Below are 144179 nucleotides of genomic sequence, written 5' to 3' on the forward strand. Positions count from 1 at the left end.
CAGCCACTCGGTCTTGGATGGGTTGAGCCTGAGCCTGTTCCTCCCCATCCAGATCCATACGGCCTCCAGGCACTGGGACATCACTTCAAGGGCATCATTGGGGTGGTCCGGGGTGGAGATGTACAGCTGGGTGTCATCCGCGTACTGATGGTACTTCACCCCAAAACCACGGATGATCTCGCCCAGCGGCTTTACATAAATGTTGAACAAAAGGGGCGAGAGGACCGATCCCTGCGGCACCCCACATATGAGGGGCCTCGGGGTCGACCTCTGTCCCCCTGTCAACACAGACTGCGACCGGTCAGAGAGAAAGGAGGAGAACCACCTTAGTACGGTGCCTCTCACCCCCAACTCTTCCAACCGGTGCAGCATGATACCATGGTCGATGGCATCAAAAGCCGCTGAGAGATCTAACAGGACCAGGACAGAGGAGCAGCCCCTGTCCCGAGCCCTCCAGAGATCATCAACCAACGCGACCAATGCCGTTTCCGTGCTGTACCCAGGCCTGAAACCCGACTGGAACGGATCCAGATACGACGCTTCATCCAGGTACTGGGGAAGCTGTAGTTTGAAGCTACAACACCACTGAAAAAAAAAGTGACTTATAACCGGTCCCTGCATTTATGACCATCACAGCATCCCAATAGTCACATGATCAAAATTCAGTTGGTTGGCATCCAGAATGTATCTATAATGGCTGCAGCACCTTGGGATCATGGGATCTCCATTTGTGCCTTTCTCAGTTGGCTTCTGACAAGCAGCCAACAGGGGAAGCTTAACAACTTAACAACTGTGTGATTCACTTAGCAATTGCAGTGGGTCACTTAACAACGATGGCAAAAAAAAAGGTCGTAAAATCAGGTGTGACTCCCTTTAACAAACTTAGCAACAGAAATTCTGATCCCAATTGTAGTCGTAAGTCAAAGACTACCTATAAAGTAGAATGGATTAGAATAGAATTCTTTATTGGCCAGGTGTGATTGGACACACAAGGAATTTGTCTTGGTGCATATGCTCTCGGTGTACATAAAAGAAAAGATACATTCGTCAAGAATCATAAGGTACAACACTTAATGATAGTCATAGGGAACAAATAAGCAATCAAATCATACTAGGAAACAGTCAATATAAATCGTAAGGATACCAGCAGCAAGGTTACAGTCATACAGTCATAAGTGGGAGGAGATGGGTGATAGGAACAATGAGAAAATTAATAGTAATGCAGACTTAGTAACTAGTTTGACAGTGTTGAGGGAATTATTTGTTTAGCAGAGTAATGGCATTCGGGAAAAACCTGCTCTTGTGTCTAGTTGTTCTGGTGTGCAGTGCTCTATAGTGTCATTTTGAGGGTAGGAGTTGAAACAGTTTATGTCCAGGATGCAATATTTTGACTCGTGCAGTATACAGGTTCTCAATGAAAGGCAGATTGGTAGTAATTGTTTTTTCCTCAGTTCTAATTATCCTCTGAAGTCTGTGTCTGTCTTGTTGGGTTGTAGAAGCAAACGAGACAGTTCTAGAGGTGCAGATGACAGACTCAACAATTCCTCTGTAGAACTGAATCAGCAGCTCCTTGGGCAGTTTGAGCTTTCTGAGTTGGCGCAGAAAGAACATTCTTTGTTGTGCTTTGTTGTGCATTACCATTAAAGTAATGGTAGTTCTAGCCCCTTGTTTGCTAATTGAGATACATGCCCAAATGTGTTGTGTCAAAACAGCTCCCTGGCCTACAGAAGCTTTTCTTCCCAGGCTAGAAGTTAATTCATTCGATAATGCCATCTTTTCCAATTACTGACATTAAATATGAGAATTATTACAGGATAAGCATTAACTGTTGAAGGTTTCTGTAAAACAACACTGGAAATATGCTATCTGCAGTTCGATCAAGTCCTAATATATAACTTTTCCAAGAGAGATGTCAGAATGCTATCAGCAAATGATTCATAACTTTGGATACCAGCATTTTTAAATTGATTTTTTTTTCTCCAACTTGCAGTATTAGCATGAATTGTGGACAGAATTCTAGCGTCAATGACTTAATTGCAATTGATTCTTATGGGAGATTAGGTCTATTTCATTACTAAATGCTTCATTTTCTTGTAAACAATGCAAATACAAAATATCAGGGGAAAATTATAGCTTTCCTGCGCAAATATAACTGAAGTGATAGGATAATTATCAAAAGAATCAACTTTATTTTTTTTTTTAAAAAAAAAACAGCATCAGGAGAAGGGAACAAGTATGAAAAATGTTACAAAATGCCCTTCACAAATGAAAGTGAATATACATGTCCTGGGATAATATTGCTGGATCCAATCTGGGTCAGTCAGTGGAACCAAAGGTTTGTCTTCCAAGCTTTCTGACTCATCCTGGATCCCATCTTCTAGCAGAGAAGTTCCCTGAAAATGGGCTTCAGCACAAGTCCGAAGGTTTGGAAGACAAACCTTTGATTCTGGTGACTGACCCAGGCTGGATCCTGCAAAATGCAATTTGCCCACTAGCTGTATTTTAATAGAATAGAAAAGATTTTTTTATTGGCCAAGTGTGATTGGCCAATAAGGAGTTTGTCTTGGTGCATAATGTCCCAAATTAGATAGAGTTCTTGTGATCAGATAAATTGCAAAATAAACTAGAGTTTGTAAACCATTTCTGGGTTTCGAAAATTATATTCCTGTTTATGCAACCTAAAATCGCAGTTGCCTTTTTTTGCAACCACATCATATTACTCATCCATATATATTAGGAGCCATGGTGGTACAGTGGTTAAAGTGCAGTATTGCAGGCTAACTCTGTCCAGAGCCAGGAGTTCGATCGTGACCGGCTTAAGGTTGACTCATCCTTCCATCCTTCCGAGGTAACTAAAATGAAGACCCAGATTGTTGAGAGTGATATGCTGACTCTGTAAACTATTTAGAGAGGCACATTGGTTAGAATGCAGTATTGCAGGCTAACTGTGCCCAAAGCCAGGAGTTCGATCCTGACCAGTTTAAGGTTGACTCAGCCTTCCATCCTTCCGAAGTCAGCAAAATGAAGGCCCAGATTGTTGAGGGCGATATGCTGACTCTGTAAACAATTTAGAGAGGACTGTAAAGTACTATGAAGTGGAATATAGTGCTATTGCTATCCCATGTTTTTTATACAGATATTATTGCCAAACCAAGTACCTTTCATCCTTTTAATTGTGTTTGGTTTCTGTTTCCTGAATGAAGAACTTTCGATGTGTTTGTGCTAAATTTCCCTGTGTGATTTTTATCCGTCTCTTTAATCGCCCAAGATCATTTTTAATTTTATGACTGCCTTCTAAAGTGCTAGCTATCCAACTCAGATTTATGTCATCTGCAGGCATGATAGGCATTCACTCCTGTATGTGAGTATTAATAAAAGATTGAAGGGTACAGAACGGTGGCCTCATCCTTACAGTGACTCGTTTTAATGAATGCCTCTATTTTAATGAGGAATTCTTGAACGTGATTTTCAATCCAGCTAGGTATGCATTTTGTTGCCATGCCCATTTAGAACCTACTTAACTAGATTGCTAATCAAAATGCTGTGGAGCATTGTGTCAAATGCTATGAAGAATTCAAATTATATTATTATGTCTGCATTGATACAACGTACTAAAGGAAATCATTGATTGATTGATTGATTGATTGATTGATTGATTGATTGATGATTGATTATATGCCATCAAGTTGTTTTCAACTCCTAGCAAACCACATAGATAGACTTTCTCCATGATGATCTATTCCCTAACCCAGGGGTTCCCAACTCCCAGCATCCCCATAGTCACCTGATCAAAATTTGGATGCTTGGCAACTGACTCATAGTTATGACGGTTGCAGTGTCCCGGGGTCATGTGATTCCCCCTTCGGGACCTTCTGACAAGCAAAGTTAATCAGGAAGCAATATTCACTTTACAACCATGTTATTCACTTAACCTCTGCACTGATTCACTTAACAACTGTGGCAAGGAAGGTCGTAAAATGGGGCAAAAGTCACTTAACAAATGTCTCGCTTAGCAACAGAAATTTTGGCTCAGTTGTAGTTGTCAGCTGAGGACTCCCTGTATTTCTAGTTATATTATACTGTACATTAAGAAAAAAAACACCTTTAATGAAATCTATATATTAAATAAATAAAAACTGTGGTTCACTCAAATGATTAGCAGGTTCCTTTAGCAGCCTGGGAAGCAGTTCATCTGATTCTGGAATTTTAAAATAAAGTTTGTTTTGTTTGTTTGTTTGTTTGTTTGTTTGTTTGAAGGCATGTCTCACTTGCACCATGTTTTAAGTCACACTTAAAGTCACACTCAAGCTTCATTCCTACCCTTTTGTCTTGCATGTTACAACTGACTATGGAACCCAGATCTGCTTCTCAAAGACAACTAAGCCAAAGGAACAACAGAACACCCATTAGCACCACTCAGGTGACCCTGAGGACACAGATAAACCTCCAAGTGGCCTCAACAACTCTCTAAAAGAATGCAAAGGACCAGCTGTCTGCAAGGAACGTAAATCCTTCCATTCCCCACCATCCAGTCCGAGCTGATGAAGCTTCTTGGATGAGAAGCGAAACGTCTTCAAAAGAAAAACCAAAAAAGTCCAGTTGCCTTATGAAAAAAGCACCTTTGGGACAACCATGACCTGGATGACTGAGAATCTCCATAGATGAACCACAGAACAGTTCTGCTTTTTTCTTTGTGTCCTGTTAATACATTTTCATCTTCACTAAATAGCTGGTTTACTTGTTATTTCCTTTTTTTTTCTTTTTAATATAAGCTTAAAGAGCCTTTTCGATTGTTCTTCACATCCTTCTGCAGCCTCAGCTCATCCTGAGTGTCAGTTTTCCTGACAGCTTTTCTACCATTCCAAACTATTGTACATCATTTTTTGGATGAGCCATTCCACCTTCTCTGTATGTGCCTTTGTTGTGTGTTTTAAGCTTTTTTTTTTTTTTTTACTATAGCCATGTTGACTTCTTTTTTTTTTTTTTTTAATTTGATTTATATGCCGCCCTTCTCCGGCGACTCAGGGCGGCTTACAATGCATTAAGCAATAGCCTTCATACTTTTGTATATTTATACAAAGTCAACTTATTGCCCCCACAAATTGGGTCCTCATTTCACCTACCTTAGAAAGGATGGAAGGCTGAGTCAACCTTGAGCCTGATGAGATTCGAACTTACAGTAATTGCAGACAGCTGGTGTTAATCACAATGCTATCAGTCTGCTGAACCACCAGGACTTCTTCTGCTGTTTTTCATTTTCTTTGCTCACTGTCATTGTGTGAAGTCATGCTTTCAGAATCAGCATTTTGTTCAGAACTGCTACCAACCCAATATTCCCATTGTAGACTTTTAAGGATCTTTGAGAATTCTCATCCCCTATAAAATTCTTTTCCTGCTCTAAAGGTGCTTTTTTCAAGAGGCAACTGGACTTTCTGGTTTTTCTTTGAAGACGTTTTGCTTCTCATCCAAGAAGCTTCTTCAGCTCTGACTAGATGGTGGGGAATGGAAAGATTTATACTCTCTTGCTGACAGCTGGTTATTTGCATCCTTTTAGCAGGTTGTTAAGATCACATGGAGATTTATAGAATATAATAACAGAGTTGGAAGGGAGCTTGGAAGTCTTCTAGCCCAACCCCCTGTTTAGGCAGGAAACCCTACACCACTTCAGACAAAAGGTTATCCAACATCTTCTTATTCCAACTTCCAGTGTTGGAGCATTCACAACTTCTGGAGGCAAGTTGTTCCACTGATTAATTGTTCTCAATGTCAGGAAATTTCACCTTAGTTCTAAGTTGCTTCTCTCCTTGATTAGTTTCCACCCATTGCTTCTTGTCCTACCCTCAGGTGCTTTGGAGAATAACCTGATTCCTTCTTCTCTGTGGCAGCCCCTGCGTTATTGAAACACTGCTATCATGTCTCCCCTAGTCTTTCTTTTCCTTAAACTAGACATATCCAGTTCCTGCAATCGTTCTTCATATGTTTTAGCCTCCAGTCCCCTAATCATCTTTGTTGCTCTTCTCTGCACTCTTTCTAGAGTCTCAACATCTTTTTTTTACATCAAGGCAACCAAAACTGAATGCAGTTATCTATGTCTTCAGGACCATCTGAGTGGTGCAAATGGGCGTGGACCCTTCTTGGAACTGTTGAAAGGACTCTGTTGTAGATTGGAGATCCTTCCATTCCCCACCATCCAGTCAAAGCTGAAGAAGCTTCTTGGATCAGAAGTAAAATGTCTTCAAAGAAAAACCAGAAAGTCCAGTTGCCTCTTGAAAAAAACACTTTTGGGACAACCACGATCTGGATGACTGAGAATCTCCATAGACATTTCCTGCTCTAAGTTTGCAAGAAGTGAGAATTCCCCAAATATTAAGAAATAATATTTACGGTTATGGGCATGTGGGTATTATGCTGTTGATCATAACCCCAGCAGACTCAGGGAACTCTTCAAAGACATTACTCATGCTTCTAGGATACCATTCACAGCGCTGACATTAATGCATGTTGAAATCTTTCTCGCAGTTTCTCAGATTTATTCCCCCAAAGAGGCTTCCATTTAGTATGATACTCACAGGGGTTTAGAGAATTCCCTTCCTATTTCCCTTGTTGGTGTTTCTTATTAGAACTGGTAAAGATTCACAGAATCATATACCGGTAGTTGGAAGGGACCTAAGCAGTCATCAGGTCCAATCTCCTGCACATTACAGGATTCACTACACCATTTGTTTTCAGCCTTGGCCACTTTAAGATGGGCGGACTTCAACTCCCAGAATTCCCCAGGCGGAGAATTTTGAAATAAGTACTCCTAGGACCTCGACAGAGAGTGGGTCAACTTTTAGATTGTTTCCGGCCAGCATATATTTGATGTTCTTATTTCTATTGCCAATGTGCAGGACTGAACATTTGTTAGCAGAGATTTGGAGTTGCCAATTGTTTGACCATTCAAATACATAATCTAGGTTGTTTTGAAGGGTAATAGATTTGTCTGTGGTTTTGAATAGTTTAACATCGTCGGCAAAGAGGATGCAGCTACTTATAATTTGATCACAAAGGTCGTTGATATAAAGCAGAAAGAATGTTGGACCTAGAACGCTGCCTTGGGGAACACAGCTATTAACGGGTGCAGGATTTGATAGGACACTTTCTATTTTGACCATTTGTTGCCTGTTTGACAGGAACGTAGCTATCCAATTATGCAGGGGTCCAGAAATGTCATAAGTAGTTTGTCGTGTACTACTGAATCAAAGGCTTTACAGAAGTCTATGTAAATTGCATCTATGGCTTTGCCCTAGTCGAGTTGAGAGGTCCAAATCTTTTTGCATTGTATGAGTTGTAGATTACATGACATAATCTGTTCCATGGATTGACAGGTCTTGATTGCTAGTTCTTTCATGATAGTTCTACTACAATCTTTCCATCATTTTGATCCTTTGAGACTTTTACATAAATTCCATGCCTGATATCCTGATAAATCACACTGATGCATTAACCTTTCTCTTTCTCTTTTCATTTCTAGGACTAAAGCCTTTTTCCAGGAAGGGCAGAATCAGGGGTGGTATTCACTTACCTTCGCTACCGGTTCACAAATTTGAGCATGCGCAGTCACATTTGAGAACCAGTAGTGAAGGTAAGCAAATACCACCTGTGATTCTGTCCTTCCTGGGCAGATTTGCATGTGTGAGGGCCTTTGGTGCATGCGCAGAGCATCAAAAATGGGACGTGATGACATCCGGGCGGGTAGGTAGAGCCTCCCGCAGCCGCCGCTAATGGTTCGCCCGAACCAGATAGAACCGGCTGAATACCACCACTGTTGTGACCCAGGCCCAAGTATTAGAAACAAACAGTTCCAAAAGAAACAGACTTTATTAGAACAGCTGAGAATTAACTCATTCTCAGCGTAGTCCAAGCTAAATCAAAACAAACTCTTCATAACACAAATTCTTCAGTCTAATCACCAACCTTGGTATAATTAGGCAAACTTCCAAAGGCTTCTCTTGACAAAAGTTCAGAAGCAGAAGACGCCGACAAGAGATAAGTGCAACAATACTATCAACGTTGTTTTCCAACAAAGAGTCCAAGAGCTGTTGCTGGTCTTTTAAGCCTTATGAGAGGGGCCAATCATCTCTTGGCCCTACTCCTGAGTCGTCCTCTTTGCTTTAGCTGCTCTTGCCTTTTGGCAGCTCTTCTCATGTGTGCACTAGGAACAGGCTCCTCCTGTTCCTCTGCCTCTCTGCTGTCAGCCTCTGGAGGCTCCGGAGTCCGCACATCACTCCCCGATGGCCCTGGACCCATCTCTGCCTCCAACGCAGAGCCCTCATCCAGGCCTTCCCCAGCCTCCAGGACTGGCCCATGTTCTTCCTCAGCCTCATCGCTGTCCAACTCCGCTGCCAGCTCCACAGGCTGCTGGCGGACCACAACAACCACTGGGCAGAATGTCAGCTACCATGTTATGCTTTCTTGTGCTTCACTGCAATATGGTGACAGGCTGTCTTGGATGGTGGGGAAGGGGGAAGGTAAGGGGGAAAATGAAAGTAAGTGCTGTCTCTTCAAGGCACTGCTGCAACATCACTCGGCATACCAGCTGCATACCATCCTGTGCTTGGGATTGACTTTTACAAAAGCATTCTGCCTGCACCTGACTGGTTGCCGGGGTGGGAAATGGGAGGTAGCTGAGGGGAGGGGAAGTTGAACATAGGGATTTTGGTGTGCAATTCTCAGTTCTGGCTGTGAATTACTGCAACACACTTCTAATAAAACTATACCTTTCTCAACAAATTAGAGTTTTAGGTAGTGGCAGGCCTGACAGCGTGGCTACCGAAACTTCCCAACCTGAAAAACAACAACATTATAATATCACAATGAATGTTCCCTCCTGTTGTCCTCCACCAATGCTTAATGGAAGCAGAAAGTTTGAGCAGTTCGGAGAACCGGCAAATGCCACCTCTGGCTGGCCCCAGAGTGGGGTGGGAATGAAGATTTTGCAATATCCTTCCCCCAGGAGTGGGGAGGGAATGGGGATTCTGCAGTATCCTTCCCCTGTCACGTCCACGAAGGCACGCCCACAGAACCAGTAGTAAAAAAAATTGGATTTCACCACTGCACTGAACATCATTGTTAAGATACTTCCATGAGACTTCATGTGCAGAATTCTTATTTTGTTTTGTTTTAATACGCAAGGGACTCTCTTCTTTGTGTGATCTGGAATGCAAAGCTTTTCAACAGTGGCCGAAGGTACTGTACATATTTCATATAGTTTTCAATAAAGGTGTGGGGGAAGAGATTTCCTTCTTTAGAAAAAATAAAAATCAGAAACTAGACCTGAATAAATATTACTTGTTTATTTTTAATTAAGTCTAATTAAACAATGCAGACATCTTATTGTCACCTGTGGGGTGATCACTTTAAATATTTAATGCTTATGAAGGATTGAACTGCACATCTAATCTATATCTAACAATCTGTCCCCTCTCTGGAGTTATTGTTTTTTTTTTAATTGGTTCCGTGTACATAGACTTGCTTTGCAAAGGAAATTGTAACTACTTGGGTGAAAGGAGGAATACAACACAGGCCATAATAATAATAAAAAAATAAAAGAATAATACTATGCTAACATGGAGAATAATATTACAGGCAGTGGTGGCATTCAGCCGGTTCTATCCGGTTTGGGCAAACCGGTGGCAGCGGCTGCGGGAGGTTCCGACCACCCACCTGGATGTCATCATGTCCCATTTTTGACCCTCTGCGCATGTGCAGAAGGCCCTGTGCATGCACAGAGGTGGCGCGAGTGAGTGAAGCGAGCGTACACACTCACATTTGCGAACTGGTAGCGAAGGTAAATGAATACCACCCCTGATTACAGTGATATATTTGTAGTGGTGAAGTGCTGGCCTAGGAGGTGCTGGAACTAGTGAGTTGTAGTCCCACTTTAGGCCTGAGAGCCAGCTGGGTGACTTTGTGCCAATCACTAGGAGACTGGGAGTTGTAGTCTTGCCTTGGCAAGAAAGCTGGGTGGGTGTCTTTCGGCCAATCTCAGCTCAACTTACCTCCCATAGTTTTTGTTATGGGGGAAATAGGAAAAGGAAGGAGTGTTAGGTGTGTTCGCCACCTTGAATTATTTACAAAGTAATAAAGGAAGGCTCTAATAAATAAATAAAGGCATTCAATGGAATAAAGATGTTTTCTGTAATCCATTGATGGGCAAGGTGGCCATGCAGGGGTGGACTGCTAGGGGTTCGCAGGGGTTCGGGAGAACCTTTAAGATTCTGTGCATTTCGGAGAACCCCCAAATCCCACTCCTGGCTGGCCCCTCCCACCCTGCCCCGCCCCTCCCAGGAGTCCCCACGCGGTCTGTTTTGGATGCAGGTAAGTCCAGGGCCCACGTGGAGGCTCAGGAAGGGTGAAAAATGGGCCTACCGGGAGTTCGGGAAGACCAGAAATGAGTCCGTTCCCAGCCTCCAGAGGGCCTCCGGAGCCTGAGGAGGCCGTTTTTTGCCCTCCCAGAGGCTCAAGGAAAGCCTCCAGAGCCTTGGGAGGGCAAAAATGCCTCCTGCCATGGTGCAGGAGGGCGACTAGGCCATGCCCACCATGGCCACACCACCCAGGAACTGGGCAGAGAGCCCCTTGCTAAAATTTTTGCAGCCTACCCCTGTGTCCATGTAAGGAGTAATGAAGATGATATTGATGGAAATATGCAGGAATCACCTTATAACAAAAGGGGCTGAAACATTTAAGTTCAGAAGAATGAAATAATATAGCCCAGGCAGACACCTCTTTAGTTCACAGCAGTATAAGACGCAGGGGGATATACAACACAATCAAGCTTGCAAGATCAATATCAGTCCCGTTAGGTAGACCAAACAAGAAAAGAAAGTCCAAAGGAAGCTTTGCCATTTCTGTTATTGAGATTGGCCATAATAACAGCAGTTTGCAAGTCTGATTTGGGAATAGAGGCTTATTAGAAGCAGAAGGGAAACCTGTGCAGGTGGAGCCAGGGGGAGGAGGAGGAAGAAGAGGTGGAGGAAGAGGACAGAAAAGCCAGAATAATATATAACTTTCATTTGATCTTATTGGGAAATAGTGTAGAAAGACATGCAGTAGCCTAAAGCTTAACAGTTCTTCAAGACTGTCAGCTCTACCAGCAATGTGAGCAGTCTAGTGTTCCCCACAGTGCAGTCAGACAGTATCGTGATATAAATTCTTTAAAAGAAATCTGCAGGAAGGAGAATGATTAGATTACTGCATCACAGCAATGCAAACTTTAGCACATGTATTCAATTTTTGGGGAGTCTGAATATTCCCGGATAAGCTTCAAAGCGTTGGTGGAATCTTGGATCTCCAAATTCAAGAATGCAATTCGACAACTGCTTGGTGGTATTTCTGGCCATCGAGGTTTCAAAAGTTAGAGTGAAAGCAGCAGTGAAGCATTCCTTTGCAGACATATAGATGTCAAAGATTGTGCCAGGGAACACAGAAGGAAATAGTTCAGAGTCCTGCCTCCCCTGTGAGCTGCGTCTCCTGTACTGATGCATCGATAAAGATGGGCAAAGTTGCTGCACTGGCATGCAATAATGAATTAAACCACTTCTGCATTGGAGAAAAATGAAAAGGCATTTGCCCAGGAATTTGCTGAGGAAGCTACAATGGTCTGTATCTGGACATATCACGTGTATCAGTATTCTCTACAAGCGCATTATTGCATTAGCAATTTATGGGGTTTCTGATTCAGCATGAATTGGATTGGATTTCACTAGGATTATTAAGCAGTGCAGCTTCCTTCTAATAATGTGTAGTAAGAATATGGTGCACATCAGAGGTGGGTTTCAGCAGGTTCTGACCAGTTCTGGAGAACCAGTAGTGGAAATTTTGAGTAGTTCGGAGAACCGGTAAATACCACCTCTGACTCGCCCCGTCCCCATCTATTCTCTGCCTCCCGAATCCCAGCTGATTGGGAGGAAGTGGGGGATTTTGCAGTAACCTTCCCCTGGATTGGGGAGGGAATGGAGATTTTACAGTATCCTTCCCCTGCTACGCCCACCAAGCCACACCCACAGAACCGATAGTAAAAAAATTTGAAACCCACCACTGGTGCACACAATGGGGAAATGCAATGGATATTAACCAGGATTATAAATAAGTATATTTGGACTTCTAGCAGGCCCACAGAACCAAGAATGTCATTATTGTGGTGATTCTTTCAAGCTGAGTTATTATGATGATTTAGTACCCTAATTTGGGTAATGAAACAACTATTAGAGCACAACCAAACTCAGAGAGCACCAAAGACTCCTGAGTTCTTTATTATTAGACAAAATCTTGCCAGACTGAGCACTGACTGAACAGATATTTGCCACTATTGCAAAGACTGAGCATTACACTATCTGTGTCAAGTTCGAAGCGTGCTTATGTTGTTGCAACCATTGTCACTTCTCAACTTGCCAAAGAACCAGAAAAATATGGCATACTTTAATCCTCCAAGGAAAGATTGAAGGTAAACGAGGTCCAGGCAGAAGAAGAATATCATGCCTTCAAAATCTAAGGGACTTTGGACAAAACTCAGCAGCCCTTTCTTTTTTTTTTTTTAATTTGATTTATATGCCGCCCTTCTCTGGAGACTCAGGGCAGCTTACAATGTGTTAAGCAATAGCCTTCATACTTTTGTATATTTATACAAAGTCAACTTATTGCCCCCACAAACTGGGTCCTCATTTAACCTACCTTAGAAAGGATGGAAGGCTGAGTCAACCTTGAGCCTGGTGCGATTCAAACTTACAGTAATTGCAGACAGCTGGTGTTAATCACAATGCTTTTAGTCTGCTGAGCCACTAGGCCCACTGGTGCTGATAAAAATGGAACCACCAACATGATTGCTGACGTCCGATGACAGATATGGAAGAAGTAGAAGAAGAAGAAGAAGAAGAAGAAGAAGAAGAAGAAGAAGAAGAAGAAGAAGAAGAAGAAGAAGAAGAAGAAGAAGAAGAGGAGGAGGAGGAGGAGGAGGAGGAGGAGGAGGAGGAGGAGGAGGAGGAGGAGGAGGAGGAGGAGGAGGAGGAGGAGAAGAAGGAAGAAGAGGAAGAGGAGGAGGAGGAAGAAGAAGGAGGAGGTGGAGGAGGAGGAGGAGGAAGAAGAGGAGGAGGAGGAGGAGGAGGAGAAGAAGAGGAAGAGGAAGAGGAGGAGGAGGAGGAGGAGGAAGAAGAAGAAGGAGGAGGTGGAGGAGGAGGAGGAGGAGGAGGGGAAGAAGAAGGAGGAGGAGGGAAGAAGAAGAAGAAGAAGAAGAAGAAGAAGAAGAAGAAGAAGAAGAAGAAGAAGAAGAAGAAGAAGAAGAAGAAGAAGAAGAGGAGGAGGAGGAGGAGGAGGAGGAGGAGGAGGAGGAGGAGGAGGAGGAGGAGAAAGCAAAGAGGCTTGCCTATGGGGGCAGCTGCAAGAAATGGGGTGATGTGGATTGTTTTATAGGGGAGCTTGTCCTGGGTGTGGAAGTTGTGTGTAGTGATTTTAGGGTGACACTTGAGGAATGTCAGGGGCTATACATTGACCCCAGAGAGAAGGAGTTGATTAAATCAAGTGATGTGGATTGAGTCTGTTTGAATTTTGAGCATTATAATTATATTTATATTGTGTTAATTGAGCTTTGTGTTTGCCTGTGTGTGTTTACAATTTGAAATAAGCGTTTAATCAATTCTTATGTTTGAGTAACTCTAAAGGATTTCAGAAGGGGTGTTGATCAGTAACTTTGTGGAGATCTGCATTAGCTAACATGAGATTCCCTGTATAATATTTCTAACAGTTATATAAATTTATAAATTCTTCCCACTCAGCGTTGTATAGGAAAGTAGCTACCATCGCTTCACCTTCCTACTGACGCTCTGATGGCTTCTGACATGTTTTATAGCAGGGGTGTCAAACTGGGTGGCCCATGGGGCTGGATGCATCATGCGTCATATGCGGGCCAAGCCTACCCCAGCTCCGTGAAGGGGGAAAATGTCATGAAATGTCACATGATGGCAACGTGACGCCATGAGTTTGACACCCATGTTTTAAGAGCAGATGAAGGCACGTGGTCAGATATTGTCTCCTGTGAAGATAAGTGCAGATGATTCTGTTTACCAGAGAAGAGACAAAAGACAAAGAGACAGAAGGCAATATTAACAAGCTTCAGTCACTCTTGTGCTGTGGCAGAAAGTGTCACATTAGACTAAATCTGAAGAGAATGAAACGGAGGCGGGTTTTCCCCTCATGGAGGCCCAGAGTGGCTGCTGGAGTTTGCAGTGCACACATGGTGACCTATGATCCCTCACTGATGAAAAGGTCTTATGAACATGGCAGGTGAAACTCAAGAGCCAAAGACATAAATCAAGGCACCTGTTCAAGCTTGAAGGGGCAAAACAATAATGGAGCATTGAAAAACAGTCAAAAATTCAAAGAGCCGAGGGAATCAAGCTAACACAAGGGCAGGAACCAGATTTATGATTTGTTGCTTTCATGCAGAGAGCACACTCCACAGTTTCTGCAACTCCTCTTCCATTCTAGTTGTTCCTGGCAAGCTTCCTGTGTCAGGGTTCCAAGTAATACGCCCATAGCAAACAGAACTCCAATGCAGGTAGAAAAGTTTTATTGGACATATCATATTGGCACGATCTGGTGAAAACCAACTCTGAAGATTCCTGAGGTTTTCACCTACTTAACAGTAAAAGTTTTCCCCCCTTTCCCAAACAATCAGTCACATGGTCCAATCAGGGTACCATCCAGTTGCCTGGTAACTTCACTCCTCCTCCATCCGGCCACCTGTAGAAATGTCCTTGGTTCCCAAAAGAAAGTATTTTGTTTTGGCTACAAAACCCCAGCTATCTCAATTCTCCGCTCCCTATCCCTCAGCTCCAGTGTGGCAACACTGAAGCCTCAAAATGGCTTCGTTCAGGTCAGCTTCAGGGTTGACATCATGTTTACCAGGAATTTCTTTACCTTTGAATCTCAGGTTGTGAGGTGGTTACTCAGAAGGAAGGAAGATGGGAAACTAGTCAAGGAGAAAATCAACCTAGAATTAAGGAGAAATTTCCTGACAATTAAAAGAATTAATCAGTGGAACAACTTTCCTCCAGAAGTTGTGGGTACTCCCAACTCTGGAGATTTTAAAGAAGAGATTGGACAACCATTTTGTTGTGGCTCCATTGCCTGAGCCTGGGCTATCAACAGATGCAGACTTCGAGAGTGAGGGAGAGGAGTTGGCAAGGCCTCCCTCTCCAGGACCCTCCTCTCTGGCAATGCCTCCGGAGGACACCGAAGGCCAAGAGATAGGCCCAGAGCCAAGCACGTCCCTGCAGCCACAGGTGAACAGCGACGAAGGAGATAAGTGCTGGCTGGATCCTCGACAGCGGCGCAGGGAGAAGCGTGCGCAGCTGAGGGGAAGGCGTGCCAGAGATTAGCTGAGTCACTGGACCACACCCCACAGGGTATAAATGTGGGTGTGGTGGCCGATTCAGTTTGTGACAAGCAAAAACTAGAAATAATCCATGATCTCTGCATTACTGGACTTCTGCCTGCCTTGTCGGACTGCATTTGGACTAATCCTTGTATTGCTGAAACTTTGCCTGCTTTATCGGAATGCTTGCAGTCTAATCTTTGTTTTGTGTGAGTAAAGTCTGAGTTGGCAGCTAGCCACTGGGTTGCTGCCAGCTTTATCTTCAAAGACTTTGTCGTGTGGCTTATTAACTCCGGGCCGTCTGTGGGGGTGCGTGTGTGGGACGGGGACAGAACACATTTGTCTGAAATGGTATAGGGTTTCCTGCTTGAGCAGGAGGTTGGACTAGAAGACCTGCAAGATCCCTTCCAACTCTGTTATTCTATGTTCCATGATTGTTTGAAACTGATCATGTGTGCCTTGAACGAAAATTCTGGCTTGATTTGTTTGGTAATTCTATGTATTTCTTTTCTCGGCTGTCCACGATAATCCCAAGGGTCTTCTCCAGATTTCAAAAACATCAATACTCTTTCTGTCCTGTTTTTCCAAGCCCAACTTTCACTACTATAGACTACCACAGGGAAACTCACTGATTCTCAACATGCTGTGTACTGACATACAATCAGAATGCCAAACATCCACAAACAGAATAGTGTAATGCATGAATAGGAAACAACAACCCTCTGGCTGAGATCTTCGGAGGTCTGCCTTTTTTGTGTGTGTGTGTGATTAATATATTTATGATCACTCAGTAATAATGCTTTTGAATTCCAAAAGCTGTGATACAAATAATTATGGCAAAGTGTCCTTGGTACTCCAGCACATGGTGCATTTCGGAAATACAAGATAGAGATCAGACATTTACTTGAAATAATATTGGAATACCATGAATGAAGATTGCTACTTGATAAGAGAGGGATATTATTAAAATAATGAAAGGGGCTGAATCAACTTTTATGAAATGCCCTTCCAAGACAGATATGGTCAATTGCTAACTGCTATTGGCTACAATGAAATACTGAACATAAGACACTGTCAGATGTCCACCACTTGTTAAAAAACACTAGATGCCAGAAAATTTAGAATATTGAATCTAAAAGTGCAGGCATCCATATTCGTGGCAGCACGTATATAACTTTCCAAGTTGCAGCTTCCTGAGGCTGCTTTTCCCTAAGCATGATCAACTGCATAGAGGAAAATTTAATATTTATTAAATGTATGTGCCACTCAAATCATCAACTTATTCAACTTATTCCTCTTCCAGACCTCTCCTATTCCACATTCCAGGGGTGAAATCCAGCAGGTTCTGGAGAACCGGTAGCGGAAATTTTGAGTAGTTCGGAGAACCAGCAAATGCCACCTCTGGCTGGCCCCAGAGTGGGGTGGGAATGGAGATTTTGCAGTATCTTTCCCCTGCCACACCCACCAAGCCACCCCCACAGAACTGGTTCACCACTGCCACATTCTCCTGTTACAGTTTTACATTCTTTCTTCAACTTACAATCATTTGTTTAGTGACCATTCTAAGTTATAAGGGCACTGAAAAAAGTGATTTACGACTATTTTTCACACTTACAACCGTTGCAGCATCTCTATGGTCATGTGATCAAAATTTGGCTGATTAGCAACTGGCTAATGTCAGTTGCAGTGTCCCAGGGTCATGTTTTTGTGACCTTCTGACAAGCAAAGTCAATGGGGAAGCCACATTCACTTAACAACTGTGTTGTCAGGGTTCCGACGGATACCCTAATTAAATCATGAGCCTCGAGCCAAGCTTCAAAAGAAATTGAGTTATTTATTAGGAGCTTAACGTCGGCACGTTCCAGGTGAAGCCAACTCTAACCTCACGTAATTCACAACCCAGGCATGACCCTGTTTCACCCCTCCCCCCAGGGTCAGTGGTGGGTTGCCCCCGGTTTGCACCGGTTCTATAGAACTGGTAGTAAAACTGGGGGGAGGCTCCGCCCACCAACCCCGATGTCATCAAAATGCTTCTGCGCATGCGCACTCGGCCCCGTTGCGAACCAGTAGTAAAGGTAAGTAGAATCCACCCCTGCCCAGGGTGTGTCATCAGTCACATTTTCCAAAGGAGCAATTTCACAGGTTGTAGAGATCACTTCCCTCCAGCCGCTGTGGGTAATCCTGGGAGAAAGCCTTGAGAGATATATGTCTGGAATGTGCTTTTGTTTTTGGCTGCTATGCTGCTTCATCAGTTTTCCCATCCCCCTTGCCTATGGCAACTCGAAGGCAGGCCAGGGATACTTTGTGAGTTGACATGCATCACTTAATAACTGTAGTGATTCACTTATCAGCTGTGGTAAAGAAAGGCCATAAAATGAGGTCAAACTCACTTAACAACTGTCTTGCTGAGCAGTGAAAATTTGGGGCTCAGTTGTGAAGGTAAATTGAGGAAATAAAAAAAGTGAAGTTGATCCTTAAGAAGGAAGCTTTTGAAAAGTGCCAACAATCTGCACCAAAGGAATTCCTTGACCCCATCACTTTTTTCAACAGTTCTTAATGATTTTCCTTTCTGAAGAGATAAAGGTTGGCAAAAAAGAGAGATGGTATCTTGATTTTTTTAAAAAAAGGCAAGGAAAATATAGACCTACACTTGGTGATGACTAGCAAGGTAAACTAATTCACAGTGTATTTGTATTGCCCATTATTGCATCTAAGACCAAAAGATAAATTCCTGTAATTATTTTCCAGTTGGTTTGGCTTATGCCTGTGTAATCATTTCTTCCCTGTCACATCACTGAGAGTCCTTTTTCAATATAACATTGCCGTTAATCATGCCATCATATTTACTGCTCATGAAGTTCCAGCAATCTTTTGGTTCAGGTTTTTTAAAAATATTTTTATGTTACAGGATGAACTTTTAAAAAAAAAAAAATCAACAGCGCTGATCACAGTGGTTGGATATAAATTAATTACTCTTGTCAAACTCTTGGCAAGAGCTTGTCTTGTTGTAATGTAGAGAATTTTGGAGAAAGGTGAAAGGAAAAAGAGCTTGATTGTGAGAATTTGGAGAAAAGATCAAGTGTTGCCCCCATGCAACCCCTTCACTAGCCCTGGAAAAAACAGATAAGGTGAGAAAACAGAGAGATGGAGATAACAGATTAAGAGAGTTGGAAGGGACCTTATAGGTCATCTGGTCCAACCCCCCGCCTAAGCAGGAAACCCTACACCATTTCTGACAAATGGCAATCCAATCTTTTCTTCAAAGTCTTAAGTGATGAAGCTCCCACAACTTCCGAAGGCAACTTCTGTTCCATTGGTTGATTGTTCTCACTGTCAGAAAGTTCTTCCTCATTACCAGGTTGAATCTCTCCTTGGTCATTTTCCATCCATTATTCCTTGTCTGGCCTTCAGGTGCTTTGGAAAATAGCTTGACCCCCTCCTCTCTGTGGCAGCCCCTCAAGTATTGGAAGACTGCTACCATGTCTCCCCTGGTCCTTCTCTTCACTAGACTAGCCATGCCCAGTTCCTGTAACAGTTCTTCATATGTTTTAGTCTCCAGTCCCCTAATCATCCTGGTTGCTCTCCTCTGCACTTTTTCTAGAGTCTCAACCAGTGGTGGGTGGCCCCCGGTTCAGACCAGTTCTATAGTAAAACCGGAGGGAGGCTCCGCCCACTGAGCCCGACATCATCAGAATGCTTCTGCGGCCCTGTTGCAAACCGGTAGTAAAGGTGAGTAGAACCCACCCCCTGATCTCAACATCTTTTTTATAGTGTGGTGACCAAAACTAGATGCAGTACTCTAGGTGTGGCCTTACTAAGGCTTCATAGAGTGGTATTAGTACCTCACTTGATCTTGATTGTATCCCTCTGTTAATGCAATTTAGGATTGCATTGGTTTTTTTGGCTGCCGCTGCACACTGCTGGCTCATATCATAGATGATTAAGAGACGTTTGGAAAAATTCCATTCAAGAAGGGAAAAATGTAATCTAAGTGATCAGAAGTTCCCTTTTTTATTTTCACCAAATGTAATGCAGTACCAGTAGAATCAAGAGTTAGAACATAAGTAGAATAATATGGTTAGAAGGGACCTTGGAGGTCTTCTAGTCCAATCCCCTACACAAGCAAGAGACCTTTTATCATTCTGGACAAATGGCTGACCAATCTCTTCTTGAAAACCTCCAATGCTGAAACACCCATAACTTCTGAAGGCAAGTCGTCCCACTGATTAATTGTTCTCACCATCAGGAAATTTCTCCTTATTTCTAGATTGAATCTCTCCTTGTTCAGTTTCCACCCATTGCTTCTTATCCTGCCTTCAGTTGCTTTGAAGAATAGGTTGTCCCTCTCTTTTCTGTGGCAGCCCCTCAAATATTGGAAGACTGCTATCATGTCAGCCCTAGACTTTCTCTTCATTAAACTGTACATACCCAGTTCATCGCGTTTAATTAATATCATTTCTCCTCCTAAATCTGTTTTTCTCTTCCAGGGTAACTGAAAAAGCTTAACAGGGAAAAGGAGAAAAAAAAACCTTCCTGCTTTGCCTCCTGGCAGACGAATCCACCTCTTTTGAGCTAGGAGAACGGTTTAACATTTGGAACAAAGCATCGAAAAGTGAGCTTCAGTTCAGTCTGTACAGCTTTAGACGCATGAATGCGTTCACCATTTGCCTAGGTTACAGAGGGGGATCAGACTGGAATAATTGTCTCCTTGGTACCTGTTGGAGCCAAGATCATGTGTATTCAACAGCCTAACTGGCTTTCGGAGAAGTAACTTTGCACTGATGCAAAATTAATAGGGCATTATTCATTATAACTTTCAGGCAGAGTCTGATTAAATGTGCTTTGTCACTGTATGGAGAAGTCCAAAGGCAAATTGGGAGGCTTTTAAAGCTAAGGTTTGGTTGCCCTCTAGTGAATGAGGTCAGCATTATGCGGAGGAAACATTATTTTGATGGTTGCATAATTAATGTTTACTGAATTGCTGCAAAGAAAGCTGAATCCCAGCGTGAGCGCCAATGGCTTATTGCACGGAGATGTAGAATGATCTCCCTTCGCCTGTCACGACGGTAACTTTTGCTGTAACTTTTTCTCATTGCAGCAACAGGTAATAGAGGGTGAAATATAGATCAGCCACCTGTTTTGTAAGCGCTACAGCAGCTTAATTTAGTCCTGTGTGCCGAATACGTCTCCTGAAGAGAATGTTTAATTACCCCATTACAGCTTTAAATGTGTGTGTGCGTGTGTGTGTGTGTGTGTGTGTGTGAGAGAGAGAGAGAGAGTGTGTGTGTATGGTTGGAGAGAGAGAGAGAGAGAGAGAGAGAGAGAGAACTGTTTTCGATAATGATAAATTAGGACACAGTAGTAGTTGTTTTTCTCGCAAACCACACTGGAACGGAAGGTCCAAGGAAACAAATTAAAATGCTGGGGAAGGGAGAGAGAGAGAGAGCAAGGAAGGAGAAATAAAGTTAAGGCATTTGTAAAAAAAAATATACATTCTTTGTCAAAAAAGATGATGACCCTGCATTTAATGCAATGCTTGCTCCCCAAAGCAAAGGCAAACGGGAAGGTGGTACTAAGCAGAGAGAACAACGCAAAGAAAAATGATCAGAATGTCCATTTTCTCTATCTCGTCTATCAAAGGGTCCAGATGATAAAATTAATCTTGGGGATTTTTCTTCCTTCCATAACTGGGCATGGAGTAAGGAGTTAGAATAGGAGTGAGGAAACCTCTCATCACACACATGCTTTGACTTCAGTTCGGGGATGGTATTCACTTACCTTCACTACCAGTTTGCAAATGTTCGCTCGCTCGCACACAACACCTCCGCATATGATCAGGACCTTCTGCGCATGTGTAGAGCATCAAAAACGGGACATGATGACGTCCGGGCTGGTGGGTAGGTGGAGCCTCCCGCAGCCGCTGCTACCGGTTCGCCTGAACCGGATAGAACCAGCTGAATACTATCACTGGTTCAGTTGAGTACCTCACAGAGTTTGTTTATGTGTTTATATACTTTATTCTTTTTATAAATAACTCAAGGAGGCAAACATACCTAATACCCCTCTTTCCTCTTCTTATTTCCCCATAACATTAACCCTGTGGAGTGGGTTGAACTGAGAGAGTGACCAGTCCAAATTTGCCTGCTGGTTTTTATACCTAAAGCAGGACCAGAATTCACTATCTCCTGGTAATTGGCCCAAGTCATCCAGCTGGTTTTCATACCTAAGTCGGGACTAGCATTCACAATTTTCTAGCGATTGGCCCAAAGTAACCCAGCCAGCTTTCATAATAAAAGCAGAACTAGAATTCACAATCTCCTAGCTTTTAGCCTGATGACTTAAACACTAGACCAAACTGGCTCTGCAATTGCTGTAGTGATAAAAAAAAAAATAGAGGTAGGATTTCCTGGTGGAAGGGCAGAGTAGAAAAATATATATATATATATATATAAAAGATGAGCATGAATATATCCGTCCCTGAGACATAGACATCTCCTTACCCTGTTGATCTTTCAAAGGGCTGTGAAGACCTCGTCTCTTTCCCCATACTGGGAGATGATGAGTTCTAGTCTTGCTTTACACACAAAAGCAACTGGGAGACTTTGGTCAGTTCTTTCCTCTCCCAGCCCTAAAAAAAAAAGTTAAACCATCTAAAAATGTTGTCAAGACTTCTCCAACTAGTCACTGGACTAATGACTGTCTTGAAATGCATCCACACTCCTTGTTCCTGTGAATCAGATTACAGATTAACAGAGTTGGAAGGGACCTTGTAGGTTATCTAGTCCAACCCCCGCCCAAGCAGGAGACCCTACACCATCTCTGACAAACGGCAGTCCAATCTCTTCTTGAAAGCCTCCAGGGATGAAGCTCCCACAACTTCTGAAGGCAACTTCTGTTCCATTGGTTGAGTGTTCTCACTGTCAGAAAATTTCTCCTTATTTCTAGGGTGAATCTCTCCTTGTTCAGTTTCCATCCATTGTTCCTTCTCTGGCCTTCAGGTGCCTTGGGAAATAGGTTGTCCCTCTCTTTTCTGTGGCAGCCCCTCAAATATTGGAAGACTGGTATCATGTCTCCTCTGGTCCTTCTCTTCTCTTCACTAGACTAGCCATGCCCAGTCCCTGTAACTGTTCTTCATATGTTTTAGTCTCCAGTCCCGTAATCATCCTGGTTGCTCTTCTCCACACTTTTTCTAGAGTTTCAACATTTTTTTTTATAGTGTGGTCACCAAAAATGGATGCAATATTCTAGGTGTGGTCTTACTATCTAATCATATCAAGCCAGTAATAGTACCTGTGCTTAACATCCAGAAAGACAAGTAAAGCTTTTATGAAACACCACCAGGGGTGAAATCTATTTACCTTTCCTACCGGTTCGGAAGTGCACGCTCTGCATGTGCACTTGGATCCTCTGTGCATGCGCAAAGTCTCCGGCACATGCACAGAAGATCAAAAACAGGTTACTTCCTGGTTAAAACCAGGAAGTTATGATGTCCAGGCAGGTGGGTGGAGCCTCGTGCTGCCACCGCTACCGGTTCTCTGAACCACGCACTGCCGCCGCTACTGATTCGGCCAAACCAATAGCATTTCACCCCTGAACAACATGCATCTAGAGAAAGCTTGCATCTCTGAGATTTTCACCCTTGTTGTGACACAATCTTCTTCCTGTTGCAAGCAGAGGGAAGGGGAGAGCCTGCAATTATTGGTTTTCCAATCAGGAGAAAGCACAGCTTAATCAAGGAGAGGAACTAAAGGACCTATCTCTGTTGCTAATGCTTTTAGTGGTCAATGGGATAGAAAGCAGAGAGGATCAATGTTCCAGATCTACCATTTCCGAACATCTAGTTTGGTTAATGAAACTTCTGCAAGAAAACAACCAAGCTCAGAGAGCACCAAGGACCCTACAGTTCTACCCTGAGCTATAACTGTTCTCTTCCATTCAACCATCTATTTAATGCAATCTCTCTCCTTTGGCTTGGCTTCATTCTCCCCATTGACAGCTCCATTGGTTTTCCATTGGTATCTCTGATTTTCAGCAAAGTTCCTCTACAAACTTCAAACATTGTCTGGAGAGAGAATATTACCACCTGATTCTTACAGGTAAGCAGAAGTAAAATGTCACTTTGCAGGTAATCCTGAACTTACAATAGTTTGTTTAGTGACTATTTGCAGTTTCAGTGACACTGAAAAAAAGTGATTTATGACTGTTGCAGGATCCCCATGGTCACGTGATCAAAATTGCTTGGCAGCTGATTCATATTTTTGATGGTTGCAGGGTCCCAAAGTTATGTGATTTCCCCCTTTTGCAGCCTTCTGACCAGAAAAGTCCATGGGGAAATCAGATTCACTTAACAACTGGGTTACTAACTTAACAACTGCAGTGATCCTCTTAGCAACTGTAGCAAGAAAGGTCATAAAATGTAGTAAGTAAATGTAGTAAAACTGTAGTAAGAAAGGTCTTTTAAAAATCCTCACTTAACAAATGTCTCAGCGACAGAAATTTTGGAATGAATCGTGGTCGTAAGTCATATTTGTTCTTATTAAAGTTCCTGAAAAATGATGTCATCCAAATGAGATACAAAATGACATCTTAGGGCCAGGAGTAATAGTGGGTTTCCAGTCCTGGGGCTACCGGTTTGCTATCGGTAGCACGCGAGTGCACACACTTGCTTTGCGAGCGCATGGCACTTCTGCACATGTGCAGAACATTTTTGATTATGTCTGAGAGGGTGGGCGGAGCCTCCCGCCACTACCAGTTCGTCTGAACCGGAGTGAACCGGGAGCAACCAACTACTGGCCAGGAGTAAGGTTCAACACGGGACCGCCTTCTGCCACCAATAGCCTCCCACCGGCCGGTTCGCTCCCACAGAGAGGGCCTCCTCAGGGTGCCGTCGACCAGACAATGCCGGCTGGCGACCCCCAGGAGGAGAGCCTTCTCTGTGGTGGCATCTACCTTATGGAACAATCTACCTCCAGAGATACGAGTGATTTCCGACCTCCGGACTTTTCGTCGGGCCCTAAAAACTTACTTTTTTCAGTTAGCCGGTCTGTCTTGATTTTAGGGTTAATTTTAAAATTTTGATATTGATTTTAAATTGACAAGTTTTAAATTACGGGCCAAATTTATAAATTATTTTAACTCTATTTTTAATTGTAATGTTATGTATAGATGTTTTTATTTTGGCTGTTCACCGCCCTGAGTCCGAAAGGAGAAGGGCGGTATAGAAATTTGAATAATAAATAAATAAATAAACATAGAGTACATGAATCTGGGATAAACCTCAGTGGAACTTAATGTTTCTTCCACCAATTGATAGAGCCTTGATAGTACAGGGGTTTAGTGCACCCTGTTATTAACACAGCTGGCTGCAATTTCTGCTGGTTCGAATCTCACCAGGCTCAAGGTTGACTCAGCCTTCCATCCTTTCTAAGGTAGGTGAAATGAGGACCCAGTTTGTGGGGGCAATAAGCTGACTTTGTATAAATATACAAAAGTATGAAGGCTATTGCTTAACGCATTGTAAGCCACCCTGAGTCTCCGGAGAAGGGCGGCATATAAATCAAATTAAAAAAAAAAAAATTGAGAGTTTGGCAATTTGGTAAACTGCCTTAGCTATTGAAAATGACGGCTTCCTTTTTAATTAATGAATAAAAGAAAGGTCATTTGAAATTCTGGCACCAAGAGTGTGTTTGCTACATTATTTTCTTAGTACTTCGTCAGGCATATTGCTGATCCTGCATAATCACTGTGCTTGCTGCTTTTTCGAAGCACGGAAAGAAATAAAGCTGGAATCAATGGAGTTGCTCGAGGAGCTTATCACTGCGCTATGAAAAGAAGAAAGATCTGAGTTAAACTGATTTTAATCCTGCGAGGTCGTGCCATGTCCAGTGCGAAGCCTGTGTATGCAAAAAATGTGGCAAGGCAAATGTTACTGTGCGGTAAAATTAAGCTATTTGCTTCCCATAAAAGGATTTAAGGTCCAGCAAAAGGTTCCCGTGTGTCAACCTTGGTACGGTGCAAGGGTCTCTGTGCTCTACTTCAAACAGAAGTGTTTCTTGTGCGGACATGGAAAAGAAATCTGGCTTAACAATCTTTGTAGACGGAATTCAGGAGACCTCGAGACCTGTTTCTATAGAGACAACATACTGACAATCCCTTTTTCTGCAGCATATGGTGGTTGTTTTTTTTTTTTTAGTGTTTTTCTTTTTTCTCCCTGCAGCATATTATATTTTCAGGCAATTATCCTTGTACGTAAGAAATACTACGCTGAACAACTTTCCTTGTATTGGGACACTCTGAGGCTCTGATGGACTAGAAAGACTGAAAAAAAAAATAATGATGATGATCTATTTTAAAATAATGACCCCTTTCTGGAAATGGGAACTTGTGTGCCTGTACATCTGTGTGTAAGAGACAAGACACACAAGTACAACACTAACAAATGTTGTTAGGTCTATATTTGGCTTCATTGATGTTCCAGGACACTGCGTATCCTGTGAGGGTTGAAAAGACACTTAATCAAAGAGGTATTTGTTAGAAGATAAGGTTTGGCATCCTTACCTGCATTACAGATATTAATTTGACTTTTACTATGGATATTTTAATGATCGTCACCTGGATCAAGATTAAAAGAACTTGAGAAACAAAGCTACCTTCTGGATCTTAGTGGCTGAAACTGAATCCCTCAACCCCATATTGGCTATCACAACTGCCACAAATTGCCAGACTCATTTTCCCTGAGGGTTAGCCTGAAAATAGGTTCTAGTATAAATTCCAAGACATGCTCACCACCAAAAATATCAGAAAATTCTGGCTCCGTACAATTTCATGTCACCACTTTCCCCATTGCTGCTGGCAATGGGCAACCCCAATATGTCAAGGATGACCCTGGTTCATCAGAACATTGCCAATCTCAACTTGATGTATCATGAATAGTGGGGGCAAAGTGGAACCATTTTGAGGAGAACATCCCATGCTGGAACCTTCTATAATTCTTTGCATTACACGGACTTCATCTCAGAAGTTGGGCCTACCTGAGGCCAAAGGTGTTATGATGAGAATGGTGGGGATGGGTGGGTTTAAGATAGACGGCTATGCATTGATTATTCTTCTTTCCAGTGGAGAAGATGATTAGGGCTTCAAAAACTTCACCAATGGGTTCTCTGCCCGGTTGCTGGATGGGCATGGCCATGGTGGGCGTGACCTAGTCAGCCTCGTGCACCATGGTGGTGGTGGGGGGGCATTTTTGCCTTCCCCAGGCTCCAAAGGCTTTCCTCAAACCTCTGGGAGGGTAAAAACTAAATCCCCCGTGCTCCGGAAGCCCTCAGAGCTTCTGGGAGGCCTGTTTTTCCCCCTCTCCAAGCCTCTGTGTAGGCCCTGCACTTAACTCACATCAAAAACAGGCTGCATGGAGACTCCTGGAAGGGACAGGGTGGGATGGGAGGGGAGGGGAGGGACAGAGTGGGCGGGGCCAGCCTGGGGTGGGATTTGGAGGTTCTCCTAACTGGCCATAACATTAGCTATGGGTTCTCCTGAACCTGGGCGAACCCATAGCAGCCCACCTCTGGATTAGGGGAGTTCAGGAGGAACAACCTAAATGGCAATTTCTACTATCAATCATCATCAGTTGCCCTTTTCTTACTCAAATGATAGACCTACTACTCCTGTTGCATTCTTTACTGCACAGATCTTGGTTCAAAGTGCACAGGAGCCGGTGTACCTATGGACAACCCACCAAGTTGATCAGTGCTTAACTCATGAAGTAAAGGAGTCATGCAAAGAAAACCCATTATGGATTTCTTAGCACATGTTTTCCAAAGGCTACAGGTAACCTTTTGAAGATAAATTAGATGGAATCTGGAGTACATTTTTTCCACCAGTACCATAACTCAACCTTTGCAATCAAAGTTCTGGGTAAATTCCAATGACCTACCAACTTTTGTTATATGAATGGCTATTGTGCTAAGCAATGAAAAAAAAAAAGAAAGTGTGGCTATTCATACTGGGATGAAAGCTGCACAAAAGGAGGCAACTGTCATATCAATTAAATCACTAGAATCAATGAAGTGTGCTGGGGATAACAATAAATATCTGGGTCGGGTTAGCAATAGTCTCGGTGGTTCTTATTGCATTGTTCAGTGATTAGCAACAAAGAAACCAGTTGAATGGACGAATATAAAAGGCATTGAGATGAGATTCAACCATTCGCAACATGTAACAGGCCCCAAATGAAACCATGGTCTGGAGTTCCCATAAATGACTAATCAAGCCAGAAGGTTCTGCTTTTGGAGAGGTGTTGCACTAAAGTGCAGGTTAAGAGCAGAATTTCTGATGAACCTTTAAAAAGAAAAATGGAAAAAAAAATTGTCTGGTTCATGTATCAGAGATAATAATAATAAAAAAATTCAGTTTCGAAGATGAGGCAGTTTCTCCAGAAGAGAGGAAAAAATACCATGGGTTTAAGTTACAAGGAAGTGATGTTTTCAATGTGAAGAATTTCCTAACAGAAAGAGCTGCTGAACAGTTAGCAGGGAGTGCCTTGAGATGGGTGGATATAGAATTGGAGTTGGAAGGGACCTTGGAAGTTTTCTAGTCCAGCAGTCACCAACTGGTGGTCCGTGGACCACTGGTGGCCAGCAAGAAAATTTTGGAGGTCTGCAGAAAAATTATTTGCATTTTTTGTATTGCACTAAATCAGGGTTCCTCAAACTACAGCCCCTGGGACAGATACATGCAATGAACGTTTGTGTTGCCGCAGAGAGTCTCCTCCTTTGGGGTCTTTTTGTGTGGGTCGGAGGGGGACAGAAATTCCAATTTGGGGTCTGCTTCAGCCTCCTGCTTTAGACAAAGGCCGGAGGGAAGTGCCGCTGGTGGCGAATAGCTGGAGGACCTTGTTCTAGTGGGGCTGCATCAGGGCCTGGAACTGGTTGACCATCTCAGCCCACTGAGCCTCCAGGCGCCTGTACCTGGCCTTGCACTCCCGCAGGTCTTCCCTCTGCTTGGAAAGCCTATGCTCGTAGTCCTCAGTTAGGGGCTTCTACTGAGCCTCCTTCTCGGTCAGATCCAATCTGAACTGAGCTGTTTTGCCAACTCTTTCTCATGGTGGCTGCTTAGCTCCAACAATTGCTTCCTGTTAGGCCCTAAGGAACCCTGGCGGAGAGGTGAGGAGTAGCTGGGAGGGGAGGGATGAGTAGAGGCTGGCGAGGCATCCCTCAACATGAATGACATCGAGTTGGCCACGCCCAGCCAGTCACATGACCACCTAGCCACGCCACCCAGACGGTCATTAGGCAGATCATATTAGTGGTCCGCGGGATTTAAAATTATGAATTTAGTGGTCCTTGAGGTCTGAAAGGTTGGTGACCCTTGTTCTAGTCCAACCTCCTTCTCAAGCAGGAAACCCTTTACCATGTCCAGTCTCTTCTTAAAAGCTTCCAGTGATGAAGCTCCCACAACTTCTGAAGTCAAACCATTCCACTGGTTGATTGTTCTCGCTATCAGGAAATTTCTCCTTAATTCTAGGTTGGAACTCTCTTTGATTAGCTTCCATCCATTATTTATTGCCTTTGTTAGGATAAGGTTTGAGCCTAACAAGTTGTCCAGGCAATATATGTGTTCTGTAACTTTAATATGAATATGTATTGTGTGACTTTAAAGTTTTACTGCTGATTCATTATAATGCTGAGTCATGCTGTAATTATATAATCACTGGTTGTGAAAGGAACTGTAACGTATTCAGTTGATGATAAGCTACCATTGTGTGAGGAGTCCTATCCATTGTGCTATCATCGTTTGATGGATCTGCTACCATCGTGGTTTGTGAACCAGAGTGAGTTTGTTATTCTAACCAACTACTGTCTGTGTGGTAAGAAGATTTTGTATCACTGGACTGATTTAACTGGCAAAGACTTGGGATTTGTTTAAAGACTATGAGACTGTTTTTCTACTATAAAGTAAGCTTTTGATAAACCAGTTTGCACATCTCTTATTCATTGCTCTCAGCAACGTTTCTCTGTGCTCTACACTCTGCTGGTTGGTAACACAACAACAATATCCTTAACAGCCTTGCTCTCTGGTGCTTTGGAAAATAGGTTGACTCCCTCTTCTTTGTTGCAGTGGCAGCCCTTTAAATATTGGAACACTGCTATCATGTCACCCAAGTCCTTCTTTTCACTAGACTATCCATACTCAATTCCTGCAACCATTCATAATATATTTTCTATATTTACTCTCTGGGCCCCTAATCAGCCATCTGATATCCCTGACATGATAGCCATCTGTCTGGAATATTGTAGTAGTGAGTTCCTGAACAAGGCAAGAGGTTTGACTAGAGCAGGGGTGTCAAACTCACGTCATCATGGTGGCATCATGTGACGTATTGGGACTGTTTTCCCCTTTGCTAAACCAGACGTGGGCATGGCCAGCAAGTGATGCATCCAGTCCATGGGCCGGGAGTATGACAGCCCTGGACTAGAGGGTCTCAGAGTCCCTTCCAGTTCTTCCATTTGATGGATTCCATAATCTTGGGGGAAAGAAAACATAATAGTAAGAACTACTCCACAATATAATACACTATTCTGAGAGATGGTAAACTCTTGCATTCTACAATTACCGTATTTTTTGGAGTATAAGACGCTCCAGACTATAAGACACACCTACCTTTTTGGGAGAGGAAAAAAAATCAGCCCTTGGATGAATATCCATCCGATATTCATCTGGCATGTTTATTTATTTATTTATTTATTTATTTATTTATTTATTATTTATTTATTAGTCATATTTCTATACCACTCACTCTCCGAGGACTCTGGGAGGCTTACACCAAAGACAGTATACTAAATAGCATATTGCCCCCTAACAGTCTGGGTCCTCATTTTACCCACTTCGGAAGGATGGAAGGCTGAGTCAACTTGAGCCGGTGAGACTTGATCCGCTGATCTGCTGAACTAGCAGTCAGCTGAAGTAGCTGCAGTACTGCACTCTAACCACTGCGCCACCTCGGCTCCTATTGACCGCGGCCCATTTGGCGCTGCCGCAGCCCATTCACCACAGCCCATTCACCGCCACTACTCATTCACCATGGCCACCCATTTGTCACCGCCACGGCCCATTTGGCATGGCCCGTTCACCACTGCCCGTTTGCCACCACCTGTTGCCTCCACCTGTTTGCCACTGCCGTGGCCCATATGGTGTGGCCCATTTGCCGCCGCCCATTCACTGCTGCCGTGGCCTGTTCAGCATAGCCCATTCCTCACCACCAATCCCCGCTGCCTGGAACTGGCTGAAAATGCAATGTGTGGAGGCCAAAAATGGGGTGTGCGGAGGCCAAAAATGTGATGCACGAGGCCAAAAAACAGTCGAAGGGTGGGGGCCAGCAGATGGGCAGGGCTTCGGTAACATTTGGTGTATAAGAAGCACCACAATTTTCATCCACTTTTAGGGGTGGGGGGATTCATCTCATACTCCAAAAAGTAAGGTATATGAAACAAAATGGTCAGTTCTCACAAGATAGCCAAATCTCCTGAGTTTTGACTTTCTGTCCAGCAAAGAATCACACAATTTAATGTTTAATGTAATTTCGCCAGAATTCACATTGGCATCACTGAAATCTTACAAAGTGCATAGTAGTATCAGAACAGTTCTGCTTTGTTGTTGGTATAGGAGCTGAGATAGGCAAGAAAGGAGCTGATTTTTCAGGCTTGAGAAGGTCTTTATGTAAATGTATCTCGACCACCAGTGATTTGCCAACTGTTCCTGAATTTGAAAAGATAGAAGAGAAGGAAAAACAAAAACAAAACTAGAGTTTAAACTTTGACTTCTTCAGGCAATCCAGTGTGGTGTTTAAGGCTTCCTTCTTGTTTGCAATAAAGATTCTAATCTAGACAAGTTATGTCTGGGATGCCGTCTGCCAACTCTTACAGAGAAAATGAATTAAGGGTTAAGTATCAGGAGACTGATGATTTACTGCCTAGCCCAGGTGTAAAACCAGACAATTTGTACTGCATGTCTTAAGAATCTAGGCCTACATTTATTCCTGTGGCTTATCTGTGTATTTTTGGAGTAGTTATTTAAGATATTTTGGGAATTTCTTTGAGAAGAAAGAACAGTGGGGGAACTGAGATTTAGCTAGCAGAAATTTAGCGATTATTGTAATAGAGTCTATAAAAATCACACCTTTGGGAAAAAAAATGAGTCGAGTCCAGATTTGCATCTTCTTTATTAAAAGCAGAGTTGTTGGGTTCTCTTTTTTCCTATTTCCCCCCCTCCCCTCCTTTATCCACCTTTGAGATGAGTTTAGCCAAGACCTTTTACTGTTCTTCACTTATTAGTTGCTTTTATTTGCTCAACTGTTCATAGCAACAGTATTTCCATGATGACTGCATAGCAGTGGCATTTATAATGTCACCTTCTATGTATATCAATTGGAGTTAATAATATTGGGTCCTGCAGCTCTTTGATGAAACTTGTAGCCTCTGAACAAGAAAGAAAACTAAGCCAGAGGAACAAAATGTTATACGAAGTAGCACATGAAATGTTACACATTGACAGGAACCCCTGCCGAACAAGAAAACATAATGTAAGTGACTTACTGAGAAGAAGGGATGGCAGAACCTGGGAATGGAGTGAAAAGGGAGATCTACCTAGAATCCCTACATAGTCACAAGAGAACTAAATCCAGTGATGAGATTCAGCCAGTTCGCACCACTTCGGGAGAACCGGTTGTTAACTTTCTGAGCAGTCTGGCAAACTGGTTGTTGGATGAAATCATTACGGCAGAGAACTGGTTGTTAAATTACTTGAATCCCACCACTGACTAAATCCAACCCCCCTTGAGTGCCATTGTCCCTTGTCTTGCTCAAAGTAGGTACCAACTACTTAGTTGAGAACATCCCCATGCATAGTCTTTTAGCAATAAATCAGTTTAATTGAACCTTCACATGTTAAATTAAATTAAATTAAATTCACATGTGGACCTGGTCTTTTGCACTGGACTCTTATAGAACAATCCTAATGATAGATAGAAGGGATGCGGTGACTCAGTGGCTAAGACACTGAGCTTGTCGATTGAAAGGTTGGCAGTTCAGCAGTTCGAAACCCTAGTACCATGTAACAGGGTGAGCTCCCGTTACTTGTCATGGCTTCTGCCAACCTAGGAGTTCAAAAGCATGTAAAAAATGCAAGTAGAAAAATAGGGACCATCTTTGATGGGAAGGTAGCAGTGTTCCATGTGCCTTTGGTGCTTAGTCATGCTGGCCACATGACCATGGAGACATCTTTGGACAGCACTGGCTCTTCGGCTTTGAAACGGAGATGAGCACCGCCCCCTAGAGTCAAGAACAACTAGCACATATGTGTGAGGGTCTTTTTTTTTGGTACATCTCTCACCTGCTACTTTAGAACATCCACTCCTTCATCTAGTCCACCATGGACACCACGGTATTTAGCAGCTGGCCCCCAAAACGATTATTCGAAAAATGAGAAGCAATGGCCTCAGAGTTTACCCATTACAAAGTTTCCTAACTATTCTCAGGATACCCCAAGTTTTTTCCTATTAATTAAAGCAGCCTTCTATTGACATAATTAATGCAATTAGCAAGTTAGATGTACTTACTTGAAGTGGGAGTCAATTCATTTAGAATGTTGCATTATGGTCAAGCAACAGCAGCCAACATGATTTGGTCCCATTCAGACAATTAGGTTATTCCTAAAGAATGAAATTTCATCAGAGCATAGTAATAGCCAATGCTGGCAGATAAGGTACATCCTGGTTGAAAAATCTCTGCATGCACAGTTTCACAAAAAACACTACAATCTAGTTCCATTTCATCTAAAGAACACAAGCATTGACAAAAGCCAGCCTTCAGGTGCAGATGACACTAAAAGAGGAAGAAAATAGTGATTCCCAGGTCAAAAGAGATATATATGATGGAGAGGGAAAAGACCATCTGCAAAATCAGATACACAGTTTACCGATGAAAGATCATCAGTCACTGTGATGAATTGTCAGGAATGAAGAATCAGGACCACATGTTAAATTCTACTTAAGCTGATTTATTGCTCATGCCTATTGACAAGAATTTGGTCAACTAGAGTGAGTCAAGATAAGAATTAACAGAATTCAAGGGAGGTTGGACTTGGATCACTTCTGGGAAAGTAACGACTCCAGGCTGATTCCTCTCTTGACTCCACCTCCAGGCACTGCCTCTCCTTCTCCTATGTGAGACCACTTTTACCCAGAGCTTTTCCTTGGATCTTCACATATCTGAAGACATCCATATAGACTCTCAAAAAGGTGCCTATATGAGTGTCTATATGGGGAGGGGAAGAGGAAGGGGAAGGAAGGAAGGGAGGAAGGAAGGAAGGAAGGAAGGAAGGAAGGAAGGAAGGAAGGAAGGAAGGAAGGAAGGAAGGGATTCATTTGGTATAGCTGGTACATATACTTGACCCTCAGAGGTCCTTCTGTCTAATTAAATGACATCAAGATGTTTCATACCAATCCATGTCTCAAATTATGTAGATTCTTAGATGATATAAATTCCTTTTCTTGCAGATATTCAGGATCCTTAGCAAAAAAAAATAAAGATTGTCCAGTTAGTTTGAATCATTCAGTCTCAGGCAGATTTAAGAAACAATGGAAATGCCCTATATAAATTTCATGTCAGATATTGGTGACCACTGGCAGTGCTGGTGTGTGTGTGTGTGTGTGTGTGTGTGTTGACGAAACACAATCACTTCATCATTCAAATGCAATGCCATGACTTGCATTAGATAATAGGATGCAGGTACATCCTCATCTTTTAACAACCCCATAATCCCTTGTGGGGTAGAGTCTGGGCAACTGAATGGAGCTAGCAAAGTGTTTACTGGCCAGATGCCTTTCCTGTTGCCAATGAGGAGTTTTGTTCAGCAGATATATTCTCATTGTGCCTAGAGAAAGAAATATCTGCCTCTACCTAGAATCAAACTCACAGCCTCCTGATTGTGAGGTGAGAGCTCCGCCTCTAGGCCACCGCACCACTTGGATGCAGGTACATCATGGTGGCATCTAATGCTGGTATTGTGATTCACTTCCAAGATTCCTGATGCTGGTCCATATACTGGCCAAGTACATTGAATAAAAGTATTGAATAAATAAAAATGCCCATGAAACCACCACTTTGTCTGGTCTGCATTTGCCCCATGATAGTTTTAATAAATTTAGATTATTTTACCAGAGATTGTACCGCAAATCCAAATGGTTATGAGCCACGATCCTGCTGCAATTTCCCATAATTATTTTTGCATCTGTTACCACAGTAAAATCAAATCTGAAAGTTATATGTACCCCTTGGCAATAAAAAAAAATCATAACTGGAAATTGTTTAGAAATTTATAGCAGAGAAAATATACCAAAGGCATTTGGTCAACTGGTCTCTGGGTTCTACTCTACCACTTTTACTCAGAAAAAGGGTTTATTGCATCGCATGGGAGAAACATTTTTCAAGGGCTTTCTGGAAAATTGCAATTATTGATAATCACATGAAAACAAAATACATGTCAAAGCAGATTTGCAAAGGATTTGTAATCCGTTCACTGTGATAATGGAATTAATTGGTCATTTTGGGGAGCTGCAATATGCAGAGTGGGAAGTAGACATGAGGAAAGTGTTAATCACATGTGATGCTAATTACATCCCTTGAAATCACCTTGTTGAGTTATTTTTTTAAAAAAATAAAATCACAGATTTTTTTTTCCCTGGGAACTGCATTAATAAGGGGGGGAAAATCCAAGTCTTTCTGATCAGCTCCTTGAGCAGACGTGTCTTCCTTCCAATCCTCAACATTCAAGAGTTCCTTCACTCTCAGGTTTGTGAGTCTTCCTCAGCTGCCTTTTTTTCCCCTTGTGACCAGTGGTGAAACGTAAAATTTGTTGCTACCAGTTCTGTGGGTGTGGCTTGGTGGGCGTGGCTTTGGTGGGTGTGGCTAGGTGGGGGGGTCATGTGACTGAGTGGGCATGGCCAACTTTTTTTAAAAAAATTTAAGTATTTTTTTACAACGGGTTCCAGCGAATAGGTAGTAAAAAAATGCCTTAAAAAGGGGGGGGGGAGGTTCTGACGATCACAGCTGTGCCATGCAATTGTCGGAATCTTTTTTACTTTTTTAAAGTATTTTTTACTACCTATTCGCCGGAACCAGTAGTAAAAAAAATGCTTTTAAAAAGTAAAAAAAAGGTTCCGAGGATCGCGCAGCACAGCTGTGTCGTACAATCGTTGGAACCTTTTTTTAACCTTTTTAAAGTATTTTTTACTATCAGTTTGCCCAAACCGGTAGTTTTTATCACTACCAGTTCACCCGAACTGGCGCAAACCGGTAACGTTTCACCTCTGCTTGTGAACAACTAAAATAACTCTGAAGCTGGCCTGACGGAGGCCATCTTGGAGGCTTCAGTGTTGCCACAAAAGTGCTGAGGGACTGGGGGGGGGGAATAGAGATAGCTGGGGTCTTGTAGCCAAAACAAAATAGTTTCCCCTGAGAACCAAGGACATTCCCACAGGTGGCTGAAAAGAGGAGTGAAGTTTCCAAGCAACTGGACAGCACCTTGATTGGACCATGTGACTGTTTGGGAAAGGGGGGAAAACTTTTATTTTTAATTAGGTGAAAGCCATGGGAACCTTTAGAGTCAGTTTTCACCAGTCTTTGCCAATATGATATATTCAGTAAACCTGTTCTTTGAGGAATCTGCTTGCCTTGGAGTTCTGTTTGCTATAGGTGTATTACTTGGAACCCTGACAATAACAATAGGATTGGGGTGGGGGCTTGCCTGAGCCACCCAGAGAGGCAGCTTGCATGTCATCCAGAACTCATTAAACCATGTGTCCCTTGACCATCCCGAACATAACAGTGATTTTGTTGCCCTTCATCCACAGGTTCTAGTACAGGGATGTTCCTTCTGACCCCAAAGATGCCTTTAATGGTTGTTGTTGTTGTTTTTCCTAAAGGACAAACATTCCCCTAAGGACTCTCTTCTCAGGGACATATGGCTAACTGGGTCAGTTAAGACCTGTATGGTGGGGTCTTTGATCCTAGTGGAGAACATACTCCTGGACTGTACAGTTTCCTGAGGCATTGCAAAACTAGCAATAACAATAACACCTAGAGTTATATACTGCTTCACAGTGCTTTGCAGCTTTCTTGTTCTGACCTAGGCTTCCTGAGTCAGTAAAACACACGAATAGGCCCAAAAACCTGTTTTATTTTAACAGCTGTGAATTCTGTTCATTCACAGATGAGTCCCAAATAGTCCCAAAGAGTCCTTCGGGATAATCACCCAACTTCAACTCCCTTGACACACTGCCAAAGTCCTAATTGGCAAAGCCACACAGAGTCCAGAATCAAACAGAGCTTCAGACTTTAAACTGAACAGAATTAACAATGTTGCTTCCTGCAAAGGCCCACATGCCTTTGCTCCTCTTTTAAGTCTTATGGGAGGGGCCAATCATCTCCAAGCCCTACTCCTGAGTCATCCCTTTTGTTTTAACTGTTCTTGCCTTCTGGCAGCTCTGCGCATGCGCGCACTGGGAACAGGCTCCCCCTGTTCCTCTGCCTCGCTGACGTCCAACTCTGGAGGCTCTGGAGGCAGCACATACCTCCTAGATGGTCCTTTCTCTGCCTCCAATGCAAAGCCATGATCTGAGCCTTCTCCAGACTCCAGGACTGGCCATGTTCCACCCCAGCCTCCTCACTGTCTGACTCTGCTGCCAGATCTGCAGGCTGCTGATGGACCACAACATTTCTCACATCTCACAACAGTCAGCACATTGCCTCCACAATCTGGGTCCTCATTTTACCGAACTTGGAAGGATGGAAGGCTGAGTCAACTTTGAGCTGGTGAGAATTGAACTCCCAGCAGTCAGCAGAATTAGCCTGCAATACTGCATTCTAAACATTGCGCCACCAGGGCTCTAGCTGCCTGCATCTCCTTTCTGAAGTATGTTTTGTCTGCATGTTTAGACTTCACATATTTAAAATAACTGGTGAGGGCTACCCTGCTTGGATTCCCTTCTGTTCCTTGACTCCCTTCTCCTTTCTGAGAAGAGAGCACTTGTGTCTTTTTGGAGGGAGGTGGTGACTAGCCCAATTGATTCTGCCTAAGTTTGTTTGTTTGTTTATTAATTTGCTGCCCATCTCATATCTAGTAGAGGAATTCAACCAGTTCGGGCTGGTTCGGGTGAACCTGTTGTTAAATTGCTGGCTTGCGCTGCCCCACCCCTTCCAGGAGTCCCCAAGTCCCCTGTTTTTACTCCTAGGAGGCTGCAAGGAGGCATGCTAGGCCCAAAATGGGGTGCATGGAGTGCAGTGCCCCCCCACAGCCCATTTTTGCTCCCAGGAGGCAGCAGGGAGGCCTTCTAGGCCCAAAATGGGTTGCGAGGGGTGCGGTGCAGCCCCCCGTGGCCTGTTTTTGCTCCCAGGAAGGTGTAGGAGGTCAAGTGATGCCTGTTACACCCCCTGGCCATGCCCACCATAGCCGGTCATTAGGGCAGAGAACCGGTTGTTAAATTATTTGAATCCCACCACTGCTCATATCCAATGACTCTGGGTGGCTTACAACATAAAGGCATTAAGAAACCATTAAAATCATCAGTCATAAAAACACAGTAGATAAAAATCATCAATAGCACTGATGAAGTTACCTAGTTTGGGTAATGAAACATCTTCAAGAAAACAAGCAAGCTCAGAGAGCACCAAGGACCCCCTCAGATAAAGTCATTAGCAGATAAAATCCTTAACACCAGATGGCAAAGGACGAGCTGGATACATGGGGGGGGGGGGGAGAAGGAGATGGGGGTAAGTTTTAATTAGTCAACCACTTCCAGTATGAAGCTCCCTCATTGGGTCCCCAAGTCATCTAGAAGAGACAGGTCTTAAGGCTCTTATTGTTGTGTATGCACAGGTGCAGCCGGAGGATTCCACTCCGGTCCGCACTGACCGTGGGAAAATACTTTAAACCTATTGGCTAAGGGCCGTCCTTGCGAACTGCGGGAAAATACATTGAACCTATTGGCTGAAGGCTGACAGCTCTCTAGTTAAAACAGCACTGCCAGCCTGCAGCCTTTGTCTAGAACTTAGAATGCAGCAGATAAAGAGTTTGTTATTCCAACCAGCTTCGGCTCCATTCTTCGCCTGAATTAGAGCCAATCTCACTTCTGGGGGTAAGATCAAGGGTGAAATCCAGCAGGTTCTGACATGTTCTGGAGAACCAGTAGTGGAAATTTTGAGTAGTTTGGAGAGCCGGCAAATATCACCTTTGGCTGGCCCCAGAGTAGGGGGGGGGATGGAGATTTTGCAATATCCTTCCCCCAGGAGTGGGGAGGGAATGGGGAATTTGCAATATCTTTCCCCTGGAGTGGGGTGGGAATGGAGATTTGCAGTATTCTGTCCCTGCCCCGCCTACCAAGCCACACCCACAGAACCGGTAGGGGAAAAATTTGAATTTCACCCCTGGGTAAGATGCTCCAGAGGGCAAGGAGCCATAGCAGAGAAAATGCTTCTGGATCTCACCAGCAAAATTCCTTGGCTGACAGGATCTGCAGTGTGCCGCCCGCCCCCTGCTGATGTGGGGTAGGGTGGGCCAGTCCCATCAGAATGAGATGGTTCCTCCAGTAATTTGGACCCATGCCAAACCCCATTTTTTTTTTTTTAATTTGATTTATATGCCGCCCTTCTCCGGAGACTCAGGGCGGCTTACAGTGCGTTAAGCAATAGCCTTCATACTTTTGTATATTTATACAAAGTCAGCTTATTGCCCCCACAAACTGGGTCCTCATTTAACCTACCTTAGAAAGGATGGAAGGCTGAGTCAACCTTGAGCCTTGGAGAGATTCGAACCAGCAGTAAATTGCAGGCAGCTGTGTTAATAACAGGGTGCTTTAAACCACTGTAGTACCAAGGCTCTTAATTTCTGGTTGGTTTTCCTGCACCCAGAAACAAATGAGTTTGAGCAGGATCATTATGAACTTGTTCTAACCATGCTAACCAAGCAGTGTACAGTTACTCTTACAATAAGTAGAATAATTCAATTACTTTTAACTAGGGGTGCTCTGTGGAAGCTACTAAATAGTGGAGAACTTCCAACCCATTGACCAGATGCTGCACACCAGGACTACTCATTTCATCTGCTAACACAACATGAATGCAGCCTATAATACGGTTCTTTTCCAACAATGCAAGCATAGTACACAGTACAGTGATCCAGCTCTCAAGCCTCAAAAGTCAGATGGAGTTGTAGTCTTGTGGTATTGTTTCCATAATGTTCTGCTTGTGAGCTTCCCAAAAGCATCTACTGTTTCAGAAGGCTTATCTTTTGTTCCTATAAGGCTTGTGCACATTAAAGCAGTTATTGGATGCCACCTAAGGAAGGCTTCCTGCATTCTTTATCAACAGTTATGTTTACCAGAGAAGCTGGGGATTGAATTACTAAAACCTCCAGAGCAGGGGTCAGCAATCCGCGGCTCTGGAGCCGCATGTGGCTCTTTCATCCCTCTGCTGCGGCTCCCTGTTGCTGGTCGGCTCCACAATTGATAAGGCTTTTGGTTAGGACAGGTAGAGGAAAAAGGATGCTGCACTAGGAGGAGACTCTATGGTAGGGGAACCGGACTTCTGGTCAGCAGAGGAAAAAGGATGCCATGCTAGGAGGCGACTATGATGGGGGAACCGGAGTTCTAGTCGGCTCCAGAATTGAATGGGGGCTTCTGGTTAGGACCTTTGTGGCTCTTTGAGGGTTTAAGGTTGCTGACTCCTGCTCCAGAGGTTCATAAGTTGTCCATCCTCACGTTTTAAAGCCTTGTCAATGTACTCAGAATACCACAAAACATTTTCACAAACTGTGCTATTCTATTGGGAGTAAATTTCAGTGTTCTACTCCCACTGGAACTCCAGTGGCAGAAACATTTCCCAGGATGCTTGTCCAGTTTTTTTTTTTTTTTTTTAATTTGATTTATATGCCGCTCTTCTCCGGAGACTCAGGGCGGCTTACAGTGCGTTAAGCAAAAGCCTTCATACTTTTGTATATTTTTTATACAAAGTCAGCTTATTGCCTCCACAAACTGGGTCCTCAATTTACTTACCTTAGAAAGGATGGAAGGCTGAGTCAACCTTGAGCCTGGCAAGATTCGAACTTACTTTAATTGCAGACAGCTGGTGTTAAATTACAGTGCCTTTGTCTGCAGAGCTATCCAGGCTCACTAATTACTAATAACCAGTTAATGTTTATTAACTGGTTAATAACCAGTTAATGTTTATCCTTCGGTCCCTTAGGCTAGACCAGTCATCTCTCCTGGGTAAAACTTTTTTTCAATAGCACCTCATTTATGGAACCTGCTCCTCCAAGATAGGTTCCTATAGGTGACTCTTCTTTTTCCAAAGCATACACTCATATATTTTAAGATTTCATTTTATGATACTGCTACAGTGTCCCTATTATTATCTTTGAGATTGTGAGTGGAACACAACCTCTCCTTTTCCTCCTCCTCCTCCTGGGAGCTAACTGGAACTTTCTGACTGCAGCTGAAAATGTGAATTATTAAATAGGAAAAAAAAAGAAAAAGAAAAGTTATTTTCCTTGATGCTTATCACATCGTGATGAATAAATACAATTTGGGAACTCAGTTGAAACATTGCAATCAGTGATATAGGTCACTGAATAAATCATGCATTTACAATAATCTTATTTTATTAGCAAATTAAAAACTCTGCAACCTTGATTAAATTGCTGCTATCATGTATATTTCTTTTAAAGGGGGCATTGCATCTCTGGAAGATAACCTTGTGATTCATGAGTTAGGATCTAAACTACATACATACATACATACATACATACATACATACATACATACTGTCAGGTTTCAAGGTCGTCTCAAATAAATTGCATTTCAAACAAAGTCTTTGATGAAAAAAACTCCCATTTATTAAGCACAACATTCTAAATCCGACTCCATCGCAGCCAACACTGACTTCCAGACCCAAAACCCTCCCTTTCCGTTCCCCACTCCCCTGCACTCGTTGGCCATCTTCCAAGTCACTCTACCCCTAATCTACTGCTCCAGCTCAAAGGAATTTCCCCCCTCCCATCCCATCTCCTAGGGGATATTATCTCCAGGGAAAATAAGTAGGTGAAAAATCAAACGTCCCTTTCCAGACACCTCCGCTTCTCCTTCTTATGTCAGCACTAGAGTAAATGCAGCTTGAAGTGCTGACACATACATACATACATACATACATACATACATACATACATACATACCAGTGGTGGGATTCAACCGGTTCGTTCCACTTCGGCCCAACTGGTTGTTAAATTGCTGGCTGGCCCCACCCCGCCCCTTCCAGAAGTCCCCATGCGCCCCATTTTTGTTCCCAGGTAAGTGCAGGGAGGTCTACTAGGCCCAAGATGGGGCATGGGGGGTGCGGTGCAGCCCTCGGAGGCCCATTTTTGCTGCCAGGGGGCTGCAGGGAGGCCCAAAACAGGGCATTGGGGGGGTGACGCCCCTTCCCCGCAGCCCATTTTTGCTTCCAAGGGGTTCAGGAAGCCGAGTTCTGCCTGTCACACCCCCTGGCCATGCCCACCAAGCCGGTCATTAAGGCAGAGAACTGGTTGTTAAATTATTTGAATCCCACCACTGATACATATATACTGTTCTCACACCTATGTATGATATATGTCTTCCTCACAGGCTCAAGTCCTTTACCAGAGGCCTGGGAATCTGCACATATCTTATCTGTTCCTACCACAGGACTCTGGACAGAGAGCTCTGATGTCGTTCCTGGGATTTGTTGGAGCCACAGCCTCAAGTGTTCCTACCATCACTGGGAACCCTTTGGCTCTGACTTTCCACATCCTTTTCCGGTCCTGGTACTTCTCCATATTCTCATGTTTCTTCTTCTTGATATTGCTGTCATTTGGCACTGCTACATCTATCACCAAAGCTGTCTGTTAGTCCTTGTCTTTTACCGTGATGTTTGGTTGATTGATCAATAGTTGATGTTCCTAGTTTTGCATCCTCCCAAATCTCTGAAATTTAAGCCCTGAGTTTATAAAGTATGAACAAATAAGAGCTTTAGAGATCCAAAGAACTTATTAAAATAAAACATGGATGCGTGGGAGAAGTCATTAAGAGCATAGGAACACAAATAGGGTTACATGCGTGTAAACAATGTACCATGTGAGAAATAATTATTTCTGAAGGGAAAGAGAGAGAACCAGGTATTACAATCAAAACAGAAATTAACTATTACTAAAAGGGGGAAAAAGAACTTGCAGTATTTATATTCTAATAAAAGTTTCAGGGAAGGTATGCATCTCAGCACATCATTTTTTCCTGCCACGTCTTGTGCAAAGGAAACCTATACATTGCTTTATATTTTAATCTGAGCCTGAGTGGCGTAGGAGGTTAATGCCTCCTACTAAGGCAGCATTTAACATCCAGTTGCCTGCAATTACTGCGAGTTCAATTCTCACCAGGCTCAAGGTCGACTCAGCCTTCCATCCTTTCTAAGGTGGGTAAAATGAGGACCCGGTTTGTGGGGGCAATAAGCTGACTTTGTATAAAATATACAAAAGTATGAAGGCTACTGCTTAACGCATTGTAAACCGCCCTGAGTCTCCGGAGAAGGGCGGCATATAAAAATAAATAAATAAATAAATAAATAAATAAATAATCATCAAGGTTTTTTTCACAATTCCAGATGTAGATGTAGCAAAAGCAAATTAACAGTCCAGTCTTAAGAGCTCCTATTCTGCAATCAAGATGTAGAGGAAATAGGGAATGTGCTAGCTTCACAAGTCTGTACCATTTGCAGGATTGTGTCCTAGGGAGATAACCACAAATTGGAGCATGGTGGGTCACTTGGTGAGATTGGAGGTTAGCAAGCCTGCGTTCGAAACCCGAGAACTGCTACGTGTCAGGGTGAGCTCCCGGCAGTTGCTCCAGCTCCTTTCAGAGACATGAAAAGAACCCCCACATGCATCCCCTGGGCAATGTTGGTGATGCCAGCTAATCCTTTCAACCTTACATGGTGCTTCCAACATGAACAGGAATGGAAACCACACATTTAGATCTGTGTATACTCATTGGCTCCCTAGGTGAGGATTCTCCAGCAAAACATCCTTATATCAGGAAAAAAGATCAACAGTTCAGGGGTGAAATGCTACCGGTTTGGACCGGTTCGGGTGAACCGATAATGATGGTGGCAGGTGGTTCGGAGAACTGGTAGCAATGGCAGTGTGAGGCTCCACCCACCCGCCCGGTCATCGTTACTTCCCGGTTTTAACCCCATGGTCTGTGCATGCACTTCTGAATCGGTAGGGAAGGTAAGTATATTTCACCCCTGCAAGAGTTGATTACTAGACTGCATCATGTAATCCCCTAAAGGCCTTACAGTGGATGAAGATAGATACATGATTAAAAGGTGATCACCATTCCCTAATAATGGCTATGACATCCCTCTGAGAAGAAATAAGAACAGAAGTAGTGTATGCCCCAGTGCTGGGAAACTACAGGTTGTCTGCCACTTACAAGAGTTCATTTAGTGACGGTTCAAAGTTATAATGGCACTGAAAAAAGTGACTTATGACACCATCAGCCCTAGTAAAACCACACCTAGAGTACTGCATCCAGTTTTGGTCACTACACTATAAAAAAGATGTTGACTGCAGAGAAGAACAACCAGGATGATTAGGGGACTGGAGGCTAAAACATACAATGAACGGTTGCAGGAAATGGGCCTAGCTAGTCTAGTGAAGAGAAGGACCAAGGGAGACATGATAGCAGTCTTCCAATATTTGAGGGGTTGCCACAGAGAGGAGTGGGTCAAGCTATTTTCCAAAGCACCTGAAGACAAGAAATAATGGATGGAAACTGACCAAGGAGAGATTCAACCTAAAAATGAGGAGGAACTTTCTGACAGTGAGAATAATCAACCAATGGAACAGAAGTTGTCTTCGGAAGTTGTGGGAGCTTCATCACTTGAGACTTTCAAGAAAAGATTGGACTGCCATTTGTCAGAAATGGTGTACGGTCTCCTGCTTGAGTGGGGGGTTGGACTAGATGACCTATAAGGTCCCTTCCAACTCTGTTAATCTGTTAACTATCACACTTATGACCATTGCAGCATCTCCATGGTCACGTGATAAAAATTCAGACGCTTGGCAAATGGCTCATATTTATGACAGCTGCAGTGTCTCCGGGTCATGTGCAATCAGCTTCTGTGAATGGGGAAGCCAGACTCACTTAACAACCATGTTACCAGCTTAACAACGGTGGCAAGAAAAGTCATAAACTGGGGCAAAGCTCACTTAACAAATGTTTTACTAGCAACAGAAATTTTGGGCTCCATTGCGGTCGTAAGTTGAGGACTACCTGTATATGGCAGAGGTATCAATTACATGGAATCAAAGAAGTGCAAAAGCAGCTTTACTTTTTTTTCTTAACCTATCTATGATGGACATTGTAAGTTTTGATCATGGAGTCCTGGTAGCCCTGGCTGAAACTGAAACAATGTCCAAAATAAAGTACGTGACATGTTCAGAAAACTAAGAGGAATATTTATCTGATGCAACAATGAAACCCTTCTTCCATATTTTTTAATTCATCTTCCTTTCCCCAGCGGTCCTTATACCCTGTTTTCCCAAAAATAAGACCTAACTGGAAAATAAGTCCTAGCATGATTTTTCAGGGTGCTCATAATATAAGCCCTACTCCCCAAATGAGCCCCAGTTAAGATTGTCAGCCAGATGGTTGCATTTAGTACCATAGTTCCCCAAAATAAGACCTAACCAGAAAATAAGCCCTAATGCATCCTTTGGAGCAAAAATTAATATAAGACCCGGTCTTATTTTCGGGGAAACATGGTATATCTAAATTGAAAGAATTAAGGTACAAATACTGTAAGTATCTAGAAATAGGGAGCTTGGAAAATGAACTTTCCTCTCTTTAACCATATTTCAGAATGGGTCCATCCCTCCCCATTCCTTATTTCTCCCTGTGATCCTTTCCCCGTCTCCCCCAAGTTAAGAAGACAATAAGTGACAATCCCGTTTGATCAGGAGAATGTTACTCTCAGAACATCAACTAGCGCCAACTATCATATTCCCACGTTGAATTGGGATATTTAAAAGGAAATTGCAATTGTGTTCAAGCGGATGGAGATACATTCTAGAAAATGTTTAGGAATCCAATCCAATCTTGATTCTTTATTGCATGCAAGAGCATATTCAGAAGAATGGCTCCCCCCTCCCCCATAACCTCCAGTTCATTATGAGGAACCTGGCAGTAAAAGGAATAACTTGTCTTCCATGATTAGATTTCTGAATAGCTCCTAGAGATACATAGATAGGTTTCCTTCCTCTTGCGCAAAAAAAAAAAAAATGTGGATAAGACCCAGAAAGCAAACCAAGTACCTATATTCATGTATTCTTTTATTCATTTTGCAATATTACTGACAGCCTGAACCAGTTCTTTCCATTGTTTGAAAATCCTCGTGAAAATTTCTTAGTACTATTCACTTCTCTTCCTGAACTTCTAGGAAATTATCAGTACCAAAAATGGATCATGATCACCATAGCAACATGCTTTGCATTTTTTTTCTTTTCCCCCTTCTATTCTAAAGTGTAGCAAAGAGTAACAGAGATTGTGCTTCTGTTTTCAAATTCCTACTCAGTTACATACGGTGGCACCTATCACACTGTATTCCCTTTCGAGTGAGCAATATTATGCAAAACACAGATAAAGAGTAAGTAGTGTACCATGAAATGAAAAGCATGAAGAGAAGAAAGGGTATGATAGGCTAACAGAATAAAAAGAGTCGGAAGGGACCTTAGAGGTCTTCTAGTCCAGCAGTCACCAACTGGTGGTCTGTGGACCAGTGGTGGCAATGGTGAAATGTAAAATTTGTTACTATCGGCCGAAGAGGTTGTTAAAAAAAATGTTTTTAAAAGCCTCTGATGATCCCAGCTGAGCTGCACGATCATCAGAGGCTTTTTTTTTTTTTTTTACTTTTAAAAGTATTTTTTTCAGCCAAAGAGGTTGTAGAAAAAATGCTTTTAAAAATTAAAAAAAAGCCTCTGATGATTGCGCGGCTCAGCTGGGCAATGGGGGGGGGGGCAGGGATTTTTGCTACCGGTTCTCTGAACCACCCGCCTCCATCGCTACCGGATTGGGTGATCTGGTCTGAACTGGAAGCATTTCACCCCTGAGTGGTGGTCCACGAAAAAATATTGGTGGTCCGCAGAAAAATTATTTGCATTTTTTATATTGCGCTAAATCAGGGGTCCTCAAACTCCTCAAGCAATGAATGTTTGTGTTGCTGCAGAGAGTCTCCCCCTTCGTAGTCTTTTTGTGCGGGTCGGAGGGGGGCAGAAATTCTGACTTGGGGTCTGCTTTAGCCTCCTGGTGCAGGGCTTTGGGAGAAGGCTAGAGGGAAGTGCCGCTGGAGGAGAAGAGCCGGAGGGCCTTGTTCCAGTGGGACTGTATCATGGCCTGGAACTGCCTGACCATCTCAGCCCGCTGAGCCTCCAGGCACCGGTACCTGGCCTTGCATTCCCACAGGTCTTCCCTCAGCTTGGGAACCCTATGCTCATAGTCCTTAGTGAAGTGCTTCTACTGAGCCTCCTTCTCGGTCAGATCCAATTTGAACTGAGCTGTTTTGCTAACTCTTTCTCATGGTGGTTGCTTAGCTCCTACAACTGCTTCCTGTTGCGGCCCTAAGGATCTCAGGCGGGCAGGCAAGGAGTGGCTGGGAGGGGAGGGGCAAGTAGAGGCCGGTGAGGTGCCCCTCAACATGAATGACATTGAGTTGGCAATGCCCACCCAGTCACATGACCACCTAGCCATGCCCACCCAGCCAGTCATTAGGCAGAGCATATTAGTGGTCCACGGGACTTAAAATTATGAATTTAGTGGTCCCTGAGGTCCGAAAGGTTGGTGACCCCTGTTCTAGGCCAACCCCCTGCTCAGGCAGGAAACCCTAAACCATTTCAGACAAGTGGTTCTCTAATGTCTTCTCAAAAACCTCCAGGGTTGGAACACCCACAACTTCTGGAGGCAAGCTGTTCCACTGATTAATTGTTCTAACTGTCAAGAAATTTCTCCTTCGTTCTAGGTTGCTTTTCTCCTTGATTAGTTTCCATCCATTGTTTCTTGCCATGCCTTCAGGTGCTTTGGAGAATAGCTTGACTCCCTCTACTTTGTGGCAGCCCCTCAGCTATTGTAACACTGCTATCATATCACCCCCTTCTACTTTACATCAACCTCATTCACTATGTCTCTAAACATCCTTGTAAATCATCCGTTGCTTTCATCAAGTTCAAACACAACTTTTGTCAGAATGTGATGTACCGCCCATCTTCCCTTAAGTTCTCAGATCAAAAAGGTACAGAATGTTTTATGTGACATGTGCATTGGGTTTTACCCAACTTCTACTTTTCTATTTTCATAGAGTGTATATAACCCATGTGATATTTTCAGTTACATTGACCACTGGGAGACAGGCAGCACATAAGCATGTGTACTTATATACTGCTCACACAGTGGCATGTGTGAGAATCAGAATTGTAGGAAGACACCACTGACAATGTGTTTGCATTAATTCATTGTCTTAACCCATTCATTCTTGGGCTGAATTTTCAGGCCCATTAGGCATATCAAACCAGAAAATCAGTTCTGCAGGAATTCCAAAACTATATTTTATTGAGATAATTGAGATAATTGAGATAATTGAGATAATAATAATAATAATAATAATAATAATAATAATAATAATAATAATGTACAATTTATTGACATCGCAGTACCAGGAGTTGCCAGAGTCAAAGAAAAAGAACTGGAAAAAATCAGTGATTGGAAATCAGCAAGTGGAAATATTGTGACCTGGCCATCGAAACTACACGGCTATGGATTAAACATGTAACAGCGATTTATTTTATTTTACTTTATTTATTTTATATCAAATTTATATACCCATTGTCATCGGGTATACTTGGTACCATGTCCAAGAATTTTATAAGATACATCAGCAAATTGCAGCTTCCTGGAATAACACCAGCGAAACTGCAAAAAACTGTGTTACTTGGAACATTGTACATCTTAAGAAGGTACTTGGTTGATACCTAGGACGCTGGCAGCAACCTGTATCAACCATCAGCACCAGTCAATGGTATTTGTGATACATTTTTGAATGTTCAGTTGACTGAGTTTCATGTTTTATGAATAAAGATAATAATAATAACTTTATTGTCATTGTATGGGTATACACAGTATACCCATACAACAAAATTCACTTAATACCCAAAGACCAGGTCCAACACACATAACAATCCCCAAACACACTCCCACCCACCACAATTCCCCTAAAACCATTAAACATCCACACAACAGACCAAGTAATGTTGTCCAACAGCTCACCGATGGTGGCCCTTTAGTTCATTGTTGAGTGCAATTATAGCTCTGGGATAAAAACTATTCAGAAAATGTGTGATCCAGGTTTTAATTGTTCTGTATCTTCTGCCAGAAGGCAACAGTCCAAAAAGATTGTAAGCAGGATGGGAAGAGTCTCTGAGAATGTTATGCAACTTCCTCAAACAGTGAAATTCGAAGATGTCGTCTAGGACTGGTAGCTATAATAACTGAACCTTGCAAGTGTTATTATTTTTTTTAATCTCTCCTTCTTCATATATCCTAGTGAATCAGGAAAGTGATTGTCTGAGTCATTTTGGAATATTAATTTGCTTCCCAGGACTTAAAAAATATTTTATCCCTTTTTGTCTGGGTATTGTTTCTTGCATATTTCTGTTAAGATCATTTCTCTTATTCTCTCACCCTTTTGTACTTTTTTTAAAAAAATTGCTGTTAAATTTTTAATTATTTTTATTCCTGGAGAAAAATGTTATTCCTGGTAACTTGAGGGCATAATACCTTAAGTTCTGTTACTCTGTAAAAATCTATCTCTAAATATCTCTTCCTCTAAATTGTTAAGAGTTGACACTGGCTTGATGGCACATAATCAATCAATCAGTCTTTTTATTGACCAAATTATCTTTATATGACCAGACTACTTCAAGTTCCTTCTTTAATGCTGGTCATTTATTTTTGCATTCAATCCACATTCCTTCATCCTTCATTCTTGACCTTGTCTCTTTTCACTTTATCACAGACTTCTTCACATCTCATTCCCATTGCTTTTAACTTGCTTTGATGTTGCTTCCAAATTGGCAAATCTTACTTTCATGTAACAATTAAATGGATATGCACTTTTACTGATGATGTTACCTAGTTGGGTAACAAAATATCTGCAAGCAACAACCAAGCTCAAAGAGCACCAAGGACTCCATCCTTCAAACCTGAGCTTCAGAAATTCTCCTCCATTGGCATTTTTACACAGTTTTACATGGTTTTTGTTACTTTTAACATTTACTATTCACAATAGGCCAAATATTCCTCACTGATTTTCTGCAGATTGTGCATATCTTAATAATTATCCATCCAGTCTTCATCTTTCATAAACTTTGCTGCCATTTGCAGATCTTAGCAAAAATTTCCAAACACTGCTCAGCTTAACTCTCATCTGCAAGATATAAAAATTAGCTTTATCAGACATATAAGCAGCATTATGCTGTCTGCTGCAAGACTTAAGGGAGACTAAAATAGATCTATTTCTGCCTTATTTGGCTTCATCAGTTAGCCACACCCTCATAAATATTTATTTAAAATATCAAAATATTTATTTTGTTCTTTTTTCGTAGGCCTATATATATATAGGGGGGAGGGGTATTTATTTATTTATTTATTTAGCCTACCAATCATCTTCAAAATACCAGAATACCAGAAAAACAGGACGTACAAACAAATAAATATTAAGCTATAAATACTGTACATCACTTTTTCTGATGGAAGACTTCTATAATATGTTGTGTTCCTGAGAAGTTCACTTTATTAAAAAACAAATGATTTTCAGTTGAAAACCAGCCCAGTTTTAGTTTATTATTACTGAATAATTTTTAAAGTTGCTGTTATGTGTGCAATATTTTATCCCAATACAGAATAGCATCATACACTATATTAATGTTGACTGAAAATTATTTGGGTTCTCAGTCAATGTGTGCATTCAAAACTGCAGAGATATTCACAACTTCAGCCAATAGAATATGTATTCTTTAAATATTTTTTCCATCAATACTTAATCAAGAAAACATTGTAACTCCTTATCTAACTCCCTGGTGCTAAATCATGCACAAAGCATCCCATTCATTCTCATATTTTATTGTCATCATATACCATTCTTATTACATTCAGCAACCAAATATCAACTCCAGATTCACACAGCATGTTCGATAATTTAAGTGGATTCATTTCATCACATGCTTTCTCTAAATCAACAAACATATAATAATGTTTCTCACGTTTGTACACTCCCAAATGGGCTGCTGATAAATCATTTTTTATGGTTACCTCTTGTACATTTGTACCTCTTGCACTCAGCATTCTGCCAAATAACTTCCTGGAAAAAAAAAATTAAAAACTAGATTCATTTAGCATAATTACCTACTTAAAGATGTTTTTGCTGTCCTTCAGTCAACTTACAATCATTGATTTGATCTTAAAAGAATTTCCATTTCTAACAAAAACTTTGTATAGCTATTGAAAAAAAAACCATAAATAAACAAATACTTAAATGTGTATGTACATCATTTAATAAATTAAAATGAGTGTTCTTCATTAGAAGGGAAGGCATTAATATTTCATTCTCACTTACATTGGGAAACTTCAAAGATCAAGAAAAGATTCCTCATTTTAAATGTAATTCCCCCTGGTTCATCAAGTAAAGCTTTGGTTGCTCAGTCTAGTAATTAAACTATGGAGCCCTTCAAACATTTCCCTTCTCCATTAGAAGTTAAAGCCAGTAACTAATATGCATATCATATATCATATGTTAGGTAGGAGGTGTGGTTGCCACCAAAAAATTGTTTCCTCTGGCAGGAGCTCAATTAACACATTCACTCTTGCAATTTCGTGAGCTGCTTTGCATATGGTTCAGAATTTCTTATGCTGATCTACTCTTTCATGTAGAAAGTTCACATGCCCAGATCAGAAAGTAGAATCTAAGAGGATCCTGTTAGATTTGACCAAAAGCCCATCTTATTTTCCTCCTGTTCTTTGCTATGGTTTATCGGGAGAAATCCCAAAGGTGCTTTGCAGGAGGTAACTGGACTTTCTTCTTTTTTCTTCTGAAGATGTTTCGCTTCTCATCCAAAAAGCTTCTTTAGCTCGGACAGGATAGTGGGGAATGGAAGGATTTATATTCCTTGCACACAGCTAGTAATCTGCATCCTTTTAGAGGCTCGTTGAAGTACTTGGAGCACTTCCATTCCCCACTCTCCTGTCAGAGCTGAAGAAGCTCCTTGGATAAGAAGTGAAACATCTTCAAAAGTCCAGTTGCCTCCTGAAAAAGCACCTTTCGGACAACCATGGCCTGGATGACTGAGAATCTCTACAGACTTTGAGCTATACAATTTGGGGTGAATACCCTTTTAATGGTGTTAGGAATGGATTTCCAGAGGGGAAAAAATTGCAGAGTACAGGAACCAGGAGCACCACTCAGGTGACCCTGAGGACACCGATAAACCTCCAAGTGCTTCAACGACCCTCTAAAAGGATGCAAATGACCAGCTGTCTGCAAGGAATATAAATCCTTCAATTCCCCACTGTCCTGTCAGAGCTGAAGAAACTTCTTGGATGAGAAGCAAAATGTCTTCAAAAGAAAAAACAAAAAAGTTCAGTTGCCTCCAAAAGAAAAAAATAAGGAAATCCAGTTGCCTCCTGAAAAAGCATCTTTGGGGCAACCATGACCTGGATGACTGAGAATCTCTACACACTTTTATCAAGAGAAATCCTGAAGTAATCGCTGACTGTAAGGTGAAATGAGTCAGCAATATGATGTGGCTGCAAACCAGAAAAATCCAATTTAGGGTGCATCAACAGAAGTTAAATTTCCAGTTCATGAGAAGTAATCGTTCAGCATTATTCTGCAAACAGTACGTCCTGCTTGAAGTACTGTTTGCCGTTCTTGATGCAACGTTATGAGAAGGATTCAGAGAAACTGGAACACATTCAGAGCAGTAAAACAAGGTTGATTTGAGGAATTAACAATTAAGTCCTCTGAACATAGATAGAAGGAACTAGGAATCTTGAGAAGTAAGGTTGGAGAGACTATCGTAGTATTGTTCTTTTTTTCCCCTTCCCTGTAGGAAATAATGTCATGCAAAAGAAAACCAAGAACTGTTACCCAAAGTACAGAATACAGGACTCAATATTATAGAACAAAGTTGCAGAGAGGCAAATTCCAATTAAACTTTAGAAAATCTATGGCTAACAAACAGGGTGTCAAGTCTAGCAACCTGCTCAACACCGCTAACGCGTGTTGAAAGCATTGAGGGACATATAAATACTTGGTGGTGGTGGCACTGGGTGCAGGCGGCCGCCTGCGGGACGAGGGGAGGTGGTATCGGGTGCGACGGGCTTAGGACGTCTCCAAATGACGCTGCAACCAGCACCTTCGAGAACCAGCTGGGACGCTTCCGCGCTAACAAGGGTGTGGTGATAAATGGGGGCGCGGTTTAAAAGGGTTAATGAGAAGGGAGGGCTATATAAACGCCCATTTCTAGTACACTGTAGCGCCGATTTCATTCGTCTTTACGAGTCACAGCTTGTAGCCGTCCACGGACGCGAATAAACCAGCATGCCAAAAAGAGCTGAAAGGGGTCCTGCTGTGTTTTGATTGCGTCTCGCACGGTCCACCTGAGACAGGGAATGCTGTGAAGGCCAGTTCCGGACACAGAGAGTTTGATATGAAGGAAGGTGCTCAAGGATGAATACCAGCCTTAGGAAGAGCCTGGTACAGTGTTGGCAAACCTTTTCGGCACCAGGTGCCGAAATGGGAGCGTGTGCGGGGAAGCACTGGAAACCGGAAGAGCAGTTCCCGGGCGTGCATGTGTGTGCCAGGAAGCTGACCTTCCAGTTTCCGGCATGCGCATGCGTGCCGATCACCTGGTCTTCCAGTTTCTGGCGGCATACACATGTGAAGACCAGCTGGCTGGTATGCATGTGTGCGCCGGAACCCGGAAGAGCAACAGGCAACAGCTGGCATGCCCAGAGAGATGGCTCTGTGTGCCACTTCCAGCATGCGTACCATAGGTTTGCCATCATGGGCCTAGTAGCACCTGAGGCTGAAATGACCAGTGGACTTTCAGGATAGTTATAGACAGCAGAAGATGGAGGTCAGAAGATGAAGTCATATTTGGTTTGGGACCTCTCCTCAGCTCTAGAAGGCACAGAGCCAAACAGAAAGTGGAAGAGAGGTGTTCTTCATGGCTTCACCAGTGGTGGGTTGCCCCTGGTTCACACCGGTTCTATAGAACCGATAGTAAAATGAGCAGGAGGCCCTGCCCACTGACCCTGACATCATCAAAACACTTCTGCGCATGCGCAGAAGAGTGTGCATCTGCACGAGCAAAGCGAGTGCACGCACACGACCCCGCTGCAAATCGGTAGTAAAGGTAAGTAGAACCCACCGCTGGGCTCCACACATGGTAAGGGAGTGTCTGCCTTTGATTGCCTGCATTCTACTTTCTAGTTTATTTCTAGTTTGTTTGTTTATTTATTTCCTGCCTTTCCTATTTTTACAAATAACTGAAGGCAGTGAACCTATCCAACACACCTATCATATCCGCCTCTATTTTCCCCACAACAACAACCCTGTGAGATGGATTGGACTGAGAGACAGTGACCATCCTAAGGTCACCCAGCTGGCTTTCATAGCTAAAGGGAAACTAGAACTCACCATCTCCTGGTTTCTAGCCTGGTGCCTTAACCACTAGACCAGGGGTGTTAAAATTCTCAGCCCATGGGCCAGATCCAGACAGCAGGGTGCTTAGATCTGGCCTGCGGGCCTACCCTGTAAACAGCAAAGGACTGGCCCGTGGTGCCTCTGCCATAAAAAATGGAGCTCAGGAGGTCCCCGTTTTCAGCCATGACGGCCTCCTGCAGCCCTCTGACAGCAAAAACGGAGCTCGGGGGAGTTGTGTGCAGCCCTCCTGGGCCCCATTTTCACTGGCAGAGGTTTATCCAAACAAACTAAAAACAAAACAAAAGGAAAAATGTTTCCCCTTTGGCATTTGAGCATGCAAGAAGGGACAGGAAAGGAGAAAGGGAAAGAGGAAAGATGAAGAAAAAGAAGGGAAGATGGGAAGAGAGCAAGGAAGGAAAAATAAGGAAAGAAGGGAAGGAAAAAGAAAGGAGAATGAAGAGGGAAGGAAAAAGAAGAGAAGGAAAGAACAGAATAGAATAGAATAGAATAGAATAGAATAGAATAGAATAGAATAGAATAGAATAGAATAGAATAGAATAGAATAGAATAGAATAGAATTTTTTATTGGCCAAGTGTGATTGGACACAAAAGGAATTTGTCTTGGTACATATGCTCTCAGTGTACATAAAAGAAAAGATACATTCATCAAGAATCATAAGGTACAACACTTAATGATAGGCATAGGGTATAAATAAGCAATCAGGAACAATATCAATATAAATCGTAAGGATACCAGCAACAAGGTTACAGTCAAACAGTCATAAGTGGGAGGAGATCGGTGATGGGAATGATGAGAAGATTAATAGTAGTGCAGAGAAATGTACAAAGTTAAGCTTGTTAAAGCTAAAAAACATATATTTTTTTAGGGGGGGGAAGGACAATGGGGGGGGGAGGAGAAGAAGAAGAAAGAAATGAAGACATAGAGGAAGAAAGATAAAATAACAGAAAGAAGACCACAAAGAAACAATGCTTAAATTGATAAGATATGTATATGTTGTATGTTATGTGAATGTCATATATGTGTTATAATAAAATTACATTTAAAAAAAAAAAGAAATAGTAGTGAAGACTTAGTTTGACAGTGTTGAGGGAATTATTTGTTTAGCAGAGTGATGGCATTCAGGAAAAACTGTCTTTGTGTCTAGTTGTTCTGGTGTGCAGTGCTCTATAGCGTCGTTTTGAGGGTAGGAGTTGAAACAGTTTATGTCCAGGATGTGAGCAGTCTGTAAATATTTTCACAGCCCTCCTTTTTTACTCATGCAGTATACAGGTCCTCAATGGAAGACAGGTTGGTAGCAATTGTTTTTTCTGCGATTCTAATTATCCTCTGAAGTCTGTATCTGCCTTGTTGGGTTGCAGAACCAAACCAGACAGTTATAGAAGTGCAGATGATAGACTCAAGAAGGAAAGAAGAAACAAGGAAGGAAGGAAGTGTGAGATGTAAATGCCTTATTCCCTAATGTGTAAATAATGTATATATGGGACATCGGGGGTTAACTTATTCTTTGGTTCCTAATGTATTCATAATTCACCACTCCCATTCTTGGCTCCACCCTTTGTATATATAAGGAGCCACCTTCACCATTTTCCTTGCTTCTATCTGTGAATATTCAGTGAATATAGAATGCCTGTTATAATTAAAGAGAAATATATTTAAACCTCTAACTCTTATTATCTTTATTGAGTCTGATCCTGAAAATATTGCAACAAGCTGGTAGCAGAGGATGGTTAATTGACTCAATAAATACTTAAAAATGTCTAAGAAAGATAGGCCCAACACCAGGGCCTACAGCAAAGAAATAGAAACTGAACAAGAAATAATCAACGAATCCACAAACGCGATTTCGAGAGAATCCGAAGAAGAACTAATAAATGAAAATAATGACCAGGAGGAAATCGAAATAGAAAATAACGAACTCAGGTCAGAGATATTAAAACTATTAAAAAGCCAGAAGAATGATGAAAGCCTCATCGCGAATCTCCAAGAAATGCTGAAAAACAGCGGAGCAGCGAGAGAGAAAAACATCGCTAAAGACAAACCCAAAGACCAAAAAACTGTGAGTGATATGACTACAGAGAAAGTCGTTATGAAAAAGAAAAGATGTGATCCCACGTGAAATTTTGAATGGCAGCCATCTTGGTTTCAACAAGCCTCCAAAGTGAGCGAAGCAGAGCCAATCAAAATGCTCAGTTCAAAATTTCTGGCGCGAAAAACGTTATCAGACAACGAAAGTGAAAAGGAAGATTCAAACTCTTCAGAAGAACCAGAATCAGAAAGCGAAGACGACTTAACGAAATCCCAAGTAAAGTCAGCAATGAAGACGCTTTTTGCTGCATTTGGGCCAAAATTAAAAATTTCCAAAGCACCAACGAAGAAGCTAGAGAACAAGCCGATACCTCAAGACCTGCACGCTCCCATCCTGACTTCGAGAGCGACGACGCCCGAGCCCAGAGAGCCATGTCGATTCCGCCCTACACCGCAGACCGGATCAAGTACCAACGCACACAAAAGAAAGAGAAGAGCAGTCGCCGCCATCAAAACTCCTAAAACCGAGCCAGAAACCGACTCGTCTGAAGAGGAGCGGAGCGAGCGAGCTGCAATGGAGAGAACCTTCCACGACGATGCCAAAGAAGAAATGAGCAACGCGCATGTGCGAAACTACGTAGACGGTCCGGAAAGACTTGAACTGGCCAGAGAACCGCGCAGACTCGTTGCGAGCATCCCCATGCCGTTTTGCAATTTCCTGCACTTGCGAGACCACGGACTACCTCAGGTTGTAAGTAATGGACAAAATAATGTGGGAAACTTACCCAGTGACTTCCCAAAACTTAGAGTTGATGGCATTAATTTGCAAGAATGGTATCAACAGCTCCAGGTTGTCTTTATGAAAGAAAATTTACTATTCTTTATCACTAGTCCTCCAAGAAGACCTTGGACTTTAAAAATAGATTGTTTACATCATAGAGCATTTTTCTTAATAATATCTAGCGTGTCTCCTACAATGTATCATAGCATCAAACCAAACCTAACTGTTTCAGAAATAATTCAATGCATGTTTAATCTGTTTCACAGCGATAGTGTAGCTACCACTACAAGAATGTCTAAGGATTTCTTTTCTTCCAGAGTAAAACCAGGGGTTTCCATAAGTGAGCATTTGATATCTCTAAACAAAATAAGAGCTGAACTGCATTTGAGGGGGGAAGTGATTTCAGATCAAACAATGAAAAGTGTTATTATCAATTCACTTGATTCATCATGGGATAGTTTTATGTCACACTTAGACACCATCAATCTAGGATACTTATCCATAGAAAGTCTATCTAACAAATTGATAGCAGAAGACAATTCAAGAAAAAATCGTTCCAGTAATCACACAGAACACAAATCTTTTAGGAAGGTAGCTTTCCAAGAAAAATACAATGAGGCTTTTAAATGCCATAATTGTGGGTCCAGGGAACACAATAGAAGAGACTGTCCCAAAATCTCAAAGGAGAGACATAGGTCAGAGTATAGGAGCAAATACAATTATAGACAGTCTTCCACAGATAGACATAAATATAGAAGCCCACCAAATTACAGAGAAAGTAGAGGGGGTAGAGAAAATTCAAAAGAGAGAAAATCTGGTTCACTGAATGGACTAAATAAACAAGACAACACTAAAACACAACAAAATGAGAACAATAATTGGCTTATTGATTCTGGGGCAACCAACCACGCCACTAATAACAAAAATATATTGTCTTCATTTACAGAAGATAAATTTGTAATAAAGGTAGCTAATCAAGAAGAGGTTCAAGTATTAGGCAGAGGAAATGTGACCTTGCCTGGCCTAGGAAAAATAGAGGGGGTATTGTTAATTCCAGAAATACCTCATAACATACTAAGTGCCATAAAACTAAGCAGAGATTCTGACATCAATATAGTTTTCTCAAAGGGGAAAGCAACTTTAGAGAAGGACAAAACAAATGTAGGCACTGTGATGATTAAAGGAGGCCTACCCTATCTAATAACAAAAGAAAGATGGTTACATAACATTGATTCAAATATGGAAGATTGTATTGAGGCAGATGATGAAAATGTTAGTAACAGTGACAATGATGAATGTAAAATACCTCATGATCACGCAAATACACACAATGAGAAGAAACCAAGAATAGGTAAACCAATTCATGATGAGTGTGCTCACATCTTGCATAGGAAGTTAGGACATGCAAGTTTTCCTGTAGTACAAAAAATGACTGAACACGCAGAAGGTGTCAAAATAAAAAATTGTGAAAATTATTTGGAATGCTCAGTATGTAAATCCACTAAACTAAAAACTAGTCCCAGGCCAAAAAAATCCAACAGATCAACTAACAAAATTTTTGACTTAGTACATATGGACTTAGTTGGTCCATTAACTCCATCAATCACTTATAGAAAACGTTACTTCCTAACAATAGTAGACGATTACAGTCGCTATGGTTTTGTTTACACATTAAAACACAAGGATGAAACCTTTCAGAAATTTAAGGAATTCTACAAACGCATAGAAACACAACATAATATCAGAATAAAACAAATTATGACAGATAGGGGATGTGAATTCATGTCTAAAGAATTCTCCCAATGGTTAAAGGATAGAGGAATGCTACATTTCACGTCTAGTCCATTTTCTGCGTTCCAAAATGGGATTGTAGAGAGAAAGAATTCCACACTACAAACCATGATTAGGTGCACATTAGAGGATGCTGGTTTAGGCAAACAATTTTGGTCAGAAGCCTTACATTATTCAAATTACACTCAAAATAGAACCTGGTCCAGTATTGTGAATAAAACACCATATGAGGTGATGTATAATAGGAAACCCAAATTAGCACACATGCACATATTTGGAGTCACTGCAGACGTACACATACCTAAGCAGTTGAGAAGAAAGGGAGAAAACGTATCCAGAAGATTAAGATTTATGGGATATGAAACTGGCACCAAAGGGTACAGATTCATTGATAATAATAACAAATTTATAGTCTCCAGAACAGCTGTGTTCCATGAACAGGCCAATTGGTCTAAGTTACATCTTAACGAAATATTTCCAAATAAATGCAAAGATACAAAATCTTGTGAGGAAGGGACAATAGAAAATCAAAATATCAACAAAAATAAAAACAAAACCAAAACTTGGACAAATAGTCAGCACAAAATAAAGACAGACACATTAACAAAAAAGGAAGCAAGATATTTGCATGATAACCATAGCAAACCTGAAAGAGCTATTAGAAACAATAGAAATCAAATACCAAATAAATACAGAGATTACATAATGCATATGGATGGTGAACAAATGACACCTAATACATATGAGGAAGTATTAAAACTCCCTCGTGAAGAAAAGGAAAAATGGGAACTAGCTATGAAAAAAGAGATGGAAAGTTTGCAAGGATTAAATGTGTTTACACCTGCGATTGCACCTAAAGATAAAACAATTATAGGTACCAGGTGGATTTATAAAATTAAGAATCTAGAAGGAGGCAATACTCTATACAAAGCTAGATTGGTTGCACAAGGTTATGCACAAAAATATCCGGAGGACTACACTGACACATACTCCCCCACAGTGAGAACAGAGAGTGTTAAAACAGCTCTAGTAGTGGCATCTGCACTCAATCTTGATGTATTTCAATATGACATACAGACTGCGTATTTACACGCAAAACTAGATAAGGAAATATATGTAAGAGCACCACACAGTCAATACACTAATAAGAATGAAATTTGGCTATTGAACAAGAGTCTATACGGATTAAAGCAATCTGGCAAAAGATGGTACGATTGCTTGGTAAAAGTACTTAAGACCATGGATTTCAACGCTACCACTGCTGATAACTGTTTCTTTGTAAAAAAGAGTGATGATCACATTGAATTTGTATTAATTTATGTAGATGATATTTTATATATAGGAAAACACAAGGAGAGAAGAGAAACCTTTGTAAATAAGCTAAACGAACATTTCTCGTTGAAATCTCTAGGTAAAGTAAACAAATACCTTGGTGTACAAATTAACAAAACTAGAAGGGGATTCAAACTTACTCAGAAAGATAAGATCATTGAACTTCTAAACAAATGCAATTTAAACAATGCCAAACCCTGTGACACTCCTATGCAAACTGATTTCCTTAGAAACACTGATGAATCTTCCCCTGAATTCAAGGATAATACATTTTATAGATCAGTCATAGGTTCACTTCTTTATATATCTAATTGGACCAGGCCAGATATTGCACTACCACTCAACTTATTGTCAAGACATGTTAGCAAACCAACAATGTATCATTGGGAAGCTGTCAAAAGAATTCTAAGATATCTGAAAAGTACATTAGACTTTTGCTTAGTATTAGAACCTAGTAATGATAAAGAACCAAAACTTACATGTTACGCAGATGCGGATTGGGCTGGAGATATATCATGCAGAAAGAGCACTTCTGGTTATATTTTTCTATTAAATGACTGTCCAGTTTACTGGTACACTGGTAAACAAGAACTGGTAGCCACTTCAACCACAGAAGCGGAATATGTTTGTTTGTCCAAAGCTGCAAATAACCTTGTATGGTTTAATGATTTGATTTCAGATGTTTGGAAAAAACCTGCTTTGCCTTTTGTTATGCATGAAGATAATAAAGCAGCCATTGAAATATCCAGATCCGATGCCATTGGACAAAGGTCCAGGCATATAGATATAAAATTTAAGCATGTGAGACAATTGTCTCAAGATGGATTTATCAAAGCAGTGCATTGTGATACCTCTGAACAATTAGCTGACATATTGACGAAGCCTTTACCTTCTAAACAGCACAAATATTTAACCTCTAAATTATATGTCTTATATTGTCCTGAATCTGAATGTAATTGGTGTTGTATAGCGAACCGGCATTTAGAGGGGGATTTGTGAGATGTAAATGCCTTATTCCCTAATGTGTAAATAATGTATATATGGGACATCGGGGGTTAACTTATTCTTTGGTTCCTAATGTATTCATAATTCACCACTCCCATTCTTGGCTCCACCCTTTGTATATATAAGGAGCCACCTTCACCATTTTCCTTGCTTCTATCTGTGAATATTCAGTGAATATAGAATGCCTGTTATAATTAAAGAGAAATATATTTAAACCTCTAACTCTTATTATCTTTATTGAGTCTGATCCTGAAAATATTGCAACAGGAAGGAAGGAAGGAAGGAAGGAAGGAAGGAAGGAAGGAAGGAAGGAAGGAAGGAGATTATAATGAGAATGAGGGAAGCCCTGCCTTAGCACTTGGCTACCACAGGTGCCCCCGACACGAGTGATGTCAAGCTGGCCACGCCCACCCTGGCCCCACCCGCAAGGTCAAACACAACCATGATGTGGCCCTCAATGAAATCGAGTTTGACACCCTTGCACTAGACCAAACTGGCTCAATTTCTATTCAGCATGGGTTCCATTTAAGAGGCATTTTTTGCACACAGATCATCCCTGAAAACAAATGCTCTGTTTGCCAGAGGTTTGTGCATTTGCCTTTTGAACTTGTTGCCTGAGACAGCTCTGCTTTTTGAAACCTAATGACTCATTTTTGGATTCTTAGATCTCAGGCTTTGACTTGATAATGCTCTTACTCATTGCTTTGAACCTCGGCTTCTGGAAATCATGCAGGCAAACTTACATCTTTGTTGAGAACTTGGCCCTTATCACCTGCTTGCTCCTGTCCATATTAATAAAACTTAGAGGCCAGACTCCACAACTCAGAGATAAGATAAAAATCAGATTTAGAAATGTCATGGAATTGCGCAACGGCTGTCCAGATGAAGTAGGAGATACTGACACAAACTTGTAGTTTTTATATCTTTATCTTTTATCTTCTATTAGATTTGTATACCGCCCTTCTCCTTTCGGACTCAGGGCGGTGAACAGCCAAAATAAAAACATTTGTACACAAAAGTTAAAATAATTTTTAAAAATAATTAAATGAAATTTGGCCCATAATTTAAAACATTTCAATTAAAATCAGTATCAAACGTTAAAACCAACATGGAATCAGGCCAGCCTGGCTAACTGGAAAAAGTAAGTTTTTAGGGCCCGACAAAAAGTCCGGAGGTCTGGGATCATTCATATCTCTGGGTGAGTGAATATAACAGTAACAGAATTGGAAGGGACCTTGGAGGTCATCTAGTCCAACCCCCTGCTCACGCAGGAGACCTATACTAGGGATTCGAACCGCCAAACTGCCTACCTTTCAGATCGACAAGCTCAGAGTCTTAGCCACTGAGCCACATCCAAGAAGCAAAATAAATACCGGTAGTCCTTGACTCACGACCACAATTGAGCCCAAAATTTATGTTGCTAAGTGAGGCATTTGTTAAGTAAGTTTTGCCCCATTTTACGACCTTTCTTTGCCACAGTTGTTATGTGAATCATTGCAGTTGGTAAGTGAATCTGGTTTGCGTTGTCAGAAGGTCGCAAAAGGTAACCACATGATCCCGGCACCCTGGAACTATCATAAATGTGAGTCAGTTGCCAACTGTCTGAATTTTGATGACGTGACCATGGGGATGCTACAACGGTCGTAAGTGTGAAAAAAATGGTCATTAGTCACTTTTTTCAGTGATGTTGTAGCTTTGAACGGTCACTAAATGAACTGTGGTTGAGGTCTACCTGTTTAAATATATTTAACACTCAACCAGAAAAAGAAGAACATAAGATAGTCAGCAATACAGGAACATCATGAGGTAAATCTAAAATCGTATGCAGAACACACAGAAGAAAAAGGCGGGGTGAAAAGGGAAACTCCCCCATTATACTTACAGCAACCAATCATAGCGTAGATTGCCTCATGCATGAGTCAGCAGTCTCTAACTAGTCAACTACAATTATGTGTCAATTGCATATTTTACTGTTCCAGCTACTAAATGTAATATCCTTACAAGAACGATGCCCTTGAAGTGATGTCCCGGTGCCTGGAGGCCGTACGGATCTGGATGGGGAGGAACAGGCTCAGGCTCAACCCATCCAAGACCGAGTGGCTGTGGTTTCCGACGTCCCGATATAGGCAGTTGACGCCATCACTGACTATTGGGGGCGAATCATTGGCCCCCACGGAGAGGGCTCGCAACTTGGGCGTCCTCCTGGATTCACGGCTGTCTTTAGAAGAGCACTTGACGGCCGTGACCGGGAGGATTTTTCATCAGGTTCGCCTGATTCGCCAGTTGCGTCCCTTTCTGGATCGGGACTCGTTACGCACGGTCACTCATGCCCTCGTCACCTCCCGCCTGGACTATTGCAATGCTCTCTACATGGGGCTCCCCTTGAGGAGCACCCGGAGGTTCCAACTGGCGCAGAGTGCGGCCGCGCGGGTGGTAATGGGAGCGACGTGGCGCTCCCATGTGACACCTCTCCTGCGCGAGCTGCACTGGCTCCCGGTGGTCTTCCGGGTGCGCTTCAAGGTTTTGGTTACCACCTTTAAAGCGCTCCATGGCTTAGGACCTGGTTATCTACGGGACCGCCTACTACCACCAATAGCCTCCCACCGGCCAGTTTGCTCTCATAGAGAGGGACTCCTCCGGGTGCCGTCAGCCAAACAATGTCGGCTGGCGACCCCTAGGGGGAGAGCCTTCTCTGTGGGGGCACCTACCGTCTGGAATGAGCTCCCCCCAGAGATACGGAGGATCCCGGATCTGCGCACCTTCCGCCGCGCTGTGAAGACCTTTTTATTCCAGCAGGCGGGCTTGGCCTAATCTCTTCCCTTTAAAATATGTAAATTTTAATCTGTTTTTAAATTATTGGGGTGTTTTAATCTGTCTGGGCCAAAATAATTTAATTTGATTTTATCTGGTTTTTAAATTTTTTATGTCTATGTTATTTTATTGTTTGGCTGTTCACCGCCCTGAGTCCTTCGGGAGTAGGGCGGTATACAAATCGAATAAATAAATAAATAAATAAATAAATATTTCTAGAGTTTTTCCCATGGAAAACTCAAATTATAATTCAATGAAAAATTCCATTCATTAGTCCTCATGTTTCCCATTGATTAATTATTATAGTATCACCAAAAAAAGCTTTGCCCCTTGGGTCATACGATCTAACATGTTCATTTTCCAGATTCAGTTTCAATAACAATTTCTAAATCTTAGCAAAAGCATGTTCATCACTGACACGCAATGCAATTTCAAACTCAGTTTTTGAGTACTCAAAATCATGGCTTTTCTTATCCAGGTGAAATCTTCCTTTTAACTGTAAATATATGAGCCAATGACAAATATGCCCTTTCAACTCCAATTCTTCTTTCAACTTCAAATTGAGTAAAATGTAATATCTCACCATAAATTCACCAGATTGGTTTTAGGAGTTGAGTGAAACTCCGGTGTACTTTTAAATTTCCACAACGGATTTTCTTTAATTGGATGAGCTAAAATGGAGACCGGGCAAACATCTTATGGAGATGCTTTATTATGGATTTCTGCACTGAATAGGGATTGAATTCAATGGCATTAACAGACCTTTGCAACTCCATTTTATGACTCAAGGAGATTTCCAAGGATGATAGACAAATAATACCTTCCAATTATTCTAGTTTTTAATATCTAACAAAATGATACAGCTGATCCCTGAGTTTGCAAGACTGCATCTACTGATATATTTACAATGAGATTTTAACTCATGCCCTAGAACTATATCTTACAGCAGCAACCCAATAATTTAATTATGTCTTCAAAAGTACCTCTACAAGTAGATTACCACAGGAAAAAAAAAACATATTCAGGAATTATAATGAGGATAAAACTAAAATAGCACAACCTGAGTGCCCCATGGCCACATGTAATCCACAATGGGATTTGACTTGGCTTCTAGAGCTCCTTCCAAAGATTGTATATTTTAATATGACAGGAGACTAAAAACATTTAATGCATGGAAAACAAATCATATAGGATCTGTTTGAGATTAAGCATTCAGTGAGCTGAGGTTACATTGATTCAGCTGGTTTTTTAAAAAGTATCCCCCCTTCTCTCTCTGTGTGTGTAGAGCAGATGCTTTTTAGAGAGTTTCCAAGAAAGTGAAGATAGTTATTGTAGCTGTGCAACTGAAGCTCTGCCCCCTTTTTTTACATGTACTGCACAATGCACACTAAAGGAGAGAACTTTGGTCTTGCCGTTAAAGCACTAGGCAGAAAACAGGAGACTGGGAGTTCAAGTCCTGCCTTAGTCATGAAAGCCAATGGATGACTTTGGGCCAATCATTCTCTCTCAGCCCAATTGACCTCACAGGGTTGTTGTTGTGGGGAAAAGAGGAGGAGGAAGATGTCTTTAATATGTTCACTGCCTTGAGTTATTTGTAAAATAATAAGTTAAAGTTGCTAGTGTTGTGACCTAGGCTTATTGGGTCATTACAATACATAATTAGTCCCCAAAACACCTATTTTATTGTAACAGCTGAGAATTACGTTCATTGCCAGCTGAGTCCCAATTAGTTACAACAAAAGTCCTTCGGAAGAAGTCCTTCGGGATAATCGCCAACCTTTACTTTCTTTGACAGCCTGCCAAAGGCCTTACTTGGCAAAGCCCCACAGAGTTCAGAAACAAACAAGAGATGCCGATTGGAAACAGAGTTAGCAATGTTGCTTTCCTGCAAAAGGCCCAAGTGCCTTTGTTTCTCTTTTAAGCCTTATGGGAGGGACCAATCATCTCCTGGCCTTACTCACAAGTCTTCCCTTTTGCTTTAGCTGCTTTTGCTTTCTGGCAGCTCTGCACATGTGTGCACTAGGAACAGGCTCCTCCTGTTCCTCTGCCTCTCCATTGCCTGACTCTGGAGGCTCCAGAATCCGTGCATCACTCCCAGATGGCCCTGGCCCCATTTCTGCCTCAGATGCAGAGCCCTTGTCCAAGCCTTCCCCAGATTCCAGGACTGGCCCATGTTCCTCCCCAGCCTCCTCACTGTCCAACTCTGCTGCCAGCTCTGCAGGCTGCTGGCGGACCACAACAGCTGGCTTGTCAGCTGGAAAGCTGACAATCTGGGTTCAAGACCTGAGCACTGTGCAACAGGGTGAGCTCCCATTACTTGCCCCAGTTCCTGCCAAGCCAGCAGTTCGAAAGCACGCAAATGCAAGTAGATAAATAGGTACCACTTCGGTGGGAAGGTAAAAGTGTTCTGAGTGCCTTCAATGTATAGCCATGCTTGGCTGAGAAACAAAACTGAGCCCTGCTCCCTAGAGCTGGACACAACTGGACAGGGGAAACTGTTACCTTTATTTTTAAAGGTGGGGAAAAAATCTGAATGAATGAATGAATGAATGAATGAATGAATGAATGAATGAATAATAAATGAATAGTAATAGCCTACATCTTGACCTCTTTTATCCCATCTTCAGATACTTCTATGTTAAGTGTATATACCTACTTCACTTAACTTCATCAACAGTCGAATTCACTTCAAGGCCTTCGATTTGATCTGTCAATGTGATTCAAAGATTCATTTCAAAGATTTTGTTCCAGTCAATTCATTTTCGAAGAGAAGATGACTCGATCTTCAAGCAGCCCTGGCCATCGTATTAACCGCAGTTAATTATGTTTTAATTACATGGAGATGTAAATCAGATTAAATAAAATGTGGTGGTGGGGTTTTTGGTCCTGACCAGCGGTGGGTTTCCAATATTCTTACCACCGGTTCACTGCGTGCGTGCACACTCGCTTTGTGCATGCATGCGCCTTCTGCACATGTGCCCAGCCTTCCGCGCATGGACTTTACTCGCATGCGCACCTTCCGTGCATGCGCCTGGCCTCGAAAACATGGCTAAATAGAATGGCATTATGCCGGGGTGAGGGGGGTCACCGCTACCGGTTTGCCAAAACCAGTCCGAACCGGCTGAATACCACCTCTGGTCCTGACTCTTCTTTCTTCTTGAAATGCAATCTCCTGCCATTCTACTTAATATTTAAGTGTAGCCCTTGCTCCCTCTATAAAGGAGACGAGCAGTTTTAAAATTGTGTGTGTGTGTGTGTGTGTGTGTGTGTGTGTGTGTGTGTGTGGAGCAGATGCTTTTTAGAGAGTTTCCAGAAAAGTGAAGATAGTTATTGTAGCTGTGCAACTGAATAATAATAATAATAATAATAATAATAATAATAATAATAATAATAATAGGTACTAAGAAGGAAAACAAAGAAAAACAAATTTAAATATGGCATGGATTGATTACAAGAAGGCATTTGACTCATTATCCCACAGCTGGATTAACACCTGTCTGGAAAACTTTGGAATCAGTAAAAATATTTGTACATTTTTGAAAGCAAATATGCAAAAAAGAAAACAGTTCTAACAGCAAATGAAGAGAACATTGGTGAAGTCAACATCAGACAAGGAATCTTCCAGGGGGACTCACTTTCACCACTACTGTTCAACATCGCATTAATTCTATACAAAACACAAAACTGGGATACCAAATCTCAAGCCAACATGGCAAGATAAACCATCTACTATAAATGGATGACCTAAAAATGTATGCGAAAAGCCCCACTGAACTTAAATCAATACTCAACACAGTTCAATTGTTCAGCAGCGACATCAAAATGAACTTTGGACTTCAAAAATGTGCTATATTATCTATGCAGCAAAGAAAAATAAGTGTTCTATAAGAAAAGCAGCAAATGGACCAGGGTGACATAGAACCAGTGCCAAAATACCCTGGCTTACATTATCTTATTCAATTAAATCAGGGGTGTCAGACTCAAGGCCTGGGGGCCAGATCTGGCCCACCGGGGGCTTAGATCTAGTCCGCGGGGCCGCTCATAGTGCCTCTGCCAGTGAAAACAGAGCTCAGGGAGACCACACAAGTCCCCCCCACCAGGCTCTGTTTTGGGCCACAATAACCTCCTGCAACCCTCTGCCAGTGAAAACGAAGGCCCGGGGGAGTGCAGCGTGCACTCCATTTTCACTGGCAGAGGGCTGCAGAAGGCCGTTGCGGTTGAAAACGGAGCCTCAACGAGTGATGTCGAGTTGGCTATGCCCCCTGGCTACGCCCCCCCACCCCACCCCAAGATCAAACACAACCCTGATGCGGCCTTCGATGAAATCGAGTTTGACACCCCTGAATTAAATAGTATGATGGAGATCTTGTTTAGTTTCATGGAGAAAAGAAGTCACCTTCAAAAAAATGGGCCACTTCTGTTGAAAAGGTTGGGGATTTTGGTTAGGGAGATGGGACTGATCATGAAAGCATCTGGAGGGGGAGAGATAAGTTTATTTAATAAATGTATTTATTTTTATTAAATGAAATAATTTAAATAATTCAATTCAATATCAAATTATTAAATTTATGTTTAATAAACCAGTGCATGTAAAAAAAAAAAAAAGGTACAGGGTATAAACTCTGCTGTCACAGCTGCCATCTTGATTTTTACACACACACACACACCTTTCAGTATTTATTTATTTATTTGATTTCTATTAAAAAATAAATATCATTTTTTGGGGAAAAAAATCCATCGATTCCCTCACTTATAGCCCATGTCTGCTTGTTAAATTTAACCCTCTTGTCTGAACATAGTTATTAGAGAGGAGAAGCTTAATTCCTCATCTAGTGAAGCTATCACTTCACTAGAAGGTTTGAGATATGGTAAGCCTGAGGGGAGGGGGACAGAGAGAGAGAGAGAGAGAGAAGGAGGGAAGGAGAGAGAGAGAAGGGAAGGAGAGAGAGAGAAGGAGGGAAGGAGAGAGAGAGAAGGAGGGAAGGAGAGAGAGAGAAGGAGGGAAGGAGAGAGAGAGAAGGAGGGAAGGAGAGAGAGAGAGAGAGAGAGAGAGGAGGAAAGGTGGGATGGGGAAAGAGAGAGAGAGAGAGAGAGAGAGAGAGAGAGAGAGAGAGAAACATCTTTAGTTTGAAAGGAGCTTTTCCATTCTTTGTCACTCTTCGAATCTGTCACTTCACTCTGCCGCCTACGTAGCGCAGCCATTGCTCCAGAGTAATCCCAGTGGGTAGTAGAGTAGTGCAGCTGCTGACTCTTCTGGTTTTTCAGCTGCCAATCTTGCTATTCACCTGAAATTTGTAGGTGTGTATCTCATGTGACAAGTGAGGACACCTTCCCACACCCCTGTTTTCCTTGTCTCCCTCATATTCGAACCAGCCCTTCAAAACCAACCAACTTCTTTGACAGGAGATATTCCATAAACAATGAGTCAGCCTTCACTGCTGGTGACAGCAAAAATGCATATCCCCACCCCCAGGATGAGTTTCAATTCAAATCGTCAAGAAAGTGCAACAGTATTCAGCATATGTTGATCTCGGCATGCTACTTAAATATATATGACTATATATATTTATATCCCAAGAGGTCTGTAAGGGGCGTGCATAAGCGCACCAAAGTGCCTACCGTCCTTGTCCTGCTGTCCCCATTTATTCATCTCCATTTCATGTATTCACAATCATGTTTATACTTATATCTGTTATCTTATACCTGCTTGACAAAATAAATAAATAAATAAAAATAGATATAAAGGTAGAGATTTAAGCAGCTAGTGCTTTCCATGTTCGTTGCAATCACAAATTCCACAATTTCCAGCGAGTTGTTGGGCTGGGGATTTTGGAAGTTGTGATCTCAGCCGAGATGGAGGGCAGCCACCAGATTCATTATAATGACCATCATAATCACCGTTCCCACAATTAAGCTGGCAGGAGGCAACAGGTTCACAAGGCTTGAATCAGAGAGCTGGTGGAAGATTAGATTATTGGAATTACCTGGAACATCTCAAAGCTTTAGAGATGTTAGCTGGCTGGGGAATTCTGGGAATTGAAGTCCTCCAGGCTTAAAGTTGCCAAGGTTGGAGACCCCTGATTTAGACTGATAATGGTGGTGATGAAAATGATTTATGAATTGTATTTATATTCCACCTTTATTCAAGGAGCACAGGTAGTGGAGAATGGAAGGATTTAGACTCCTTGCTGACAGCTTCCCCACTATCCTGCCAGGGTTGAAGAAGTTTCTTCAATGAGAAGCGAAACGTCTTATTTATTTATTATTTATTAATTCAATTTGTATGCCGCCCCTCTCCGAAGACTCAGGGCGGCTCACAATGCATTTAAAATCATTATGAAAAACATTTAAGAATTAAAAACATTAAAACTCATTCACACCATTCATGGCCGGATCTCGCCGGATCGCAAGAGCGAGATCAACGGTCCCGGGCCTGCCAGAATAGCCAGATCTTCACCGCTTTTCGGAATGCCAATAGGGTGGGGATGGTCCAGACCTCAGGAAGTAACTGGTTCCAGAGAGTTGGGGCAGCTACAGAGAAGGCCCTCCCCCATGGGCCCGCCAGCCAGCATTGTTTAGCTGACGGGACCCGGAGAAGACTAACTCTGTGGGATCTTACCGGTCGTTGGGAATTATGCGGTAGAAGGCGATCTCGAAGATCTTCAAAGGAAAAAAAACAACAAGGAAGTCCAATTGCCTCCTGAAAAAAAAGCACCTTTGAGATGAGAATCAGATGTTTAAATACATTTGTTATCTGGTTCTTCAGCATGAGAATCAGATGTTTTGCCACTAAGTTCTGATCTCTCCCCTTATCAAGCCGAGCACGATAAATGTAGTGAAGGAACAAAGCTATATCAATGCCAGTGTTTCCTAGTGTGGTTTCTTTGGCACCGAGCAAGGAGCAAGAAGCTAGGAAAGAGCAGCTAAAGGTGATTTGTTGGTGGTGACATTTTGAAGCTTTGAATGTCTCTTTCCCCACCCCACCCCTCTCCAACTCAACACTTTTCTACTTAGGGTGGGCCATGGAGGGGGTGAGTGGCGCAGGGGTTGGAGAGTCCTCATTCAGATGTCACCATTTCTCAGTTATTCCACTTCTGTGCATCTCTTGTTTGTCCTTTGGAATCCCAAGTGCTGGATTTCAGGGTGGGCAGAAGAAGCAAATGATTTACAGAGTTCTGTTCAGTGGCGGCTTGCAAGTGGAGATATTTATGTGGGGAAAAGACTGTCAAGAGAAGCGAGTGCAGAGTTGGAAGCTGCAGATTAATGACATGGGTCATTAAAGCAGGGCCGGCAGTAGGCTTGAACCTCAGCTAATAAGACATGCACACACACACACACACACACACACACACACACACACACACACACATTTTTGCACATCCATATACACTGCCAAAGCTTAGAATCTGTCTGTGGAGAAAATGCCTTTGTTATCTTCTTCTATCCAGGAACACATACTAATTGCCTCATATATTGTGGCAAAATCCAGGATCCCCTCCATGAAATTGTCATGTCCTGGCTCCTTGTCTTAATAAATCTCTCTCTATCATGATGATTTTTGCTTTTTAAAGCTGAATGATCCAGCCTGAAACCATACATCAGCCACTTAAAGCAGTCTAATGGGCAGGAAGTCTCCAATTGCCTGCAGTAGCGATTTGTCTCCAAAACAACATGTTGAGATGGCTTCTCATCTCCTGGCTGGCTAAGAAAACAGTTGCCCTGGATACTACTTGTTCATCCTCATGGCATCGTAGCGCTTCATAGATGCATTTGTTGCTCGGTGAAGAGGCCTTATTTTTCTTACAGAAGGAAGAGGAGAAGGAGAAGGAGGAATAAAGGGGAGGGGAGGGAAAGCCGGTGTTTGGTTAGATAGTAATATCTAACGGATTTGGCTGATCTTGCAAATCCAAGCAGGAGCAGAGCTGGATAGATTTGAATGGGAGAGCCTGAAAATCTCAAAGCTGATATTTTTTTATTTATTTTGTCAAGCAAGTATTAGATAACAGATATAGGTATAAACATATTAATATATGAAATGGATACGAATAAATGGGGACAGTAGGACAGGGACGGTAGGCAAGCTGGTGCACTTATGCACGCCCCTTACAGACCTCTTAGGAATGGGGTGAGGTCAACAGTAGACAGTCTAAGGTGAAAGTTTTGGGGGTTTGGGGAAGAAACCACAGAGTCAGGTAGTGCATTCCAGACCTTGACCACTCTGTTGCTGAAGTCATATTTTCTGCAATCGAGTTTGGAGAGGTTTATCTTGAGTTTGTATCTATTGTGTGCTCGTGTATTGTTGCAGTTGAAGCTGAAGTAGTCATTGACAGGTAGGATGTTGTAGCAGATAATTTTATGTACTACGCTTAGACTGAAAGCGGCATAGTTCCAAGTTGTCTAAGCCCAAAATTTCAAGTCTGGTGACATAAGGTATTCTGTTGCGAGTAGAGGAGTGGAGTACTCTTCTAGTGAAATATCTCTGGACTCGCTCAATTGTATTAATGTCCGATATGCAGTGTGGATTCCAGACAGATGAGCTGTATTCGAGAATTGGTCTAGCAAATGTAGACTGTAAAATGTAGACTGTAAACTGTAGGCTAGGAGTGTGCAGGAAAAGGACAGGGCTTGCACTACACACCCCAATGCCATTTTTGTCAATCTGATTTCCTTCCCCCACCCCCCCACCCCTCTGCCTACCCCAAGGACTCTACCACTACAAAGAGAAAACAAAGGCCTTGGGAAAGTTAGCCATAAGAAGAGAAGACTGAAGATGATTGTGATGGTATCTCAGTGGCATTCTGTGTGTGTGTGTAACATTCAAGATGGAAGTCCAATAACACAAAGGTCCATCTGTTTTCTACAGATGTCAATGACTGTCTATGGAGATTCTCGGACATCCAGGTCATGGTTATCCCAAAGGTGCTTTTTCAAGAGACAACTGAACTTTCTGGTTTTTCTTTGAAGACATTTTGCTTCTCATCCAAGAAGCTTCTTCAGCTCCGACTGGATGGTGGGGAAGGGAAGGATTTATACTCCTTGCAGAAAGCTGGTCATCTGCATTCTTTTGATCATCTTGTTCTGACTGAAGCTTCTTGGATGACTTCAAGGAAAAACAATGAAAGTTCAGCTGCCTTTTGGAAAAAAAATCACCTTTGGGACATGACAATGACAGCTGTATATATAAAGGTCAGGACCTTGATCATATTCTTGCATTTACTATCTTGCCCCAACTCCTAAATGCTGGAAACTCTTCAAATGCACAAGGGAAAGGACAAGACCTATTATCCATCATTGTAAAATGCGGGACAACCAGATGGTAGGTTCAGAATAGGGAAAGCTGGCTATATATTACAATTTTAAAAAAAATTCTAACTACCAGGAATTGCCAGAGCTGGAGGCTAGATTGGGTTGTCAAAAATGTCCCAGCAAAAGACAAAAAGGAAACACATATGGAATGACGGTTCTCAATTATGTTAGAAAAAACATCTTCGTCATCATAGTAGCAGTGACTTTAGATTCTTATACTGAATAGATTTGGACCATAAGGAAGGCTGAGTGCCAAAGAATTGAGGCCTTTGAACTATGGTGCTGGAGAAGACTCTTGCGAGTCCCTTGGACTGCAAGGCGATCAAACCGGTCAGTCCTAGAGGAGATCAACCCTGACTGCTCTTTAGAAGGCCAGATCCTGAAGATGAAATTCAAATACTTTGGCCACCTAATGAGAAGGAAGGACTCACTGGAGAAGAGTCTAATGCTGGGAAAGATTGAGGGCAAAAGAAGAATGGGTCGACAGAAAATGAGGTGGCTGGATGGAGTCACTGAAGCAGTCGGCGTGATCTTAAATTGTCTCCGGGAGATGGTAGGGGACAGCAAGGCCTGGAGGAAAGTTGTCCATGGAGTCGCGATCGGTCAAACATGACTTCACAACTAACAACAACAACTGAATAGACGGATTCAACTGCATCAACACAGCTTCTTCCAGATCAATGGTTGTATGATTATGGCATAAATTCAATTTGTGATATGAAACATGAAAGTAGAGGCTGGAACTTCTTTGACTCCCAAGTCATCGTGCCATAGAAAATTCTATGTTTTGTGAAACTTCAGGAAACCCCATACTAATATGTATTGTACGTGCATACATTTATTTCAAGCATTTACATGGGTGCCCAATTTGATCAATGGGGTGATGTACAACAAAAATTAAACATTAACCCCCCCCCCCCCCAAAAATCAATGATGCATCATTAAAACATAACCTAAGTGTGTGACATGATGAACTGAATGGAACACCGGGGACTCCACTCACCTATTTAGAAAAGAAAAAGAATGAATTCATGAAGTAATTGTGTTATGCAATCACTGTCATAAAAATAGTTGAGGATGAAACATTTGCCAAGCGTAGTAGTTTACTTTTCATTTTCAAAATATCAATAGCAGTTGGGAACTTCTTGTTCCCAGAGCTAAAATTCTTTCCGATGCATAATTTGGAATAGCTTGCTATTTAAAATTGATTAAACCCACTAGATGGGATCATTCCAGATACTTATATAGCAGCATCTCCAGCAGGCCGAGAAAATGCAAAAATGATGGCACATGCATGGTGAGCCTGACTCCCACTTGCATCCTGATGTCTGATATAAGTATACAATCACGTGATTGTTATCACACTCTGGTTTCATTTATTCCTCCGTTGACCTGCATGGACATCCATATATATCTAAATGATTAGAGTAGAGTAGAGTAGAGTAGAGTAGAGTAGAGTAGAGTAGAGTAGAGTAGGGTAGGGTAGGGTAGGGTAGGGTAGGGTAGGGTAGAGTAGAATAGAATAGAATAGAATAGAATAGAATAGAATAGAATAGAATAGAATAGAATAGAATAGAATAGAATAGAATAGAATAGAATAGAATAAACAGAGTTGGAAGGAACCTTGAAGGACTTCTGGTCCAACCTCCTGCTTAGGCAGGAAACCCTATACCATTTCAGACAAATGGTTATCCAACATCTTCTTAAAAATTTCCAGTGTTGGAGCATTCACAACTTCTGGAGGCAAGCTGTTCCACTGATTAATTGTTCTCACTGTCAGGAAATTTCTACTTAGCTCCAAGTTGCTTCTCTCCTTGTTTCCACACATTGCTTCTTGTTCTACCCTCAGGTGGTTTGGAGAATAACTTGATTCCCTCTTCAGTCTATCTATATTTATAAGATAGACTGTGTTAACATGGAATTGAATAGCTTTTGCTGCTTTTGATGCTTGTGATGGTATTCTGTCAGTGGCATTCTCTCTCTCTCTCTCTCTCTCTCTCTCTCTCTCTCTCTCTCTCTCTCTCTCTCTCTCTCTCTCTGTGTGTGTGTGTGTGTGTGTGTCAAACACTTAATATGGTGGTCCAACAACACAAAGGTCCACCCCTTTCTACACATGTCAATGATTGATTAGCATTGCTGCAGTATTTGTGAGAATTCAATAATCACAATGTGTTGTATAAACCAGGCCATACCATTATTCTACAATGTGATACTGGTATATTTGCTTGCACATAACATTTTTGGTGAACATCCCAATTGTTCTGGTTATTCCCAGTGTAGCGATTGGCACGTTGCAAGAACTCTCAACTGAGTGATCTTCCAGTATAGATAGTCCTCGGCTTACGACCACAACTGAGCCCAAAATTTAAGTTGTGAAATGAGACATTGAGTGAGCTTTGCTCCATTTTACAATCTTCCTTGCCACCGTTGTTAAGTGAATCACTGCATTGTAAAATTAGTAACGTGGGTTGTTAAGCAAATCTGGCTTCCCCATTGACTTTGCTTGTCAGAAAATTGCAAAAAAAAACCATGACCCAGGACACTTCAACCATCATAATCATGAATCAGTTGTCAAGAATCCAAATTTTGATCCCTTGACATGGGGATGCTGCAATGGTCATAAGTGTGAAAAACGGTCATAAGTCACTTTTTTTCAGTGCCGTTGTAACTTCGAATGGTCACTAAACAAATAGTTGTAAGTTGAGGGCTACCTATACTCCTGAATCATTACAGACATTAAAACTGGTGAGATATAAAAACTTTGCAAATGCCATTTGAATCATTAGGTACATGGATTTCTTTTTTTTTTTTTTTGAATCAAGTTTTATTTATTCCCCCCCCCCATTTTCACCTGCATATTTTATGAACAGAGTATTGGCCATATCATAACTTATACAATATAACATGTTCAAGTACAATTTATTCAGTTACAATTTTTGCCAAAATTTCCTTTTTCCATTTTTTAATCATGTCTTAAAATTTCTATGCTTATTTATATAAACAACATCTTAATTTGCCCTCAAATTCTAATTTTTCTGTTTTAACTCATATTTATTCTCTTTTATTTTTTTAATTTTTTATTAAATATATAAACGCACAAAATACACATACACATACAAATACAAATAAGACAAATACAACATTAATAACATAAATGACATCTAAACGTAATGTCAAGTTTCCTCTGACATCAGTAACCTATGTTCCTCAATATATGTTCCTTTCTTTCGCCTTATATAACAATATTATTTTATTGATATTTAATTATGCGTTGTTAAATTTTATTTGGTACAGAATTTTGTTTTACTCTTTTAGGATCCTCTTTTGGTTTGTTTGTTTTTTTCCCCTCCAACCATTGATACCACCTTTGCCAAATCAGGTAGTAGTCAGATTCTTCCTTTCCTTGAATTTTCTTGGTGAGTCTGTCCATCTCAGCACATTCCATGACTTTAGATATTATTCTGTCTTGTGTTGGGACTTCTTCCAGCTTCCAATTTTGTGTGTAAGCAATCCTTGAGGCAGTCAAAATATGTGTGATCAAATATATTATTTCTCTTTCATAATTACATGTAAATATGCCTAGTAGATATGTTTCCGGTTTTAGTGGTACTTTTTGAGCTGTTATTTCTTCCAATTGGGTTTTAATATTATTCCAGAATTGTTTGGCTTTGGGACACGACCACCACATGTGGTAGTATGTCTCTTTTATTTTTTAATAACTCATTATTTATCCTAATATATTGATGCATGTTCGGGGTTGCCTTTCTTCCATTTTATCTTTTTTTATTATACAGCAATCTTTCTTCTCAATCTCTCCCTCTTTTCTTTCCTTTCTACTTTCTTCTTCCCTCTTCTCCTACTCCTTCTCTACTTCCCCTTCCTTTCTCCCTCTCCTCCTCACTTTCTCCCTTTCTAGCCCCCTCTCCTACTCTTATTTCTCCCCCTTCCTTCCTCCCCTCTTTCCTTTCTTCCCATTCCCCTCTCTCCTTCCTCCCTTCCATCCCACTACTCCTCTTTCATCTCTCTCTATTGCTGTATCTATTTTCAACTTTCTATAAGTACATGGATTTCTAAGTTCTATTTCTGTGATGGCAAATCTATGGCATGTGTGGTTTCCAGTGCACATGTGGCTGTTTTAGGGCCATTTTCCAGGCCATTTTCAGGCTGTTTTTCGAGCCATTTTCAGGCCGTTTTGGGGCCAAAAATGCCCTGAAAACACCCTGAAAATGCCCCCCCAAAATGCCCTGAAAAACACCTCAAAACAGCCAAAAAACAGGCCATTTTCCAGCCTGTTTTTTGGGCCATAAATGCCCTGAAAAACACCCTGAAAAACGGGCCCCAAAATGGCCTCAAAATAGCCCCAAAGATGTTCAAAAATGTCCCAAAAACAGGCATGCATGCGCCAGCCAGCTAGTCTTTGGGTCTCCGGTGCTCCAGCACTCACACATCAGTGGTGGGTGGGTTCCTCCCGGTTCGGCCCGGTTTGGCCGAGCCAGTAGCGATGACGATATGACATCACCGAACCGGTTCTCTTCGTTTGGGAGCTGGGCCCTTCCACCCCCGCCCCCCACGTTATTCTTACCTTTTATTTGGCCCCGCCCCCAATCTATTCGCTGCCTCCCGAGTCCCAGCTGATTGGCTAGAAGGAAAAAAACTGTTTTAACTCTTGCCACAGAGTTTCAAAGGGCCGCCCTACAGCTGATCAGTGTTAAAAGGCAGTGTGGTGGTAGACAGGTGCCTCTAAAAACAAATGAGTAGACCGGTGCCTGCAAAAACAAATGGGTAGACCAGAACACTCCAAGAACAAATGGGTACAGCTCGGCAAGCAGTTAAAAGCCTGGTAGACCAGTACCTCTGCTAAATCCTAAAGAATTGTCACATGACCATCAAACCACGCCCACAAAATAAGCCACACCCACAGAACTGGTAGTAAAAATTTTTAGAATCCTGTCACACATGCATGCACATGCACACCCATTCCCGTTTGGACACTCGGTGCCGAAAAGGTCCACCATCACTGTTCTATTTGAACATGTAGGAGAAGCAGTGTTAGTAACATGCAGGAGCAACATTAGTAAATGTCTGCTGAGAACAGGAACATTTTTAAAAAATGTTTCAAAAATCTGTGTTCAGAATGTATTAGACAATAAACTTGATAAGAGCACCAACTGCTTCTCCTAAATAGTTGACTATTTTATGGAGAAAATGGTTGTGTTATTGTAGAAAAAAAACAAGTAGAATTGCTAAAAAGTAATATATAAAAAGGTTACGAGTTCATATGTATGGATGGGTGAATATTGTACTTTGCAGGTCCAGAATAGATGGCTTGTATTCGCTGTGTTGTGTTGCACTGCTAGGAACAGCATTAAACCAGGGGCTGTTCTTGCTCATCTTGCTGAATTTGTAGAAGGGTTATTATATTTCCCTCCACTGAAATATTTAATTAAGATGGGGAATTGGTATGTTATATGGCCCCAAGTGCCAGAAACTAAGCTCATTTTGGGAAGGGAAGGGAAACAGAGGTGGTATTCAGCTAGTTCAGACCGGTTTGGGTGAAACGTTTTATAAGCCACGTGAATGCATTCAAACTGCCCGCACTCACATTTTCAGTGCACAGCGAACCAGTGGTAAAATTATGTGTAACCCACCTCTGAAGGGAAGGAGAGGAGAGAGGAGAAGAGAAGAAAGGAGAGGAGGAGGGGAAGGAAAGAGAGAGGAAGGGAAGGGAAGTAGGGTAGGAAGGGATGGAAGGGAAGGGAAGGGAAGGGAAGGGAAGGGAAGGGTAGGGTAGGGAGGGGAAGGGAAGGGAAGGGAAGGGAAGGTAGGGAAGGGAAGGGAAGGGAAGGGAAGGGTAGGGTAGGGTAGGGTAGGGTAGGGTAGGGAGGGATGGAAAGGGAAGGGAAGGGTAGGGTAGGGAAGGGAAGGGAAGGGAAGGGAAGGTAGGGAAGGGAAGGGAAGGGAAGGGAAGGGTAGGGTAGGGTGGGGAGGGATGGAAAGGAAAGGGAAGGGAAAGGAAGAGAAGGGTAGGGAGAGATAGAAAGGGAAGGGAAGGGAAGGGTAGGGTAGGGAAGGGAAGGGAAGGGAAGGTAGGGAAGGGAAGAAAAGGGTAGGGTAGGGTAGGGTAGGAAGGGATGGAAAGGGTAGGGTAGGATAGGGTAGGGAGGGATGGAAAGGGAAGGGAAGGGAAGGGTAGGGAGGGATGGAAAGGGAAGGGAAGGGAAGGTAGGGAAGGGAAGAAAAGGGTAGGGTAGGGTAGGGTAGGGTAGGAAGGGATGGAAAGGGAAGGGAAGGGAAGGGTAGGGAGGGGAAGGGAAGGGAAGGGTAGGGTAGGGAAGGGAAGGGAAGGGAAGGGAAGGGTAGGGTAGGGTAGGGTAGGGTAGGGAGGGATGGAAAGGGAAGGGAAGGGAAGGTAGGGAAGGGAAGGGAAGGGAAGGGTAGGGTAGGGTAGGGTAGGGAGGGATGGCAAGGGAAGGGAAGGGTAGGGAAAAGGGAAGGGAAGGGTAGGGTAGGGAGGGATGGAAAGGGAAGGGAAGGGTAGGGTAGGGAAGGGAAGGGAAGAGAAGGTAGGGAAGGGAAGAAAAGGGTAGGGTAGGGTAGGGTAGGGTAGGGTAGGGTAGGGTAGGAAGGGATGGAAAGGGAAGGGAAGGGAAGGGAAGGGTAGGGAAAAGGGAAGGGAAGGGTAGGGTAGGGAGGGATGGAAAGGGAAGGGAAGGGTAGGGTAGGGAAGGGAAGGGAAGAGAAGGTAGGGAAGGGAAGAAAAGGGTAGGGTAGGGTAGGGTAGGGTAGGGTAGGAAGGGATGGAAGGGAAGGGAAGGGAAGGGAAGGGAAGGGAAGGGTAGGGTAGGGAGGGGAAGGGTAGGGAAGGGAAGGGTAGGGAAGGGAAGGGAAGGGAAGGAAAGGAAAGGGTAGGGTAGGGTAGGGTAGGGTAGGGAGGGATGGCAAGGGAAGGGAAGGGAAGGTAGGGAAGGGAAGGGAAGGGAAGGGAAGGGAAGGGAAGGGAAGGGAAGGAAAGGGTAGGGAGGGATGGCAAGGGAAGGGAAGGGAAGGGAAGGGTAGGGAAAAGGGAAGGGAAGGGTAGGGTAGGGAGGGATGGAAAGGGAAGGGAAGGGAAGGGAAGGGAAGGGTAGGGTAGGGAAGGGAAGGGAAGGGAAGGGAAGGTAGGGAAGGTAGGGTAGGGAAGGGAAGGGAAGGGAAGGGAAGGGAAGGGAAGGGAAGGGTAGGGTAGGGTAGGGTAGGGTAGGGTAGGGTAGGGTAGGGTAGGGTAGGAAGGGATGGAAAGGGAAGGGAAGAGTAGGGATGGGAAGGGAAGGGAAGGGAAGGGAAGGGAAGGGAAGGGAAGGGAAGGGAAGGGAAGGGAGAGCAGAGGAAGTGAGGGTAGGGGAAGAGGATATGAAGATATTCTTTAAGCTTCAAAAAAGAGCCATCTGACAATGACCAATGTCTTCATCCCTGTGTTCTAATTGCCACTGTGCTCCAATTCCTGTCCCATAAATCATTGGACTTCATAGGTCCTTATTTTTTCCCTTTTTAAAAAAGGCATTGTTAGTACCTGGCTAAGAGAAGTGGCCAGTGGTAAACACAGCTTCTCTCTGTTGCTCATGTGTGAAAGGGCCTAGGTCTCAGTTCTAGTGCACCACCAAGGGTTATAGAGCCTTCCATCCATTCTGTAGATGTCAAGAAACAAAAGGACAACTGATGTAAGACAAGAGATTTGCACTTCTCTTTTCTAGCATGCATTTAACAGGAAGAATCCTCACACTTTTGGCTTTTCAGCCAATAAAAAAAAAACACTATTACAACTGAACAAAGCAGGCAGAATAGAGCCTTCATTGTAGTATAATTCAAGATCTCAGGCCATAATTCTTAACAAGTTGGTTATGGGGTCGAAAGACTGTTCCTCTTTTTAACTTTAAAATAATAGCAATATCACTTAGACTTATATACCGCTTCACAGTGCTTTTACAGCCCTCTCTAAGCAGTTTACAGAGTCAGCATATTGCCCCCAACAATCTGGGTCCTCATTTTACTCACCTTGGATGGATGGAAGGCTGAGTCCACCTTGAGCCTGGTGAGATTCAATCTGCCAAATTGCAGGCAGCTGGCAGTCATCAGAAATAGCCTGCAGTACTGCATTCTAACCACTGCGACACTGTGGCTCATAGAGGACATGTTTGATGCTCCAACCTGGCATTTTATTTAGCCACCGCCCTACAATGGGTCATCTATCTATACCCATCAGAATTTTTTTTGGAAAACCCAGATGAGACAACTATATTCCACAGATGGTCTTTGTATAGGAAAGCAAATTCTAACCCAATCTTAAGAAAAACAGCCTAACAATACGAACACTTTGATAAGGGAACCAATTATCCAGAAGGGTAATTGAGCTCATTTTTACAGGATGTATTCAAGCCATAGTTAAACAGTTATCTGTTGTTAGGATATTTTCACCAGAAGCAAGTAGTTGAACTAATTAGCCCTTTATGATTCACCGTTCTTCAGGAGTATGGATGAATTGGATTTATATTTTATCATTCATACCATGTGTGTCTTCAAGTCAGTGTTGACTCATGGCAACCAGCTGGACAAATCATTGCCGTTTTCTTGGTGAGATTCTGAAAATGGTTTGCTATTGCCTTCTTTCTAGCATTGAGAGAGAGAAACTGGCCCCAGGTCACCCAGATAGCTTTGAGCCTAAGACATAAGTAGAATGCACATTTTCCTAAATTCTAACCTGGTGCTTTAATCACTACATCAAACTGGCTCTCATCCACTTCCACTTAAGAACAGAATAATAGAATTGGAAGGTACTTGGAGATTCAGATTCAGATTAACAGAGTTGGAAGGAACCTTGTAGGTCCTCTACTCCAACCCCCACCTGCCCAAGCAACAGACCCTATACCATTTCTGACAGAGGGCAGTCCAGTCTCTTCTTGACAGCTTCCAGTGATGAAGCTCCCACAACTTCTGAAGGCAACTTCTGTTCCATGGGTTGATTGCTCTCACTGTCAAAAAATTTATCCTTAAATCCAGGTTGAATCTCTCCTTGGTCAGTTTCCATCCATTATTCCTTGTCTGGCCTTCGGGTGCCGGAAGAAGCAGTCTGACCCTAATAAAGGATTCAACTGATTTCCTACAAATCTAGACCACACAGCCATTGCTCCAAAACAGAGACAGTTCTAGATTAGGTCTGCAGAAGAACCTGCAGAGTTGATTGTCAACTCTCAAAATGACTTTCGCTGAAGCCATATTCTTTTTATTTTGTTTCTTGGTTGCCATACATATGGGGAGAGGGGAAACTATGGGGTGTGGGATAATTTCCTCCTTATTTCCAGGTTGAATCTCTTCTTGTTCAGTTTCCATCCATTATTCCTTGTCTAGCCTTCAGGTGCTTTGGAAATTAGCTTGGCCCCCTCCTCTCTGTGGCAGCCACTCAAATATTGGAAGACGGCTATCATGTCTCCCCTGGTCCTTCTCTTCACTAGACTAGCCATGCCCAGTTCCTGCAACCGTTCTTCATATGTTTTAGCCTCCAGTCTCCTAATCATCCTGGTTGCTCTTCTCTGCACTCTTTCTAGAGCCTCAACATCTTTTCTGTAGTTTGGTGACCAAAACTGGATGCAGTACTCTAGTGTGGTCTAACTAAGACTTTATAGAGTGGTATTAGTACCTCACTTGATCTTGATGAACACCATTTACTAGAACCGGACATGACTGAACAGGAGCAATCTTTGCCTATTTTTTTTTTTAAAGGTGTCTAAACCCAGCCAGTGTGTCCTACTCAAGGAAATCTTTTACAGAGAAATTCATCAGAGTCAAGCCCAAAATGCATTTCTGGGACTTCTTTAAAATCTTCCCTGAAGGCAAGGGCAGTTTTACAGATCCAGAATTATTATTATTCTTCTTGGATTAAAATTGGAATGAGAGAAGAATTGGTGCCCCAGTTTTCAATATAATGGAGGTACCAGGCTTAGTTTCTGATATATAAAAAGTGCCAGCTATCAGCAATTTGGAAAATGCCGCTTTTTGAGATAGTACAGGAGAGCAAATATAATCATTTTAGGTTGTCACAAAGGCAAGTAAAAAATAGAAATGCATAAAATAGGCTGGTTTTTTTCCACCTATATATTAGTGGAGCTGCCAGATAGCGCTGTCAATTCTCCGAGCGGCATCACTGAAAGTCCCTCCAAGAGAAACATTATGGTTTTAACAATTTTATATAATACAGTGACCCTTCTGGTATCATTGTAATTGTATGAAGATTATAGGCGTTGATGTTAACAATGGCATCTAAGAGGAGAAATCAATCTTTCATTCCTGTGGAATGAGGGAATATTACAGGTACCAAGTAAACAAAATTATCTTTAAGCCTGAGTGTGTCTAAGGAAAGAAAAGCAACAGAAAAGAGCTATCTACTTTCTTATTCTTTAACTTTGAAAGGATACTGAACTTTCAAAAGGGGATAACAGGAAGCTAAACCAAGCCCAGTTGGTTTAAATTCTGTTGCTGAAAAGGTGACACTTGAAACTACATTATTATTATTATTATTTTGGCTGAATCTTGTCTGATGTTCCGTTTCCAAAATTAATAAAGTTACAGATGGACAAAGCATTTCAATGTTTTTGTACCAGATATTATACTGTCCATTTCTAATCCAAAGGTTCAGCTAAGTGTAGATGTAGAAAAATATAAGAACTATGTTAAAGAGTTCGGATTATCAGCTGTACAGCTTTAAATGGGAGGAGTGTCAGGGAATGTAGATTTAAAAGCTATAAGCTGATGGAAGGTTGTAAGCGGAGGCAACTGAAAGCTGATGCAATGGGAATGATTCAGCATCTGGCATCGCCAGATTAAGACTCTGGTGGGGTCCACACAAGACTGCTACCCTTTTAAGAGGTGTCTATATATAGGTAACCATTAGAGGTCGTATTTCTCTGGGTCATGGGATCACTTTTTGTGACCTTCTGACGAACAAAGTCAATGGAGAAGCCAGATTCACTTAACAACCATGTTACTAACTTAATAACTGCAGTGATTCACTTAACAAAACTCACTTAACAAATGTCTCGCTTCGCAACAGAAATTTTGGGCTCAGTTGCGGTCATAAGTCGAGGACTACCTGGAGTATATATATTTGCCTCCTGGAGTTTATGCATTGGCACTCCGAAAGCTCTCTCCATGCCTTGGAAATGCGAATCCACCATTGGATATCAGGCATCTCCATTCTTGACCACATCACAAATGACACCACATCACAAATGACAATTGGTATGGCACCAATTATAGAGAAGAGAAGACGGCCAACTACACTGGTATGGACATGTCCAAAGAGCAGCACCTTCCACCATGGCCAAGACTGCTTACCAACTAGAAGCCAATGGCCGGCAACCTCATGGGCACCCAAAACAGAGATGGCAAGATGCCATCAATAAAGATATGCAAGCCGCCCTGGAGTTGCAGCTGACTGTGCAAAGTGATGTTCACTGATCTGAGAAGAGGAGGAGGAGGAGGAGGAGGAGGAGGAGGAGGAGGAGGAGGAGGAGGAGGAGGAGGAGGAGGAGGAGGAGGAGGAGAAGAAGAAGAAGAAGAAGAAGAAGAAGAAGAAGAAGAAGAAGAAGAAGAAGAAGAAGAAGAGGAGGAGGAAAAAGAGGAAGAGGAGGAGGAGGAGGAGGAGGAGGAGGAAGAGGAAGAGGAAGAGGAAGAGGAAGAAGAGGAGGAGGAGGAAGAGGAGGAGGAGGAGGAGGAGAAAGAAGAAGAAGAAGAGGTGGAGGAGGAGGAGGAGAAGGAGGAGGAGGAGGAGGAAGAAGAAGAAGAAGAAGAAGGAGAAGGAGAAGGAGAAGGAGAAGGAGAAGGAGAAGGAGAAGGAGAAGGAGAAGGAGAAGGAGAAGGAGAAGGAGAAGTTGTTTATGCATTGGCATCAAGACATTCAAGATGTTTGGCTTAAAAAAAATATAAAACTCAAGAAACTGTATAAAGTTATGCATGGTATGCAGAACATATATAGTTTTCTTTTTGGGACTACATTTACCTGTAAGCAGTCTAAAGCTAAGCAGTATCTGCCCTGGTTAACACCAGATGAACAAGCATGTAGGAATGGGAATTTGAAAAAATATATATATCTAAAAATGAAGAACTAGCAAGCAACTTCCATAATACTGCCAAGAAAACTGCATGGATGTAATTAGCAGAACTCCAACTCAACTTGACATCCTGACTCGAGGTCATCTAATATTGGTTGAAGACTCAGGACGGACAGAAGTCAAAACTTCATCCATCACACAGGGCATAGCTAAACTATGCAATCAGTAGTCCCAAAGGTGCTTTTTCAAAAAGCAAAACCTTCAAGTGGCCTCAATGACTCTCAGAAAGACTACTAGTGACCAGATGACTGCAAGGAATATAAATCCTTCCATCTTCTACCATTCAGTCAGAACTGAGGAAGCTTCTTAGATGAGAAGTGAAATGTCTTTACTGAGAAGTAAAGAAGACATTTCACTTCTGGTTTACTGAGAATCTAAACAGTAACAGAGTTGGAAGGGTCCCTGGAGGTCATCTAGTCCAGCACCCTGCTCACGCAGGAGACCTGTATTAGGGATTCGAACTGCTGAACTGCCGACCTTTCTGATCAATAAGCTCTGTGCCTTAGCCACTGAGCCACCTAGCCAGGCTAGGTCTCCATAGACATATGCAATCAGTAAGAATAAACTTGAAACAACAAGCATTAGCTGTGTTGCTTTTAAAAGGAGATTGAACCAGCAGAGCAATATTACAACATCTATTAAATTATATTTCATGAGATGTCAGTGTCCTTCAAACAATTTGAAAGGATTCTGTGAGAACGGCAGAGAAAGGTTGAACACCCAACTACAATTTCTTTCATTTTATCGTCGTAAAAAGTGCTCACTACAATTCAGACCAAATAATGTAAGAAGCTGAAAAACCTCCTTTTAACAAATCCAAAATTGGGAAAAAAAATGTATACTATTATATTCAGTCTCATGAACGCAGATTTATACTTGATGTATGAAATGTATGGGAAAACAGATTTAAACAGAACATGGTTTATTCCAATACTCCTTTTATTCCCCCGTTTAAATAAACTAAAATAAAATAGACATAAGTCATTCTGATTTTTTTAAAACAAATTTTTGTTCCATGGTGTTGAGAAAAATTAACCCACTCTATTGTATGTTAGTTTCAATATAACATGAATCATATAAGAATTCCGCAATGGTAAGGAGCTCTTACAATGGCTGTGTTGGGCTGATGTAGAATGAATTCTGCAACTCATCACAAATTTCCTGTTTTAAATTGCTTATGGAGTTTTCAAATGTATTTGTGTATCATCTTTAAAAACTTTTTTTATTGGATTGTTGTAATCTGCCCCAAAAGGGATGCGGTGGCTCAGTGGCTAAGACGCTGAGCTTGTCGATCAAAAGGTCGGCAGTTCAGCGGTTCAAATCCCTAGTGCCGCATAACGGGGTGAGTTCCTGTTACTTGTCCCAGCTTCTGCCAACCTAGCAGTTTGAAAGCACGTTAAAAAAAATGCAAGTAGAAAAATAGGGACCACCTTTGGTGGGAAGGTAACAGCGTTCCGCGCGCCTTTGGTGTTTAGTCATGCCGGCCACATGACCACGGAGACGTCTTCCGACTGCCTTCTTGCAGCAAACAGCAAACAACCTGGTCAGCTTCAGCACAGCCTGATTTAGCACGAGCAGCTGACTGGAAGTTGGATCTGCCTCCCGGAATACCACCGATCAGTTGTTCCAGCCTTCAGGGATCACTGCCACCCATTGGTGCTGTCACCACCCATTGCCACTGCCAACTATTGTGATAGGTGGCAGCGGCGATGGGCAGTGACGGCAGCGATGGAGGCGGCAATCCCCACAGCCAGGAACAGCTGATCAGTGGTATTCCGGGAGGCAGATCCAACTGCTGATCAGTTACTTGTGCTAAATCAGGCTGTGCTGAAGCTGACCAGGCTGTTTGCTGTTTGCTGCAAGGAGGCAAATTGCTGGGAGGCAGATTTTTTTTTTTTCCTCCCCAAAAGCTAGGTGCATCTTATAGTCTGGAGCATTTTATAGTCCAAAAAATATGGTATATTGTTTGAAGCTGACCTAACCCATTTTACCCATCAGCCCGCACTCTCAAACCAAGTGCATGCTGGGAAGCCAGTCTCCATTTCCTTTAGCATTTGGAGAAGGCAAGAGCACAAAGAAGCATCTATCTTAATCTGTGGCACACGGCCATCCAGGGACAAACCCACATCCCACAGACAGAGCATCCCTGATGAGATTTAAATTGCTTGTATTTATTAATTGTTATATTCAGCAGTAACTTAATACTGTCTATCTTGTATTTGGTTCTCATTTATTTATTTATTTTCAAAAAAAGTGAGCACAAACAGAAGGGTCTTGATTCTTAGATGCTTATTGCACTGCAATAATAATATACAAGTGAACCAGATGGTGATTTTACTGGGTCTCAATACGTTTCTTATTATTATTTTAGCTCCTATAGGTGGGTGGATTTTAGTTTCTATAGATGGGTCATTTTAGCAGCAACAATAACGATAGCTGCTTCATGGTGCTTTATAGTCCTCTCTAAGCGGTTTACAGAGTCAGCATATTGCCCTTAACAATCTGGGTCCTCATTTTACCGACCTCGGAAGGATGGAAGGCTGAGTCAACCTTGAGCCAGTCAGGATCAAACTGCTGGCAGTCAGCAGAGTTAGCCTGCAATACTGCATTCTAACCACTGCGCCAGCACGGCTCTTATAATTATTATTATAAAGCAGCCCATAATTGCGCACAGAGGCAGCACGGATTTTTTTTTTCAGTTTACGTAAAAAGAATGTATGAATACCAGAGGTTGTGCACTATTAAGAAATAGCAGAAGCAGGATGTAAGGATCAGAGCAAAGTCCAAACAACACAATTGTCCCTGCTCTTCCTTTGTTTATTTGTCCATGTGCTGAAATGAAGACATCAGCAAAGTGCCAGTCTTGAATTATAAAATCCAACTGTTCCCTTAGCAGTTTATTTTCTAATAAATGCAGTAAAAATGTTGTCTGGTCCCTTTTTTTAGTTACTCCCCTTTTAAATTCAAGTTATATCGTTTGACTCTCTGAAGCCTCACAATAGCGAGTCCTACAGGACAAAATGCCCATTTTGTGCCAAATTTACTCTGGAATGAAACAATGGAGATTCGGGCTGCACCATCTTGACCTCTTCTATATGTCAAGTGCAGTGCTAATTCTCTTACTTTTCTAACTATAAATGGTGCGTGACCCATTTTTTCCTGGAACAAAGCTCAGGATGGTAATCAGAAGTGTTCAGCAGTTTTTCGTTGCATTTCCAGAGTGCAATTAACCTGCTTGACAAGGAAGAAATACCAATTAATGTCCTTCAGATCTACTGAGCATCACTCTCTTAATGCTTCAGAATTATTTGTCTTGCATGGTATTCTACATCCCTTTATATATTCATACAAATAAGTTTAGCATCTTCCCTGCCCATCCACCAGTCACACCCTCCATTTTCAGGACTTAGGTTGGATGGAAAAAGATACAGAACAGAACAGAACAATAGAGTTGGAAGGGACTTTGGAGGTCTTCTAGTCCAACCCCCTGCTCAGACGGGAAGCCCTATACCACTTCAGACAAATGCTTGTCCAATCTCTTCTTAAAAACTTCCCGTGTTGGAGCATTCACAACTTCTAGAGGCAAATTATTTTCTTATTTCAATTGAAGCTCAGCATTATTTCGCTCCCAGATGTACTTTTCAAGAAGTTATTATTTATTTATTTATTATTATTATTTATTAGTTTGATTTATATGCCGCCCTTCTGCGGAGACACAGGGCGGCTTACAATGCTTTTAAGCAATAGCCTTCATACTTTTGTATATACCTGCTTAGTAGGGCTTTTGGCCCCCCCAAGCGGTGTTCTATTTTATACAAAGTCAGCTTATTGCCCCCACAAACCCGGTCCTCATTTTACCTACCTCGGAAGGATGGAAGGCTGAGTCAACCTTGAGCCTGGTGAGAATTGAACTCGCAGTAATTGCAGGCAGCTGGCAGCTAAATACTACTTTAACAGTAGTTTAGTCCACTGCACCACCAGGCTCCTGTTAGCCCTGCCCAATGCTCAGTATTTCTTTCCAAATACAATCCTGTACTGGCTGAATTTGCTGGTTACCCATATTTTTCTGCGAGAAAAAGAAGCCATAAAGATGGCTGTGAGAGTTGGACCATGAGGAAGGCTGAGCACTGAAAAAAATTGATGTTTTCGAATTGTGGTGCTGGAGAAGACTGTTGAGAGTCCCTTGGACTGCAAGGAGATCCAATCAAGTCGATCCTAAAGGAAATCAACCCTGACTATTGTTTGGAAGGACAGATCCTGAAGCTGAAGCTGAAATACTTTGGCCACCAAATGAGAAGAGAGGACTCATTGGAGAAGACCCAGATGTTGGGAAAGATGGAAGGAAAAAGGCGAAGGGGATGGCGGAGGATGAGATTGTTATATAGTGTCATCGATGCAATGAACATGAATTTGGATAAACTCAAGGAAACAGTGGAGGACAGGAGAACCTGGCATGCTATGGTCCATGAGGTCACGAAGACTCAGACATGATTTAGCAGCTGAACCATAACAACAGATCCAGTGGTGGTATTCAACCAGTTCGCACCACTTTCGCCAAACCAGTTGTTAAATTACTGGCTGCCCCTCCCCTGCCCCACCCACTGGGGGTTGCCATTCAGGGTGGGGAAGCTGCAGGGGCATGACTGTGATCAGCTGGGAGGCTGCAAATGGACCAGCCGAGCCAATCAGCTGGGAAACTGGGAGGCTGCGAACAGATCTCATTTGGAAGGGGGCAGAAAGCAATTTTTGCATGTTAATTATTACAGAAGTAAACCATCTGGTTCCCTACGTTACAATAGAAACTTCCTAAATCCAGTATGATTGCTGTCGTATGTTTACCTCCTTTATCAACATCTAAGGGTTTAGGGAAGAGCCAAACCTGCCAGTATTTGTCCAGAAACAAGTCTATTTTAATATGGCACAATCTATCAGGAAGCTGCCATCGTAAGCACTGTGGAATTAAGTGGGAGCCTTTCAAGAGACGTTATGTTTTCCCATGGCGTTCTTTCATGTCAGCAGTGATTGTAGATGTTCCCAGTCAATTCTGACAATGACTTTGGACTGTTTTTGTTTTTGTTTTTTTTGCTTTCTTCTTTTTAACATGTTTAATAGCATCCACCCCGCTGACATCTCTCCTGTCCAAAATAGTTTTTTTTTTTTTAAAGCCGTATTGCATGCTTTGCAATCTATTTGGCATTTGTCCAAAGCTGCTTGGTATATGTTTATTTTTGTTTTATCTCAAAGGGTTGAGATAGAAAGATGCATCCCAAAGATTAATCAAAAGTTGTGTGATTTCCTGAAAGTTCTGGGGTTGTTATTATTAATTTCTGGGGTTGTTACAGTAGCCAGGGGATCACAATGCTATTTCAGAGTAGTAGTTTGGCTTGCCAAGCTATTAGCCCTGTTATAGGAAATTGCTTGTGTGCCTGGCAAGTGGGTGCCACAACCAGGAAAGTTCGGAGCCGTCAGTAATCTGCCTGCACAAAGCAACCATCAACTGCCTGCGCTGTCTCTCCACCAAAGTGGTACCTAATCCACCTACTCACACAGAGCATGGATATATAACTGGGAGAGCCTATGTTGTAATCCCATGTTACGCATGAAAGCTGGCTGGCTAACTTTGGGCCAATCACCAGGAGACTGGGAGCTCTAGTCCTACCTTAGATATGAAAGTCAGTTGGGTGACTTTGGGCCAGTCACTCTCTCTCAGCCCAACCCACCTCACAGGTTTGTTGTGAGGGGCGGGGAATAGAAGGAGGAAGGAGTATTAGGTATGTTTGCTGTTTTGAGTTATTTATAAAAATAATAAAGAGGGGGAAGGAAGGAATGGAGGGAGGGAGGGAGGGAGGGAGGGAGGGAGGAGGAAGGAAGGAAGGAAGGAAGGAAGGAAGGAAGGAAAGAAGGAAGGGAAGGAGGGAGGGAGGAAGGAGGGGGGAAGGAGGGAGGGAGGAAGGAAGGGAGGGAGGAAGGAAGGAAGGAAGGATGGAAGGAAGGAAGGAAGGAGAAGAAAGGAAAGAGGGGAGGAAGGATGGAAGGAAGGAAGGAAGGAAGGGAAGGAAGGAAGGAAGGAAAGAAGGAAGGAAGGAAGGGAAGGAAGGGAAGGAAGGAAGGAAGGAAGGAAGGGAAGGAGGGAGGGAGGGAGGAAGGAGGGGGAGGGAGGGAGGGAGGAAGGAGGGTGGAAGGAGGGAGGGAGGGAGGGAGGAAGGAAGGAAGGAAGGAAGGAAGGAAGGAAGGAAGGGAGGGAGGGAGGGAGGGAGGGAGGGAGGAATTGCATGCTCTATTTGACCCTTACAAAAATCACTCAGGTTGGATTTAGTCCACAGGTTTGAAACTCGTTGCGTCACATTGCCATTACGTGATATATGGTGATATTTTTTTTCCTGGGGTGGGTTTGGAATGGTCATAAGTGTGAAAAACAGTGCTGTTGTAACTTTGAATGAATGATTGTTAAGTGTGTTGGTGTGTGAATACTACCGGCTTGAACCCCTCTCCCAAAGTTTTCCAGAGAAACAGTGCAAAGCACAACAAGAGAGGATTGTGGGCACTCTCTCCATCTGCCCCAAACTGCCTCATTTTTAGAAGCGAACCGAGTGCACACCCTCCATTCTTCTCTCTTTCAGTACAAAATAGATTAAAAATGCTCACAGCTCACCTGTAACATCTCGTCCTGGCTTTACTCCTATTAAAAGTCATGCCTGCTTAGCTGAATAGTGTATGGAGATGAATGGAAACCTTAACATGGGCAGAGTTATGTATGTGTTTAACTAATTGCAGGATAAGGACCATAGAGAGCAGCTGAATTGCTTGTAAGGAAATTGAAAACATATTCTTTCCATTTAACCAAGGCTGCCTAGAGTAAATTGTATGACTATGCTCCAGAGGCATTAAATAAGGACTCTGACTTGCTGCTGTTTTAAAATGCTATTTATATCCCCATTGTATGTAGTCTCCAGCTATAATTATTTCCTTAATGCATTATTTTATTGCAGAACTACTACAGCAATGATTATAAGGTATCGGAGAGTGTAGCTGGTTGTAGTGTTAATAGAGCTCATAAATCTACCCGAACATCTATTTTCTCTGATGGGCCAGAATTCTTATTTTGCTTTTCCACATTTTTTGCCACCAAGCCAAGTCATCATCTCTAAATTTGATTGTAAATTAAACATTCTGTCCACAACAAGGTAAATGCCCTTCTGGAGGCAATCTGGCAAATTAATAGTGACATCTTGTGTCTGAGGAGTGGGTGGATATTTTCACAAGTTATTAAAGGAAAGCATCCATGCACACTGGCACTTAAGTAGCTGTTGCAATACAGGGAGGGGCACACAGCTGATTGCATCAGGTTCTGTTCAGGCAGAATCAGAGTGTGAAATCTGACTGTGCGTAAACCAGCAGCAGACACCCATCCCGCCCCCAGGCTTTGGAGATCTGAAATCCTCCCCCACCACCACCACCACCAGCCTAAGATCCTTCTACAAAAATAGCAGCAGACTGCCAATTTATGACGCTGCAATTTTTCACTTTAAAGAAAGCAGTAAAATATGGCTGTTAAGCCTCCAATAGATTAACCCAGTCTCGGTGTCAAACTGGCAGCCCATGGGCCGGATGCGTCACGCGCAGGCCACACCCACCCCAGCTTTGCGAAGGGAAAGAACGTCGTGATACGTCATCTGACGGCGATGTGACGCGGCGAGTTTGACACCCATGGATTACACCTCCCTGTTTTGTAGAAGGAGGAATGGGGTAAAGAGGCTCCTTGAAAAGAGATCTCCTTGAAAAATGAGCCAAAAACTTCAACTTCTTTAAAGGGAAGGGCACCCTATTGGTGTAACAAAGGTCTTGGCAGATGGCCAGCAGGCTAATGCAGGAATGCAGACTCTTGTCAAAAAAACTTCAAACTAACAGTTGTAAATCCAGTGCATCCAAAAAGCCAACAAATTGTTTACCACACCTTTCCAGCCCAGTCACATCCCTTTTATACTTTGTAGGGTGTGGCCCTACGTCTCCTGACCACACCTCTTGGGACGTGGCAATAGCTGTTCTCTACGACGTCTCCTACGTCTCTCTCTTGCATCCAATAGGGGCTCCCCCTCATTGTTACCAGCCTCTGTTTCCTCCTCAATTTGGCTGGGGTCCAGAGGCACGTCAGCAACTGTCAGTTCTTGCTGACTCACCAGTGAAGACGGCCCCTCTGGCACATAGCTCGTGACAGCTTCCTCCTCCTCCATATCAGCCTCCGAATCAGCATGCAAAGATAAATCAGCCTCCGGGGCCGAGGTCACAACACAAACAATGTTGTTTGAAATGATATAGGGTCTCCTTCTTGAGCAGGGGGTTGTTCAAGAAAACCCCCAAGGTCGCTTCCAACTCTATTATTCTATGTTCTATATCTTATGAGTAGAAATATTAGTCTCCTAAAAGCCCAGTGGGCAATTCAATGATCCCAGTGCCTTTAGCTAGCAAAATTATTAAGGGTACAATTGTTTTTTTAATACTGTATACTAAACTGCAAAGACAAGGTGGCTAGCACCTCTTTTGAGATAGCAAAGAATGTAGAGAAGGTTTTTACTTAATTCTATTCTGGTAGAAATTCTGTTTATAGCACCACAGAGCAAACAATGAGTACAGTCACCATGTGCTTTACTGCTTAACTGTAACAGGAAACAGAAAACGCTACTTAGAACAAAAGAGCACAGAGTATATACCATAGATCCAAATTTGAAAACACTGCCATCTACTGGCTGAGTACTACTGCAATTGTTGCATAGAAATACATTCCAACAATGAATCCCAACACATTATGTATTAAATTGTTCTTAAAATCCATTCATCTGCTCATCAACACCCAGTCTTAATTAAACTATTCCTGCCACTTGTGAATAATTTAATAGCTGTAATCAGGGGTGAGTTCTAAATTTTTTTACCACCGGTTCTGTGGGCGTGGCTTATTTTGTGGGTGTGGCTTGATGGTCATGTGACAATTCTTTAGGATTTAGCAGAGGTACTGGTCTACCAGGCTTTAAACTGCTTGCAGAGCTGTACTGGTCTACTCATTTGTTTTTGCAGGCACTGGTCTACTCATTTATTTTTGCAGGCATCGGTCTACCCATTTATTTTTGCAGGCACCAATCTACTCATTTGTTTTTTGAGGCACCGGTCTACCAGCACACTGCCTTTTAACACTGATCAGCTGTAGGGCGGCCCTTTGAAGCCCCGCGGCAAGAGTTTAAACAGTTTTTTTTCCTTCTAGCCAATCAGCTGGGACTCAGGAGGCAGCAATAGATTGGGGATGGGGCCAAATAAAAGGTAAGAATAACGCGGGGGGCAGGGGGTGGAGGGGGCAGAACCGGTTCAGTGACGTCATATCATCACCGCTATTGGTTTGGCGGAACTGGGCGGAACCGGGCAGAACCCACCACTAGCTGTAATCTACCACCTAAACTAGGGCTAGACAACGTGAGATCCTTAGAAGAGTATAGAACTACAGCTCCTATGGTCCCTCTCTTTTGGTAATGGGAATTGGCTGTTGACTGTTGGAGCTCAGCAATAGTTCAAGACTGAATCTTCAGTCTTGGTTTTGATTCCTGCTCAAGGAGTAGGTGGCAGTGTAGCTTAGGAGAGCTTAAGTGTTTCCCGAGTTTGGCAAGTAACAATCCTCGCAGCCGTCACCGCTTTTGTTTTCATTCCTTCTTCTTTTGTAAAAAATATAATTGCAAACAGTACACCTGAGTCTGACGTGACATTAAGATGGAAGTGGCTAAGCTGATTTCAAGCCATCTCAAATAAAGGGGATTAATTGTACAAAGGCATGTCTAGATCACCTAATATTAATATGCTGTGGTGGCCTTTGGTTTTATCAGGGGTGTTAAGTGGGCGATTAAGGAGTTAAGCAGGATAGAGAAGCATTTAGTGTCACATTGTCAACAATCCCCTGCATCTGACTCCATGTAAGTTTTCAGGTCGTGCCACGCCTGCCTGTCATGCAAACAGAATAGGAATTAGTCAATTTAACACCATTTCAGTTCTAATTGAATCCATTTACTAAATCCTGAATAAATACATTATAACTGCTGCTTTGGTCAAACAGAGAAATAGCCATCTTCTAATGACTCCCCTGTGGATTTAATGCCCATTCTATCTGTTAGAATAATGACTCCAGCACCATGAGAATATATTTAATGGATAATAGTTATTTAAATGTGCCAAGTCTTTGTAGAGCAAATTTCCTTTCCTTTCCTTTCCTTTCCTTTCCTTTCCTTTCCTTTCCTTTCCTTTCCTTTCCTTTCCCTTCCCTTCCCTTCCCTTCCCTTCCCTCCCCTCCCCTCCCCTCCCCTCCCCTCCCCTCTCCTCTCCTCTCCTCTCCTCTCCTTTCCTTTCCTTTCCCATCAATTTGTATGGCTGAAAGAGCATTTCAAGAAGTTGGTGTCATGTATGATATTTGCATTGTTGGCCCTGTTAATTATATGTGATCTTGTCAGGCGCAAGCAGAGTCACCGGAGGATAGATTCAAATAGATATTTTATTGCTGATCGCCTATGTTACAAGAATCTCACCAGACTGTCTGCCTTCCCTTGGGAAACAGGAGATCAAGACCTGCGATGTTTCCTCCCCCGAGTGGAGTCTAAACTGGAATGTCTCATTATTCTCCCTAGAGGGCCTTCAGCTGGTGGTTCCAGCTGGTGGTTCTCTAATGCAGCATTCAAGTTTGTTGTTGGAACAGACTTAGGCATCCATCTTTCCTTTTCCAAGTACTCCGTAAGAATTGTAGACAGAACAGCAGTATCCCTCAGGAACCGGTTAAGAAGGAGCATGCCAAAGAATATGGTGAGGTAAGAAAAAGTCAAAATAGTGGGCGTGACTGTGCAACCAAAGCTCTGCTCCCTTTTTTAATAGGTATTTGTGAGGCACACATAGGGCAGTGATGGCTAACCTTTTCTGGACGGAGTGCCCAAGGCATCCGACACCCGAACCCCCAAAATGCAATGCATGTATGGCCCTCACGTATGTGTGTGGCCCTGCACATGCAGCCCCCGCATGCATCCCACCATGCCCCCACGCATGCCCCACCCCCTTGCACACGTGCACGGCCCCTTGCACACACACCCGGGCATACATGCGCCCCCCACGTGCCCCCCACGCACATGCCCCACCCCCCGCATGCATGCACAGTCCCCACACCCGCTCCGCCCCTCATACATGCGCGGCAGAGACCTGATGACCAACTGGCCAGTGGGAGGCATGCCTGCATGCGCAGTGGAGCTAAATTGGGGCAACGGCCCGTGTGCCCACAGAGAGGGCACTGCATGCCACCTGTGGCACGCGTGCCATAGGTTCGTCATCACGGTGATAGAGCATTGATTCCACAGTTGCAGCTACCTTTTGACTGTGTTTTTTTTTAATTCTCACCCATAGATAGCACTGGGTTGATATCTGCAGGCTTGGAAATAGAGTATGTCAATTATTTTCCCACAGTTTTTAGTGGGTGCAAATCTGGGGATTTCATTTCTAGAGATATCTATGGTGGAGTACAGGGTGGGCAGGCAATGTATACCCTATATCCGTGAAGGCTAACCTATGGCACGCATGCCACAAATGACACGCATAGACATATCGGTGGGCATGTGAGCTCAGCTCCAGTGTACATGCGCATGCTGCCCAGCTGATTTTTGGGCCTTCTGGGCCCACCAGAAGTAGAGAAACAGGCTGTTTCCTGCCTCCGGAGGGCCTTGGAGGGTGGTGGTGTTTTTCTCTCTCCCCAGGCTCCAGAGCCTTTCTAGGAGTCTGGGGAGGGTGAAAATAGCTTTCTCCACCTACCCCCCCCCCCCCCGGAGAACCCCCGGAGGCCGAAAACGGCCCGTTTATCAACTTTCAGTGGGACCAATGTCCCCAGACTCCTAGAAAGGTTCTGGAGCCTGGGGAGAGCAAAAAACGGGCCTACCGGGCCATCACGTGCCAGGAGCGGGGGAAGTGGGGGGGTCATGCATGCATGTGGGGGCAGGGCACATAGAATTATAATTGTGGGCACGCATGTGTGACCCCTCCCCATGCCCCCCCCCCGCTCCTGGCACATGATGGCAAAAAGGTTAGCCATTATTGTCCTATATAGATTTAGAGGGAGGGAGGGGAGGGAGGGAGGGAGGGAGGGAGGGAGGGAGGGAGGGAAGGAAGGAAGGAAGGAAGGAAGGAAGGAAGGAAGGAAGGAAGGAAGGAAGGAAGGATAATGAAGGGGAGGGAGGGAGAAAGAAAGAAGAAAGAAAGAGTTCTTCTAGCTTTCATTAAGTACGTGTGATTACAGCAATTACAGTTCTTCTAGCTTTCATTAATCACAGTTTCTTGAACAGCAGGGTTTTTTTTTCCCCATCTTGAATATGTTCTGCAATAACCTGGACATGGGAAGAAGCTAGTCTGCAAACCGACCAGCGCTTACATAAAATTATCTGGTTCATTAAAAGTAGAGAACACTCAAAAAATGTTTTGGATCATTCATGTGTTTGTGCAATCCACATCTACCCATTTGGTTGGTGGGATTTCTTGTTGTTGTTGTTCTATTTTTTGTAAATCAAGACATTTATTGAGGACTTGCACGTTCCTGCTTAGGAAAGTCTTGAGTTTTGCAGAAGTATAAATAAGCTTAAGAAAAGGGGAGCAGAACTGGCATCGTTCCAAAAAGGAGTTAGCGTTTTTACTACCCACAAAATGTCCCCCTTCTGAGAATAAGAAATGTGGTTTGATAAATTTGATAGATGAATAATTTGTGTTAGTGGCATTATACCTTCGGATTTTGTCTTAAACCAGCTCTTTATTGAAACCTTCTATTTTCTTTAACAATTTTTCTTTATATATGGTTTTTTTTTTAAAGACCAAGAAATAACCAATAATTTTAAAAGCCTGAAAGCAAAAGAACAAATATGCAATCTGTGGGTGGTACTGAGGTTGTCAGGAAGGAAAGAAACTTTGCCTAATTAAATTATGTGCTTATTGTTTCCACTTTGATCTCTGACTTCCCATCACATTTACGGGATTCCTACAAAACTGTGTAGCCGAATTATATTGCTGCACCTGGCAGGAATCTCTTACTGAGTAAGAGTTTGAAAAGCAAAACTGTCACACAACCAGTTTCAAGCCAGTTTAAGCAAAACAGTCCAATAACTCCATTGAAAATACCTAACCACCGCAGAAAAAGAGGCTTGGCAAATATGTATTGTTCAGACAGATAAAGTCATTCTTTGCATGTTGTCAGGGAACCTGAAATTATATCATTGCCCATTTGAATATTGGTTGCTATCTGAGGATGGTTCAGGGATGAAATCCAGCAGGTTCTGACAGGTTCTGGAGAACCGATAGTGGAAATTTTGAGCAGTTCGGAGAACCGGCAAATATCACCTCTGACTGGCCCCAGAGTGGGGAGGGAATGGGATTTTGCAGTATCCTTCCCCTGCCATGCCCACCAAGCCATGCCAACCAAGCCACGCCCACCAAGCCACACCACGCCCACCACAGAACTGGTAGTAAAAAAAATTGGATTTCACCACTGGGATGGTTCAATTGGTTCTTTAGTGTGAGGTCCTGGATGGTTCAATTGGTTCTTTAGTGTGAGGTCCTTGGTGCTCTCTGAGCTTTTTCTGGGAGACATTTCATTACCCAACTGGGTAACATTATCAGTGCTAGAAGGGAGTGGGGTTTCTAACACGAACGTTGTTAATGAAATGTTTGCAACAAAATAACCAAGCTCAGAGAGCATCAAGGGCCCCACAATTCAATTCTGAGTTACAAATGTTCTCTTCTATTGCTTATTCAGTTTATACTGAAGGTGCTTTTTCAAGAGACAATTGGACTTTCTTTGAAGACATTTCAAATTGTTTTTCTTTGAAGACGTTTCACTTCTCATCCAAGAAGCTTCTTCAGCTCTGACTGGATGGTGGGGAATGGAAGGATGTATATTCTTTGCAGACCGCTGGTCATTTGTATTCTTCAAGGAAAGGAAAGGAAAGGAAAGGAAAGGAAAGGAAAGGAAAGGAAAGGAAAGGGAAGGGAAGGGAAGGGAAGGGAAGGGAAGGGAAGGGAAGGGAAAGGGAGGAAGGAAGGAAGGAAGGAAGGAAGGAAGGAAGGAAGGAAGGAAGGAAGGAAGAAAGAAAGAAAGAAAGAAAGAAAGAAAGAAAGAAAGAAAGAAAGAAAGAAAGAAAGAAAGAAAGATAGATAGTTCAGAGCCATCGGGAATCTGACTGCCTGTACAGAGCACCAGCTCTTCTCTCCACCAAAGTGGTACTTATCTATCTACTTGCATGGAACATACTTTCAAACTGTTAGGTGGACAAGAAGCTAAGGCAACTGACAGAAGCCCACCTTGCCACACGGTGCTAGAATTCAAATCACTGGAGCCGAGACCATCTCCAGTGCCATTAAGCCACTGAGCCACTGTGCCTCACTGGAATAAGCAGTAAATGAGCTGCTTCCGTGTTGCACATACTTTCCATCATGAGTGTGGCCTTGTCAGATGTAAATGCCTTATTCTCTATTGTGTAAATAATGTATATATGGGACATCAGGGGTTAACTTATTCTTTGGATTTTAATGTATTCATAATTTACCACTCCCATTCCTGGCTCCACCCCTTGTATATATAAGGAGCCACCCTCACCATTTTCCTTGCTTCTATCTTGAATATTCAGCGAATATAGAATGCCTATTATTATTAAAGAGAAATATATTTAAATCTCTAATTCTTATTATCTTTATTGAGTCTGATCCTGAAAATATTGCAACAAGCTGGTAGCAGAGGATGGTTAATTGACTCAATAAATAATTAAAAATGTCTAAGAAAGATAGGCCCAACACCAGGGCCTACAGCAAGGAAATAGAAACTGAACAAGAGATGATCAACGAATCCACTAACGCGATTTCGAGAGAATCCGAAGAATACACCACTGAAGAAGAAGAACTGATAAATGAAAATAATGACCAGGAAGAAATCGAAATAGAAAATAACGAACTCAGGTCAGAGATATTGAAGATACTAAAAAGCCAGAAGAACGATGAAAGCCTCATCGCGAACCTCCAAGAAATACTGAAGAACAACGGAGCAGCGAGAGAGAAAAACGTCGTTAAAGAAAAACCCAAAGATCAAAAAACTGTGAGTGAAATGAATACTGAGAAAGTCGTTGTAAAAAAGAAAAGATGTGATCCCGCGCGAAATTTTGAATGGCAGCCATCTTGGTTTCAACGAACTTCAAAAGAGAATGGAGCAGAGCCAATCAAAACGCTCAGTTCAAAATTTCTGGCGCGAAAAACGCTATCAGACGACGAAAGTGAAAAAGAAGACTCAAACTCTTCAGAAGAACCAGAATCAGAAAGTGAAGACGATTTAACAAAGTCTCAAGTAAAGTCAGCAATGAAAACGCTTTTTGCTGCTTTTGGGCCAAGATTGAAAATTTCCAAGGCACCAACGAAGAAGCAAGAGATCAAACCGACAACTCGAGACCTGCACGATCCCATCCTGACTTCGAAGGCGACGACACCTGAGCCCAGAGAGCCATGCCGATTCCGTCCTACACCGCAGACCGGATCAAGTGCCAACGCACACGAAAGAAAGAGAAGAGCTGTCGCCACCACCAGAACCCCTAAAACCGAACCAGAGACCGACTCATCTGAAGAGGAGCGGAACGAGAGAGCTGAAATGGAGAGAACCTTCCACGACGACGCCAAGGAAGAAATGAGCAACGCGCATGTGCAAAGCTACGTAGACGGCCCCAAAAGACTTGAACTGGCCAGAGAACCGCGCAGACTCGTTGCGAGCATCCCCATGCCGTTCTGTAATTTCCTGCACTTGCGAGACCACGGACTGCCTCAGGTTGTAAGTAATGGACAAAATAATGTGGGGAACTTACCCAGTGACTTCCCAAAACTTAGAATTGATGGCATTAATTTACAAGAGTGGTATCAACAGCTTCAGGTTGTCTTTATGAAAGAAAATTTACTATTCTTTATAACTAGTCCTCCAAGAAGACCTTGGACTTTAAAAATAGATTGTTTACATCATAGAGCATTTTTCATAATAATATCTAGCGTATCTCCTGCAATGTATCATAGCATCAAATCAAACCTAACTGTGTCAGAAATAATTCAATGCATGTTTAATCTATTTCACAGCGATAGCGTAGCTACAACTACAAGAATGTCTAAGGATTTCTTTTCTTCTAGAGTGAAACCAGGGGTTTCCATAAGTGAGCATTTGATATCTCTAAACAAAATAAGAGCTGAGCTGCAATTGAGGGGGGAAGTGATTTCAGATCAAACAATGAAAAGTGTTATTATCAATTCACTTGATCCATCATGGGATAGCTTTATGTCACACTTAGATACTATTAATTTAGGATATTTAACCATAGAAAGTCTATCTAACAAATTGATAGCAGAAGACAATTCAAGAAAAAATCGTTCCAGTAATCAAACAGAACACAAATCTTTTAGGAAAGTAGCTTTCCAAGAAAAATATAATGAAGCCTTTAGATGCCACAATTGTGGGTCCAGGGAACACAGTAGAAGAGACTGTCCCAAAGTCTCAAGGGAGAGACATAGGCCAGAATATAGGAGCAAATACAATTATAGACAGTCTTCCACAGATAGACACAAATATAGAAGCCCACCAAATTACAGAGAAAGTAGAGGGGGTAGAGAAAATTCAAAAGAGAGAAAATCTGGGTCACTAAATGGACTAAACAAACAAGAAAACACCAAAACACAACAAAATGAGAACAATAATTGGCTTATTGATTCTGGTGCAACCAATCACACCACTAACAACAAAAGTATATTATCTTCATTTACAGAAGATAAGTTTGTGATAAAGGTAGCTAATCAAGAAAAGGTTCAAGTATTAGGCAGAGGAAATGTGACCTTGCCTGGTTTAGGTAAAATAGAGGGGGTATTATTAATCCCAGAAATACCTCATAACATACTAAGTGCTATAAAACTAAGCAGAGATTCTGACATCAATATAGTTTTCTCAAAGGGGAAAGCAACTTTAGAGAAGGACAAAACAAATATAGGCACTGTGATGATAAAAGGAGGTCTACCCTATCTGATAACCAAAGAAAGATGGTTACATAACATTGATTCAAATATGGAAGATTGTATTGAAGCAGATGATGAAAATGTTAGTAACAGTGACAATGATGAATGTAAAATATCTCATGATCACAAAAATACACACAATGAGAAGAAACCAAAAATAGGTAAACCAATTCATGATGAGTGTGCTCACATCTTACATAGGAAGTTAGGACATGCAAGCTTTCCTGTAGTTCAAAAAATGACTGAACACGCAGAAGGTGTCAAAATAAAAAATTGTGAAAATTATTTGGAATGCTCAGTATGTAAATCCACCAAACTAAAAACCAGTCCCAGACCAAAAAAATCTAACAGATCAACTAACAATATTTTTGACTTAGTACATATGGATTTAGTTGGTCCATTAACTCCATCAATTACCTATAGAAAACGTTACTTTCTAACAATAGTGGATGATTATAGTCGCTATGGTTTTGTTTACACATTAAAGCACAAGGATGAAACCTTTCAGAAATTTAAGGAATTCTACAAACGCATAGAAACACAACATAATATCAGAATAAAACAAATTATGACAGATAGGGGATGTGAATTCATGTCTAAAGAATTCTCCCAATGGTTAAAGGATAGGGGAATGCTACATTTCACGTCCAATCCATTTTCTGCGTTTCAAAACGGGATTGCAGAGAGAAAGAATTCCACACTACAAACCATGATTAGATGCACATTAGAGGATGCTGGTTTAGGCAAACAATTCTGGTCAGAAGCCCTACATTATTCAAATTACACTCAAAATAGAACCTGGTCCAGTATTGTGAATAAGACACCGTATGAGGTGATGTACAATAGGAAACCTAAATTAGCACACATGCACATATTTGGAGTCACTGCAGATGTGCACATACCTAAGCAGTTGAGGAGAAAGGGAGAAAACGTATCCAGAAGATTAAGATTTATGGGATATGAAACTGGAACCAAAGGGTACAGATTCATTGATAATAATAACAAATTTATAGTCTCCAGAACAGCTGTGTTTCATGAGCAGGCCAATTGGTCTAAACTGCACCTTAATGAAATATTTCCAAATAAATGCAAAGATGCGATATCTTGCGAGGAAGGGACAATAGAAAATCAAAACATTAACAAAAATAAGAACAAAACCAAAACTTGGACAAATAGTCAGCATAAAATAAAGACTGACACATTAACAAAAAAGGAAGCTAGATATTTGCACGACAACCATAGCAAACCTGAAAGAGCTATTAGAAACAATAGAAATCAAATACCAAGTAAATACAAAGATTACATAATGCATATGAATGGAGAACAAATAACACCTAATACATATGAGGAAGTATTAAAACTCCCTCGTGAAGAAAGAGAAAAATGGGAACTAGCTATGAAAAAAGAGATGGAAAGTTTGCAAGGATTAAATGTATTCACTCCTGCGATCGCACCTAAGGATAAAACAATTATAGGTACCAGGTGGATTTATAAAATTAAGAACCTAGAAGGAGGCAATACTTTATACAAGGCTAGACTAGTTGCACAAGGTTATGCACAAAAATATCCAGAAGATTATACTGACACATACTCCCCCACGGTGAGGACAGAGAGTGTTAAAACTGCTCTAGTAGTAGCATCTGCACTCAATCTGGACGTATTTCAATATGACATACAGACTGCGTATTTACACGCAAAACTAGATAAGGAAATATATGTAAGAGCACCACATAGTCAATACACTAATAAGAATGAAATTTGGTTATTAAACAAGAGTCTATACGGATTAAAGCAATCTGGCAAGAGATGGTACGATTGCTTGGTAAAAGTACTAAAGACCATGGATTTCAACGCTACCACTGCTGATAACTGTTTCTTTGTAAAAAAGAGTGATGATCACATTGAATTTGTATTAATTTATGTGGATGATATTTTATATATAGGAAAACACAAAGAGAGCAGAGAAATCTTTGTAAATAAGTTAAACGAACATTTCTCGTTGAAATCTCTAGGTAAAGTGAATAAATACCTTGGTGTACAAATTAACAAAACTAGAAGGGGATTCAAACTTACTCAAAAAGATAAGATCATTGAACTTCTAAACAAATGTAATTTAAACAATGCCAAAACCTGTGACACTCCTATGCAAACTGATTTCCTTAGAAACACTGATGAGTCTTCCCCTGAATTTAAAGATAATACATTTTACAGATCAGTTATAGGCTCACTCCTTTATATATCTAATTGGACCAGACCAGATATTGCATTACCTCTCAATTTATTGTCAAGATATGTTAGCAAACCAACCATGTATCATTGGGAAGCTGTCAAAAGAATTCTAAGATATTTGAAAAGTACATTAGATTTTTGTTTAGTATTAGAACCTAATAATGACAAAGAACCAAAAATTACCTGTTATGCGGATGCAGATTGGGCTGGTGATACATCATGCAGAAAGAGTACTTCTGGTTATATTTTTCTATTGAATGATTGTCCAGTTTACTGGTACACTGGTAAACAAGAACTGGTAGCCACTTCAACCACAGAAGCGGAATATGTTTGTTTATCCAAAGCTGCAAATAACCTTGTATGGTTCAATGACTTGATCTCAGATGTTTGGAAAAAACCTGCATTACCTTTTGTTGTGCATGAAGATAATAAAGCAGCCATTGAAATATCCAGATCCGATGCCATTGGACAAAGGTCCAGGCATATTGATATAAAATTTAAGCACGTGAGACAATTATCTCAAGATGGATTCATCAAAGCAATACATTGTGATACTTCTGAACAATTAGCTGACATATTAACGAAGCCTTTACCTTCTAAACAGCACAAATATTTAACTTCTAAATTGTATGTATTATATTGTCCTGAATCTGAATGTAATTGGTGTTGTATAGCGAACCGGCATTTAGAGGGGGATTTGTCAGATGTAAATGCCTTATTCTCTATTGTGTAAATAATGTATATATGGGACATCAGGGGTTAACTTATTCTTTGGATTTTAATGTATTCATAATTTACCACTCCCATTCCTGGCTCCACCCCTTGTATATATAAGGAGCCACCCTCACCATTTTCCTTGCTTCTATCTTGAATATTCAGCGAATATAGAATGCCTATTATTATTAAAGAGAAATATATTTAAATCTCTAATTCTTATTATCTTTATTGAGTCTGATCCTGAAAATATTGCAACAGGCCTGTTTTTAACCATATTAGGATCTAAGGGTTGACCAGTGGTAGTATTCAGCCGGTCCAGTTCGGGCGAGGAAGTCACCAGTAGACCAGATCGGGAAATGTGTGTATAAACATAATGTTGATATAAACACTATGGAAAAGGGATGTGGTGGCTCAGTGGCTAAGACACTGAGCTTGTTGATCAAAAGGTTGGCAGTTCAGCGCTTCGAATCCCTACTGCTGCCTTTGGTGGGAAGGTAACAGTGTTCCGTGCACTGTGCACCTTTGGTGTTTAGTCATGCTGGCCGCATGACCACGGAGATGTCTTCAGACAGCGCTGGCTTTTCAGCTTTAAAACGGAGATGAGCACTGCCCCTAGAGTTGGGAATGACTAGCACATATGTGCAAGGGGAACCTTTACCTTTACCTTAAACACTATGGATAAAAATGTGTGTATAAGCATAAAGTGTGAATTTTATTTTTATTATTGTCCCGTGATTATTAGTAGTATTAGTATAAAGTTATTATTTATATTTATTTGAAGTTCCTGGATCCTACCTAATATGAGCTTCAAGCTTTTGGATCAATTCTGTACATATATCTAACTCAGCAGTACTCTGAGTAGACGATTACAGCCAAGATGTGCAGTTTGATTGATTATGTGCCATCCGGTAGACAGAACCTATCCAGGATGATCTATCCATAACCTGGTCTTTCAGGTCTTCTAATGATTTACTCATTGTGGCTGTAATTGAGTTCATCCACTGTACTCTTGGTCATCCTCTTCTTCTTTCTTTCCACCTTTCCCAGCATTTTAGATTCTCAAGAGAATCATGTTCTCTAGCTATGTGTAATTTGAAGTACACACACGTACACACACAGAGAGAGACAATGTCAGCGTTCCAGAAAAACCCCAACTCCAAGTAAAGACTCTGAAGCAATCATTTTTCAAAGTTCTATTTACTAGAATAGGTAAACTGGCACGTCTGGGAAAACCTGAATCTGAGAGGTCTGGGTTTTCCCTCAGTAAATCAAAACCCCCCAAACCATTCCCTCACTCCTCAGTCGATCACATGCTCCAATCAACCACCATCCCATCTCAACCACTCCTTCTCCAGATGCAGGATCGCCCTGACCTTGACCGACAGGAAGAATGCTATTATGTCTACAGACAACCCCTCTACTAAATCCCCTCTCCTACTTTCCCACACATGAGAAGGTGGCAGCATGGAAGCTTCCGACCTAATATGGCTTCCAAAGCTGACACACACACCTACCTGTATGCTCTTTCTCTCTCTGTCTTTGTGTGTGTTTGCGTGTGAGGTGCGTTGCATTGTGCATTGTGATGTGCATTGTGATGTTGCCTGACTGTAGGGTTGTATGTCTCTTATGCTTTTGCAAGGCTCATTTCATCATTCAGATAAAACTGCTGGAGATGCCTGCTTTGTTTGCCACCAGGAATGGGGTAAAGATCAGATCTCTTTGAAGTTGAACTTGACTCCTAATCAATTTGTGGACAAATCCATATAGTTTTCTAGGAAAGAATACTGATGTGGTTTCCCATTGCAATCTTCAAAGGTTTTGTTTTAACCTTCTAGTCTAGCTGTACCTCGGCATTCCCTGGAAGCGTCTCATCCATAGTTTGATCAGGAATGACTTTGTTTGACTTCTAAGTACTGCTTCTTCATCAGACCTGTTAGTGGCAATAGGGCAACATTATCATGCTTAAGTGATAATTTTGATTTATTTCTTAATTTCGATTGCAGAAAATACGACTTCAGCAACAGAGTGGTCAATGCCTGGAATGCACTACCTGACTCTGTGGTTTCATCCCCAAACCCCCATAACTTTAGAATAGAATAGAATTCTTTATTGGCCAAGAGTGATTGGACACACAAGGAATTTGTTCTTGGTGCATATGCTCTCAGTGTACATAAAAGAAAAGATACATTCTTCAAGAATCAAAAGGTACAACACTTAATGATAGTCATAGGGTACAAATAATCAAATCATATTAGGAAATAATATAAATTGTAAGGATACTAGCAACAAAGTTACAGTCATGCAGTCATAAGTGGAAGGAGGTGGGTGATCCCAGCTCCCAGTCAAAGAGAACCAGTTTGGTGATGTCACATCGTCACCACTACCGGCTCGGCAGAACCCAGCCGAACCGGGAGGAACCCACCACTGGTGTGTAAATATTTTCACAGCACTCTTTTTGACTCGTGCAGTATACAGGTCCTCAATGGAATGCAGGTTGGTAGCAATTGTTTTTTCCGCAGTTCTAATTATCCTCTGAAGTCTGTGTTTGTTAACTTTAGACTGTCTACTGTGGACTTCACCCCATTCCTGAGTGGTCTGTAAGGGGCATGCATAAACCCACCAACATGCCTACTGTCCCCATCCTACTGTCCCCATTTATTCATATCCATTTCCTGTATTCATAATCATGTTTATACTTATATCTGTTATCTTATACATGCTTGACAAAATAAATTAAAAAAATAAAATGGTTAGAAGGATGGGCAATTCAGAAGACCTGGTTGTGATCCCTGTCAGCTCTCTTTAAAGTGCAAATCACCTCCTCCTTTTACACCAGGTGTCTCTGATGTTTTGAGCAGCTACAATGTATAATGGAAGTATTTGCTTGTTTTCTTACTTATTTACATCCGTTATATATGCAGTTCTGCTATTCCAATGGGATTTTTTTCTTCCTTAGACTTTCTTTTTAATGATCCTTTCCAAAGAGTCTATCAACCTGGGTGTTCTTCGAGCTTGGTTGTTTCCTTGCAGATGTTTCATTAGCATTGCACTGATGAAGTTCTCTCATTTGGACAATGAAATTGCCTGCAAGAAAACAACCAAACTCAGAGAACATCAAGGACTCCTCGTTTCAACCCTGACCTAGAAATAATCTCCTTTATTAGTCTGGCAAACGCTCTGGAAGTGATTTTGGAATGTGTGGACTGGAAAAGAAAGCAACGGATGCAGCACCTCGTGATTATTATGGAAACAGACTTAGCAAGTGGTTTTTGTAAGGAATTTAGCTACTTATACCTGGAAGGTAGCCCAATTTCAATTGGTAACGCCTATGCAATGTCTATCATCTCGTGGTCAAAGACATGGTGAATCTGCACTACAATGGGGTCCATGTGTAATTAAGAGACTGGGTAGCTTGGAATTCCTGCAGGGGAGGGAGCAGCAGAGACCTGAATCACACACACACACACACACACACACACACACACACACACACACACACACACACACCAAAATACTTGGAACCAGGGGTGGGCTGCAACAGGTTCACTCGGATTCGAGAGAACCCATAGCTAATGTTATGGCCGGTTTGGATAACCTCCAAATCCCACCCCTGGCTGGCCCCTCCAACCCTGCCCCTCTCCTCCCCTCCCAGGAGTCTCCATGCGGCCCATTTTGGATGCGAGGTAAGTGCAGGGCCTGTGCGGAGGCTTGGGGAAGGGGGAAACTCCTGGAAGTTCCAGAAGGCTGGGAACAGGCCCATTTCCGGCCTCCAGAGGGCCTCCGGAGCCCGGGGGAGGCAGTTTTCGCCCTCCCGGAGGCTCAAAGAAAGCCTCCAGAGCCTGGGGAAGGTGAAAATGCCCACCCACCCACCATGGTGCAGGAGGCCGACTAGGCCACGCCCACCATGGCCACACCCACCAAGCAACCGGGCAGATAACCTGTTGCTGAAATTTTTGAAGTGCAGTTATTTTGGTGAGATTCTTATAAATAAGTGAGTAGCAGGACAAAACCTTTCCTTATTTTTTTAAAAAAAAATTATATATTTTCTCTTTATAAACAATAAGTGCTTAGTGAACAATGCACTGTCTGAGTCAATTTGTTTCTATAACAATATTAAACTCCTAGTTTCTATCTCTATTAACCAACCATTGATAAAATAAATCCCAAGTTTTTAAAATATTCTGTGTCTTCTTTTTCTTTTATCTTCAGAGTCAATCTGTCCATTTCTGCACAGTCTAATATTTTCTTAATTATTTCTTCTTCTATGGGTGTTTTCTTGTTTTTCCAGCATTGTGCAAATGCAATTCCTGCTGCTTTCAAAACATGTAATATTAAATATACATTCCCTTTATCATATTTCTCTGGCAATATGCCTAAGAAAAATAATTCTGGTTTATAATCTATACGTTGCCTTAACATTTTTTTTAACCACGTATATATTTTCATCCATTTTTTTAATTTTTAATTTTTTTGCTTTTGTACATGTCCTCCACATATTACATATTACATATGTAATTACATATTACATATTACAGATATGTGGAGACTTAGACTCAACCCCTCCAAGACTGAGTGGCTGTGGATACCGGCATCTCGGGTTTCAGAGACCCCATCACTTTTGATGGGTGGGGAAAAACTTGCCCCCGTTGATAGGGCTTGCAACTTCGGTGTCCTCCTGGATGCTCGGCTGTCCCTAGAAGACCACCTGACGGCCGTGACCAGGGGGGCCTTCGCACAGGTTTGCCTGGTGCGCCAGTTGCACCCTTTCCTGGACTGAGATGGCCTTCGCACTGTCACTCATGCCCTGGTTACTTCCCGCTTGGATTACTGCAATTCCCTCTACATGGGCCTGCCCCTGAGATGCACCTGGAGACTCCAGCTGATCCAGAATGCAGCTGCACGGGTTGTTACAGGAGCCCCTCGTTACTCCCATATAACACCTCTCCTGCGTGAGTTGCACTGGTTACCAGTGGTTCTCCGGGTCTGCTTCAAGGTGCTGGTTCTCACCTATAAGGCCCTACATGACTTAGGTCCAGGATATTTTCAGGACCTTCTCCTGCCTGCCTCTCACCATCCTGTTCACTCACATAGGGCCGCTCTCCTCAGGGTTCCGACGGTGAGCCAATGTTGTCTGGTGGTGTCCAGGGGTAGGGCGTTCTCTGTGGGTGCTCCCACCCTCTGGAATGAGTTGCCTACTGAGCTCCGGACGGCTCCTGATCTCCGCTCCTTCCGTAGGGACCTGAAGACTTGGCTGTTCAAGCAAATAGGCTGACTCTGATTCTGGGTTTTATTATTTATTAGTTAATTTGGTTTAAAATGGGATTTTGTTGTATATGTTTTTAACTTGTGTTCGCCGCCCTGAGTCCTTCTGGAGAAGGGCGGCATATAAATACATGAAATAAATAAATAAATAAATATGATAATATGTACCTGGGGCTTGATTACATTTCCAACATTGAGCGGACATGTTTTTAAACATTTTGGCCAATCTAGCCGGTGGTAAATGCTACCTATAAAACATTTTGTACAAATTTTCCTTATATATAGTTGCCATCGTCAATTTATACCCTGTTTCCCCTAAAATAAGGCATCCCCTGATAATAAGTCCAATCGGGCTTTTGGTGCATGCACTAAAATAACCCCCCCAAAAAATAAAAAAATAAGCCCTCCCCAAAAATATTTAAACATATGCGCAGCCAGTCCCTACCATTTCCTCTGGTTTCCTCCATGCACCCCAAAATAATAAGATCTCCCCAAAAATAAGGTCAAGCCCTTATTTCAGGGTTCAAAAAATATAAGACAGGGTCTTATTTTCGGAGAAACACGGTGTCAGGTTTCGATGTCGCCTCAAATAAAATAAATTGCATTTCCAAACAAATAGTCTTTGAAGAAATCTGTCATTTTATTAAGCACGACAACCTGTCCCCGATTGTGGCGTAGCCAACACTGCCTTCCTGACCCCAAACCTTCCCTTTCCGTTCCCCAATTCTCTGCATCTCATTGGCCCTCTTCCAAATCACTCTCCCCATATCTACTATTTCAGCTCCCAGGAATGTCCCCCCTCCCATCTCATCTCCTAGGGGATATTATCTTCAGGGAAAATAAGTAGGTGAGAAGTCAAGCGTCCTCTTGCCAGCTGCCCCCTCTTCTCCTCCTTATGTCAGCACTAGAGTAAATGCAGGTTGAAGTGCTGACAAACGGTAGTTAGGAAAGAAACTTTCCTGATCCACTCACACTGGTTCCTTGTGCCTGACGGTCGGTACCAACTACGAAACCTGGAGGGCATTTGTGCCAGCTCTTTGAGCTAGTCCAGACAAGAAGACCTGCCTTTATTATAAGGTTACTGTAGCAGAATCTTGCAAGTCTGGAACTTTCTCTCTTCTCTCTTGCCTTAACTTTCCAGGGGCGTAGAGAAGACCCCTTCTGAGATGCTTTCTCCACCTCACCCCACCCCTTTGAATTCAGAATTCATTAATTAAATCATTGTCCTGCCTTCCAAGGTCATTCCTATAGACCAGTGATGGTGAACCTTTTCAGCACCGAGTGCCAAAAAGGGAGCATGTGTGCGTCTAGGTCACAACCCAGAACAGGAGCTGCCCAGGGCGCATGCACACACCTGAAAATTAACTTCTAGTTTCAGCTACTGAACTTCCAGTTTCAGCCAGCTACTCTTCTGGGTTTCTGGTCCGTATGTGCACGTGACAATCAGCTGGCCGGCGCGCAAGCTCACGCAGGAAAACGGAAGACCAGCTGTTCTAGTTTCCAGCACTGCCGCATTTAAAAAGACCAGTTGATCATTGCGTGCGCATGTGCTCCAGAAACCCGGAAGAAGAACGGACGATGCCACGCGTGCCAGGTGACATGGCTCCAGGTGCCACATCGGGCACGCATGCCATAGGTTCACCATCACCGCTATAGACCATACCAATGGATTCCAAGCAGTGGTGAAATCTAAAATTTGTTACTACTGGTTCTGTGGGCGTGGCTTGGTGGGGGGTAATGTGACTGGGTGGGTGTGGCCAATTTTTTTTTTCTTTACTTTTAAAACCATTTTTTTCTACAACCTCTTCGGCGAAGAGATTACTTAAAAAATGCTTTTAAAGCCTCTGACGATCCCAGCTGAGTTGCCTGATCGTCAGAGGCTTTTTTTTCTTTTAAATGCCTCTGACGATCAGGCAACTCAACTTGGATCGTCAGAGGCTTTTAAAAGAAAAAAAAATCCTCTGACGATCAGGCAACTCAGCTGGGCATGGGGGGGGGCAGGGATTTTTGCTACCGGTTCTCTGAACCACCCGCCTCCATCATTATCGGGTCTGGCGATCCGGTCCAAACCGGGAGCATTTCACCCCTGGTTCCAAGCATAAGCCATTGTGGCCCATCCCTACCTCCTTGACCATGACCATGAGCAGAAACAGTTGGCGAATAAAACAGGACAGGAATGGCTGCAAATGAATATTCTGCAAAGCAGAAAGTCCTGCACAGCCTTGAATGGCTCTGTTTAATTTTGACTCACGCCTAACTGTTTTCCCTACTGCAGATTAGCAGTGATGACTCAATGTTCATAAACAGTTTTAAATACTCTTGTTCATTTAATTGAGCAATGCAACAATGAAAGAAAGGCAACAATAACAACAATTATGAGGTCTTTGCATGTGTGTATATATGTGTATAAAGTTTTACCCAACAGTTTCAATAAAGGATTACCATATTTTATTATAATCATCCATTCATAACCAACATCTGTAACCAACTTGTGCATGAGTTGGAAATAACATCAGGTTTTCAATTCACTGAATAATTAGGGCCATAAATTTATCTTTCCATTGTTAATTTAATCAGCATTATAAGTAGGCAAATTTGCTACTTACCCAAATGGGTTTTTTTTTAAAAAAAAAACAAAAACAATGCATGTAGGACTGTTGATACTTTCCAAACAATATTCTTCTTGTGCAGTCAAATTATTGGTAAAATAACAGGAGCAAATGCAAATTCTGTAAGAGTTTCATTTACTGTATATTTAAAACCCTTTTAAACACAATGAAATAACTTAAGCCCCACTTTAGGCCTACGGTATTCTTCAGCTCCATCTGAATATGGAGATATGATGATTTGCAAACAAGAAACGATATTTGCAAGATTTAAAAGTCATGGGCTTTTTTTTTTAATGTATAAAGATGTTTTTCAAATGAAATAGAAAATATGATCTTTAGCCACAAGTAGAATGGTCGTTTTACTATGTGTCCTAAGAAGCAGAATATTTCTCGCAAATGTAAAATGAAATATCCCAAAACTAAATGGGAGTCTGCAGCTGAACAAGACATCAGATGTAATTATAACTCAAGCATGGATACAAACTTATTCCTCAATGTATTCTTTTTATTTTTACTTTTCCATTTTTTTTTCCAAAATAAACTTTTATTTTTAAAAAATGAGGAAAATAGAATTTATCATCTTGACAATCTGAATATCAAAACGGTCAAAATATTACAGATAGATCAGAGTATGCTGGGAAATATTAAAATCTAATCTAAGCTCTTCAGCTGAATCCAGTTTTATTTTTTTTAAAAAATACACAAACTTCAAGGAATAAGGTTCTAGTTTATTATTCTCCTTGAACACACATAAACCAGTTTTACAATCCATCAATGTTAGCTATCTCACTCATGGAACAAATGACCCATGTTCTCACCCATCTACTTGAAGTTTTCCCATCAAAAAACCATTTCTTCCCCATCTGTTTCACTTATTTGCTAACCATGAAGTGTTTCAGAGTTGCAGTGCAATCAACTTCTCTTGTAAGACACCAATGTAAGATGTGGACTGCTTACAAACACAGCGTTCTACATTATGCATTATGAAATTGACTAAAAAGAAGTGAAATTGACTTGAAAAGTTTGAAGATCAAGTTTCTTGAGAAATCAAGGACACCCAATAGAGTGGACAATATGCCAAGAAAAGGAAGGAAGGAGAGCACTAGGAAAAGATTGCTGTTATAGCACAGTGGTTCCAAAATTTTGGCTCCATAGACCTGGTGTGTGTGATGGTTTTGCATGCACAATCTAAATCCCACACGTGCACAAATGAAGCTTCGTGTACTTTCCCACTGCTTGTGCAGCCTGGTTCCCAACAGGCCATGGACCAGTACCGGTCTGCAGACTGGGGGTTAGGGACTCCTGCTATAGCATGTTCTCATTCAAAGTAAATCAAAACTGGCTGGTGCTTCCATCCAAATGATTTATCACTCGGAAATCATGCCATTGTACTGCAACCATTCAAGGAGAGTAGGAGAGTAGTGTGAAAAAATTAACTAATGAAGATTGGTTTGGTAAAGGTAAAGGTTCCCCTCGCACATACATGTTAGTCGTTCCCGACTCTAGGGGGCAGTGCTCATCTCCGTTTCAAAGCCGAAGAGCCAGCGCTGTCCAAAGACGTCTCCGTGGTCATGTGGTCGACATGACTAAATGCCAAAGGCACAAGAAACGCTGTTACCTTCCCACCAAAGGCGGTCCCTATTTTTCTACTTGCATTTTTTTTTATGTGCTTTCGAACTGATAGGTTGGCAGAAGCCAGGACAAGTAACGGGAGCTCGCCCTGTTACACGGCACTAGGGATTCGAACTGCCGAACTGCTGACCTTTCGATTGACAAGCTCAGCGTCTTAGCCACTGAACCACAGTGTGCAGTTAAATATGTACCATGTACTGTAGCTGTTTGGAATTAAATAATAGAACGGAAGGGAACGGAACGGAACAGAACAGAACAGAATAGAATTCTATTCCTGCTAATTGTGCAGCGGGAATTCTATAATAGAATTCTATTCTATTATAGAAAAGATATAGAATAAATAGAAAAGAAAAACTAAAAACTTTGCTGTAATAAATATCAATGCAGTGTTGGAAGAAATATCCAGGTCCAGTTCCAAGCTGGGAGAAAGAAGCTGGTGTGCAGTTCTGGCTCAGCTAACAAATGGCTGAATGAGTGGATGGACCTTTATAGGTCTCTGTGACTTAGAAGTTTTAACTGTTCTGGGGGGTGGGGTGCAAAGAAGGGGCTTGTGTTCTGAAAGGGTGTTGGGCAATTCCTATTGCGGCTAATGGCTTTTGTCTTGTGGCTGGCTGCTTTCTAATCCTACCATTCAGCCTTTGTTAGCTGTCTGCAAGGAGTTTTGAAAAACCCTGTCTTGAATGGATTTCTGCCTGCAGTATTTGCTCTGCTTATTAGTGGTGGAATTCAGTTTTTTTTACTACCAGTTCTGTGGGAGTAGCGTGGTGTGGCTTGGTGGGCATGGTTTGGTGGCATGTCAGGGGAAAGATACTGCAAAATCTCCATTTTTCCAACCCAGTCACACCCCTTTTATACTTTGTAGGGTGTGGCCCTACATCTCCTGACCACACCTCTTGGGATGTGGCAATAGCTGTTCTCTACGACATCTCCTACATCTCTCTCTTGCATCCAATAGGGGCTCCCCCTCATCGTTACCGGCCTCTGTTTCCTCCTCAATTTGGCTGGGGTCCAGAGGCACGTCAGCAACTGTCAGTTCTTGCTGACTCACCAGTGAAGACGGCCCCTCCGGCACATAGCTCGTGCCAGCTTCCTCCTCCTCCATATCATCCTCCGAATCAGCATGTGAAGATAAATCAGCCTCCGGGGCCAGGGTCAAAACAGCTCGGTTGATTCCTTGCAGACGTTTCATTACCCAAATTAGTGTAATATCATCAACACTGATGATGATACCTAGCTTGGGTAATGAAACGTCTGCAAGAAATCAACCAAGCTCAGAGAATACCAAGGACCCCTCATTTCAACCCTGAGTCACAAATATTCTCCTTTATTGGGAACAGTTCCTTACTGTTTGCTCTGAACAAACTAAACTCCCTGCTGTTAGAGCAGGGATAACTTGCTTGTCTTCCTGTGTTCCTGACACTATTTTGCTCAAGAAGTTTTGTGGAAATACCTTTCACGTCTCTATCTACAGGCACAACATAGTTTCCCCAGCCATCTAAATAATTGATACATATGCTTCCTTCTGCACACATTCCACCCATTTCTTGGAAAGGCTAACATGGTGACCTTCAGAACAGGTTGCAGGATCAACTCTGTGGTTGATAAATATGTATCTTGCAAAGAGAGGAGAAGGAACTGCCTCCATAGGTTGTTTGCCCATGCTGTCAATCACTATTATTAATCTAGTCTGGAGAGAATGCCTTAATGAGTGATGCTCCTTAGCTTTCTATAGCCACACTGCAAAGGTCAGGGCAAGACAACGTGTGCAGCCTCTTAGCCTTGGCAAAGCGAGAATGCTCTTTTCACCTGCAAGGTTATATATACTGTAGCAGGAAATGAAGTCATTTGCTACAGAAGACACCATACTCTTAATACAAGGGTGTCCAACCTTGACAACATTAAGACTTGTGGATTTCAACTCCCATTTTTTACCTGTGTTGCAGCAGTGAAATCCAGCTGGATCTATCTGGTTCGCACAAACTGGTAGTGCCTGGAGTGGGAGGCTCCACCCACCTGCTGGGATGACATTACATTCTGTTTTTGACCCTCTGCACATGCACAGAAGAGGCGCGCACACTCCCATTCCCAAACCAGTAGCGAAGGTAAGTGGATTTCACCGCTGATGTGTTGCATTCATGTAAAAGAATCTGTGTGGTGCCAAACCAACAAAGCCTCTGATTCCAACTTTAAAATAAACACACTGAAACACTTTTTAAAAAGACTATTCTTCCTCTTCCTGTGAGTTTTCTGGGGTTTTGTGACTTGGCATGATACTGAAAAGTGGTTAGGGGTAAAGCACATGAGAAAAACTGAGTTTTTTCTGGGTAGGACTTGATGTATCAAGGTTGGGACTGGCAGGCAATCTCCCACGATAGTTAACTAATTAGTAGAGGCAGCCAAAGCTGGCTGGCACAGCGAGATACAATGACAGAGAGACAATGAGACTGCAGAAGAAAAAGTAGACAAATCAGCCCTATTATTTATTACGATACTTATTTACTGAAGTTATTTTCAGCTTTTGTGTCCCACTCCAGTCTGCAGACTCCTAAGTGGCATTAGGGGAGAGTCGCAACAATAGAAAAATACACTCTTGTATGCATGTCACCAAACCAGTCTATATAGTTTTCACCGCACAATTGTGGCCACCATCTTCACTTTTTTCCATACATCACTATGTTTTCTGTCTAAATGTAAACCATCATCCATTCATTCATGTTGAAATCCTGTTGTGTTATGTATGTGTATTATGTATGTGTACATTTTTGAGAGCAGGCAACAGAATTTCACTTTTAATGTGTATTTTAATGTGTGAGTGCCCACAGGAAAAAAATGGCAATAAAACTTCTCTTCCCTCCTCTCCTCTCCTCTCCTCTCCTCTCCTCTCCTCTCCTCTCCTCTCCTCTCCTCTCCTCTCTTCGTCTCTTCCCTTCTCCTCTCCTCGTCTCTCCTCTCTTCGTCTCTTCCCTTCTCCCCTCTCCTCTCCTTGTCTCTCCTCTCCTCTTCTATCCTCTCCTCATCTTTCCCCTCCTCTCCTCGTCTCTCGTCTCCTCGTCTCTTCCCTTCTCTCCTCTCCTTGTCTCTTCTCATCTCTCCTCTCCTCTCCTCTCCTCTCCTCGTCTCTTCTCTTCTCTTCTCTTCTCTTCTCTTCTCTTCTCTTCTCTTCTCTTCTCTTCTCTTCTCTTCTCTTCTCTCCTCTCCTCTCCTCTCCTCTCCTCTCCTCTCCTCTCCTCTCATCATTTGCTCCCTTACCATCCTGCAGATATTTCTGCGTCATCTCGCTCTATTCATCACGTAGTGAATATGAAGCTACAGCTCTCTTTCTATTGTCCATAATGACCTTATAAATTTCAGAAAACCATCAAATATGTGAAGTGCTTCGCAAGGCTGATCCAATTGGGTGATTAAATCAAAGCTTTGAGGAATCAAGGGAAGCCTTTAAAGCTCAGCACAGCTCTAATTATTAATGCATTAAGTAATATATAATGTATACCTAGGGAGATAATAAAAAAGTCTTATCTAATATTATAGATATACTATAAGGATATGCAAGTGTAGTGATCTGAGGAAAACCTCTGGTAGAAGCAACATCTATTTTATCAACCTGTTCTCCTTTGCAGAAATGCAAGGAATGCCAAAGTAGCAAAGATACTTACTAATCAATCAGGATTTATTCATGTTGAAATCCTGCATCACTCCTTCCATCACACCATCACCTGGTCAAAGTCACAATCCACAAGAAATACTGGAACTGTATCATTATAACTGATATCCCTCGACTCTACTCTGGACCTTCATGAAGTTTTCAGTAGGACGGTTTATAGGATATAGGTCAAACTAACAAAATGTGACTCTTAATGAAATCGAGTTTGACACCCCTGATCTAGAAGTTGGGCAGAATGCAGTGGCACTGGGTAGCTATGGGCATATATGTCAGACGCAAAGAATCAGAACCAAACATAGTATTCCAGTTAAGATGATTTATTGCTTGTGCCTACACATAAGAATCTGTTGACCAGCACTAAATTGGTTCTGGTCAACAGAATTAAAGAGGAGTTGGACTTATATCGTTTGTCGAATATAATGACTCTAGGTTGATTATTTGCTTGACTCTGTCCCCAGTCTCTGCCTGCCCTTCTCCTGTTATGTTCATGTAGCATAACTATTACTTCAGCAGCATTGGCTCCCTATAAGGTTCATTTCAAGGTTCTGGTCATCATCTCAAGAAGTCCTACATGGCCCAGGGCCCAGTTATTTATGGGATCGTCTCTCACCCCCACTTTCCCAAAATATGTCCATTTCAGTCACTTTAATAGGGTGGCCAATCTTTGGGTACCGTCCCAGAAATAATGTCACAGATGGGGCTTAGACATCACACTAAACCATATTTTAATGTGTTTTGTATCTGACATAGCAGATTTTATGGGGCCAAGTTAAAGCTCCTAACTGAAATACACCTTTCCAAGGAAAATAAAGAACTGGTCAGTTGCTGAGGCAAAATTCCCAGGAATGAGCATAGATCTGGAAAAGAAAAGAAAGTAACTCCTTAAGAGTTATCTTCATGAAGTAACTACCTCTTTTTTATTTATTTATTTTATTTATTAGTCACATTTTTATGCCGCCCAACTCCCAAGGGACTCTGGGCGGCTAACAACAAAGAATAAAACAATGCGAACAATATCTCATACAAAAGTTTAAAAAACCCATACACTCCAATTTGTGGCCGGGTCTCGCAAGTCCACCGTAGTGAGATCAACGGCCCCAGGCCTGCCGGAAGAGCCAGGTCTTCACCGCTTTCCGGAAGGCCAGTAGGGTGGGGGCAGTCTGGACCTCAGGGGGTAATTGAGAGCCAGGGCAGCCACAGAGAAGGCCCTCCCCCGCGGGCCCACCAGCCGACATTGTTTAGCTGACGGGACCCGGAGGAGACCGACTCTGTGGGATCTTACCGGTCGTTGGGAGCTATGCGGTAGAAGACGGTCTCGAAGATAGCCTGGCCCTGAGCCATGTAGGGCTTTAAAGGTAATAACCAACACCTTGAATTGCACCCAGAGACCGATAGGGAGCCAGTGCAGCTCGTGGAGAATTGGTGTAATGTGGGTGTATCTAGGTGCACCCACAATAGCTCGCGCGGCTGCATTCTGGACCAACTGTAGTCTCCAAACATTTTTCAAGGGTAGCCCCATGTAGACAGCGTTGCAATAGTCCAACCGTGAGGTGACAAGGGCATGAGTGACTGTGAGGAGAGCCTCCTGATCCAAGTAGGGTTGCAATTGGTGCACCAGACGAATCTGAGCAAAGGTCCCCCTAGCTACAGCTGTCAGAAGTTCCAATCTCAGCTATGAGTCTAGGAGGACACCCAAATTGTGAGCCCGTTCTAAGGGGGGCACTTTCTCCCCCCCCCAGAACCAAGGATGGACAGTCGACATAGTCTTTAGGGGGCAATACCCACAGCCTTTCGGTCTTGTCTGGGTTAAGTTCAAACCCCTGTGGTCTTTGTAGTCTTGTCCTATCTCTCACAGATACACCCTAATGGCCTCACTAGCAGGGGTGAAATGTACTTACCTTCCTTACAGGTTCGAAAGTGCAAGTGCCGCACACACATCACAGGCACGTGCAAACCTAATCCGCATGCACAAAACCTTCTGCCCGGCCTGGTGGGCAGAGCTACGCTACCGGATCACCAAACCACCAGCCAAGATCGCTACCGGATCGGGTGATCCGGTCCAATCTGGGAGCATTTCACCCCTGCTCACTAGCTACATTATGCATTATGTCCAATAAAATATCACTTGCTGTGTCCATTCATTTGCATATTCTAATTTGCATAAGTCTATAAGTGGGACAGTTACTTCTTCCCTCCTCAGGTCTATTTTGCCCAAAATGCTGTCAATAAACCAATTTGTGCTTCAGTGTAATATGTCCTACTCTCCAGTTCAAATGTACCTCTAAAATACTGGCCATTGTGCATGAACCCACATTGCATGAACCCAGCCGAATACGGTTTATGCACCATGTTTAGATATGTCTGAGCATAGCAACAGCCTAGCAACAGCAAGAGCACTTATATACTGCTTCATAGTGTTTTACCGCACTAAGTGGTTTACAGAATCAGCATATTGGCCACATCCATCTGGATCCTCATTTTACCAACCTCAGAAGGATAGAAGGCCAACCTTGAGCCCATCAGGATCGAACTCCAGACTGTGGGCAGAGTTAACCTGCAAAACTGTATTCTAACCACTGCACCACCAGGGCAGAATAGATTAACCCCATCAAAGTTTATTTTTCCCCAAAAGCTCCAAATGAACATCCCCACAAGTAATTTAAACTTCAAAGTCTTCCTCCCCTAATTGATGTTTTTATCTACTCTGCTAAAAAAAAAAAAAGCTGAGGGGTCTTTTTAAAATAAAAATAAAATAAAAAAATGAAGCCCAAGCAATGATGTAATTATATTGTTGAAGCCTTGGTAGTACAGTGGTTTAATGCACCCTGTTATTAAAACAGCTGCCTGCAATTTCTGCAGGTTCGAATCTTGCCAGGCTCAAGGTTGACTCAGCCTTCCATCCTTTCTAAGGTAGGTGAAATGAGGACCCAGTTTGTGGGGAAAATAAGCTGACTTTGTATAAATATACAAAAGTATGAAGGCTATTGCTTAACGCATTGTAAGCAGCCCTGAGTCTCCGGAGAAGGGCGGCATATAAATCAAATTAAAAAAAAAAAAAAGCACCTGTTATGCATCCAAAGAACAGATGGAATGATGATAGCCCTAAAACCGAAATGCTCAGAATCTCTCTGACAAATATTCCAATAATTCTTAAGTTGCTATAGATCCATGATGGTGAACCAATGGCACGTGTGCCCGAGGTGGCACGCAGAGCCATCTTTCTGGGCACGTGAGCTGTCACCCAACTCACCTGCACCTGCGCATGCATGCATGGCCCAGCTGGTGTTCGGGCCTCTGGTGCACATGGGTGCAATTCAGGGGACCCAGCTGGTCTTTGGAGCTCTCCTGTGCATGTGCGTGCATTTGTGCATGTGCATGAGAATACTTGCATGCAGTGCGCACATGCGCAGATGGCATTCTCATATGTACATTGCACACACAAAAACCGCATGCATCTGCAGATGGTGCTATTCCATACGCAGTGAACGGGGGGAGCCACACAAAAGACATTCGCATGTGCAGACCTGGCTAAAGAGAAATACACATAAAGCCTACGAAAAGGAACGAAAACATGGGGCTCCCCTTGAGGAGCACCCAGAGGCTCCAGCTGGTGCAGAATGCAGCCACACGGGTACTTATGGGGGCGACATGGCGCTCCCACGTAACACCTCTCCTGCACGAGCTGCATTGGCTTCCGGTGGTCTTCCGGGTGTGCTTCAAGGTATTGGTTCTCATCTTTAAAGCGCTCCATGGCTTAGGGCCCGGTTATTTACGAGACCAGCTTCTGCTACCGATAACCTCCCACCGGCCAATACGCTCCCACAGAGAGGGTCTCCTCAGGGTGCAGTCAGTCAGGCAATGTCGGCTGGCGACCCGCAGGGAAAGAGCCTTCTCTGTGGGGGCATCTGTCCTCTGGAATGAGCTACCCCCAGGGATACGACTGATCCCGGACCTCCGGACCTTTCACCGGGCTCTGAAGACTTTTTTATTTCAGCAAGCCGGGCTGGCTTAAAATTTTTAATTGGTTAATTTTATGGGTAAGGGGTTTTAAATTGGGGGAAGCCAATATAGATTTAATTATGTTTTAAAGTATTTTAATGGTTATATTGTATGTTTTTTAATCCTGGCTGTTCACCGCCCCGTGTCCTTTGCGAGAGGGGTGGTATAAAACTTTAATAAATGAAATGAAACATATATATATATATATATATATATATATATATATATATATATATATGTATGTATATATATTTATATATTTATATATATGTATGTATGTATGTATGTATGTATGTATGTATATGTATGTATGTTTTTCTTTCTTTTTCGTAGGTTTTATGTGTATTTCTCTTTAGCCAGGTTCTACCTACGTAGACCAAGATATTATGCAGCCCTAGTTCAGTGAAATCACAATTCACTAGTTTCTGGGCTTTTTTTTTTTTTTTTCTTCTGGCAGCCAGCAGCCCCTTTGCTGCCCATTGGGAGACTAAGATAGACCTATTTCGGCCTTATAAGGCCTCATCAGTTAGCCACGCCCTCATCTCATGTATCCTCCCTGTAAAGGTACAATATTTGTTTTTCTTTCTTTTTCGTAGGTTTTATGTTTCGTAGGTCTGCTGGCTGCCAGGAAAAAAAAAAAAAAAAAGCCCAGAAACTAGTGAATTGTGATTTCACTGAACTAGGGCTGCATAATATCTTGGTTTACGTAGGTAGAACCGGGCTAAAGAGAAATATATGTATGTATTTATATATCTTGAATTTCACTGAGACATTAGTCAGTGATCTACACACATAGGAGAGTGATGGGGAAATGAGCTGAAAGAATAGCTTGTACCTCATTAACTAGGACTGCTGGTGGGGAATCGCATTTCTGAATGTTCTCCTGCAAAAACAAGCACATTATATAGTCAAAACAGCAAACAGCCTTGGGGCACAGTGAGAAAATTATCAGAGCAAGGACTTGGCTGGAACCAAGCACATTCCCCCCTCTTGTGATAGCTGCCATTTTATTGCAAGAACTTTTAATCAACCAAACAGCACAAGGGGGACTTTTTCAAAAATTGGCATCTCCAAATTTGAACTGGTGCAATTTGTTTTTCAGCTTTGTTTATAGACTAAGCTTTAGATGAGAACCCTCAAAGGTAATATGGCTACATGTTAAAATAAAACCGGGGGTGGGGGGAGTTTTAAAAGAATAAAGGAAACCTGAGTAGAAAAGCAAAAACTGCTCTCAAGTGAAACTCGGGTTTTGGGTTCTTGGTATTTGGATAAGTTTTGTTGTTTGCTTGGGAGTCAATAATAAGAAAACCACGCCCAACCAAGACTGGGAAGTATATATTATATATAAACCACTTGTGAACTGTACTCCTCTATGCACTGATGGTGATACCTAACCTGGTAATGAAACTAGAAGCCTGGTGGCGCAGCAGACTAATAGCCTGTTATTAACATTCAGCTGCCTGCAATTACTGCAAGTTCGGATCTCCTCAGGCTCAAGGTTGACTCAGCCTTCCATCCTTTCTAAGGTAGGTAAATTGAGGACCCAGATTGTGGGGGCAATAAGCTGACTGTGTATTAATATACAAAAGTATGAAGGCTATTGCTTAACGCATTGTAAGCCGCCCTGAGTCTCTGGAGAAGGGTGGCATATAAATAAAAAATAAAAATAAAAAAAAAACATCTGCAGGAAAACAATCAACCTCAGAAAACAACTAGAACCCAGCTGTTCAGCCCTGAGCTACATATGTTCTGTATTTGAACATCAACTTTTACCACACCCAGAGGTCTCTATCCTTTTTGAATTGACCCAAAGAGCTTCTGGAACATGACATAAACACAATGAAAAGCTGCCTTCTATCCTGATACAGAAATTTCAGTCAATCATGGATAGATCTACCAGTCAATTATGGGCAGATCTACCTTGTGTTATGCTGTGCAAGAGATTTATCTGGAACGTGTCCAACATGTGGATGCTATAGGCCAGAGATTCTCAAACATGTTGGTCTCAGGATGCCTTTACACTCTTAGAAAATGATCCCATAGAGTTTGGTTTATGTGGTTTGGGAAGAGCCCTGTTGTGCAATGGTTAGAATCATAGAATCATAGAATTCTTTATTGGCCAAGTGTGATTGGACACACAAGGAATTTGTCTTTGTGTACAGATTTTGTGTCTTTGTGTCTCTCAGTGTACATAAAAAGAAAAGGTACAACACTTAATGCTAGTCATATGGTACAATAAGCAATTGAATCATACTAAGAAACAATCAACATGCACAGCCAGCAAACTGGTAGTAAACCGGTTTAGATTTAACCACTGCTTGGGAGAGTACACATATTAGAGAAGGGTTGTCCATCCTTGGCAATTTTAAGACTTGTGGACTTCATTTCCCAGAATTCTAGGTGAGCATCTAGTCCAAAAACCCTGCTCAGGCAGGAAACCCTACACCCATAGCTTCCGTTCCTCTAGCTGGTGCCTGGCAGCCTAATTGTGGATGTTGGATAAATGTGAATGTAAGAACAAATAGATATACATTATAATCAGAAAAAACAATTACTACCAACCTGCCTTCCATTGAGGACCTGTATACCCCACAAGTCAAAAAGAGGACTGTGTATTTACAGACCCCTCATATCCTGGACATAAACTTTTTCAACTCCTACCCTTTAAACGACACTATAGAGCACTGCACACCAGAACAACTAGACACAAGGACAGTTTTTTCCTGAACGCCATCACTCTGCTAAACAAATAATTCACTCAACACTGTCAAACTATTCACTATGTCTGCACTACTATTAATCTTCTCATCTTTCCTATCACCCATCTCCTCTCACTTATGACTGTATGACTGTAACCTTGTTGCTGTTATCCTTACGATTTATATTGACTGTTTCCTAATATGATTTGATTGCTCATTTGTACCCTATGACTATCATTAAGTGTTGTACCTTATGATTCTTGACGAATGGATCTTTTCTTTTATGTACACTGAGAGCATATGCACCAAGACAAATTCCTTGTGTGTCCAATCACACTTGGCCAATAAAGAATTCTATTCTATTCTATTCTATTCTATTCTATTCTATTCTATTCTATTCTATTCTATTCTATTCTATTCCATATCAGTAAAAGTTTGCTGTTATTTTAAATTGACTGGATCTCCATGTATTTTAAAGATCCCTTTTGTACCTCAGGGTTCAGTTGAAAATTATTTGAGTGTAGCAATTTTCCAGGACTGTGAGTGTGTGAGTGAATGACCATAAGCTTGTGTAACAGAGGCAACAGGGCACAGGACTCCCTTGGGATCATCTGGTAGGGCCGTATCCTCTCAGACCGAGCTTTTATCTATATCCAGCTGCCAAGCCAAGCCATTCTTCTCCTGGCTGCTTCTCCATGATGAAGATAATTCTTTCTCTGCTCCATCAGCCTACAGATTTTTGAAGCTGCTCTTTGGATGGTGCTATGCATATTTGCACGCTTAGTTTTACTGCAGCTTTCATTTCTAGTTCTGTGGGATGTATAGGAGAAGGCATTATTTTCAAGATAAGCATAGTAATTTTTGGTAGGGGTGGCAGGTTCCGCTTCAGCTATTTCTAAACAGAAGCCAATGCATTCTTTACAAACATGGAAACTGGGTGGGAATTGCGTGCACTCGAATGCCCACCCATTCAGAAATGTGCTTTAACTTGTTCAGTTTACCATGCCAGCAGGAGTTCTGCAGTGAAGAATAAAAACATTAAAAAATGTCAGCTCATGCTTCACGATTGTGTAGTCAGAAGGTGATTGACACTGAAGAATTATTTCTTTCCGGGACATGGTTAATTGTCATTATTCTAGAATAAAATTATTCTGGGTGCAAATGTTGTATTCCAGGATTCCCCAACCTGTGGCCTGCAGCCCAGTATTGGGCCACGGTCTATTGGCCACTGGGCCACATGAGTAACTGACAGGTGTTTCTAAGTGTGTCTGGGGAGGGTGAAAACAGCCTTCCCCAGCGCCCCCCCCCCCAGAGGCCCGTTTGGAGGCTGAAAACAGCCCGTTTGCCAACTTCCGGTGGGACCTGGGGAGAGAGAAAAACAGGCCTTCTGGTTCCACCAAAAGTTGGCAAATGGGCTGTTTTCAGCCTTCAGGGGGCCTCTGGGGGGGAGCAAAGCTGTCTTCACCCTCCCAGACACCTAGAAAGGCTCTGGAGCCTGGGGAGAGAGAAAAACGGGCCCACCAGGCCATCACATGACAGGAATAGGGGTTGCGGGGGAGGTTGCGCGTGTATGTGGGGGGGGCAGGGTGAATGGAATTATGGGTGTGGGCACATACGTGTGCGACACCCCCCACCCCCACCCCCGACGTGACCTCTGCTCCTGGCACGTGATGGCAAAAAGGTTAGCCATCACTGCTATATAGTCTCCTGCATGAGCTGGGGGCTGGACTAGAAGACCTCAAAGTCCATTCCAGATCTGTTGAGGTTGGTTGATGGATTGATTGATTGATTTATTGTGAACACCTGAAGTCACTACTGTTTCAACTTTAGATCTGGCTGAAGAGACAGAGTTCAGTTCTTGGTACCAATAGGAAATAGTTGATATTGCATTCTATTTTATCAAGTCCCAGTATTTCAATTCACTTGCTTTGTTGATGAAATATGAAAGTGGTGTCCCCATTCTTTGGTGGCCACAAGCAGCTTCGGAAAAGCACAACCATGAACTTAATAGAATGGTGTCTATTGACTCCGGTAAAAGAAAAGATCTCCCTCAAGTTGAATGAAATTCCTGTTCAATTTATGGACTTGTCCTTGGTACTTTCTTGGCAATAATACAGAAATGGTTTGCTACTCATTTTGGGATGGTGTTTTTTTTTTTAACTTCCTAGTCTAGGTTTAGAGCCATAATAAGGCAAATACTAATCAGGTCTGACCTTGGTTGGCTGTTCTGAGATCAGCCAAGGTCAGCTAAGTGTTCACTGCAGTGGTGGTATTCAGCCGGTTCGGACAGGTTCAGGCAAACCGGTAGCTGTTGTGGTCCGCCAACAGCCTGCGGAGCTGGCAGCAGAGTCGGACAGTGATGAGGCTGAGGAAGAACATGGGCCAGTCCTGGAGGTTGGGGAAGACCCGGATGAGGGCTCTGTGTTGGAGGCAGAGATGGGGCCAGGGCCATCGGGGAGTGTTGTGCGGACTCCGGAGCCTCCAGAGGCTGACAGCAGAGAGGCAGAGGAAAAGGAGGAGCCTGTTCCTAACACACATATGAGAAGAGCTGCCAGAAGGCAGGAGCAGCTAAAGCAGAGAGGACGACTCGGGAGTAAGACCAGGAGATGATTGGCCCCTCCCATAAGGCTTAAAATGCCAGCAACGGTTCTTGGCCTCTTTGCCAGAAAACAACCGTTGAGAGATTTGCTTCATGTTTGGATGTATTTCTTTCTTGTCAGCGTCTTCTGTTCCTGAACTGTTGCCAAGAAAAACCTTTGGCAGTTTGCCTAATTATCCCAAGGTCAGAGATAAACTGAAGAATGGTGTTCTGAGGACTTTGCTTTCATTTAATTTGGAATACACTGAGAATACATGAGTTAATTCTCAGGTGTTTTAATAAAATCTGTTTGTTTTTTGGAACTGTTTTGCATTTAATATTAACTACGTGGGCCTGGGTCACATCAGTAGCAGCGACTGTGACTGTGGGCGCCTGCCCGCCCCGGTGTAATACCATCCTATTTAGCCATGTTTTTGAGGCATGGAAGGCACATGCAAGAGCAAAGCACATGAACAGAAGCCCAGATGCATGTGCAGAAGGCAGACACACATGCAAAGCGAGCACGCAGGCACACGGCAGACCAGTGGTAAAAATATGTGAAATCCACCTCTGGTTCACTGACTCCTGTAAAAGGTTTTAGCTATCAATCTTGTTAATTAATTCAAATAAAAGAGAATTTCCAGGAGAAGCAAGGATTCTCTCTTGCATTCAGAAGAATACAAGACTCTCTCCAGGGGTGAAATCCAGCAGGTTCTGACAGGTTCTGGAGAACTGGTAGCGGAAATTTTGAGCAGTTCGGAGAACTGGTAGCGGAAATTTTGACTAGTTCAGAGAACTGGCAACTACCACCTCCGGTTGGTCCCAGAACGGAGTGGGAATGGAGATTTTGCAATATCCTTCCCCTGCCACATCCACCAAGCCACGCCCACCAAGCCACACCACTCCCTCCAAGCCACACCCACAGAACCTGTAGTAAAAAAAATTTGGATTTCACCACTGGCTCTCTCTCATCTGAAGGAAAAGAGAAAGAGAAGGAAGCTCCTTTGCAGAATTATTTTCTCTCCTGGAGGTACATCTGGGTGGATTGTCACACATCCTGCTGTTGTGATTGTTAAAGCAAAAGGTTGTGGAGATCAGAAACAACATCAGGGTTACCTTGAACTGATTTTTCACAGCCTGTGAAGTGAGTTGACAGGGTTTTTTTCTGTCATACTGGCAGGTTATCTATTACATTCTAAACAAAGATGTCTATCAATAAATAGTAACAATCTGGTACCTTGGTTCTTCCATAATGGAATTGTTCTTATTTTATTTTTGTGATATTGTAAGATATAGCTGAAAAATATATAAATGCTTCTTGACACCTGTATTTATCCATTGTCTGAACAGGAAGAAGAGTGAAAAACATATATGGAACAGAGTTGGTAGTTAAGAAGAAATATCTTTAGCAAAATCATTGCTGAGGGGTTTTTTTTCTTCTTCTTACCATCTATAGATTAAAAACTGGAAGTTTATAAAATGTTGGAAGTGGTGTAGGGTTTCCTACCTAAGCAGGGGGTTGGACTAGAAGACCTCCAAGGTCCCTTCCAACTCTGTTATTCTAAGTAGATGACCCATTTGTTTAAGGCTGGAAGGGCAATATATATGTTGCCCTTCCAGCCTTATTTATTTTATGCTTGGAGGTGTCCAGTTCCCCATTTCAGAATACAAATTTGGAGTAACATTGCTTTTTCCTAAAAAGTGGTAAATTGTTCATGGATCATTTTTTTTAGTAGATACTCTAAAATTCAGAGAACACAAAATGTAAACAAAACTGTTTTGATATGACTGGGAAAATATGTGCTATCACACATAGGATAATACTTATTAAAGAAAAAAATCAATTTCAATGATTTTCAGTACCATTACAATTGATCTTTGTGAATGTCATTTCTCCACCCTGAAATGGGTACAATAATATAATGATGCCAAGTTGTAAACCTTAAAATCCAGGAGGTTTCTGGGTAACTCTCAAGAAAGTGGGATATAATATATGAGACACAGAAAAAAAAATATTTAACATCAATATACTATATGCTGGGCCCCAACAGAGTTAATTTTGCTCAATGAAGCCTATCTCCTTCCTCCCTCCCGTCCTTCCTCCCTCCCTCCCTTCCCTTCCCTTCCCTTCCCTTCCCTTCCCTTCCCTTCCCTTCCCTTCCTTCCTTCCTTCCTTCCTTCCTTCCTTCCTTCCTTCCTTCCTTCCTTCCTTCCCTTCCCTTCCCTTCCTTCCTTTTTATCTTAAAGGTCTGGATGGACATGGAGATAATCACAGCTGCTTGTTTTATTATTTTCTCATTACAAATATATTATTCTCTCCTGTAACAAAATGTAATATATATGTCCTTGATAAGTATGCATGGGATGGGAAGGAAAGAGCTATAAGACCAATAAATCCAGGGCCTAAATTATCTTGCAGCCCAATGATTAAACTTTTGAAGATATTATGGATTGCTTTATCTGACTGCAATTAAAATACACAGTCACATAGGAAAAAGAGTCAAGTCTAAACCTGCTGCTCCAGTGGATAAGAAGCATGTTTAAGCTCTGGATACTGATCTTGAGGCTGCAAAAAAAAAAAAAAAAGTCTTGTGGAACTGATCTTAGATGTCCTGAAGAGTAGGATATCTCTTGCACCAGTTCAGCTACCCAGAAGTACAGAGATGACACCACATGGGAGGTAAGGAATTCTTTACCATTGATTATCCCAAAAGAAATTCTCAGAGAATCATACATCCAAAATAAATGTCAGGGTTCAGACCATGAGCTTCGAGCTAAGTTTCAAAAGAAATCCAGTTATTTATTAGGAGCAACATGTCAGCACGTACCCAAGTGTAGTCAGCTCTGCCTCACATAATTTATGGCTCAACTATGACTCTGTTTCGCTGCTTCTCCCAGGGTGTGTCATAAATCACATTCTCTAATGGAGCACTTTCACAGGCTGTAGAGATCATGCCTCTCTGGCTGGTTCCAGTAACCTGGGATACAGCCTCGAGAAAGGTATGCATGGAACGTGCTTCTGATTGTGGCTGCCATGCTGCTCCATTAGTTTTTCCCCCTCCTGCCTATGACAACTGGAGAACAGGCCAGGAATGCTTTACGAGTTGACATTAAACCAGTTTGGGATCTTAGTTTACTGAGGAAGGATGTTTAGTTGTGGATCAACCCACCTTGCTAGCACCTTACAGAAGGGGAATGTCAGACCTGCGTCAGCTTGAACCTCTAAGTACGAACAATTAACTTAACTCTATTCATCGAGAAAGGTATAGTTTACTAGAAGTCAAGTGAATTACAGTAATGCATAGACAGGATTGACAATCATGTGCCAAAATCCCCAAGTCTAACTTTTCCCTCCCTTACTTGCCTCCCATCATTGGGCCGCTGTATCCAATCAAATTCAAACAAGATGCTTTTAGACCCGTCACTTCAAGCATAGGTTTGGTATGCAGCTGCATTCTGTTCCCAGCTGGTTGTCCTTGAAGCCCATCTCAGAGAGATACAGTAAAGTTTCACTTCCCTCTAAGCATCCCCCCCTTCCATTCAGCCCCCACCCCAGAGTTCATTGCAGCTGATACTGAATGGTTGAGAAGCGCAAGTGTGATGTGACAGCTGACAGGCAGGCAGCACATATAAAGCATGTCCTGGTCCATTCAGTTCGATATTATGTATTATTGATGATGACAGTCACTGACTCTCAAAGAATTCAAGATATAGTTTTTCACAGCAACTCCTGGAACCCAAATATGGGATTTTTCAGCACTGAAAGCTGTTCCTCATTTAAGTCAGAAGGTCATGACTGACCTAAGAAACAGTTGTTTTAATACTGTTGTTTGTATTAATAAATTATCTTAATATTGCTTAGTTTGTATATAAAAAACAGTTCCCTTACTTCCAATGTAAACTATTGTTCTGCTGCAACTGTGCAACTGGTTCTTGCTGCAATATTCAACTGATTCTTGCTATCTTCACTTTAAGTGAGAACAAGTTCACAACAACACAGTTCTAGGCTACACAAACAGAGGGATAGAATCAAGACCATGTGAAGTGTTAATACCACTTTATAATGCCTTGGTAAGGCCACACTTGGAATACTGCATTCTGTTTTGGTCACCACAATGTAAAAAAAGATGTGAAGACTCTAGAAAGAGTGCAGAGAAGAGCAACAAAGATGATTAGGGGACTGGAGGCTAAAACATATGAAGAACGGTTGCAGGAACTGGGTATGTCTAGTTTAATGAAAAGAAGGACTAGGGGAGACATCATAGCAGTGTTCCAATATCTCAAGGGCTGCCACAAAGAAGAGGGAGTCAAACTATTCTCCAAAGCACCTGAGGGTAGAACAAGAAGCAATGGGTGGAAACTAATCAAAGAGAGAAGCAACTTAGAACTAAAGAGGAATTTCCTGACAGTTAGAACAATTAATCAGTGGAACAACTTGCCTCCAGAAGATGTGAATGATCCAACACTGGAAATTTTTAAGAAGATGTTGGGTAACCATTTTTCTGAAGTAGTGTAGGGTTTCCTGCCTAAGCAGGGGGGTTGGACTAGAAGACCTCCAAGGTCCCTTCCAACTCTGTTGCTCTATTCTATAGTATTCTATTCAAGTATGGATAATGCAAATGACTGTAACTAGAAATAGAAGAAGCAATGAGGAGAAAGAACTAGAAACAATAGGGAAATATAAATAGCTTTGGCAACAGAGATCAAACAAATATGGAAAAGGAAAGTCATGACAATGTCTGCACTGGTTGGTGCCATATCCAAAGATCTGGAAAACTGTTCGGACCCAGTAGGAATGGACAGAACATATTGGTTACAAAAAAAAGTCACACTACTTGAAATAGCACATATATTGTGATAGTATTTTTTAGCTAACCTAGATCTTTGGAAAGGCTCCAATAGTCAAAACCAGACAGAACTGTCTCTTAGATAATACATGAAGAAGCTAAATTGCTCTGGGAGTTTAGAATTCAGACAGACAATCATCCAACAGACAACACTCCAGACTTAACAATTGTCAATTAAAAAAAAAAAAGACAAAACAGCTAGGATGCTGGACATTATAGTACCTGGAGACAGTAGAAGAGAAGAGAAAGAATGAGAGAAAATTGCAAAATATCAAGACCTGCAACTAGAAGACCTTAGTTGAGACGCTAGAAAGAGTGCAGAGAAGAGCAACCAATATGATTAGGGGACTGGAGGCTAAAACATACGATGAACGGTCACAGGAACTGGGCATGGCTAGTCTAGTGAAGAGAAGAACCAGGGGAGACATGATAGCAGTCTTCCAATATCTGAGGGGCTCAAGCTATTTTCCAAGGCATCCGAAGGCCAGACAAAGAATAATGGATGGAAACTGAACAAGAAGAGTTTGAACCTGGAAATAAGGAAAATTTTTCTGACAGTGAGAGCAATCAACCAATGGAACAGCTTGCCTTCTGACTTTGTGGAAGCTTTCAAGAAGAGATTGGACTGCCATGTGTCAGAAATGGTGTAAGGTCTCCTGCTTGGGTGGGGGTGGATGGACTAGATGACCTACAAGGTCCCTTCCAACTCTGTTAATCTGTTAGAAGTAGAAGGGACTGTGGCAAAAGAATGCAAGGATAGTACCAATAATAATAAGTGTCTTCAGTGCAATTCCAAAGCATCTGGAGCACCCCTTTGAAATACCATTGGCATTGACAAAATTGCCATCCATCAATTGCAAAAGGCAGCTTTCCTTGGAACAACTTACATCCTGAAGCAATATTCCTGATGCAATTAAACAATAACATCTGGCTATCCCAGGTCCTTGGACTCAATGGGTAGAAAAAAAATGCCAAGCCAGTTTGGTGCGGTGGTGAAGGTGCTCTTTATTTATTTATTGTTTATTGGTTCGATTTATATGCCGCCCTTTTCCAAAGACTCAGGGCGGCTTACAATGTGTTAAGCAATAGCCTTCATACTTTTTTTGTATATACCTACTTAGTAGGGCTTTCGCCCCCCCCCTCCAGTGGTGTTCTTTTTTATACAAAGTCAGCTTATTGCCCCCACAAACCAGGTCCTCATTTTACCTACCTCGAAAAGATGGAAGACTGAGTCAACCTTGATCCTGGTGAGATTTGAACTTGCAGTAATTGCAGGCAGCTGGTGTTACTTAACAGTGCTTTAGTCTGCTGCACTACCAAGGCTCTTGCCTAGGAATCAGGAGACTGTGGGTTATAGTCCTCCCACTTTGGACCAATCACTCTTTCTCAGCCAAACCTACCTTATAGGATTGTTGTTGTGGGGAAAATAGGAGGACGAAGGAATATTAGGTACGTTCACCATCTTGGATTACTTATAAAGTAATAAAGCTGGGATAAAAATCAGATAGATAGATAGATAGATAGATAGATAGATAGATAGATAGATAGATAGACAGACATTGATTTGTTGTTAGTTGCGAAGTCGTGTCCGACCTATTGCGATCCCATGGACAACGTTCCTCCAGGCCTTCCTGTCTTCTACCATCCTCTGGAGTCCATTTAAGATCTCGCCGACTGCTTCAGTGACTCCATCCAGCCACCTCGTTCTCTGTCGTCCCCTTCTTCTTTTGCCCTCAATCTTTCCCAGCATTAGGCTCCTCTCCAGTGAGTCCTTCCTTTTCATTAGGTGGCCAAAGTATTGGAGTTTCATCTGCAGGATCTGGCCTTCTAAAGAGCATAGATAGATAGATAGATAGATAGATAGATAGATAGATAGATAGAGCCAGTTTAAACACATGGCTGACCAATCATTAGAATAATAAACTTAAACAAGTTGGAAAAGAGTTGTTAAACATTATTAATCCCTTCTCAAGCATAACAGTGTTCTCCAGACATGTTCATGTAAAGCATGGGTGTCCAATTTTGGCAACGTTAGGATCTATGGACTTCAACTCCCAGAATTCCATAGCCAGCCATGACAAAATTGGACCCCACTCATGAATGAGTGCAATCCTACTCATATTGTAACATTACTTTATCAGTCCTACAAAATGTTTTGAATTTTTATTTGTGGACAGAAGAGCTTAATTATTTTTCAGATTCTGTCTCAATGTACGTTTTTAAAATAAGCATCTCTGGCATAAACCTGATTTAACTCTGATATCTCTTTTTCCCTTGGGAAATTCATGCTAGTTTCTGGCTTCTGTCCCTATTTTTGTTTGCAAATACTGAAGGAAACATTAATTCTGTGGAGGTTTTTTTTTCCCCCTCTTAAACCAGCCTATTTTGGTTAATAAATCATTCTTTATTTGCCAGGAAAAGCTGAACCTCTATCAATATAATTTCAAAAACGAACTTAACTACTCGTGCTAAAAAAATTATTCACAGGGCTCAGGGGGTTGGAAATGCAAAATAGAGACAAGTTAATTTAGTGACTTGGCAACTTGTTCCCCACAGCCTTGATGAACAACGGCCAAACAATTGGGTAAGAGTCATTTTGGTAGAATTTACTGTAGAAATGATCTCTAATATGGCTTTAAATTACAGGAAAATACTGAGCTACACCTCTTAATTTATAAGTATCCCTCCTATTTCGAAGATTCACACTTCTGCCTAAGGTTATTAACTGAGGAATGTTTCTGGCACACCTGGGCCCTAATTATAGATGAAAGCTGCTCTTAAAATCTGACCTGGAAATATTTGTACTTGCTATCTCAACTGATGTTATCCCTTTTAATTTGTTTTATTTTATCAATAAAAAGTATTTTAATTGCACGCCATCCACATCTGGGAGCTTTAGATAGATTAGGTACATTTAAATATTTGATGTCAGCAGATGTTCAAGGCATTAATGTGGTGAGCTGCAAAAATTGAAAATTGTCATTGGTCCCTGTTTGTTTATAGCCCACTCTTATTGTTTTTAGAAATATTTCAAGGTGGTGAACATATCCAGCACACCTTCTTCTTCCTATTTTCCCCACAAGAACAACAACCCTGTGAGGTGAGTTGGTCTGAGAGATTGACTGACACAAAGTCACCCAGCTGGATTTCATGCCTAAGGGGGAACTTGAACACATGGTCTTCTGCTCTCTAGCCTAGTGCCTTAATCACTAAACCAAACTGATTTACCTCCCATAGATTCTTCTTCTTCTTCCTAGTGCAGGGGTCGGCAACCTTAAAGACTCAAAGAGCCATTTGGACCCATTTCACACAGAAAAGAAAACACTGGGAGTCACAAAACCCTTTTGACATCTAAAATGAAGATAACAATGCATATATCGTTTTTTTACCATTATGCTATGTATAAAAAACTATAAAAAGGTAAAGGAAAAGGCTCCCCTCGCACATACTAGCACGTGCTAGTTGTTCCCGACTCTAGGGGGCAGTGCTCATCTCCGTTTCAAAGCTGAAGAGCCAGAACTGTCCGAAGACGTCTCCGTGGTCATGTGGCTGGCATGACTAAATGCCAGAGGTGCATGAAACATTGTTACCTTCCCACCAAAGGTGGTCCCTATTTTTCTACTTGCATTTTTACATGCTTTCGAACTGCTAGGTTGGCAGAAGCTGGGACAAATAACGGGAGCTCACCCCATTACGCAGCACTAGGGATCCGAACCACTGAACTGCTAACCTTTCAATCAACAAGCTCAGTGTCTTAGCCACTGAGCCACCGCATCCCTCTTTAAGAAAGAAAGAAAGAAAGAAAGAAAGAAAGAAAGAAAGAAAGAAAGAAAGAAAGAAAGAAAGAAAGAAAGAATAGCATGTTGCATTTATGAAATCAATGACCTGCTACAGAGAACACAAATTTTTATTTCTGCATGCAACAAAAATATTTTGAAGCCGCGGGGTTGCAGACTCCTGCCCTAGTGTATTCCTGCAGGTGCAGGGTCCACTTTTCAGATCATTGAATGCCACTTTGCATGGTCATCTGCATGTCCAGGGCGCAGACCCACAGCTTGCATATCTTTGTTGATGGTGTCTCTGTTTTGGATGCCTGCAAGGTCGCCGGTCATTGTCTTCTAGTTGGTAGGCAGTCTTGGCAACAGTGGAAGGTTTTGCTCTCTGGACATGTCCATACCAGTGGAGTCGGCTGCTTTCTCTTCTTCTCTATAATAGGTGCCACACCAAAATGTTGTCGAATAGAATAATTAGAATAGAATAGAATAGAATAGAATAGAATAGAATAGAATAGAATAGAATAGAATAGAATAGAATAGAATAGAATAGAATAGAATAGAATAGAATTCTTTATTGGCCAAGTGTGATTGGACACACAAGGAAGTTGGTGTCTTTTGTGATGGTGTCATTTGTGATGTGGTCAAGAAGGGAGAGGCCCAATATCCAATGGAGCATTGGCATTTCCATGGCATGGAGAGAGCTGTTGGTCCCTGCTGTTGCAATGGGGCGGGAGGAGGGGAGGGCTACTGGTTTAACTCCCATAGATGCCCATATGGGGGAACAAGGGTGTAACCAAGCTACCTATGATGGTATTTCAATGAGTGAATTCCATGGCAATATAAAAAAAATATCAGCATGCTTTTCTTCCTATGCTGAAAAAGAAGCATCTTTCTCACTAGGGCTGTGTCTAAATAGGCTGCTCCCGTTGGGCCATGCTGCTTTAGAGGGCTTCTTTCTAAAAATATCTAGAGGAATCCTGCCATCAAATCTCAGGAGTAAACCATTCAGAACTGTTAACATGTTGTCCTCCCATGTTTCCAGTGGAGGAAAAAAATATCTCCATAATGAGTGGACTTCATGCAACATTCACTCAATAATCTAAGCCAGGGGTGTCAAACTCTGGCCCGTGGGGTGCTTAGATCTAACCCATGGGGCTGCCCTTAAAACAGCAAAGGACCGGCCCATGGTGCCTCTGCTGGCACAGTGATGCAGGAGGCCGTCGCAGCCGCAAACAGCGCTTGGGAGGGCCACGTACAGCCCTCCCAAGCTCCATTTTCACTGGCAGAGTGCTGGAGCAAGCCATTGCAGCTGCAAATGGAGCCTGAGGGGGCCTGAGAGGAACAGCGAGGCTCCTCTGGAGGATGAAGTTTTGGCATTCTCTCTGATCTTGCCTTCCTCTGCTGGACACAATGGATCCACCCAACCCTGCCCAGGCCACCACAGACAGCCTCAACATGAGTGAGGTCAAGCTGGCCATGCCCATACCAGCCATGCCCCCCCCGTGCCCCTAAGATCAAACACAACCCTGATTTTGGCCCACACTGAAATAGAGTTTGACAGTCCGATCTATAACAAATAATGTGATGTATGTGAATCTCATGACAGTTGATCATCCTATTAACCCTATTATCTGGTATTCAAAATGATTTCAACCAAGTGTTTCTAATGGATGTATTCAAGGATGGGTTGGCACCCTAGATATTTATGAGCATTGTTTTTCCTACTGTGGTAAAAACCACCCTATTCAATGTTTAAGAGAAGATATCATGAAGATCTCCACCCTACTGAAGGAAAGGAGGCTGGGGCAATATTATGCACCTCAACAGTGACTGTCTCTGTCATTCAACTCCCAAGATAAGAAATACCTCCATGCTTTTGGCCAGAGATCTCCAACTTTGGCAACTTTAAGAGTTGTGGACTGCAACTCCCAGAATTCCTCAGCCATCTGGCTGAAGAATTCTGAGAGTTGAAGTCTACAAGTCTTAATGTTGCCAAGGTTGGAGACCCCTGCTCTTGGCTGTCAAGGAGGCCATAAAAATATTTTTGTTTTCCCAGAGTTTGATTGCTTTTGCACATGGGTTGCCTAATTAGCTAGCTTAGACTGAACTTTTGTCTTTTCTTGTGTTACTGTAAAATGCCTCGAGCTCTCCTAATTGCATAAATAAATAAACAAATAAGATTGTTCACCTTACACTCATCTCACAAAAAAATATCAATTTAATTAAGAGCTTTAATTAAAGGAAAAAGGGAAGCTCATGTCAGATAGGTGGAGGTTGAAATCAGTCAACTGCAATCATGTCTACCAAGGCAGAGTTAGGCAGAAATAAATCATGATAAAAGTCACAGAAGGAGCAGCAGAACCCAATTCAGCACCAAGGACAGTTCCTAGCAAGCTCTGCAGTGAGCCAAATTCCAAGAAGGTAATTGGGGAAAGGAGTGAGGTCAGATGAAAACAGTAACAGAAAGGCATTAACTCCACATCTTTCTATCTGTCCTGCATCTCTTAAAAACTTAGACCCAATTGTATATGTTATACTCCAATATAGCAAGGGAAGCTATGGAGACATGATGGTGATGATGAATAGAATAGAATAGAATAACAGAGTTGGAAGGGAACTTGGAGGTCTTCTAATCCAACCCTCTGCTTAGGCAGGAAACCCTACACCACTTCAGACAAATGGTTATCCAACATCGTCTTAAAAACCTCCAGTGTTGGAGCATTCACAACTTCTGGAGGCAAGTTGTTCCACTGATTAATTGTTCTAACTGTCAGGAAATTCCTCTTTAGTTCTAAGTTGCTTCTCTCTTTGATTAGTTTCCACCCATTGCTTCTTGTCTTGCCCTCAGGTGCTTTGGAGAATAGCTTGACTCCCTCTTCTTTGTGGCAACTCCTGAGATATTGGAACACTGCTATTATATCTCCCCTAGTCCTTCTTTTCATTAAACTAGACATATCCAATTCCTGCAACCGTTCTTCATATGTTTTAGCCTCCAGTCCCCTAATCATCTTTGTTGCTCTTCTCTGCACTCTTTCTAGAGTCTCCACATCTTTTTTACATCATGGTGACCAAAACTGAATGCAGTATTCCAAGTGTAGCCTTACCAAGGCATTATAAAGTGGTATTAACACTTTACGTGATCTTGATTCTATCCCTCTGTTTATGCAGCCTAGAACTGTGTTGGCTTTTTTGGCAGCTGCTGCACACTGCTGGCCCATATTTAAATGGTTGTCCACTAGGACTCCAAGATCCCTCTCACAGTTACTACTATTGAGCGAGGTACCACATATACTGTATCTGTGCATTTGGTTTTTCTTGCCTAAATGTAGAACCTTACTGATGATGATGATGATGATGATGATGATGATGATGATGATGATCTTTAGGCTGGAATGTGCAGATGTAAGATGTCATCTTAATTCAGCTGATTCTAACTCTTAGAGCAGGGCTGTCAAACTCAAGGACTGCAGGCCAGATGCGTCATATGCTGGCTACGCCCGGTTTAGCAAAGGGGGAAAAAGTCAAGATATGTCACGTGATGATGCCCTGAAGATGCAAATTTGACACCCCTGTCTTAGAGGAAGCCATACAAGTAACACAGGGACAGTTTTTCAAATACATTATTATGTTTTATAGTGAAGGCTGGTACATGTAGCTATGCTACTTGTGAATGGGATTTCACATTCAGTTCTGCATCAAACGTTCATATTATTGTTGATAACGCAGTGCTGATAAGAATGCAGTCTCAGTTGCCAATTCCAAAGAGCCTTTTCGCAGACATTCAATTTCCAGGTCCTCTACTTTTTGCCTAGCTAACACAAGAATGGATTCATTTTATCTACTAATACAACACCAAACCAAATTAGACAGAATATATGTTATATATATATATATATATATATATATATATATATATATATATATATATATATATATAATCATATCATTAAAATCATATAACCTTATCTTTAAAAATGAAGCCAAATAAACTACTTCATCACCAAAATCTGAGAGAATCTTTTAATATTCTTGGAAAACTACCGTGTTTCCCCGAAAATAAGACCCTGTCTTATATTTTTTTGAACCCTGAAATAAGTGCTTGGCCTTATTGCCATGCACTCAAAAACCCGATTGGGCTTATTATCAGGGGGTGTCTTATTTTGGGGAAAATAGGGTATTTTACAACTAGCCATGCAGATATTTTTTTTTAAAAAAAGTGAAATCTATCTTAACTAACCAGTTATAACTCCAATGCTAACTGGGTTTTCTGAAATACATAAATCTTAGGATAGATCCTGGTTTGAGAAGATTAATCCATGTGGAAACTGGAACTTGAAGTTTCCTTCTCTAAATGATCCTACTTTTCCCCAGTTTGATTACTCTTCCTGATGAATCTATTGAGCAAAAGTTGACTAACATTCAACTAAACCAGGCATGTCTAACTCTTGGCGTCATGTTGTTGCACGTGACATATCACAACTTTTTTCCCATTCTCTAAACTGGGTGTGAGCATGGCCAGCGTGCGACACATCTGGCCCATGAGCTGCGAGTTTGACAGTCTAGTTACTAGACTGTACCTAAGAGTCCGTATTAGTCTAATCATCTTGTCAATCTCTTCTTCTCTTCCGAATTATAAACATCGTGAAGACGCTCTGCTGTAAATAGCACCACTTAGTGGCAGAATGTCACTTTCAAGGAATTATTTCTATCAACAAAGGAAGGCAAAGAGATTCAAATTAAATCAACAGAATGCTGATCCTTACCCATTTTGCTTTGAACAAGCCACATTTTCTTTACCTTTTGTTTCCTCTTCACTCTAATCTTCTGAGCTAAATTTAGCTTAGGCTATTGTTTATTTTATATCCACAGTAGTCCTGGAAGGATGCATTTAAACTTTGATTTGTAATTTCTAAGCCCACTAAAAAAATATTGCTGTTACTGTGGCTGGTAATGATGATGGTGGCAGTGATAACCACTTTATAATGCCTTGGTAAGGCCACACTTGGAATACTGCATTCAGTTTTGGTCGCCACAATGTAAAAAAGATGTGGAGACTCTAGAAAGAGTGCAGAAAAGAGCAGCAAAGATGATTAGGGGACTGGAGGCTAAAATATATAAAGAATGGTTGCAGGAACTGGGTATGTCTAGTTTAATGAAAAGAAGGACTAGGGGAGATATGATATTAGTGTTCCAATATCTCAGGGGCTTCCACAAAGAAGAGGGAGTCAAGCTATTCTCCAAAGCACCCAAGGGCAGGACAAGAAGCAATGGGTGGAAAGTAATCAAGGAGAAAAGCAACTTAGAACTAAGGAAAAATGTCCTGACACTTAGAACAATTAATCAGTGGAACCACTTGCCTCCAGAAGTTGTGAATGCTCCAATACTGGAAGTTTTTAAGAAGATGTTGCATGCCTAAGCAGGCGGTTGGACTAAAAGACCTCCAAGGTCCCTTCCAACTCTGTTATTCTATTCTATTCTATAAAAATACTGTCAGTGTTTAGGAATTCAGATGGTTTAAAAAAATGCATTATGGTTTGATTTCTTCAGAAGTCAATCATAACTCAAGAGACTTAGAAGAATACCAAACAGAACTTCTGAAGACCTGGGGGACATCTGAACACGCCTTTCTCCTTCTTTCATAACTTTTGTCTGTTCTGAACTATTTTAAAATGAATAATAAGCTGCTTCAAGAAGTTTATTAACAGATAAGCATAACATCATACGTACAATGCCTTGCAATGCTGTGTCTGACTGCAGAAGAAAAACTTGAACAGGTTGTGCGAAGTAGGTCGAAACATTCTTGTGCCAAAACTTTTTTTTCTTTGAATGTTTTAAATCAAGAAAGCTCAACTCATTCCTTATGCATGACCTCACGTGAGTAAGAAAAGACATTATGATGCCTTCAATGAACTGTTTCAGGCACTGCCTGGAACATATCCAATAATAGCCACATTACAGTTAATTAAAAAACCGTATTTCAAACTCATTTTTCACCTTTGGGGAAGTTAAACATAGTTTAAACCAACACACTTTATTCAGCCATAATGCAGAATTAATTAACTTAATGTCTGTATACAGAATTCATAATCCTTTCTTTTGATTTTTTTTTCCAATTACAGAGAATGTGTTTTTTTCAGATTCAGAATCTACAAATCGGGATCAAGATGAACCATTTTCTCATATACATTGTCTCTGCGTATTTCATTAAAAGGTACAGTACAGGAAGTTTCCTGAGCTGAGCCAAACAGCTGACATGCCCCAATGTTCCCATTTTGGTAAAGCTAAAGGAAAACTCAGACATAAAACATGGATAAATTTACAACTTGTTTTTGTTGTTGTTGTTGTTTTTTGTTTTTTTTGGAAGAGAAGAGAAATCAGTTTGGTTAAAAACCCATGAAGGGTTTTGTCACTAATAGGAAGAAAAAAAAATATTTGGGTGGGGGGAGATGGTAGAGAGCACCAAGGAAATAAATTTAGATTGTCATCCCATGTCTTCTCCGGTAACATTGTACTGCAAATCAGGGCATACAAAACCTTTGCCAGACCAATTCTCGAATACAGCTCATCTGCCTGGAATCCACACTGTATAATGGACATTAATGCAATTGAGCGAGTCCAGAGGTATTTCACGAGAAGAGTACTCCACTCCTCTGCTCACAATACAATACCTTATGCCATGTCCATTGGCATCCTTCAGTCTCAAGAGACTATGGTATCATGCTCTGGAAAGAAGTCCTAAAACAGCATCTGGTGTGACTAAAAAAGCCAATTCAAGAGTGGCAATCCCTTCCACACTGAGAGCAGATACATTCTGTCCCCTGTCCAGCCCCCAGATTTCGCTGGTTCCGGGACTGCCTCTTTGCCTCAGCCTGCCGAACAAGTGTCTCTTCGAGAAGGCCATGCTGCGTCTTTAGCCTCCAAGCTGAACGATCGGAGGTCAAGGTTTCCCAGTTGTTAATGTCCATTTCCAGGGCCTTTAGGTCCCTCTTGCAGATATCCTTATATCACAGCTGTGGTCTCCCTCTGAGACACTTTCCCTGCACTAATTCTCCATACAGGAGATCTTTCGGAATCCGACCATCAGCCATTCTCACAACATGCCCCAGCCAGCATAGACGTCATTGTTTCAATAGCGTATACATGCTAGAAATTCCAGCACGTTCCAAGACTGCGCTATTTGGAACTTTGTCCTGCCAGATGATGCCAAGAATTCGTCAGAGACAGCGCATATGAAAGGTGTTCAACTTTCCCTCCTGCCATGCGTAAAGAGTCCAAGACTCACTGCAGTACAAGAGTGTGCTCAGGACACAGGTTCTATAGACCTTGATCTTTGTATGTTCCATCAGCTTCTTATTAAGCAATACTCTCTTTGTAAGTCTGGAGAATCTGGTGGCCACTTTACCAATACGTTTATTCAGCTCAGTATCTAAAGAGAGAGCATCGGATATGGTTGAACCGAGGTACACAAAGTCATGGACGACCTCCAGTTCTTGTGCAGAGATTGTAATACAGGGAGATAAATCCACGTCCTGGCCTATGACTTGTGTTTTTTTCAGGCTGATTGTTAGTCCAAAGTCTTGGCAGGCTTTGCTAAAACTGTCCATAAGTTGT

Source organism: Pituophis catenifer, unplaced genomic scaffold (assembly GCF_029215685.1).
Source record: "Pituophis catenifer annectens isolate HBS135680 unplaced genomic scaffold, rPitCat1.0.hap2 SCAF_3, whole genome shotgun sequence".
NCBI lineage: Eukaryota > Metazoa > Chordata > Lepidosauria > Squamata > Colubridae > Pituophis > Pituophis catenifer.